Below are 144,179 nucleotides of genomic sequence, written 5' to 3'. Positions count from 1 at the left end.
AAAATCTAAAAAATTAAAATACCTAGTTTTAGCAAAAAACATTTTAAATATCCCAATAAACTTATTTTGGGGAGAGAGTCTGGAAAGATTTTTTTTTTGTTCACATAGAGGGTTACAAAGAGGTATCTGGCCTGGGTTGAATTCTACACTAGGTTGTTACTCAAGCATAATTACTACTCTTGGAGCTGCTTTACAAGGACTCGGGGCGTTCAGGTTTACTCCTGTACTCTTTATATCATGGGTTGTCAAATCATGCTTCCAATTTGCAGTACATCATTCACTGCAGGGTAACGATTTACATATGCAATTTCCAAACAAGAATGAAAGATTTACTTGCCCCATGATGGCTTCTTTTCAACTTTTAAAATAATTTATAAAAGCGCCAGCTGAGCATGAACTCACATGCCCAAATAGTCTATCAATACCTTCAGCCTTTTAATGTAAGCAGTAAAAGGAATACTGTCCTCTGAAGGCAGACAACACTGCTGACCCACGCGAGGCATTGATTTGTAGTTGTTTTTCCACTGGGGTGATGTATTTGCACTCAGCTACTCACGGTGTCTACTAGGTCCCCCTGGTGACCGACAGTACATGAAGGCAGTAGTAGGGTTGGAAGACACAGACCGGCAGCGGCACAGAGGGTGGAACGGGGAAATCATGAAAGATTAACACGCGAACAGTACACATGACATGACTGAGAATTACGTTTGCATTGCTGGGGTATTTGGGATCGGCACCAGACACTGTCCCGTTTCCTTTTAGAAACAAACACCCATCCGCCTCTTTCGGGCTTCTGAGTCCTACCTCCTATTTAAATCTCGAGTGTGATGGAAAGACCGAACCAAGGGGCTCAGCACTAGACACACGTCGCTTCTCGGGGATTTGGGGAAACACTGATGTGACAAATTGCCATAATTTTCTAAAATATGGTGGAATGACACACCACCTCTCCTACCACCGACCGAAGACACAGAGTCGTGAAAAACCGACCTGCGGGGCCCACAGGGGAGGGGGAGGAGAGCGCCAGACCAGGGAGCAGCCGGCGCACGTCCCGAGCCAAGGCTAAAGAGTCTCAACTATTAGGGGCGTAGGGTCGCACCCGGGTCACGTCTCGGGGCTCTCGGATGCTAGGGGAGCCAGGGCGAGCCCGGGCGAGGAGACCCGGGCCCCGGAGCCCGGCGACTAGGGCGCGAGAGGCGCCGGGGCAGCCGTTGGGGGGCGCGGGCAGCGCCGCCGTAGGGTCTGCGGCGCCGGGGCTGCCGGGGAGGGCGCGCCGCCAGGTGCCGGACGGCAGGGGGCAGCGGGTTTCGAGCGGGCGCCGACCCAGGGAGGGAAGAGGGAGGCGGGCGAGTCCCGCGCGGCGAGGGAGGGCGCCCGGCGGGCTCGCCGCCGGCCTACCTGGAGGTAATAGGGTTTCCTTAGCCAGGCCCCCGGACAGAGACTCCTCGCCATGGTAATCACACATCGCCCCGCCGCGCCGCAGTCAGAGGCGTACCCGAGCGCTGGCGACCCGGCTCCCCGCCTTCCCCCTCTTCCCCGCCCCCAGCCCGCCCGGGCCCGCCCACTCCTCCGCCCCCGCCGCGGCGTGCGCCGCGCTCCCCCCGGCCCCGCTGCGGTGACGGCGGCCGGCTGCCCGAGGCTCGGCCTCCTGCTCCGCTCGCCCGGCCGCCGCGGCAGTGAGAGCCGCTGCTGCCGACTCCGCCATAAAGGGGAGTCGCGCCTTGCCTCGGCCGACACAAATCCAACTGCGCCTCGCGCTTAAAGGGGAGGCGTGCGGAGGAGGCCGAGGGCGCGGTGGAAGGCCGGGTGTTGCACGCCCCACGCGGGGAGGGGCGGGTCGAGCAGGGTGTGTACCGCGCGGGCCGGAGCGCCGACTCTTCGGACCTCGCGGACCTGGCCGTCGGCTCCCGGCTCCCAGCGCTGCTTCCGCCGCGCCTCCCGCCAACCCCGCTACTCCTCCAGCTAGGACTGACGTTCCCTTTGGACTGTGCTCCTTCAGTCGGGACGTGTCTGGGCGGGCTGCATGGAAATTTAAGGGAAGCTTGGGGTTCCTTGCATGGTGACGGGCTCGTTCTCCCTCGCGCGCGGCGGGGGGTGCGGCCGGGGCAGGGGGCGTCTGCCGCAGCCCGAAAGACCTAGGGGCGCAGCTCCTGAGGACTGGGCTCTGCGCTTTGTGGCGGAGCGAACGCAGACAGGGCTCCTCTCCGCTGAACGGAGAGTGCCCCCCAAAGCCATTTCTTCTCTTAACGGCCTTAAACTTTTTTAAATGTACTTTTAAAAAAATTCAGACTTTAAGTTTGTATTGTTCTCAAACATCTTCAGTTTTCCTGGCCCCACCCAGGAACCCTGACTCAAAAGAAAAAAAGAAAAACAGTACTGAATTAAATGCAGTCCTGAAGATAGGAGACCTGGGACGTGGCATAGCTACTCAGTGAAGGCTACATAACGAAGGGTGTGGTGTCTTTCTTTTGACAGTGAAGTCCAAATAAGGGAAAAAAGAGCCACCCTAGTGGGAGAACAGCTGTTGATGAGAGAGACGCGAGAGATGCGTAATGAAGGAAGATGCGTTTTTGCTTCTTCTTACCCCACGTACTACCTTTTCACGTGATGCCAACACAGTTTGGGTAGCCAGTTAGAACTCATTCTGGCCTGTTGCTCTGAGCAGTGTTTTCTCAAGAAGCAAATCTTTACTCAGTCATTGTGGTTTTTACCTAAACCTCGTTCTGGTGCTTTGCATTTCTGGAGGAAAAAACAAAAAAAAAACCAAAAAACTTTGCTCCTGCCCCTCCCCCAACCCACATACAGACACAGATGTTTTAAACCAGGGTGTGTGGGATTGCTTGCAGATAAATCCATTTTTCATTGATTTTCAGTTTGGGTTAAGAGAACAGTAATCTCTTGAGTTAGCTAATGGATGCTACCTGTTTCATTCATTCATTCATTAATCCAATAAATACTAATTGAACACCGGGACATTGTTCTAGTTGGTTGGGTTATAAACCTGAACAAAACAGAAATCTCAACCCTTGTGAATATTACGTTTTCGGGGTGGGGTAACAGGCAATAAATAATAAATGTAGCAAATGAAATCAAATAGGGTAATAAAGCTGATATGGGATATAAAAAAAGAAAACGAATCAGTGGAGATGGGGGCACTACAGGTGGTGTAGGTTTGAAGAGAAAGATCAGGAGTTCAATTTGGACATGGGACATTTGAGATCTATTAGAAATCCAAGTGAAGATCTTGAGTAGGTAGTTGTATATTTGAGTCTGGTGTTAAAGATAGTGGCTCAAGCTAGAGATATTTGAGAAATACTAACATTTAGATGATATTTACAGCCATGAGACTGGACAAGATCACCAAAGGAGTGAATGTAAATAGGAGAGAACCAAGGATGAAGCTAGCAAAGGAGACTGAGAAGGAGCAGCCAGTGAAGGAGGAAAACCAAGAGAGAGGTGCCTGGAAGCCAGGTGAAGATAGTGTATCAAGGAGCAGTGAATGCTTATATGTGAGTAAGGACTGAGAACTAACCTTTGGATCTAGTACCATGGAGGCTATTGGTAACACTTCAGTGGAGCAATGGGAGAAAATTTGATCCATGTGGGTTTAAGAAAAAATGGGAGGAGGGAATTAGGATGTCTAATACACACAATTCTTTTGAGAAGTTCTTGACAAAGGGGAGCCCAAAAATGAGCAGTAACTGGTGGTGGAAGTGGAGTCCACAGCAGAGTGACAAATTGGGAAAAATACTTGTTTTTGATGAGAATGATCTGGAAAAGATCTGGAAGATGAAAAATTAATGTAGGATCAAAAAGAGAAAATTGCTGGAGCAGTGTCAGTGAGTGGGAAAGAGTTTGGAATCTAGCACACAAGCGAAAGGATCTGTAGACAGGAGCACAGGCTCTTCTATGGGAACAGGCAAGCAAGTGTGTAGGCAGGGTAGTGGGAGTCTGTGAAGTTCTCTTCTGATCATTTCAGTTTTCTCAGAGGCAAAGGAAGTAAGGTCATCAATAGAGAAGTGAAGAAGAGTAACTGAGCTTTGAGGAGAGAAAAGGTGTGAAGTAGTTATCTAGGAGAATGAGAAGATGAATGGACTAGGGAAAAATCATATGCTTACTGAGTGCCATAAGGACCCACTTGAGTTCATGGTCATGAATTTAACTGAGATTAAGTCAGTGTGGTGGTGCCTTTTTTTGTCCACTAATAATTGGCTACCAGGATGCAGGCTCAGAATAGGCTTAGAATTCTTTTTAATCAGGTTTCAGCAAGGAAGTTGAGAATATAACTAAGGGAGAGATTATGATTCTCCATGGAGTTTGGGATGAGGGAAGAATGAATATGGAGAGATTAAGGACAGAGAAAAAGTGGTAGGATCAATGAATTGCAAGTTTTTGAGGGACTGTAGGAGTCAGAGAATAAAAGGGAATTAGCTGGAAAGATAGATAGATAGATAATAAAGAGTCTGACTCCATTTTAAAAATATTCATTGACAGCTTTCAAGCTCCACCTCTTCTCTTTTCCCTGTGCCGCACACCCAGGAAAATTGATAAGATGACTCTTTTGGTGCTGGTGGAAAGTACAAACCATGCAAGACCTAGCCCACTCGAGGGAACCTTCACCCTGGTCCTACCCCTCTATCACCATAAAACCCTAAGACAGTCTCCTTTCTCTGCTCCCTTAGACCACATTTGTACCAGCTTACGAGCCTGCTCTGCTCTCCACAGAGAGCTGCTTTTTGTGAGTAATAAAAATTTTTTTAAGATTTTATTTTTAAGTAATCTCTATACCCAACATGGGGCTCAAACTCACAACCCTGAAACCAAGAGCTACACGCTCCACCGACTGACCCAGCCAGGTGCCCCATACAACTTTTCATACTCTCTTGGTACGTGTGTGGCATCATCAGTATCGACATCCAAACCAAATCTGAGGTAGAGGAGTCCATCCTACTTCTGCAGAGTGACCACAGCAATATGGCTATTAGAGTGGGATGCATGAAAACAAGATTATGGAGAAGTGATGCAGTCTAGAGTGGAATGCAACAATGGCAGTGAGTGCCTAAGGAGTGTGGAATACAGTGTCATTGGAAGAGACTCAAGGAGAGTATCATAAGGATTATCTAGTATATATTGAAAACAAGACTTAGAATTAGGAAAGGTGCTAGAGAGGATGCCAGTAGCCAAAAGATAAAGTCCTTGAAAAATAAGGCAGAGTGATATATGAGTGAGTAGGTGACTACCACAATGAGGAGGGTGACAACATCAGGGGACATGAGTTAAAAAACAAAGCAAAGCAAATACTGGGCAGGGGGAGAAATTAGAAAAGAGAGAACAGCCTGAAAGAAGCAATGAACAGCAAGGAGGATTCCTATCCCACCTCCAAGTCCAGTGGAATGTTTCCTTTCTCTAGCTTATTGTAAGAATATAGTATGTAATACATATAACATATAAAATATGTGTTAATCAACTATTTATGTTATCAGTAAGGCTTCCAGTCAGTAGTGGGCTTTTAAATTTTTGGAGAGTCAAAAGTTATGCACAGATTTTCGACTACATGGTGGTGGTGTTGGCACTCCTAGCCCCCATGTAATTCAAGGATCAACTGTATAGGAAAATCAAGATCAGTAATCTTTGAACTCTTTTGTTTATATAACCTCAAAAGAGCTTTGAAAAATACATCTATCCCCTTCTCATTTTTATATCAGTGTCCAAAATTTTTATCATAAAATAAAACAATTGTAAAGGAAGCAATTTCAATATTACATTGTAAATATTGGCATTTAAAAATAAGAGCCACACAAGTCTTAAGTATGTTCAGTGGGCTATAAATACCACAGCAGTTTGATACCATTTAAAGAGTAAATTAAAAAATTATTTCTTCAGCTATCCTAATTGAAACATTATTCCTTTTTCTTCTTCTTTAACTTTTATAATTCCATTTCCCTTATAGAATTTTGTCCTGTTATATATTTTTACAGATTCTAATTTATTTTTCAACCTGTCATACTTCCCTGCAATAAAAAAATAATTTGGCATGTTAATGCCGTTTACTTTCATTTTAAAAATTTGATTTTTGAATACATAATACTCTCATCTGTTTCAAAAAGAGAAACTAACTTAAAAGTGTAGATTGAGAAGTCTTTTTCCCACACTCATGCCTTTCTACCTTATCCCTACCCTACAAAGATAATCACTCATTAATTTTTAATGTATTCTTCCAGTGCCAGTGTTCCTTTATAAATAAAAACAAAATTGAATATGTATTTTGAGTTGAATATATATTTCATCCCCCCTTATCTTACATAAAAGATGAATTGCTTTATTACAGTTTTAAAAACTCGTAGAATGGCAGTGTACTGATTAGATTAATGAAAATGTACTAATTAGACCAATATCAAATCACACCCCTGATAAGAACTCTTCCTTTACCTTTTACCTTAAGTGTGGGATTGGGTCACCAATTCAACTCACATTCTTCAAGGACGTTTCAAAAACCTATGGTGCTTTTAGTTTTTTGGATTCAATACCAATAAGAGCCAAGGTTGCAAATGGCAGTCCTAGGCAGGCATGTTTTGTTTGGGTGGTTCAACATTTACAGATTGGGACATTTCACATAAAGATCCAGATTTCTGACTCTTGTGAAAATTGGATGATCAGCTAACTCACTGTTTCATTCACTCAACAACAATGAGTTGGCGTCTGAGTACAGCATCCTCCTCTTTTCTGGGCCTGTGCTCTACAGTTTGCCACAGTTACCCCCCTCACTCCCTAATGTTTCTGCCTCAGCCCCCAGCACTTATATCTCTTTCCAGGCTGCCTACAGGCATCTGAGTTAACCTCCTTGTGAGTGATTTGGGAAAGTAGACACAATCAGGAGTTTCTTTGAAGCTTCAAAATGGGAAGCAGGAAAGGGACTAGTGGAGAGAATAGAAGGGAGATTAGGCTCTGAACTAGTGATTCAATTAAAAAAGAACCCCTGGTTTATGTGAAATTCCCCAGAGAACAGAATAGACAAATTATTTACACTGTGTCCTGGGGTACAAATTCGGTCACCACCATCCACTAGAATGGTAAGGCAAGGTGGTGACTGAATTTGCACCCCAGGGAAAAATGAAGTGTGTTGTGACTTAGTCATGAGAACATAAGACTAAAATGAGAGACAGGGCATTAAAATAAAAAAAATTAATAGAAAGGAAGGAAAGAAGGAAACTAAAATGAGAGAGAAGGCACATATTTATCTTCTATGAAAAGGCAAATTGAATATTGATTTTTAAAAATACAATGAGTCTCTAATTGCTGATATCACCACCAAATATTATGAATCTATTGTGTCCAAAATATTTATAAAATGATGTTAGGAGTATAGAACACAAGAAATTTAAAAGGAAGTAGGGCAGGCATTTTGTGTCTGGTTTTTTAATATTTAATTTAATTTAAAGGAATGATTAGAATTTGACAGTAAATTCTAGTTCATTATTGTGTCCTTAATACCTAGCACAGCACCTGGCATATAGAAGATAATCCATAAACATTTGCTGAAAGGATGAATGAATAAATGAGGCTGCCAGGAGGACAAAAATGCAAAAACAGAATAGGTTTTAAAGATGTTTTAACTTAAAAGCAACATTCAAAATCTGAAACAGAATTATGAATGACAATCTATATTCCATTGTTCATTCTTATTGGTACATTCCCTGAAGAAATATTGTGGGTTTTTTGGAACAGTTCCTCAAGAAAATAAACAGCCTATAATAATTTGATGCTAAGATTTCATCTGACTTGAGGCATAACACTGTAATTCTGGAAATTGAAATTCCCCCAATGAAAACATGGCACTGAAAGACTTCTATTGAGAATTCACGATGACTATAGCAAGCATGTCAGAAATTATCATATAAAACTTGTCACATGCCTGTGATGATGGCATTTCTTAGAACACCTTTGGATTAATCATGAAAACAACTATTCTCTGAGCAGCTGCTGGAAGAAAAAAAAAACTTGTCACATGGAAGTTATTGAAGGGTTTACTTTGTTATGGTGGGTTGTGGTCTTCAGCAGGATATCAACTTGTCCTGAGACAGAATATTTTCAGCCTCTGGCAATAGTCTCAGGGTCTCCTATAGAATAACTGTCAATGTCATAACATTCAAATAGCATTCTACAATCTGGTTTCCCTATTTTGTGTATAAGGATATGCCATGCTCTCTACAGAAGGGGGAAATTGCATAGAGACTTCAGCAAGAGGTGACCTGGTAGCATACTCCCAGAGCCCTGCTTATTAGGGTGATTTGTAGTGTGGTCTTCCCTCTGAAGACCAACCCTAAATATTTCCCAGTTCTCTTGAGCACAGGAATAACCATCCAAATCTAGGGAACATCCAATTCTCTCAGATGACAGCAGAGATCTTAGGAGACCTAGATGTTTCCTCACTGATTGCCCCCAGTAAAATCCAGTCCGAACCAACCAATTCAGAAGATGTAATAAGGGTCCAGATTTCTTGTGGAGCATATTCCTTATCTCTTTCCAAGTTCTTTTTTTTTTTTCTCTCTCATTTTCTTCAGTGTTTATTGTTTTCCATGTAGTGATTAGGAGCTATCTGGAGACAGATTTTTGTTTGTCTGGTTCCGCCACTTTCTCGCTGTGTGACCTCCTTGGGCAAGTTACTTAAAATCTCCATGCCTTAATTTCATCTTTAGTAGTAGGTCAGTAAACCTGTGTGACAATTAAATTAAGCTGTATGTTATAAAGTTCTTAGCATAATACCTCACGCAGGGTAAGTACTACACACACATAGATGCCTAAAATGCCATGCTGGAAAACCATGGGCAATCACTTTTTTTTTAAGTGAAAAAAACAATAAAAGGAGTTTTTCACTTCAAAAGCATAATTGGGTAAATAGACAAATTTACAACCATTCCTGTGAAATTTGTTATTGAACAAATTCATGGAGCACCAACATCTTTAACCAACCTTCCCTAAAAGCTTTAGGTAAAAATCCATCTTTGAGTTTTAGGGGAATGAGCTTTTCCATACAAATTAATTTTCCTTTTTTTTAAGATTCATTTATTTTAGTGGGGGAGGAGCAGAAGGGGAGGGAGAGGGAGAGAGAGAATCTCAAACAGCCTCCCTGCTGAGCACAGAGCCTGAAATGGGGCTTGATACCACACCTTGAGATCATGACCTGAGCTGAAATCAAGAGTCACCCACTTAACTGACTGAGCCAATCAGGTACCCCCACAAATTAATTTTCTTAGTAAACAAAACTAGTCCCTTAGTACCAACTAGTACCAGTACCAACTCTTGTAAAAATTTTGACCATTGTTACATGAACAGAAATCTTTTTGAACTATGTCACCTATGTCCCTGTCTTATTAAACATAATAAACACAGTTTAACAATTTCTTGATGCTATAGGATCATACTATATAGAATCACATATCGGGCATCTTGGGAGTAGGCTGGGTGATAACAGAGAAGGGAAGCGAACCAGCCTTGAACATATCCACTGGGATAGGATTGGAACTTGGGATTACTGACATATTAATAGGTATTCAGAATATTTCAAGGTATCAGGCCATAGTTCATAAAGGCATTTGTCAGTGGGTGGCCCAAGGCAGCAGTCGAACACATAATCAAGTTGACACAAAATCAAATAGCGCAGGGGGAGATAGTTCTCTGGGATTCAGACCAGCAGACCGGAGGTGGTAACTGGAAGGTCTGTCCACAGATTGTCAGGTTCTATAACCACAACCTGTGTAAAGGGCAGGGCTCCAAACCTGGAGGTGATGGCTGTGCTGGGCAGACAACTGGAAGATAAATTGTGGAATAGAGACCAAGGGAAAGGTTTAATTGTAAGAGTAGGGACACATGAAGAGAGTTAAAGTCTAGGATATTATTAAGGTGAAACCAGTACAAGGATGACTTGATCCTAGGTCGTAGACTGTGGGACTGGAATCAGTTAAAAACCTTTCTCGGGTAAGGAGATGTTGGGTAATTTGCCCAAGCCCATGCTATGAAGCTGCACAGCCAGAACTGTACCACAGGATATCTGACTCCCTACATATTTCTGCTGCTTTGCTTGGTTCACTTTAAAATAAAACAAGGGGGGCGCCTGGGTGGCTCAGTCGTTAAGCATCTGCCTTCGGCTCAGGTCATGATCCCAGGGTCCTGGGATCGAGCCCCGCATCAGGCTCCCTGCTCAGCGGGAAGCCTGCTTCTCCCTCTCCCATTCCCCCTGCTTGTGTTCCCCCTCTCATTCTGTCTCTCTCTGTCAAATAAATAAATAAAATCTTAAATAAAATAAAATAAAATAAAGGTTATACTTTCTGGAAAATATAGAAATGACTGGCTTTGTTTTTCTGATTCCAAGAAAAATTCCAATGGTAAAATTCTAGAGTCACATAATTAATTTATAATTTTTGATGGGATAAGAGTGAGTTGCCACTTTATTTTTTTTAAAGATTTTATTTATATATTTATTTATTTGAGAGAGAGAGAGCACAAGAGCAGGGTGAGGGGTAGAGGGAGAAGCCGACTCCCCACTGAGCAGGGAGTCCCATGCAGGGCTTGATCCTGGGACTCTGGGATCATGACCTGAGCCGAAGGCAGACACCTAACAAACTGAGCCACCCAGGCACCCCTGCCCCTTTATTAATAAGAAAAATATATTGATGATATGGAATGGCTTGCTACATGTGTACCTTAAGAATTAATTCTTTTAATAAAATAAAAAAATAATTAATTCTTTTAAATTCCTACAACCTAAATTTAAACTTTTTTTAAAGATTTTATTGAAAGAGAGAGAGCACATGCACAAGTAGGAGGGAGGAGTAGAGGGAGAAGCAGACTCCCCACCAAGCAAGGAGCCCAAAGTGGGTCTTGATCCCAGGCCTCTGGGATCATGACCTGAACTGAAGGCAGTCACTTAAACTGAGCCACCCAGGTGCCCTAAAATTAAACTTTTCAAAAGAAGCCTGTATATCCTTATGAAAATAGCACAGTTCAATTAGATTTGAAATTAAACACTAGTTTCAAATTTGGTACCCTAAAAATACATTATTATAAGTGTTTATGAATGTGAAGATATTTACCCATTAAAAATATCTAAATTCATATATTCAAAATTTGGTAATAAGCTAAAAGCATTTAGTTCAAAGGAACAAAATTTTCTTGACGTGAAAAATAGAATATTATTAAGAATCAATGATCTCTCAGGGTTCTCATTTTAAATTCTTCTTAGATGATTATTATTTTATTGCCTGTATTACCAACAATAAATATCTTTCTTTTGAATCCAGATCTTTTTAACTTTATGTTCCCTATTACTGCCTTCCTGAGATTCAGATCTAAAGGAGGCTAGTAACCCTCCGCTCCAATCCTGCATTTCCTTTTTCCAAAAGGGTATTTCCTCTTGCTTGCTCCACCTAAAGCTCGAAAAATGTCAGTTCTGGAATTGTGAACAATGGTGGTGCTTTACAAAAACAGGTTAAAAAAAATCAAACAGGTAAGGGAACCTGGAGGTGGATATCTGCTAGGCAGTGGGCAAGCAGGCATAGAAAAACAGAAGTCGAGAAGTACACAGAAACCAAAGGACAGGAAAAATCAGTATCCAAGAATCAAAGACAGGTGGAATTCAGAGTGTGCCAGAAATCAGGCAAGGACACCAAATTGACCAGAAATCCTAAAAGAATGCTTTAAGAAACAGGAATGCCAAAAAGCCAGGTAGATAGGAACTCGGTGAGCAAAAGGGTGATCAGGAGATAAGAGCACAGCCTATGCAAGAGGTCTGGATAACAGAGCCAAGCACCTAGACAAAGAAGTCAATAAGGAAACCTTGATTCTCCAGCCAAACGGTATCCAGCTTGGTACTGTCAGGAGAAGTAGGGAAAAGGAAATCTAGTTGCTCAGGGAAGATGGAATGGGGCCAACCAGAGCAGGTCCTCCTTTTTTCCTTTTGTTAACACAAGATTTGACTGCATGACTAGATAGCTGGCTAATATTCTTCGCTTTCGGACACTTTTATCCAAATAAGAATTCACAGCACTCTGTTGCTCTCTTCCTAGGTGATGTGGCATTCTTAATTGGTTCTCACAGATGCTACACTGATTCAAGTCTTGGCAAGAGATTTACAGCATCTCAGGACAAGTTGAGAACTGAAAATAGATCCTGTCCATTGACTCAGCAGGATTGTAGAGCTTGCTTCTTAATAATCCTACACCAAGTTAGAACTCGTGTCTGAGACATCCTACTCTATCCCAGTGTTGGTCTGATTTTGTTCCAAAGGTAGTTTTCTTATTAAAACAGAAGCATTGACAGCTGGGACCATGTTATATTCTCCCTCTTTAGAGAATGCTAGCCAAGTTCTACAGATATGGAAGTCTGGTGACATTTCCCTCCTCTTTATAAAGTACAGGTCTTGCAGAACCCACTCCCTGTCAAGGCCAACTGGAGAAACAGAATCTTTTATCTTCATTGGCAGAAGGGTTTATCTATTTCATTCCCTTCTTTTAAGTTGGGGGACCAGTCCCCCTCATATGTGGTTTCTCTTCCCACAGTTTCAGTTACCATGGTCAACCACAGTCCAGAAGTAGATAATCCTTTTCTGATGTATTCTCAGAAAGTCAAAGTAGCCAAACACTACATCACAGCGCCTTTGTCATTCACCTCACTTCATCTCATCACATGGACATTTAATCATCTCACAACGTCCTAAGAAGGAGGGTGATATATAGTACAATAAGCTATTTTGAGAGAGAGACCACATCCATATAACTTTTATCACAGTATATTGTTACAATTGTTTTATTTTATTATTGTCATCATTAATATCTTACTGTGCCTAATTTATATATTAAACTTTATCATAGGTGGGTGTGTATAGGAAAAAAGATAGTATATATAGGGTTTGGTACTATCCCTGGTATCCACTGGGGGTCTTGGAACATATACCTTGCAGATAAGAGGTAGGGAAACTACTTTGATGGGTAAGTGACTTTCTGGACATGACTTACCTCATGGGGGTTGATAGCAGAAGTTGAGGGCATTTCCTCGGGAGATAAGATTTCTTTTACATGAGGTTCATGGAATGAGGACTGGTGGATCCAGTTTTTCCTTTCCCTCCTCATTGTCACTACAAGGTCTGACAGGCAACTCTGCACCACATCCAGTTTTGTTGAGGTCTCTGTGGTGAGTGATAGTTTTGTGGGTTTGGATCAGACTACCTGAGTTTGAATTCCAGCTCTATAATTTTCTAGCTGTATGTTTTTGGGTAAGTTACCTAATCTCTCTGGTCACTAGTTTTCTCATCCCTGAAAGATGAAAAATGATACTTAAGTCATAGGCTTCTTGTATGGATTAAACAAAATAACATATCTGAAAGTGTTTTGCATATTGGGAGTTTTCTGTGAACATCAACAAATCTGTTAAGGAAAAGCTTTGGTACCTGAAGGGGGTGGGGCATACACTGTTCTCTCTTGGCCATACATCACAAGACTATTTCCATGTGAGACTGTTCTGTCACAGTGCATAATTTGGTTAAAAGACAAAAAACAAAAAAATCTCCCCAAGGGCCTTTAAAAATAGATGGCTTGTCTCTTGGGCAAATGGAAATTTCCAGTATGCTGACCCCTAGAGAAAGTTTAGCTTAAATCCCCTGTAACTTTTTAACGGTAGCTTGGTAGGTAGCTCAGCATCACCATGCACTTAAAGATCCGTTTTCTACAGCCAAGGAAACAGGCTTAGAAAATTTAGATCATTTATCATAGCTCACGCAGTTAGTCATTTAAAACTGTTCAGTGGTTTAGTAGGTTGCACTTGCATACTGCTGTAGCCTCAGCTAACACCACTGTCCCACAAATGTTTGCATTTAGCCACATGGTTCTTCTTTCAGTTTCTCCATTGCACTGTGCTACCCTGCCCCATGGCTTTTGCACATTCTGTTCTCACTTCCCAAAATGCTTCTGCCTCTCCTTCTCCTCTTCCCAAACTCCTCGCTGTCCTGCAGATATCAATTCAAATAAGTCTTCCCTGACTCCCAAGATAAGTTCTGATCCCACATCACATGCTCCCAAAACCTGTTCATGACCTGTAATGACATTTGTGGGATTATATGATAAGTGCCTTTTTTCACTTCTAGATTATAAGGCTTATGACTTTTTTTCACTAACCAAAACACAATAGTTTGATCTAGACAATATTGACTTCATAGGGGTCTGTGACTCTCATGGTCACTCTAGAATTATGACAACAGGGTCTGATGTTAATGTTGAGAACACTGGCATTAATATGGTATAACCAGAAACCTTGTAGAAGACTTTGGAATCCTAGCTTGAATCATGAGAGTTTTAGCACATTACATGCTCCAAAGGGAAAGTGGATCCCTCACTACCCTTTACTCAACAAAAGAAGGGGGAGGAGCTTTGGAATCCTTTATAGAAATAAATACAATATAATAAAAATATACTAACATAAATGAGGAAAGGGGTCAAAGGGAAAGTTAAATGGTAGAAAAATATAATACCTAAGGTTTAAAATTAATGTAATGTAATGTGTAATATAGTACAATACATAATATCCAGGCACTAAAATTCATCCATGAACTTCTGTATAGGCACTGGGAAGCACACAAATTTGGCTTGGTGTTTCCTAGTGGCCAAGGGAAAACAAAGCTACCACAAGATTCGTAGTGTAAATAGTGTAAGATAAAAGAGGACCAGATGCTCAGGAAGAAGCACAGCTTTTTCTATATTGTTGTGATGTCTAGACAATGTTCTCAATAACAGTCCTACAGTATGTACAATGATGGAGGTAATGTGGTTGTTTGTTAAAACACCTCAGTGTATACTCAAGGCAAAATTATAAAATGTAGGTCAGAAAAGGGCCATGTCATGAGGGAGAGGGGTGTTCAGACAATGTGACCCAAGAAATCTCTCCAAGGATCTGTCTCCAAAATGACAAAATTTAGAATGTGTAGAGAAGGGGTTCATTCCCATTAGGCCATTCTTCCTGAACATTATTTTTAAAACTAAATTTTTGCTAATAATTCAACACCAGGTAATTCAAGGTTATATTTTCTGAGAAGACTCTCAAGTGTAGAAGTTCTGTAGAAGTTCTATGATGTAATTAAGCATAACCAACATAGAATTGATACCCTTTATGAAAGGAAAGCATCTAACCAGTATGCCAAAATAGAAGGCTACCAAACTTTTGCATAGAGGTAGACTAGAAAATGTAGGGCCAAGATTTTCCTCAGATTATATTTTTGGGTCCATTTCAATACACACACCTAATGGGCATACAACATTAATTCACATCAGAAAAAAATTTAAAAAGAGCTTTAATTACTAAAGTATAGACACTTGTGAAATATTCAAAAGACACAGAAAGCCTTCCTATCCTCATCCTCTCTATTCTCACTGCCCCTGGGTAACCATGGATGCTTTCTTGTCTCCTTTCAGAATTTTCCTATATATAATCTTAAGAAAATCCCTGGGGGGGGGGGGGGGGCATCTGGGTGGCTCAGGCTTTAAGCGTCTACCTTCGGCTTAGGTCATGATCCCAGGGTCCTGGGATTCGATCAAACCCCGAATCGGGCTCCCTGCTCAGCAGGAAGCCTGCTTCTCCCTCTCCTACTCCCCCTGCTTGTGTTCCCTCTCTTGCTATGTCTCTCTCTGTTAAATAAATAAATAAAATCTAAAAGAAAAGAAAAGAAAAGAAAAAAACAGAAAATCCCTGGGGCCTGCTAGAGGGGATCCTGATGCCCCTAACACTGTTATATGATGATTCTCCCATTCTCTCTCTCTCTCTCTTTTTTTTTCATGGAAAGCAGGTAAGATGAACAGGCTGTAACTGTTGTCTATTATTCTTAAGCAAGGTACACCAAGATCTGTGTGGTCTTTCCGAGAAGATAGGACTCATATTTGCAATAAAGGAAAATTTATGAAGCACCCATAAAAACCCTGATTTAAGCTTCTTAGAATTAAAAGCAATGCTTGTTTTTTATATTTCTACAAAAGACTGAGGAGAAACCTGTCAGTTCCTCAGGGTCTTAAGTAAGAGGCCACGACTGACCATCACTATGGGTTCATAACTTCTGCCCTGAGGAAATTAATAGAAGTCGTCAGAACATCTTCCTGTTTTGGAACATTTGCTTGCTTGGTTTGGCGGGGGTTTGGCAAAGGGAGAGGACATCGCTCTTGTTGTTGACCCTCATTGGCTAGTAAGCAAAACTCACTCTGGGGCCCAATCCCATTCAGATCAGTAAGTAAGCTTACCTTCAGGCAAATGGGTAAGGATAGCTGGTTGTTATCAGGGTATTGCTTGGTCAAATTACAAAATATCATACACGTGCACACACACAGACAGACATATACACACACTGCTCACCTGCAATAAAACAAAACAAAACCTCTTTTACAACTCTCTCTCAGTATCCTTTGATTTTTGTCTCACTGTGATTTTTATTAAAGATTTATTTATTTGAGAGAGAGAGAGAGCATGAGAGTAGGCGGAGTGGCAGACAGAGGGAGAAGCAGGCTCCCCGCTGAGCAAGGAGCCTGATGCAGGACCCTGGGATCAAGACCCAAGCCAAAGGCAGACGCTTAACTGACTGAGCCACCCAGATGCCCTCATTATGATTTAAAAAAAAATGAAAATAGGGTCCCAGTCCGAGAGACAAGAAATCCCAGATTTTGAAAGATTCTGTACAAGTGTATTTTTTAAATAGATGAGATTATATTTTATATACCGTAATTTGCTCTTTTTATTTAGCAGTATATCATCTATATGCTAAATTCACCTAAATTCATCCTATTCTTTATAATAATTTTATATATATACTATAAGGCCATAGTTATAAATGACCTTGTTATAAAATTGTTTTAAAATGCGCCATCATATGAATTTACCATTATGTACTGAAACGTTTTTTATTAAAAAAATTTTTAGGGGCGTCTGGGTGCCTCAGTCAGTTAAGGATCTGACTCTTGATTTTGGCTCAGGTCATGATCTCAGGGTCATGAGATTGAGCCCTCGTTGGGCTCCATGCTCAGTGCAGAGTCAGCTTGAGATTCTCTCTCTTCCTTTCCCTCTGCCCCTACCCCTGCACTCTCTCTCTCTCTCTCTCTCTCTCTCTCTCGCAAATAAATAAATAAATAAATATCTTTTAAAAATATATTTTACTTTGACTCCAATTTTCACTTGTTGAAATAACACTTTAATGAATATCCTTATGCATAGTTTCCTGGCATGCCATTTCCTGAAAATGAAATTGCTGATCAAAGGATACATGCATTTTAAATCGTGGTTGGTATTGGAAACTTTTCTCCACAAATGTAGTGTCAATTTATACTCTCACAATAGTATATTAAAATATCTGTTTGCTCAGATATTAAGGAACTATTGAAACTTTGTCAATGTGCTAGGCAAGTGAAGAAGTGTCCTCCTTTTGCTTTAATAATTATTTCCCTAATTAGAAGTAAGATTGTGCATCTTTTTATATGTTTTCTAATCATTTATATTTCTTCTTCCGTGAATTACTTCAAAGGTAGTGTTAATTCTTTAGTGAAACCGACCCCTTAGAAGGCTGCTCAAGGGCTAAAACTGGTTCATTAGGGTTCTCTTTGGTTAACAGGCTGTAGAAGGTATATTGTCTCAGGTAACGTAAATGAGGGGTGAGCAGTGTAGCCAAGTGGGCCTCAAGTGTGGCTGCAGCAGGGATTTGAACATCTTCAGAACCCTTCTTGCAGTCTTTGCTGTCCTCTGCCTATTGGCTTTCCTGAGGACGGTCCCATAAGTTCCAGGTGCTCCCAAGTTCCCATCTCCCATATTTGTCACACTCACTGGCCCAGCTGAGATCATGTGTCCATCCATCTCTGTGACCAACGAGATGTTAAAATGACTGCTAGCCCTCACTAGAACCACATGCTTTGTAAGAGAAGAAGAGGAGGAATTTCTAAAAAAGAAGTGGATATGGCAAAGACTAATTAGCTGTCTCTCAATATCCTTGTTCTCCTTTTATCTCTGACTTTTTTCTGGGCACATGGAACTCAGAATGAAGAGAGCATTTCTTAGTTCTCCCTGCCTGTGTGTGACTAAGTTCTAGCCAGTGGAATCGAAGCAGAAGAGTAATTGCAACTTCTAGGAAGAGTCCTCTATAAGAGGGGCATGCCCCTTTCTTCCTTCCTGCTACTTGGAATAGAAGTGTTTTGTTTGGACCCGGAATAGCCAGCGTCATGAAATGGAAGCTGTAGTGACAAATTAGAAGAAGGAATGTGGGTCCCTGATGATCATGGAGCCACACCAGTCCTGAACTGTCAAAATTTATGAAAAGAGAAAGCAAAACTCTAACTTGTTTTAGCTCCTAACATTTTGCATTTGTGGTCACTTCCAGCCAAAACTAATCCTAATGAAGAAGGCACTATTTTACCAGAAGAAGGGAAAGTTGCTGGGGAAAAATAAAACAAAATAAATGTCCACTGCAAAAATTTGGTTAATATTTTTTATTTTTTTAAACTATTTTTTAAAGATTTTATTTATTTGAGAGAGAGAGAATGAGAGACAGAGAGCACGAGAGGAAAGAGGGTCAGAGGGAGAAGCAGACCCCTTGCTGAGCAGAGAACCCGATGCGGGACTTGATACCGGGACTCCAGGATCATGACCTGAGCCAAAGGCAGTCATTCAACCAACTGAGCCACCCAGGCGCCTCAGGTTAATAATTTTTAAAAACCTCACATTAGCTATCCACAGGACTAACTTCCTCACTTCCTTCAAGTCCTTGCTAAGTTATCACTTTTACAATTTTTAAATACCTTTGTCAAGGTGTAATTGATATACAGTAAACTGCATATATTTGAAAGTACAATTTAGTAAGTTTTGATGTATATATACACCTGTGAAGCAACCACCATAGTCAAGATAGGGAATGTATTCATCACCTATACAAGTTTTCATGTATCCCTGTACCCCTCCCTAGATACTCCCTAACAAGGTAACCACTAATGTATTCTCTTGTCACCATAGATCATTTGGCATTGTCTAGAGTTTTAATAATACAGTACGTACTCATTATTTTATTTTATTTTGGCCTGAATTCTTTCACTTACCATAATTATTTTGAGATTCATTCACGCTGATGTGTGTACCAATAGTTCATTGTGTTCTATTCTGAGTAGTACACCGTTGTATGGTTATATCGCAATTTGTTTATCCACTCACCCATTAACAGACATTTGGGTTGCTTCCAATTTTAGACTATTACAAATAAATCTGCTATGAACACTCATGTACAAGTATTTGTATAAGCATATGTTGAACTTCCTTTTGAGTAAATACCTAAGAGTTTGGCTGGATCATGTAATAGTGTATATTTAACTTTTTAAAAGACTTCCAGGGAAAAAAAATAAATAAAAGACTTCCAGGGCGCCTGGGTGGCTCAGTCGGTTGAGCGACTCTGCCTTCGGTTCAGGTCATGATCCTGGAGTCCCGGGATCGAGTCCCGCATCGGGCTCCCTGCTCAGCGGGGAGTCTGCTTCTCCCTCTGCCCCTCCCCCCTCTCATGTGCTCATTCTCTCTGTCAAATAATAAATAAAATCTTTAAAAAAAATTTAAAAAAAATAAAAGACTTCCAAACTTATAATATTGCCTTATATTTCCATCGGCAGAGTATGAAGTTTCAGTTTCTCCACATCATTGCCCATACTTCCGATTGTCTATTTTTTATTATAGTGGCTGCATAGTGGTAGCTCATTGTGTTTTTAATTTGCATTTCCCTAATGACTAATAATACGGGTTATCTTTTCATGTGCTTATTTGCCATCCATATATCTTCTTTGGTGAAGGTATTCAAATCTTTTGCTCACTTTTTATTGGATTGTTTGTCTTCTTATCAAGTTTCTTCTAGTCAGTGACTTGCCTTTCCATTTCCTAAATAATATCTTTTGAAGAGCAAAAGTTTTTAATTTTGATAAAGTCCAACTTATCAATTTTCTTTTATGGATTGTGCTCTTGGTATTATATCTGAGAAATCTCTACCTAACCTAAAATCATAAACATTTTACACTGTTTTTTCAGAACTGTTATTTTTAAATTTTTTTTATTTTTTATTTTTTTCCACGATTTTATTTATTTATTTGTCAGAGAGAGACACAGCAAGAGAGGGAACACAAGCAGGAGGAGTGGGAGAGGGAGAAGCAGGCTCCCGCGGGGCAGGGAGCCCGATGCGGGGCTCGATCCCAGGACCCTGGGATCATGACCTGAGCCGAAGGCAGACGCTTAACGACTGAGCCACCCAGGCGCCCCAGAACTGTTATATTTTTAGATTTTTACATTTTGAGTTAATTTTTGCATATAGTATGAGGTATGGATTTAAGTTTATTGTTTTGTATCTGGATATACATTTGTTCCAACACTATTTGTTGAAAAGACTCTCCTTGGTTATTGAATTTGCTTTGTACATTTGTTGAAAATCAGTTGTCCATAATATGTGGGTCTTCTTTTCAAAGTCTCTATTGAATTGATCTATCTATCTTTACACCAATATCACACAGCCTTGAATAGTGTCAGTTTATAGTAAGTCTTGAAATCAGGTAGTGTTTACCCTCCAACTTTGTTCTTTTTTTCTTTTTTCAAAGTCATTTTGGCTATTAAAGTATGTTTGCATTTCCACATGAATTTTAGAGACAGCTTGTCAATTTCTATGAAAAAGCTGAGTGGGATTTTCATTGAAATTGCATTGAATCTAGAGAACAAAATGGGGAGAAGTGATATCTTAACAATATTTAGTCTTCTGACTTATGTACAAGATACAGCTCTCAATTTACTTAGTGTTTCTTTCATTTCTTTCAATAACATTTTATAGTTTTCAATGTACAGGTTTTTCACATCTTATGTCAGATTAAACCCAAAGTATTTCATATTTTTGATACTATTGCAAATGGCATTTTAAAATTTCAATTCCAATTGTTTGTTGGAAACATAGGAATACAATAGATTTTTGTAGGTTAATATTGTGTGCTGAGACCTTACTAAACTCATTTATTCTAGTAGATTTTTGGAGATTCTATCAGATTTTATACATAGGTAATTATTTCATCTGTGAATAAATGTAATTGTACCCTTTCTGATCTGGATGTGTTTTGTTTCTCTTCTTTGACCTATTGCTCTAGCTAGAACCTCTAGTACAATGTTGAATAGAAGTCATGAGAATGAAAATCATTGGCTTGTTTCTAATCTTAGGTGGAAAGCATTCTTCTTTCACCATTAAGTTTGATGTTAGCTATAGTTTTTTGTTTTGTTTTGTTTTGCTTTAAAGATTTATTTATTTATCTGAGAGAGAGAGAACGAGCAAGAGGGGCAGAGGGAGAGGGAGAGAGGACTCAAGCAGACTCTGCAGGGCTCGATCTCCTGACCCTGAGATCACGACCTGAACAAAAACTAAGAGCTGGACACTTAACTAACTGCACCAACCAGGTGCCTCTCTAGGTTTTTGATATATACCATTATCAAGTTGAGGAAGTTCCCTTCTAATCTTAGTTTGCTGAGAGTTTTTATTGGCAATGGGTGCTGGATTTTGTTCAGTGTTTTTCCTCCATATATTGAGGTGATCCTATAGCTTTTCTTTTTCCATTCATTAATTTGATAAATTACATTGATTGATTTTTCAAATGTTAAACCACCCTTGCATTCCTAGGATGAATCCAATTTGGCTATCATGTATTATCCTATTTATATATTGTTGGATTTGACTTGGTAAAAATATTTTTAGAATTTTTGCACTGTGTTGTTCACAAGGGACATTGGTCTAAAGTTTTCTTTTCTTGCTATGTCTTTGTCTAGTTTTGGTATCAGGATAATACAAGCCTTACAAAATGAGTTGGGGAAAACTCCCTACTTTTCAATTTTCTGAGAGAGTTTTTGCAGAATTGTATTATTACTTCCCTCCTTTCCTATATTAGTTATAATTTGCCAGTGAAGCAATCTGGGCCTGGAGTTTTCTTTGTAGGAAGGTTTTTAACAAATTTAATACTTTAAAATATAGGGCTATTCAGGTTACTTTTTTTTCTTGAGTAAATTTTAGTAGTCTGTGTCCTTCAAGGAATTTGTCCATTTCATCTAAGCTGTTGAATTTATAGGTACATTATTTATAATATTCCCTTATTACCTTCTTTTTTTTTTTTTTTAAGATTTTATTTATTTATTTGAGAGAGAGAGAATGAGAGACAGAGAGCATGAGAGGGAGGAGGGTCAGAGGGAGAAGCAGACTCCCTGCCGAGCAGGGAGCCCGATGCGGGACTCGATCCGGGGACTCCAGGATCATGACCTGAGCCGAAGGCAGTCGCTTAACCAACTGAGCCACCCAGGTGCCCCTTCCCTTATTACCTTCTTAATAGCTATAGAATCTTTAATGATGTCACTTGATATTGGTAATTTGATATTGGAAATTTGCATATTCTCTCTTTTTTCCCTTGACCAATCTGGCTAGAGATTATCAATGTTATTGATTGTCTTAAAGAATCAGCTTTTGGTTTCATTGATTTTTCTCTATTGTTTTCTATTTTATTTATTTCTATTTTATCTTCACTATTTCCTTTCTATTTATCCTGGGTTTAATTTGCTCTTCTTTTTCTAGTTTCTTAAGGTAATTTTTTTAAATTTCAAAAGCATTTTGTCTGCTTTTTTTGTTGTTGTTTCTGGCAGAAGAATAAATCTAGTTCCTGTCTTCAATGATGCCTGGAAACAGAAGTGAGATATAGTTAATAGTAATCAGCTCTTCATAAAACTTTTATTGATCACTGAACCCAAATCTTTCCTTCCATACTTTTTAGGCCTACAGATTCCAAATATCCCATTTCATACATTACCGCTGAATACTTCTGTAAATTGATTTTTTATTTGTTTTACATTTATTTCTTTGAACAAAATTAGAATACAATTAGTGGTTCTTCCTGAGTGAAAAGCCTATCCTTTTTATATTCTCTGGCCTTTCTTTGCATTTTGTGACCTCAAAGTTGAACACATTTCTGGATTTGAGGAAAATAACAGCATGGTTCGCAAACTAAGGGTGCTTTTTTTTTAAATTTCAAGGATCTAATGACACCCCAGGGTTATCCACATGTACTCAAGAGAAGGAGTTAGTGATGGCTTCCATAGATCAGGAAGATAATAAGTGTATATGGTATATAGGCTTCTGAATACCCCATTAGGTTTGAACTCAGCAATTTGGCACAATTCCCTGGAAACAGCCTTAAGATTCAGAGGAAATTAGTGGGATGGGTGGATCCTGCTACATCTGGAAGTCTTTCCAAAGTTGGAATCTGTGGTTTTAAAATATGTCCACAAATTCTTTGCTACCCTCCTCTACAAGAGTCTTCCCTTCCCTTAACTATGGCTAGACTTGGGGAATTGTGTCTAACAAACTGAACATGACATAATTGATGTGTTAATTCCAAGACTAGGCTATAAAAGACACTGCCACTGCAGCTTCTGTCTAGGTTACTCTCTCCTAGATTACTCATTCTGGAGGAAATCAGCTGCCATGTTGTGAGGAATGGTACACACAGTGAAGAACGGAGCCAACAGCCATGCGAGTGAGTCATCTTGGAAGCGGATCATGGGCATTGTTCGAGGCTTGAGATGACGGCAGCCTCAGATGACATATTGACGACAACATCGTAAAAGATCTTAACCAGATCCACCCTGCTAAGCTGTTCCTGGATCTGACCTTTGGGAACTGTGTGAGACAATAAATAACTGCTTTAACTGCTAATTTTGGGGTAATTTGTTATTATAAATAACAAATTATTGTTATCTGTGCAACAGATTTATGGGAAATAGGACTTTCTGGGACTTGAGGTAAATATTAGCAGGCTTCTAGAACTCAGAAGGTACCAGGTACATTTCTCTTTCTATCAGAACACTGATAGAAAAACAATGACAGATTCAGAGGGTCCAGGACAATGGGAGACAAATGTTTCAGTGATGCAGATTTCTGTGGTAAGTGGTCATAAAGAAGTGGAATTTTTTTTTTAAGATTTTATTTATTTGACAGAGACATAGCCAGAGAGGGAACACAAGCAGGGGGAGTGGGAGAGGGAGAAGCAGGCTCCCCGCAGAGCAGGGAGCCCAATGCGGGGCTCGATCGCAGGACCCTGAGGATCATGACCTGAGCTGAAGGCAGACGCTTAACGACTGAGCCACCCAGGCGCCCTGCACCAGAAAATTTTTATGGTGATAAAAGAACCACACAGGTTTTAGAAAGTTCAAGAGAGAAAAGGCAAAGATTCTAGAGTTCAGAAGTTAGAGGGCTATTTACTGAAGCAATGAAAGAGATTTCTTTACCTTTCCCCCTCTAATTTAACAGTAGCACATTTAGAAATAAAAAAAAAAAAATACAGGTAAGCAAAAATAAGAAAATAAAAATTACCATATAGAAATAATCACTGTTAGCATTTTTGGTATGTTACTCTGACAAATAAATAGATATAGACAAGTGGGCAGACAAAGTTGGTACTTCAGTTGCCATTTTGGCATTTTTTGAGCTTGGCTGCATCTTGATGGTATGGTATGTGATAAGATCAGTTGGACCCATAGTAGTCATATGTCCATTCCTGCACCTTTGCTCTAAAGCAGGCCCCCTGGTCAGATATTACGCTGTGTGGGATACATGCCTATGGAATCCAAGCATTTTATAAGCTCCTGGCTGAGGCTCTCTTAGGAAAGGCAAACTCATACTTGGAGTATGTATTATCCTTGTAAGAGTGAACCACTAGCTCTTTCAGGATAGGACAGTTCCAGGGCACCTGGGTGGCTCAATCGGTTAGACATCTACCTTCGGCTCAGGTCATGATCTCGGAGTCCTGGGATCGAGCCCCACATTGGGCTTCCTGCTCAGTGGAGAGTCTGCTTCTCCCTCTCCCTCTGCCCCTTCCTCCCCCTGGCTTGTGCTCTCTCTCAAAAAAAAAAAAAAAAAAAAAAGAACAGGACAGTTCTAATGTTCAGGATGATTTCCTTAAAAAAATAATGCTACAAACGGGCGCCTGGGTGGCTCAGATGGTTAAGCGTCTGCCTTCGGCTCAGGTCATGATCCCAGGGTCCTGGGATCGAGTCCCGCATCGGGCTCCCTGCTCCTTGGGAGCCTGCTTCTCCCTCTGCTTCTCTCTCTCTCTCTCTCTCTGTCTCTCATGAATAAATAAATAAAATCTTAAAAAAAAAATTCAATAAAAAAAAAATAATGCTACATTGTAGGCATAATATTGGTCTCTGTTGCTGACAAGTTAGATATTCAGAGACAGTGGTAACTAGATTGGCCTTGCTAAAAATATAAGTCCATGCTGTTGGACACATATGTAGCCTCCCTCTCTACCACATGGTCATTCCATTTATATGTCCATCATGTCAATTCTGAGATTGCTAATGATGAGGTCTGCTTAATATCAATTGGTTGAGCCATTTTGTCTACTTTGTTGTTTAGCATCTGGTGGATGCTTTCTGGTGGGTGTTAAGATGTAATACAACATCCTTTAGACTGTGTACCTACTCCCACATTTCTATACACATTCCTCTATGCAGACCTCTTTGTCTCTGGTCTTCCAGTCCTTTTCATTCCAGGCCTCCAACTAGATAGCCAAACCATTACCAATGACCCAGGAATTATTATGTATTCTTAAGTCAGGCCATTTTTCCTTCCACCAAAGCAGATGACCAGACACTCTGTTCCTAGTTTTGTCCTTTGGAAAGATGTTTCCTCTTCACTGTCTTCTAGGACCACCTCTGAATACAGCTATAACCCATTTTGAAATGGCTAATACATTTCAGTGTGTATGCACTTAATGAGTTGACCCATCTATAAGCCATCTTGGGCTTTTCTCTCCATTGTGATTGGTCATATGAGACCCTTTGCAAGGCCATAGTTCAAGCCATAGGAGGGGAGTTAGTGCAATCATGATAAGTGACATGAGGGTCTGACCTAGTCGTGCTTGAACTTGATCCTGGATATACTAGTTCCATCTTATGAAGAATTGATACTGGGCCCATCCACCTTTTTGATAGAACATAGTTTATAATGGGAAGTTCCAAGTGCACGGGTCATTTGATGCTCCATAGTCAAGCATTCTGCCTCTGCCAAAGTAACTCTGTAACTTGCCAAGAACTGTCTTTCAAAAGATATATAATTCTGTGCTGTAGACAGCATGAACTTTCTCCATAATTTCAGGCACCAGCCTTGTGATTCTCCCACTGGAGTTCTCCATAGGCCCCTTACTGCATTTTTTGCCGCCACTGACACCTCCATCACTGTAGGGTCTGTTGGATTGTATGACCCAGGAGGCAGTGCTCATTGTACCACATTTGAGATGGGTTAGAGTGCCCTTTCTTGCTCCAAGGCCCCCCAAAGCTGACAGCGTTCCATGTCACCCAGTATATGGGCAGGAGCAATATTCCTAAGTGTGGAACGTGTTGTTTCCAGAACTCAAGGAGACCCAGGGGCTCTTTGCTTCTTTCTTTATGGTAGGAGTGAAAGATGCTGCAATTTGTCTTTCACTTTGGAGAGGTTATTCTGGCAAACCTGAACCATTGGACTCCTAAAAACTACACTGAAGTAGATGGTCTCTGAATCTACATAGAGTTTAATCTCCCAACTCTGGGATACATTTGTCTTACCAAGGTCTCTAGCCACCTCTACCAGACTTCAGGACGCCCAATATGAAGTGAGTTGCTCATCTTAACTGGGAGTTATCTGCACCACCAAACCGTAAGTTTGGTAAGCCGAGCATTTTGTCATCAAGAGGAAGTGGTATATGTAAATCAGTTTTAAATAACTTCTTCTTCTTCTTCTTCTTCTTTTTTTTTTTTTTATATTTAAATAACTGAGATCCAGGTAAGTTGCACAAGCGGGTATCTCTCACTCCTCCCACACCTATATCCTTATGGAAAATTCTCTATTTCTCTAAGAAATTCAAGCCTGGATTACAAATGGCTTTCCACAATATGATGTTACCAGTCAAAATTGCTATAGTAGTCCAAATTAGGTGTGTCATGAAAAGACAGTGAGGAATGGAAATCCTCCCAGTAGGCATAACTTTGACCAGTACATCTAATGGTCAGTTTGCCAAGGAAGAGAGATGGACTGAAATGTAGATCCGTATACGTTCAAGGACAGTGGTTAAGGGTTTGGTCACATGTTCAGAAACTTGGAGGGAAGAACAGAACATCAGGGGATTGGTAGCTGGAGGTTTAGGGAAGATGTATGTGAATGAATATCTTGGAATGATATGCAAATATGAGAATATTTGTGTCCTTTGTGAATACCCATCAAAGATGATCTGAATAATTGGGTGGACAAGATTATTCATTTTGTGACTCTCAGATTCTTTCCCCAAACACTTCAGTACTTACACAGTAGACTCATAGAAAAATTAATGGTGTCAGGGATGGAGATTATTCATGGACTTAATATGAGGTTCTCTTCAACAAAGTTGATCTGGCTATTGCCATGCTGAAGGTCAATCTGACCTTGACCTTTCTTGAGCCCTCAATTCAGTACTACACTCAGCAAGAAGAGACTGTCACCTGGTGGCAGATTTGTTATATTGCCCTTGCCCGTTCTATTCCTATGACTAAGGAAGGAATTGGGTAATTTGTCCTTATTGGGATAGGATGTATTCTGGATAGTCTTTCTTGCCTACCATATATCTTCCAGAAATATACTTCACCCACCACTATGAGATACCATACAACATTGCTTCTGATCCAAGAACTTATTTTACAGTAAAAAAAAAAAGTAAGGCTGTGTTTATGGGGTTCACTGGTCCTAAATTCTAAGCAGAGTAGTGTCATTCAAGGTAATCTATTCCAATTTAATGGAGGGCCCACTCCTGGGAAATGGGATAGCAGGAATGAGGTGGAAAATCAGGACCTTGGCTTTTAACTGCAGCTCACAGTAGAAATCTCTCCTACAGGGCCAATATAAGGATGGAAAAGCCAGGAGACCCAACAAGACGGGATGTAGAAGGGTGATCTGGTTTCTTTTCACCAAGGCTTCAAGAGGCTCATGTTGAGAGTGTCACTGTAGGATTTAGGGTGGTTCTCAGCTGAGGAGCATGTAAGCCCATTTTTAAGCCTTGATAGGCTCGCGGGAAAGAATGATTCAACCCTGTGAAACCTAGATGCTCAGACAAATAGGACCTTAATTTTTCTGGAGGAATGGAGAAGATATATTCAGAGGAAAAAGGTTAAGGGGCAAGGGATTTAATGGTTATAGCATCTCTCTTCTCAACTGCCTCTCGCCATGCTCTCTTCTGGTACACTCCCACTCTCCGCCTCACCGTTAAATTGCCTGATAAAGAAGTAAGAACAAACCACAGAATAGGGAGGAAAGTAAGCCTCAATTATTACTGATATGATCATCTAATCTTTCCTGCCTTTGGTCTTCAGTACCATGAAAAAGCAAGTATTTTGGTGAATGATTTGGCTTTAGGACACAGGCTCAAACTGGGCGGGCTGGTGTCCTCCGCCGTAATCTGGAACAGGCCAGTCCTGACTCCTTCCTCAGCCATGCGGATTCTGGGAAGTTAGGCTGGCTGCCTCGAGAATTACACTGTGGATTAAAATCAGTCGGGGTAGAAAGAGCCTGAGGCAAACGAAAATCCATGACCCTCTGTGAAGCAATCATAGATAGACTCAGATTTTGCATAATTTCTTTACCCTGCTGTGTGATGAGCTGGCTAGATTCTTGCATTTTTTACTTGTTTAGCCACTTCTTATATCCCAGGATTGGGGCAGAAATAGGGACTTGAGAAGAGCCCTGGGATTTCTGTGAAAGGGAGGAGGTGCATATTGGCCTAGTTACTTCAAATCTCAGACATTCTGGAAGGATCCAGATGGGTACAAGGATATTAGCAAGCTTAGCTCAGTGACTCGTAGGTCCTGTGCCTGGAATAAAATTCTGCATAGGAAAGCTAGAGAGATGCTAGTTTGTCAAGGTGCCTGTTTATAGCACATACTTCCTTGCTCTCCCCAGGTGCCCATCATCCAGCAGATCTATCTATAGATCATAGGATTATCTCCACAGCTGAAATCCCTGAATGTTTTTCCTGAGTCTGGATTCACTGATGATGGCTACTTATTTTCTTTAATGTCAGTCCCTTGATCATTTTTATTATTTATTACAAAATTTTTGCCTGGGTTTCTCTTTGCTTCTTGGTTTTTACTTTATGAAATAGCTTTTCTCGACCACGTTTATTCTGATTAATTATCCATTGTTTTTCTGCCGTCACCCTTATTGCTTGGAGAAAAGAAGATTACTTCTTGAGAGGCACATTATGCCAAACACTTTTTTGTTGTTGCTGCCTTTTTAGAATTTTTTTTTTTTGGCTTTTATGAAAGAGAATTTTTAATGGATTGATTTCATCAGGCAGTTTTAATTCTGTTTACTATTTATAAGCATGGGAACTGATTAATATTCTGAGCTTTCCTTCTTCTATCTCCCTCCCTTTCTAAAAATCAGGCCAGGATAGTTTGCCAAGCAAAAAAAGAGAAGGCCTACTGCAAAAAAAATCACTACTGAGATTGAGCTGAAATATTCAGAGTGTTGAATAATTGCCATTGACACTGCAGACACCACTGCTTTTCTCGTGATTCTAAATCTTGGGATTGAAACATTAGGAGACTCATCTGTTGCCAGGAATTTTCGTCATTAGATTGTTCATAAGCCCAGAGAAGCCCATTTTTCTTTTTTGTGAGATATTAAGTAAAACTTTAGACACCCATAAAGTCATATCTTCTTTCTTCACTTTTTTCCCTACTGGATGAGTTAGAAAGAAAGGAGAATGAAAAGTATCTATCTGCCAGACATTATGCTCTGTTGCATATGAAGTCTCAAATAATCCTAACAATGACCCCAGGGTCCATATTTGACAAATGAAAAAAATTTAAGCTCAGAGTAATTAGGTAACTTAACCAAAATCACACAGCTGGAAAGTTGGCAGTTTGAGACGCAAACTCAGATCTGCTTAACTTTAAGGCCTGGGCTATTCTGCTAGACTTGTTGTTCAGAAAAAGACAAAGATCACTTATTAAACTGGGCAATGAGTCAGCAATAAATATTTATTCAGGTGCCCACAAATATTAGAGGCCAATGCAAAGCAAGAAATGATTAATTATAAACCCGGCCAATAGATGATAGGGTGATGTAGATTTCAGAGGTCAGCTTAGAAACTGGAAGGCTCTGAGAGTGTGGAGATGGGTTTGTAACAGGGTAGAGAGGGGTGTTATGGGCAGAGAATAAGGTCCTATCAAGATAAACCTGGAGGACATTATGCTAAGTGAAATAAGCCACACAGAGAAAGACAAATACTGTATGATCTCACTTATGTGTGGAATCTAAAAAAAGATTGAACTCGTAAAAGCTGAGTAGAATGGTGGTTACCAGGGTCTGATTGGGGTGGGAGATGGAGGAGGGTTGGGGAGGTGTTGGTCAAATAATACAAATTAGCAGTTATGTAGTATGAATAAGTCTAGAGATCTAATGTACAGCATGATGACTATACAGTTGACCCTTGAACAACACAAGGGTTGGGGGTACCAACTCCCATGCCGTCGAAAATCTGCATGTAACTTTTTTCTTTTTCTTTTTTTTTTTTAAAGATTTTATTTATTTAATTGACAGAGAGGGAGAGAGAGACGGCGAGAGAGGGAACACAAGCAGGGGGAGTGGGAGAGAGAAGCAGGCTTCCCGCCGAGCAGGGAGCCCGATGTGGGGCTCGATCCCAGGACCCCGAGATTATGACCTGAGCTGAAGGCAGTCGCTTAACTGACTGAGCCACCCAGGCTCCCCAATTTTTTATTTTTCATTTTTAAAAATTTTAATTGAAGAATAGTTGACATAAAATATTAGCTTCAGGTGTACAACACAATGATTCAACAATTATATACTCTAAGAAATGCTGACCATGGTAAGTGTATTACAATATTATTGACTATATCCCTTATCTTGTATTTTTCATCCCAGTGACTTATTTTATTTATAACTGGAAGTTTGTACCTCTTTATCCCCTTTACCTCTTCCCCCATCCCTCCACTCCCCTTCCCTGTGTATAATTTTTGACTCCCCCTTTACTAATAGCCTACTGTTGACCAGAAGCCTTACTGATAACATAAACAGTCAATTAACTCATATTTTGTATGTTATATGTATTATATACTTTATTCTTATAGTAAATTAAGCTAAAGAAAAGAAAATGTTACTAGGAAAATCATAAGGAAAAGAAAATACATTTACAGTCATACTGTGCTGTAAAATATCCTGTGTATAAGTGAACCCACACAGTTCAAACCCATGTTGTTTAAGGGTCAACTGTACTTAATACTGTACTGAACACTGAAAATAAGCTAAGAGTGTAGATTTCAGGTACACTCATTACATAGACAAAAATAGTAACTACGTGTGGAGATCACATGTTGACTACCCTTATTGTAGTAATCATTTCACTATGTATATCAAATCATCATGTTATATACCTTCCATACATAAGTTTTTATTAAAAATTTTAAAAATTGGGGCACCTGGGTGGCTCAGTCAGTTGAGCGTCCGACTCTTGGTTTCTGCTCAGGTCATGATTTCAGGGTTTTGGGACTGAGCCCCACTTCATACTCCACACTCAGCATGGAATCTGCTTGAGATTCTCTCCCTCTGCCCCTCCGCCCACTCGCACATGTGCATGCTCTCTCTAAAATAAATAAAATCTTAAAAAAATTTTTTTAATTATTTGCTTCAAAAATACTCAAAATTAACTATTAAAAGGAAAATATAAGTCATATTTAATAATTGTTATATTTAACAATTTTTTATATTTATTTATTTTATTCTTATGTTAATCCCCATACATTACATCATTAGTTTTAGATGAAGTGTTCCATGATTCATTGTTTGTGTATAACACCCAGTGCTCCATGCAGAATGTGCCCTCCTCAATACCCACCACCAGGCTAACCCATCCTCCCACCCCCCTCTCCTCTAGAACCCTGTTTGTTTTTCAGAGTCCATCGTCTCTCATGGTTCGTCTACCCCTCCGATTTCCCCCGTTTCATTCTTCCCCTCAGCTACCTTCTTCTTCTTCTTCTTCTTTTTTTTTTTCTTAACATATATTGCATTATTTGTTTCAGAGGTACAGATCTGAGATTCAACAGTCTTACACAATTCACAGCGCTTACCAGAGCACATACGCTCCCCAGTGTCTATCACCCAGTCACCCCATCCCTCCCACTCCACCCCCCACTCCAACAACACTCAGTTTGTTTCCTGCGATTAAGAATTCCTCATATCAGTGAGATCATATGATACATGTCTTTCTCTTTTTGACTTATTTCACTCAACATAATACCCTCCAGTTCCATCCACGTCATTGCAAATGGCAAGATCTCATTCCTTTTGATGGCTGCATAATATTCCATTGTATATATATACCACATCTTCTTTATCCATTCATCTGTCGATGGACATCTTGGCTCTTTCCACAGTTTGGCTATTGTGGACATTGTTGCTATAAACATCGGGGTGCACGTACCCCTTCGGATCCCTACTTTTGTATCTTTGGGGTAAATACCCAGTAGTGCAATTGCTGGATCATATGGTACCTCTATTTTCAACTTTTTGAGGAACCTCCATACAGTTTTCCAGAGTGGCTGCACCAGCTTGCATTCCCACCAACAGTGTAGGAGGGTTCCCCTTTCTCCGCATCCCCGCCAACATCTGTCGTTTCCTGACTTGTTCATTTTAGCCATTCTGACTGGTGTGAGGTGGTATCTCATTGAGGTTTTGATTTGGATTTCCCTGATGCTGAGCGATATTGAGCACTTTTTCATGTGTCTGTTGGCCATTTGGATGTCTTCTTTGGAAAAATGTTCATGTATTCTGCCCATTTCTTGATTGGATTCTTTGTTCTTTGGGTGTTGAGTTTGATGAGTTCTTTATAGATTTTGGATACTAGCCCTTTATCTGATATGTCATTTGCAAATATCTTCTCCCATTCTGTTGGTTGTCTTTTGGTTTTGTTGACTGTTTCCTTTGCTTTGCAAAAGCTTTTTATCTTGATGAAGTCCCAATAGTTCATTTTTGCCCTTGCTTCCCTTGCCTTTGGCGATGTTTCTAGGAAGAAGTTGCTTCGGCTGAGGTCAAAGAGGTTGCTGCCTGTGTTCTCCTCAAGGATTTTGATGGATTCCTGTCTCACATTGAGGTCTTTCAACCATTTGGAGTTTATTTTTGTGTGTGGTGTAAGGAAATGGTCCAGTTTCATTCTTCTGCATGTGGCTATCCAATTTTCCCAACACCATTTGTTGAAGAGACTGTCTTTGTTCCATTGGACATTCTTTCCTGCTTTGTCAAAGATGAGTTGACCATAGAGTTGAGGGTCCATTTCTGGGCTCTCTATTCTGTTCCATTGATCTATGTGTCTGTTTTTGTGCCAGTACCATGCTGTCTTGATGATGACAGCTTTGTAATAGAGCTGGAAGTCCACAATTGTGATGCCGCCGGCTTTGCTTTTCTTTTTCAACATTCCTCTGGCTATGTGGGGTCTTTTCTGGTTCCATACAAATTTTAGGATTATTTGTTCCATTTCTTTGAAAAAAGTGGATGGTATTTTGATGGGGATTGCATTGAATGTGTAGATTGCTCTAGGTAGCATTGACATCTTCACAATATTTGTTCTTCCAATCCATGAGCATAGAACGTTTTTCCATTTCTTTGTGTTTTCCTCAATTTCTTTCATGAGTATTTTATAGTTTTCTGAGTACAAATCCTTTGTCTCTTTGTTAGATTTATTCCTAGGTATCTTTTTTTTTTTTTAAAAGATTTTATTTATTTATTCATGAGAGACAGAGACAGAGAGAGAGAGGCAGAGGGAGAAGCAGGCTCCCAAGGAGCAGGAAGCCCGATGCGGGACTCGATCCCAGGACCCTGAGATCATGACCTGAGCCGAAGGCAGACGCTTAACCATCTGAGCCACCCAGGCGCCCTATTCCTAGGTATCTTATGGTTTTGGGTGCAATTGTAATATATTTAACAATTTTTAATGCAAAGAAAAGACTGCTGTTAATATAGCCACACTACTGGGCGCCTGGGTGGCTCAGTTGGTTAAGCGACTGCCTTCGGCTCAGGTCATGATCCTGGAGTCCCAGGATCGAGTCCCGCATCGGGCTCCCTGCTCGGCAGGGAGTCTGCTTCTCCCTCTGACCCTCCTCCCTCTCATGCTCTCTGTCTCTCATTATCTCTCTCAAATAAATAAATAAAATCTTTAAAATATATATATAGCCACACTACTATGAATACATCGAATTTGTGCTTCTCAGCAATTTGACAATCATTGGGTTCGTTTCTCTCTTTCTTCCTCCACCTTTTCATTCTCTTGTCTTTCTTAATCATATCTTGCCCTTAAATGATCACACTTTAGCACTGGACTTTTAAAATTAACCATTTTTGTCAAATAGAATTCTCCTGGTCCCGTGGTGTTAATTTTTAAAACTAAAAGGTAAAATTAAGTTGCCTTTCGTTTCTGAGGCTTTTAATTGAAACATTTTTTTTGTTGATGGACTTTTAGTGCAAGTGTTCAGAAACCAAGCTATCCTGAATTCCTCACACAGCCTTCCCCTGGTCCTCCCATCACTGCTGTTCTCTCCTTTCTCAACTGGAGGGCTGTTATGGGTAGGGCTGGCATGGCAGGGACAGAGCCCCAGGAGGAAGAGCAGGAGAGAGGGACGACAGCATTTCAGTCTGTTTGTATGTACCTCACAACTTGCTCTTGACCAGTCTACCTTACTAGTCTCAGGCTGCAGTTCCGCCCCCCAAGACAATATTTGATAACCAATTTTCTAAGTAGAGAGGAAAAAAAAATTTCGTTTCTTTTAACTTGGACACACATCTTCTACTTAAGAAAACAGACTGACATTTATACTGACTTGAAAATGCTATGGCATTTTTGGAAATTACTGGGCTCAAATAGCTTTCTGGAGCTCAGAAACCAAAGAACCTGCCAGATGACGTTTTTTACTCAAGAGAGAGAAGCAGTATAGCAGAGAAGGAAATTTGGATTCACAGCTGAACGTCTGGCTTAGATGGTAAGCCTCTCTGGCGGAGAATGTGCTTTCTTGCTTCTGTTTTTGGTGTAATGCCAAGGGAACTGTCAGACCACAAATAATCATTGTTAACTTGCAGTGGAAACTGGAGCCATTAAGAAAAATATTAAAAGCCTGTTCCAAGATCATAACATTTTAGAGGGTAAAGAAATAGGATACCTGGCTAACCTGTTTTACTAGACATGGATGGGAAATGTGCTGACTAACTGAATTTGAAGTAATAGATGACTTTCTCGTGATTTGTCATGGACTTAAAAAGACAATGTGCTTAGAGAAACTAATTTGCTGTAAGTTGGGTAATAGGGAAAACAAAGGCAGAAAGCCTGGGTTGATCAGATCCATGATGTGGCAAAATCATTTTGTTATCTGGCCAGGATTCCCGGCTTCTGATGTGTTTAAGCTCCAAGGAGTTGCCTAGGTTGCAGAAAACAACCCACACTTGTGCAGGATGCAAACTGAATTCCTTTGAACTTCACTGTAAAATGCTTTACTTCTCAAACTGTATTTTTGAAGATCTTGCTGAAAGATTGGCAAAAGCCGCAGATCCCAAAAGGGAATTTTCATCAGATTTTACAACTAAATATCCTGAGTAATAGATAAGGATGGGTGGAGGGACTTCCTCCAACAGTTGAGAACATTTTTCTTCTTTCATTTTTGTTTCCCAATTTAAATGTTTGAAATCCTATTCCAGTGCAGGCTAAGAGGCAAGAATTTGAGCTGGTAATTTGATTGGCTGGGTTCCAGCATGGACTTATGTTTGCCCCTCCAGGTTCACTCGTCACCTTTCACTCTGCACTAGCACCTGGAGGCTGACCTGAATCCACCACAGATTCTCCAAGCCCTCCGGCTTCTGGTTGGGGTTGGCCAATGGGGATCCTGGGCAAGTGGACTGATGAGAGGGAAGAAAGCGAGTCAGGGAGAATTTCTACTCCCCTAGCTTCTTCCCTGTGAATCCCTTGACCAAAGATCATAGGTCAAAGAGACCTTTTCTATAGGACTTTCTCCAGCTAGGTTCTGGTAACTTACCACATCTATTTGGGGCCTAGGGTTATCCTTTGTGATGCTTCTACACCCTGCCCACATCTTTGTAAGCAACCCTTTGTAAATCAGCTCACTTAGAAATGCTCCAAGTTAAGCATGCCACCTATTTCCTGCTAGTCATTCTGTAAATTTTATCTCAGTCTTCTAAGGACATTCTAAGATGCTATCGGATAAGAAGCCGGGGACTAACCAGGTGTTCCTTGGAGCCTAATACAATGTCCCAATCCTTTGCTAAACCCCATTTGCCAATGCCTATTGTGCAGTGCCCAATCCCTCAGCCTCTCCTACACCCCTGCCCCCCCAACCTGCCAATCCCCACATTATGCACCTCCTTCTATGGCTGTTGCCACCTCCAGGGTACAAAGCACAACCATCTTCTACTACCTGCTTCATAAGTCCACCACTTGGTCCTCTGCACTCGCTCTTACTTCCCCTTACTCGCTTCCCAAATTGCAATTAAAGTACTCTTTCTAAACTGTGAATCTTACCATGTAGGTGATGGTCATGTTGATGATGTTTAATAAATATATGTTAACAGAGGAAACCAATAATGTCCCCCTCAGGCTTAAAATCCCTCTGTGGCTTCCTTGTGCTTTTAGGCATAGAGTCTTACAAGTCGTACAAGGCTTAGAAGACCCTACAAGATCTGGCTCCTGCTGACCCCACCAGCTTCATCTCATGTAACTGCCCCTCTTACTCTCTGCTCCAGCCACGCTGGCTGCTTTTTGGTTCCCGGAATGAGCTGTGCTCTTCCTGGCCTCAAAGCCTTCCCACCTGCATTCCTGTGCTAGAAACTTTTCTTCTCTCCTCTTCACTTATCCTTCCAGTCCCAACCTGAATGTCACTTGCTCAAAGCAACTTCACCTGATTGCTCTCCCACCCCATAGACAGACCAAGTTGCCTTATTAATCTCCTTTGTAGCATGCAAACCAATTGAAGTTAATTATTTGTGTACGCAGTCACTTAATGTCTGGGTAATCTAACATATCTCGCTACCCTGCCTGCTACCAGCCTAGTCCCAGCCATCAGCATCTCTTGCCTCATTGGCAATAAACTCCTAACTGGTTTCCAGACTTCCCCTCTTGCCACCTCTCCATGTTCATTCTCCACAGGGCTGCCAGAATGATCTTTAAATGCATAAATGGGCCATGTCACTTCCACCACACTGAGAATAAAACCCTAGCTTTGCAGCCTGGCCTGCTGCCAACCTCCCTCTCCATCCCTCACTCTGTCTCTGTCTCACTCATTCTGCCTCCCTTCTCTTCCTCCAACTTCCCTCCACCCCTTGCCAGAATACCTAGCAGTTTCTCCTTCTTTCTCATTTCAAGCTTTCTTTCTGGAATATGTAATGTGATTGCATAGTTTATGATGAGTTCATGCACTACCATGTAGACAGCTGTTGTTTTTGTTTCCCCAGTTCCCTGTCTCGTATTCTTTTGATAACAGAACTCCCCTTCCTTAGCAAATTTGCTCCCACTCAAGTCCTAATACGGCCCCCGGCACCCCCCATACCCCCAGTAGGCCTGGGACCCAAGTCTGATCAGGCCGGTCTCCCATTTCCCAGTGCTTTATTATGTATGTTGTTAGAAACTCTCACCTGGAGAGAAATTAGACCAGATCTTAAATTAAACAATACACAAGTAGGAATTTCTTAAATGCATCATATCCATTTATTTATTCAATAGACATTTATTAAGCACTTTCTATGCTACCTACCTATTGTGCTAGAAACTGGGGAAATATATAGCAATGAACAAAGCAGACATATATCCCTGCCCTGGATAATTCTGTAACTCAGACAGTATCAATCACATGATTGCTAAAATTCTGAATGCTAAAAAGAGGCATGGAATATTTACTGGATCCAGCAAAGAATTTCATGATCAAATCAGATTTACCATAGATTTTGTGGATTCTAAGACTTATCTACTCTGTGAAGCATTAAAATGCAAGATATTAATAGAAAGAGACATTAAAATTCTATTCTTTCAAAGAACTGAATCACCGTGCCGGTTAGAGATAATATGTAATCAGTTTTGAATCTAAAATGACTCTGGAAAGTAGAGACGTGGCACAAGGTCACACTCACATTTCTCCACGGATTTTCAGAATATCAGCGCTATATTCAAAAGAAATGATTTTTAAAAAGAGATAAATCCTAGGCCTAGAAACTGAAAGTACAAGAATGTGAGTTTGGCATTGCAGAAAAAAAAATGCTTAAGCTATTCATTCCATCAGTTTATTTCAGTAAAACCTCTTAGCAATAATGAAAACATTATGCCTAACTGGAAGAAACTAGTCCCATAAAACCACATACTGTATGATTCCACTTATATGAAATGGCCAGTATAGGCAAAACCGTAGTGACTTAAAGTAGATTAGAGGCTAGGGGAGGGGAGATGGACAGAGATTGCCAATGGATATAGGGTTTCTTTTTGGGATATGAAAATGTTCTGGAATTAGATAGTAGCCATGGTTGTACAACCTTGTAAATATACCAAAAAGCCACTAAATTGTATATTTTTTGAGTGGTGAATTTTATGGTATGTGAATTATATCTTATTTCTTTTTAAAAAGATTGAATCATTTCTTGACTCTCCTGGCAGGATTTAAGAGCAGGGGTGGCTTCCATGCCCTCCTCTCTTCTCTGTGCTAGCTTCTCTCACCACATCCTTCAACAAACTAGAACCACACGAGTAACAGGTTCTGGATTCCCACACGGGTTCTGATGAGTGCATCAGACCTAGGGTTCTCAAAGCACTGATCTTCAAAAGCTAAAATTGAACAGGGCCCATCTTTTTCAATCACAGGAAAAAAGTTAATGGACATATTTTTGTCAATTTTAAATTTCTCCCATATTTATCTTAAATATTTGTTACCGCTTACACTTGTCTGTTAGTGCCTGCTAGTGTAATGCTCAGCACACCCACACAGAAATGAGTCTCATTGAAGCAGAGTACTAAAGGGGGCACAGGCCCACTTGGCAAACTCCAGTTTGAGGTTATAGACAGAGTTGCCTTCACACAAAATTATGAGGCAGGTGAAGTTTTTCTTGAGAGCCTTCCATTTTCTCTTTCTGCCTTTTTCTCTTGGAGGCTCAATGCTCTATCATACACCTTTCATCTCTCTAGGAATCTGAGATCCCTGTCAACTGGTGACTCTTCCTTGAAATTAGTTTATTACAACCCCAATTTAAAGCTTTAGTCCAGGGACGCCTGGGTGGCTCAGTCATTAAGTGTCTGCCTTTGGCTCAGGTCGTGATCCCAGGGTCCTGGGATCGAGTCCCGCATCGGGTTCCCGCCTCCGCGGGAAGCCTGCTTCTCCCTCTCCCACTCCCCCTGCTTGTGTTCCCTCTCTCACTGTCTCTCTCTGTCAAATAAATAAAATCTTTAAAAAGTAAATAAATAAAAATAAAGCTTTAGTCCATAGACACATTCACACAAGTATGCAAAGACACATGTATAAGGATGTTTATTGTATCATTTTAATAGTAGTTTCTAAGCAGAAATAACGTGGACAATTGCTAATGGAAGAAATATTGCACATCCATTAAAAGAAAAAAACTCCTTGTGGAGGATTTAAATTCCAGAGCAGATTTAGGGAGAGGCCCCCTCCTAAATTAAGGTGTTAACAGGTGTGGTTATGGGTGGAAATTGGGATTTGGGTAGTGATCGTGAGCTATGTGGAGGCTGATTTGGCCCCCTGAGTTTTTGCTCATGATCTCCGTTTGCCTGGATTACCCACCGCCTTTCCCCCACCCACCTATCTGACCTTTGGAAGGACTATGAACAACTTTTAACATAATGTTGCTCAAGTGTCATTTCCAATATACATCTCTTACCCACTCAGCTAAGCTCTTTGGTCTCTCTCATCTTTGAATGTCCATAATCATTTAGTAGACTTCCTGGCATATATCAGAGGTGCAATAGTATGTTTTAAACAAAATAATGAATGACTGAACCTACTTCTTCCAACGAAATTGATTATTCCACTCCCTATGAGCCCATAACACTGTGTTTATGTCTCTTTTATGGCATTATGGCTTTCTACCTTGTACTATAATTTATTGTGTGAATGTCTGCTTCCCCACTGGAATGAAAGCCTTTCGTGGGCAGGAACTACAGAACACCAAGCATAGTAGTGCTTCGTGTATAATAAGCCTTCAATTAATATTTAATGCATTGGGCAAATAAATTTCTGAGAAACAAAAGTAATTATTATAATCCAATTAATATGGAAAAAACAGATGTATGTATGCTAACATAGCTGCGGGAATATAAACAGGACTTTATTTCCACAGTACTGTCATCCTAGAGCAACCGGGATATTCTGAGGTTGAAGTGAGCTGATTTATGCAGATAGTGCTTAACAGCCAGAGAGGTTCAATCAGCTTGCTCGTTCTCTCTCTTTCCCTCAGGCCTCCCCTCCAGCTAATGATAATTTTGACTTTCACACTAAAGGAAAACTGATGCCTAGAAAAGTCAAAGGGTTATTTCAGTTCAAACAGCAAATCAACTGCAGAATCAAGAATAGATATGCCCTCTCAGCCACTCTGGCATGGATCTCTTGCACAAGCCCTGGCCTAGGGAATGTGGGCTCATTCCCACATTTAGGACACAGATGATACACACCAAGGGGAAAGCTGCTTGTCAAGTTCATTTCTCTCCCCACATTTGTAATGGGGAGAGATCTTATAACCTCCATACATACCTGTTTTATATCCCACATTCTCCTTAATGGCTTGTGAGCACGTCACAATCTCAGCCTTAGGTAGGGCACAATTATCTGTGTGTTGTGGGAGGAACTTCAAGGTATAAGCTATTTAGTATTCCAGGAGCAATTTGCAGGAACTCAGCTTAGTCACAAAGTCTGCTTAATGATGCTGAACATGAAAGTCTGGATTGTCTATTTCCAAGCTGTTATCCAGGCTGGCTAAATGATTCGTTTGACCTCTGGCCTGAACTCCAAGAGGAGCTGGAGTTGGGGGTCCATCCTCTACAGCTATAATCGTCTAGACCAGGATTTCCTCACCTCAGCACTCTCATTCTCAGCTCAGCACTTCACCTCAGTGCACAGATGCCCACAGCACCACCCGTCCCCCAACCAGTTGTGACAACCCACAACGTCTCCAGATATTGCCAATGTCCCCTGAAGAGCAAAATTGTCCCCATTTGAGAACCTCTGACATAGACCCTGAGCTACTTGTTCAATATCCTTCAGTCTGAGATAGATATTTGCAAACTCCTCTGACATCCATGTACCCCCAACTGAGTCATGTTTTCTTTTGTAGAGCCTTAACTTTGACTATTTCTTCCTTATTTGTCTGACAAGGGCTAGTCTCCTGGTTGCTTGAGCTCCTTGATTTCATTTCCCTTTGATCTTGAGATGACCTCACTGTTTTCATATTTCAGCCCAGGAATTTCTGGGTTAACGAAAATAATGCACACCCTGAAATTTGTAGCATTTATGCAATAAACTTTTATTACTATATATTCTACCTTGGTGGTGATATGCTAGGGTATGCTAGAGATTTTAAGGTTTATCAGTTAGAATTATGTTCAGTTGCTAGTGACAGTGGCTTGAACAAGATAGAAGTTTGTCCCACATAAAAGTCCACAGTGAGGCAGGCCAGATTTGTTCTACCAGGCCTGGCCTCTGTTCTAAGATCACTTCATGGTCCAAGATAGCTGCTCACCATCCAGCCAGGAGGAAGAAGGAAGGAATGGAGAAGAAAGCTAAATTAGGAAGGTTCCTGGAGACTGTTATATGGCACTTATTCGTACATATCATTTGTCTGAACGTAATTATCAGGCCACACCAATCTGTAAGGCAGGCTGAGGAAATGTGGTCTTTTTCTAAGTGACCATGTGACCCACTTAAAAACTGGAGGGTGGGACCAGTGTCCATCAACTTGTGAATGGACAAAGAAGACCGTATATATATATATGATAATTTTGATAATATATATTGAATATATATGTAATTCAGCCATATAAAAGAATGAAATCTTGCCATTTGCAATGATATGGATGGGGCTAGAGAGTATTATATTAAGTGAAATAAGTCAGTTAGAGGAAGACAAATACCATATGATTTCACTCATATGTGGAAGTTAAGAAACAAAACAAATGAGCAAAGGGAGAAAAAAAAAATGGAGAGAGAGAGGCAAACCAAGAAACAGGTTCTTTACCATAGAGAACAAACGGATGGTTACCACAGGGGTGGTGGGTGGGGGAATGGGTGAAATAGGTGATAGGGATTGAGGAGGGTACCTGTGATGAGCACTGGGTGTTGTATGGAAGTGTTGAATTGCCATGTTGTACACCTGAAACTAATATAACACTGTATGCTAACTTACTGGAATTTAAATAAAAACTTTTTAGGGGCGCCTGGGTGGCTCAGTTGGTTAAGCAACTGCCTTCGGCTCAGGTCATGATCCTGGAGTCCCGGGATCAAGTCCCGCATCGGGCTCCCTGCTCAGCGAGGAGCCTGCTTCTCCCTCTGACCCTCCCCCCTCTCATGCACTCTCTCTCATTCTCGCTCTCTCAAAATGGATAAATAAATCTTAAAAAAAAAAAACTTTTAAAAAAAACTGGGGGCCAGGGCGGCACCATGATTATTGGAGGACAACTGGAAGCCTCCGCTGCATGGAGGGTACAAGTACTCGTAAAACACGTACCTGCCCCTGGGATGCTTCAGTTGAGTAGCAGAATTGGTTGTATACACAACCACCTCTAGTTTAACTTGACTAAAATAACTTTACCTAAACGGAAAGGTGTGATTATAATACTGATACATTTATAAGGATTATAAACCAAATACTAACTAACCAAATGTGGATAAGGGCACATGTTTATATTTGTGCAGTTGTGATTTTATAATTCCTTAGATCACGAAATTTTATTCTACAACAAATTTAAGTTTAGTGTTTGGAAAAGTTTGCATCATAAGAAATGAATACAAGAGACCCAATCATCAGTATTTAAAATGTTGGAAATATTATAAATTTTGAGTCACTTTGTAGGTTCCATTTTTGTCATCTAGTTGTGGGTGTCAAATTAACTGCTGCTTTATTTTTAGCTATGTGATGTGTCACTCAGTACACATTCCCTGGCGGAGTGCATTGGCTGAAATATATAAAGGATCTGCAGCATCACATGATTGCCAAGTCTTCGTTAAAGATTATCTCGAACTGGTAATTTGTTTTTTGGTACAAATTGATATGTCATCTTCCAGTGCCAAAAGTCATGATGATCAAACAGAGTTGGAACTGAGGCAGCTCTTACTCTTTCCATTTCCACATTTTTATGGTGCTTTGCCCTAGAGAACTCTATTCCAGAACAGGGCTGTTCTGATGGCCTCCATGGAGTGTTGGCCCAATCTCAAGACCTTGCCACATATTATAGAGTCAACATGAGGGGGGAAAAGTTCAGTTCTGAGCTCTCTGAGTAAGAAGCAGGCAGCCCAAATACCGACCAACAGATTTGTTTGGACTCTCTTAAGGAAACTTACATGGAGCAGAGTCCAGAGAAAGTTGACCTCTTTTTGTTACTTTCTTCAAGGAAAAGCTTGGTGTCCTCCAATTCTGATCCCCATTCCTCTTAACACTCATTTCTGGAATGGTTTAGGTAAATATAAAATCTTAGAGGTAAAGAAGACAATGAGGTGATGGGGAGGCCTGATGCCTGGATCAGACAGAGGAGAGAGGCACTCCCGAGGAATGCAGCAATTGGTGATGGGATGGTTTTTTTAAAGGGGCCTAGAGAAGGAGAGACATCAAAGGGCAATTTCTCTTTACACGTGTAAGACAATGTCTCTAAGGTCACCAATACACACCTTAATAGCATCATCAGTAGGATCAGCTTTCAACAGAAAGAATGATGGACTCCTTCCATATTTTTACATGTATGTGTGTTATACACACACCAGTCCAGTTCTGTGAGGGAAAAATATGTGTAAAGTGCCTACCACTGTGCCTGGCACATGGTAGTAGGTGCTCATTAAGTGGGAGCCATTGTTTTTGCTATTATCCAAGGGAAGGGGCACCACAAAAACCTTCCTCCTGATCTGCAAATCTAACTCTGGGATCACCCATCAGATTAGAAAAATGCACTTGTTACCCAGGACCTAAGATAATCTCTCTCACCTTCTTGCAATACTTGTTGGCAGGTTCTTTTCACCAGTCATCTTCCTTCTCCCATCTCCCTCTCAAAAGCCTACAAGACAAATGCTAGCTTTTCACTATGCCTACACCTCATTGCATTCCCAGTAGACATCCACCTTCTCCCGTGGGTGCCCACAGCACTTTGTTTATACACATAACTTAGCTCTTACCATGTTGTAATTTATTTATGGGCCACCAGCTCCAATGACAGTGGACTTCTCCAGGGTAAAAATGATTTTTTCTTTATCTCTGCATTTTCAATTATTAAAACATTGTCTGACAGATAAAATGTACATCTATCCAATGGGGTATTATTCATAGATAAAGAGAAAGAAGCTACCAAGCCACAAAAAGACATAGAGGAATTTTAAATGCATATTGCTAAAGGAAACGAGCCAGTCTAAAATGGTTACCCATGGGGCACCTGGGTGGCTCATTCAGTTAAGCCACCGACTCTTGGTTTTGACTCAGGTCATGATCTCAGGGTCGTGAGATCCAGCCCTGCTCTGGGCTTCACCCTCAGTGGGGAGAGTCTGCTTGTCCTTCTCCCTCCCCCCACTGCTTATCTCCCACACTCTCTCTTTCTCTTAAACAAACAAACAAATAAATAAAATCTTAAAAAAAATTTTAAATAAAATGGTTACACATTGTAGAATTATAGGACATTCTGGAGAAAGCAGAACTATAGAGACAATACAAACAGTGGTTGTCGGGGCTTCAGGGTGCAGGGGTGGGGAAGTGAAACACAGGTGACATTCTGAAAGGTGAAAATCTTTTGTAGGATACTTAATTTTTTTCATTTTTTAAAAGATTATTTATTTATTTATTTGAGAGAGAAAGAGAGAGCATGAACAGGGAGAGGGGAAGGGGCAGAAGCAGAGGGAGAAGCAGACTCCCAGCTGGACAGGGAGACTGATGCGGGTCTCAATCCCAGAATCTGGCAATCACAACCTGAGCCGAAGGCAGACACTTAACCAATGGAGCCATCCAGGCGCCCCTGTAGGATACTTTAAGGGTAGATACGTGATATTATGCATTTATCAAATCCTGTAGAACTGTATGACACAAAGAGTGAAGCTTTATGTATGAAAATTGACATAAAATCACTTAGGAGGTCAGAGAACTCCAGAAAAAGAAGCAGACCATGACAAAGACTCTAATTGTATTAACAATGTTATGGAACAAATTTGCTGGAGGAAGTAGGGGGAAATGGTGCTGACCTTAAGTAAAATAGGAAATGAGTGGAATCTGTAAGACTGAAGGCAAAAGAAATTGCATTAAAAAACTCTGCTTTAGTTGATAAAGATGTTTTACTTGGGGGGATGGGGTAACAATTCTGATACCACTATACATGTATACTGGGACTAGACAATTGAGTAAAGGGGGTAAAGGGATGGCAGATAGTAGGAGTCAAGTATCTCATTTTTGGAGTGAGAATTTATAGACAAGCAGGAGGAGAAGGCTCTAGAATAATCTATGTGGTAATGGATTAGAGTTGGAGACATCAGTAGGAATTAGATGCATATGGTTTCATATAGAAATATTTATAGATATATGGTTGCTATTATCCAAGGGAAGGGGCACCACAAAACCCTTCCTCCTGATCTGCAAATCTAACTCTGGGGTCACCCATCAGATTAGAAAAATGCACTTGCTACCCAGGACCTAAGATAATCTCTCTCACTTTCTTGCAATACTTGTTGGCAGGTTCTTTTCACCAGTCATCTTCCTTCTCCCATCTCCCTCTCAAAGGCCTACAAGACAAATGCCAGCTTTTCACTATGCCTACACCCCATTGCATTCCCAGTAGACATCCACTTTCTCCCATGGGTGCCCACAGCACTTTGCTTATACACATAGATGCATATGGTTTAATATAGAAATATTTATAGATATATATATACACCGATTACTATACACATACATATTTCTTTGATCTGTTAACTGAGTGGTCCTAAAAGAAATGACACCCCTTTCACAAACACACCTAACACCCAGATCTTGGTTTCTAATATCATTCTCCAGTGAAAGGAACTAGGGCTCTTTGGAGAAATGACTGATTTGAGGACTGGGATGGGAAATAGATAAAGTGAGCCTGGAGCATGTTTTAGTGCCAGAAAGTAAGGATGTGATTTTAAAAAGTTGGCAAAGGAGCCAAATGAAAGAGTTTCCAGTGGCCAATGGTGGAACAATTTGGGCAAATAAATAAGTAGATAGATGAAAGTGATATTGGATAATAATCTAAAGTATAAAATAAATATTTATGAGTCAATACTGATATATATAAATGATTGGATAAAGTAATAAATGAAGGAGAAGAGACAAATTGTCCATGCTGAAGAATTTAAAGTAATTTACATAGACTCTCTGTCCTCAAGGAGAGGGAGCATACATCCCTACTCTGTAAATGAGGGCTGTACATAATGATTTCCCTTCAAAGATTATAGAAAGAGAGGAAAACAGAATAACCATACAGTAGAGAAACCTGACAAAAACTACATCAGCCAGGTGATCAATGTCAACACCAACAGTCATAAATCGTGATGATAGTATATGCCCTTGATATGATGTGATGAAAATAGCACTTTGCCTCTGTGATCTTCCTCCCCAAATCCCATAAACCCAATCTAATCACAAGAAAAACCTCAAATTCCAATTGAAGGACATTCTACAAAATACTTGACCAGTTCGTCCTCAAAATTGCCAACGGCATCAGAAGCAAGGGAAGTCTTAGAAATTGTCATAGTCAAAAGAGCCTAAGAGACCTGTGAACGAAATGTAATGTGGTATCCTCAATGAGATCCTAGTTTAGTAAAAGGACATTAGGTAAGAACTAAAGAATTCTAAATAAACTATGAACTTTAGTTAATAATACTGTATCAATGTTGGTTCATAGATTGCAACAAATGTACAATACACATATAATATGATAATAATAGGAGAAATTGGGTGTGGAGTATATGGCAATTCTATGGACTATGTTCTCATTTTTTCTGTAAATCTAAAGCTGTCCTAAAAAAATAAAGTCACACTTAACCAAAGATATGCAGTGGCAAATAAACATGGAAAGATGTTCTACATTTTATGTTATCAGTGACATGAAAATTAAAACAAAAATGAGATACGTATCTATTACAATGGCCAAAATTCTGAACACTGACAGCACCAAATTCTGGCAAGGATTGAAACAAAAGGAACTCTCATTCATTGCTAATGGGAATGCAAAATGGTACAGCCACTTTGGGAGACAGTTTGGCAGTTCTTACAAAACTAAATATACTTTTATATGATCCAACAATCATGGTTCTTAGTATTTACCCAAAGATGCTAGAAATGTATGTCCACAACAAAAATATGAATATGTATATTTATAGCAGTTTTATTCATAAGTACCCAAACACGGAAGCAATCAAGATGTCTGTCCTTCAGTAGGTGAATGGATAAATAAACAGTGGTACATTCAAACAACAGGATATTATTCAGCGCTAAAAAGAAACAAGCTGGGAGCCTGGGTGGCTCAGTTGGTTAAGCATCTGACTCTTGATTTTGGCTCAGGTCATGATCTCAGGGTCATGAGATTGAGCCCTGTGTCAGGCCCCACGCACAGTGGGGAGTCTGTTTGGAATTCTCTCTCTCCCTCTCCCTCTGCCCCTACCCTGCTTGCACTCGTGATCTCTCTCTAAAAAAAACAAAAACAACAAAACAAACCAAAAATACCCCCAACAATAACAACAACAAAAATGAGCTATGAAAAGACATGAAAAACCCTTAAATGCATATTCCAAGCAAAAGAAGACAATCTGAAAAGGCTACATACTCTGTGATTTCAACTATATGACATTCTGGAAAACATTTGTGCAAATGCACAGAATGTACAACATCAGGAGTGAATCATAATGTGAACTATGGGGGCGCCTGGGTTGGCTCAGTCGGTTAAGCGTCTGCCTTCAGCTCAGGTCATGATCCCAGTGTCCTGGGATCGAGCCCCATATCGGGCTCCCTGCTCAGCGGGAAGCCTGCTTCTCCCTCTCCTTCTATTGCTCCTCCTGCTTGTGCTCTCTCTCTCTCTGTCAAATAAATAAACAAAATCTTTAAAAAATGTGAACTATGGATTTTGGGTGATAATGGTGTGTCAATAGGTTCATCAGTTGTAACAAATGTTCTCTCTGGTAGGGAATGCTGATAGTGGGGGACTATGAACCTAAAACTTTTCTAAAAATCTTAAATACATACATACATAGTCTATTTTAAAATTTTTCCTGACATATAATTATTTATTATTAAAGGAACTTAAGCCCAGAGAAGTTAAATAGTTTTCCCAAGCTAGCAAAAATATAAATTACTGTATAACCTAAATATAAGGATAATCTTTATTGTGATTTAATTCATTTAGCAAACATTTATATTATGCTTATTATGTGATAGGCACTATTCTAATACTTTACAAATATTAGCTAAGTTAATACTCATAACAATGTCATGAATATGGTACTATTATTATTCCCATTTTACAGACAGGAAACTGAGACCTGGAAAGATTAAGGGTCACTTGCCTGCCCAGGCTCAAGTAGGTGGCAAAGCTGGTGTTTAAATTGCGACAGTCTAGCTCCATAAATTATGTTAACCACTATACTATGTGGCCTCTGTTATTCAAAGAAAACTTTTGAAAAGTAGTTTAAAATTAAAAGTCTCCCCTGTTGTTTTCAGGCATCAAAAGTTGTTGCGGAACAGTAAATTCAGACGTACAATACTATCACGACTGGCCACTAGGGGGCGTCAAAACTCTTACAAACCTGTCAAATGACAGTTTCTCATTTACATTGCTTTTTAACCTGTTTCTATTTGATAGCCCATAAATAAAAATTATACAAATAAATTTAGTACAGAGATGTTTAAGTGTCATAAAGCTTTTCACTTGCCTTTTTTATTATACCTATCCTAAAATTTCCCATACTGTACTTTTTAACTTCATTATACACTGTTTGATTTTCAGGTTGTTCATTTTTTTTTTGAAGATTTTATTTATTTAGTTGAGAGAGAGAGGGAGCGAGAAAGAGAGCACGAAAGGGGATAGGAGCAGAGCCCCAACATGGGGCTCAGATCATGACCTGAGCCGAAGACAGCCGCTTAACCGACTGAGCCACCCAGGTGCCCCTCAGTTTCTTTAATTTGCTTGTCTTGTGCCCACAACGAAAAGGCAAGCCCTTTGTCAGTAGGGAAGATGGCTTATATTGTACTTTTTAAAAATTGTATAGCACCTGGCACAGTTAGGTACTTTATAAACACCACTTGCTAATTGGTTTGAATGCATAAATACCTTATTTTACATAATAGATGTGTTCTTGAGGCTAGCATAAGCCACTTTAAAATTCAGTAGGGAAGCCAGATTTTAAGGCAATCCAATAGTGAATCCTTTTCAATTAAGTCAAGAAGCACTCCATAATTTAGTCTAGTATAAATCTCTATTTTCATATGTGGTTTGGCTTAAAGCAGGAAGCACCTGGGTATTGTTGGTTGAAAAAAAATCCATTTCTGTATCTTAGGCAAGGTTTTCAAAAGGTTTACTTATTTTTTTTTAAAGGTTTTATTTATTTATTTATTTGACAGAGAGAGAGAGAGAGATCACAAGTAGGCAGAGAGGCAGGCAGAGGGAGAGGGAGAAGCGGGCTCTCTGCTCAGCAGGGAGCCAGACATGGGGCTCGATCCCAGGACCCTGGGACCATGATCCTGGGATCACGACCTGAGTCAAAGGCAGACGCTTAACCGACTGAGCCACCCAGGCGCCCCAAAAGGTTCACTTATTTACTTATGTTCTGGCCTCTCTCCTTGCTGCCGTTGATGACAAAATTGGGGTACAAAAGAGGCTGGGTGGTCAGATGACCAAGATACTGCCTGAGGCGGCAAAGACCCGAGACCACGGTCCTGCCCTTCGTCTCTCATTAGCTGGGCAAACCACTTGAACTTTCTGGAGCTCTGTATCCTCATTCATAAAACATTAGAGTTAAATAAGATGCGCTCTCTCAAAGTGAGCATTGAGTTTCCCAGTCAAGGGGGCAGGTAGATAGTAGAAAAGCCTGCACAGACTCTCCCACCCGATTGTGACACAGCATCTGTATTCTTGACCTTTGTTAGATGCCATTGACATTGGAACAGTTTGCAATGATGTAGTCATTATCCACAAAGTGTTTAATATTTCTATGATCCACCCTGGTCATCCTAGACATTATGTCAAGATAAGTGCAGGTACCATCTTTATGTTTCCGTTTCAAAGAGCAAGGATGTTTGTTAGGGGACTAGTAGATGACCTGGCAGTTGCTGAACCTAACCTTTTACTTCTCTCTACAACTAACTTAGAGAAAACACTCAGATACTAATTTTTTCTGACAAATAACTAGAAACATTTAAAGAGTATAAGATTAATCAGATATTTCATTTTCCCACCAAGGGACGCTATGGTTCATTTAACTTTGAATCCGTCATAGGCAGAGAGGTTTGGGGGCCATTTGGGAGGGGTTTATGAGCTGTAAATTGAGTGCACTGAGAGCAATTAAGCACGTAAATTAGAGCAGAGTGTAAATTTAACAGCTGGTAAGTGTTGTCAGTTGCAAGCTTCGGACCACCTGCTTGGCAGAATCTGCGTACAAACTGAAGAAAATAGAATGAAGAGTGGAAAGTAGAATCTGGATTTGGTAATTTGGAGCATAAATTCAGATTACACATACAGCTGGGGTACTTTTAAGATTAATGCAGAAGTACAGCATCTCCTCTAGGGATGCTTGACTGGCCAAAGATTTGTTAGGCTGTTTAAAATGTGCTTCAATTACAATTAAATTACCCTTACAGTTAAAAGCTTGGGATTGTTTCAAGAGGATCTGACCTTGGAGAATGAATGTCTATTTATCTTAACATTTTTTGGTACTAAAAAGAATGGCTGTAACGAGGACCTACAAGCTTCTATTTACATACATGGTATTTATAAAATTTATTAAGAATGTTTTTCACCATGTTCCCAGGATCCCCTTAGGACTTGTCAAGGGGAAAGAAAGAGTTCCTGAGACATCGGTCTCCCAGTCTTCTATCGCTGACCAACTTCTCAGTGAAATATATGTTTTAATCCTCTGTAATAAAGTATTAATTACTGTCGAAGGAATAAGATCAGGGAACTTGGATTTTTTTTTTTTGAAGTTTTTATTTTATTTTAAGTAATCTCTACACCCAATGTGGGGCTTAAACTTACAACCCCAAGATCAAGAGTCACATGTTCTACTGACTGAGCCAGCCAGGAGCCCCATGGAATTATACTTATTACTCTTCTTTTTCACATCAAAATTTACTTATCCTAGATCTGCTGCTCTTTGAGTTTTTTTAAGGCAGAATTTTTGGTAATTTCTGATAAATCAGGTGACATAAATCACAAGGACCCTATTCTATTAATTGAAAAATGGAAAATTTTGAAAAGTTTGAAGATTTTTAAAGGACTGCTATAGATTTTTTGGTTCCTTTCTTGTCTTAGAATAGATGAGATCCTGAAACACATGCTCAGTCCTTCATGCACTCATAAGCTTATTCAACAAATATTTATCGAGTGCTCACTATGTGTCAGGCACAGTGTCAGAAGTTAACAATACAAGGATGACCAAGACTGTTCCTGACCCTCAAAAAGTTTCCATGGCCAAGCAGGTGAGACAGAAGCAGAAATAACCCCAACAAAACAATAGCCTCAATACTTTGAGCACTTACTCAACGTCAAGCACTTTACTGGATGATTTATATATGATGTGTCATTTAATCCTACCACCAACCCTAAGAGGTCGGTGTACATCTCCCCATTGGCAGATGAAGACACCAAGGCTTAGAGAGTTAGCTTGCCGGTCTCTCACTCATTGGTCTATTTAATTCCTCTGCCTGAAATTTTCTACCCGCCTTCATCTAATTCCTGTTTGTCCTTCAAAAAGCCTTCCTTGACCTAGAGAAGGGTCAGCGCCTTGCCTAGTGCTCCCCGGGCATATCTCTAGCAGTACACTTGTCTTTCTAAATTCTAATTCATTGTTTGAATCCTCAACTAGATTATGTTAGGATTGAATTTCTTTCAGGGTGCTCACAGCTTTGTCATCTTTGTACTCCTGGAACAGGGCTCAATGCCTTGTTTGTAATGTATACTCAATAAAAGCTATTTGATTGAATGAAACATGACAGAGTCAGAAGTTGACCCTATGTCTGCCTAGCTCCAAAACCCTGGCCCTTTTCACTCTAATTTGCTTCCCAGTCTCATGAGATAAGTGTAATTATAGGTATGTATGCAAAATATGGGAGCACAAAGGTGAGAAAGCCATGGGGAGGGGGGTTCACAGAGAGGTGATATTTGGGCTGGGTTTTGAAGAATGTGTTGTAATCTGTCAAGTTGAGAAAGCATCAAAGGTATCCCAGCTGGAGAAACAGGTTCACACAATGGCAGGAGAGAGCAAGGTGTGTTGAATGCAGAGTGAGGATCCTGTACTGATAAAGCATGAGGCTGAAGGGAGGTGAATGATCGTGCCTGGAATGGGAAAGCAGGGGGCGCGCTGGAAGGGGAAGGACTCAGTACGCCATTCTAAGTAAGGAATGTGGCCACTGATGGGTTTTCAAGAGAAGGTCCCACTTGATGGAGAGGAGAAGGACTCAGAATTCTTAGGTTCAAGACCTAATTTTGTCACTTACTATTGATCTTAGGGACTCCCATGTCCTCAATTTCCTAACTGAAAATTATAACCACGTCAGAGTTGTTATGAGACTCAAATAAGATATGTAACTGCAAGTGCTTAATAAACTGTAAAGATAACCACTATAAATGTTAGTTTTTATTATTAACAGCATATATATTAGTTTGTTATGGCTGCCATAACAAATACCACAGGCTTAGTGGCTTAAACAACAGAAGTTTACTTTCTCACAGTTCCAGAGGCTGGAAGTCCCACGTCAAGGTGCTAGCAGAAGTGATTTCATTCTGGGGCCTTTCTCCTCGGCTTATAGATGGCTGTCCTCTCTCCTAATGACTTCATTTTACTTAAATTACCTCTTTAAAAGTTTCTTACTGGGGCTTAGGATTTCCTTTTTTTTTTTTTTTTTAAGATTTTATTTATTTCCTTGACAGAGAGAGAGAGAGCACAAGCAGGGGGAACGGCAGGCAGAGGGAGAAGCAGACTCCCCCCTGAGCAACGAGCCTGATCCCAGGACCCTGGGTTCAGTGACCTGAGCCAAAGGCAGATGCTTCACTGACTGAGCCACCCAGGTGTCTCTGGGGCTTAGGATTTCAACATAGGATTTTTGCAGGTGACACAATTCAGCCCATAATGGCATATAAGAAAAACAAAATGTTAAGCACCCTACAAATGTCTACTCAGGTAATGCCTAATGAAAGACCTAAGTCATTTTCTGACTGTACCTTTCAAACAGAAAATGGAGTCATGGACCCATTCCCACATCTTCTTCCTTATGAAATGGATCCCCTGGTCAGAGGCTATGTTGAGTGGGATTTCATGTCTGTGGATCAGGCTTCCTATCAGCCTCCAGAAAATGGTGCTGGTTGTGGCTCTGTGAGCATGAAAGGCAAACCCATACTTGGAATAAACATGTTGAGGATGTGAGGATGAACCAAGCCTCCTCCAGGATAGAAAAGACACTTAAGCTGGTCTCTCTGAAGAACAGTTCCATATGTGGACCCCAATGTTGGTCTATGTTGCTGACATTCAGAGGCAGCAATAGCTGGGCTGGCCCTAGCAAGTGGAAATCCATGCTTTGGGGCCAATACGTAGCTTCCATCTCTGCCACGATAGCCAGTCTGTTCACACTCCCATCATGCCTCTTCTAGGACTGACAATGGCAATGGCTGGCTAACATCAAGGAGCTGAGAAATTTTGGTTACTCTGCTCAGCACTTCTGTTGGATGCTTCCAGCAGGCATTAACAGATGATACAAAAATCCTCACACTTAGTGCCTACCTTCTATGACCATTCACATGCCTCTGTTGCTTGCCTCCAATCTTCCAGTCCTTTTCTTTCTATATTCCTGACCAGAGGGTCAGGCCATGGGCCACAGCCAGGGGTCCACGTATATTCTTACCTTGGATCATTTCTCCTTCCACACCATCCCATGAGGGTGGAGTGAATTACCTGATTGGTAAGTTTTGAAGAAGACAAGCATGCTCCTTCCTTGATTCTCTTTGAAATCTACCCTCGTGCAGAGAACATACATTCTGGGCTGTTCCTCTATGCTGTGAATTTTATAGGGATAGGTCTAAGGTCACCCAGTACTGCCTGTGAGTGGGTAGGGCCAGTCTGTCCAGTTTTGTTGCTAAACCACGTACTCCAGACTGGCCTTTATCAGAAATTAAGGTGATATTTTGATCTCCAACTGCCCAATTCTTGCATCTTTCTCTTACTTAGCCCCAAGCTCTAGAAACGTTACTGATTATGCAACTGAAACCCCAACAGAAAGTATCAAAGCTGGGGCTTTGGCAAGCAAGTGGGTAGTGCCTCCCTAATCTAAAGTCTGTCCAGAGAGACAGGCACTTCCCTGGGCCTAGGGAATTACAGGGATATTTTAAGGTCACAGTGGAGACAGGGGCTGAAGAAGCTCCAAGAGCACTATCCCTTGACAGAGATATGAGTGATAGTGGGGTATGGGTGAGATGGATACAAGTGCTTTCTGGGCATCTCATCTCCTCAGACCCCTGCAGGCCTCCTTTCTAGGAGGCTGAAGTGATAAGAGCCGAGGCTAGTCTCCTGCAGCAACCCAGATTCTTTGATCCCATAGTTTCTTTGGATCATATTATGGAGAGAACTTTGCAAGGATCAGAGTGAAATACTTTTTCTAATTCTCATTGAAAGACCAAGTATTTTTCTTTATATGCATTTTTGTTGATTGTTACAGAAAGATTCTTTCTATATATTCAATTCTATACAAATATTAATTGCCTACTGCATCTGAGGTGTATACTAGGCAAGAGAGAGAGAGGGAGGGAGAGAGGGTGAGAGAGAGAGAGAGAGAGAGAAATAAGCAGTTAAGCTTCTCACATTTCTTACAAATATTTTTTTAGTGACTACATGCTGGTATGGAATAACTTTTTTCTTTTCAAAGCAATGTCAAAATACCTTTGATCAAGGTAGCGAATTTTTGGGAAAGAAGAAGTTCACATGTAAGTGTGGGAATCAGAGCACTTGATCTCACCTCAAAATGTAAGCAACTTGTGTTTTCGTTCTAAGTAAAAGAAACAGAATGTGTTTGATGTTTGCTCTCTTAGTTTTCCCAGCTCAACAGTCTCCCCACATCTGGCATTTTGGTGGCCACACCTGGGGTATCGTAAAACTGAAAACAGATGTCTGGGCTCCTAGAAAGCAGAAGTAAGTGTCAGATCCAATCAGAGAAGCAATGGGAACATCATGGGGGAAGCCTGTGTTTAACCACAAGGTGCCAGATCTGATCAAGGGATGCGCCGACTACGAGAAGCCACAAATGAGTAGGTGGGAAAGGAGGACAGGCAGAGGAGAAAAGAGATGGAGATAAGAGATAGGAAAGCAGATACAGATCAATCCAGTGTACTTTGGCTGGTTGGGGTGTGGCCACTCTTGTTCCTCTCACCTCCCTGCACCACCCAACGTTTGACGCCCAGAGCATGCATGCTTTCGTAGGAGGCTAGATACCATGGCAGTTAAAAGCCCGAGCTTTGGAGTCAGGAAATCTGGTGTCAAAGGCTCAGGCCCGTTATTTACCACCATGTAGCCATTAATTAACTTAAGAATAACAGCTCTGACTTTTAGTTTCTTTATCTGTAAAATGGAGCCAATAAGGGATTCTTCTCATAGAAAGGTGTGGTGATGATTATAGAAGATAATATATTACAGAGTTCTCAGCACAATGACAGGCACAGAGTGAGTCCCAAAGAAGTTAGCTAGTATTGATAACCTGGATCATAGTGCTCTCACTGAGCTCCGGAAAGACCCATATGTGTGTGGAAGTGTCTTTGTTTACTTCTCACCTTCACCAAAGCCATCCTATTTTCATTTATTTTATATATTTGTCTTCTGTAAATATTTGACTCGAGTGAAGTTATGCTTTTAAAAACCCCTTTAAAATCATGATCTAGGGGCTTCTGGGTGGCTCAGCCAGAAGAGCATGTGACTCTTGGGGTGTCTGGGTGGCTCAGTCGGTTAAGCGTCTGCCTTCGGCTCACGTCATGATCCCGGGGTCCTGGGATCGAGTCCTGCATCGGGCCCCCTGCTTGGCGGAAGGCCTGCTTCTCCCTCTCCCCCTGCCCCTCTCCCTGCTCGTGTTCTCTCTCTGTGTCAAATAAATAAATTAAATCTTAAAAAAATAATAACAGCTAAATGCCTCATTATTTTAAAAGGTTAGGTTGGTGCATCTTTTCATGCACTGAGTATTCTTAATGTAGAAGAAGATCACAGTTAGGCTCTCTGATTGTTCTATACTTGAACAATGCCGTGAAACTTGGTCTGGGATAGTGTTTCTCCTACCTCCACCTCCCTTAACCAAAAGGTAGTGTACCAACCATCTGCACAGGGATAAAATTTACACTTGCATCATGCAGTTCTTTTTGAAGTATGTTGTTTTGATAGTGGTGCTTGTGACACACCAAGGCAACAAAAGTGAACTTTATAACCTTAAAAGGGCAGGCATCTAGAAAAATAATAAATTCATTAGATTTATTTGATAAGATGAAAACAAGTGTTTTTTTTTTTTAACAGAAATATGTTTTTGATGATATAGAGAGGAGTTTGGAAGTCTTAGTCTAGAAACTAAGTAAATAAAATCTTTACTTATATTTGGTCAGAGAATAGTATATATTGATAACCAAACACCACACCCACTATAAATACAATGTTCTGGGAATTAAATCTTCAAAGCACTCAGAGCTCTTAAATTCTAAAATCTTCATTTGAAAGCCTCTTACTTGAACCCAAACCAAGTGCTCTCATTGCCTCTTTTCTAAATGTTCAGAAAAAACATCACCAGTTCAGACTTTGCATAACATGATTCAGTGCTTATTTTTAAAACTGGATTTTTAAAATTGTATAGTATAAATAACAATAAGGAGTGAACCATTTTTTATGGGCAACCTATAGTTTTATAGTTCTTAATCTAAACTTAAAATTTTATATTTCTTCCTTATGGCAAAAACCACAAGCCACCATATGCGCAGACTACACAGTGAGTTAGGTTGGTTCTCCCAGAGACTTTGAGGTGTATTACAAGAGTCCCAGACATTATCATCTTCCTCCTGAGTTAGTTTGAAATGGTGATATTTTTTTTGGTATATTTTGTCCGCAGTATTGGTGGTAGATATAATATAGATCAACTCTACTTCTGTATTTATTTATTTATTTATTTATTTATTTATTTATTTATTTATTTATTTCTTACTAGACCTCAACCACAGTCTTCTTTTCCCCCTTCCACCTCTTTGCCTGTAGGATATACTGTATGTAGTCATGCACTTTGCAATAATATAGTAGAAATCTACAAATCCATTTTGTACTTTTTATACTGTTGGATACTTTTACTAGAGTATTAAATATGTTTAGTCTTATGAGAAAATTTTTAAAAATCTTCAAAGCACTGAAATATAATGCTAGTGAAATTAAATTGAATGCAATGTCACTATTTAAAATTTTTGAATTACTAGAAAACCATAAGAGACTTTTAATGATAGAGAACAAACTGAAGAGTGATGGAGGGAGGTGGGTGGGGAGTGGGCTAAATGGGTGATGTGTATTAAGGAGGGCCCTTGTTATGATGAGCGCTGGGTGTTACATGTAAGTGATGAATCACTAAATTCTACTCCTGAAGCCAGTATTACACTATATGTTAACTAACTAGAATTTAAATAAAAATTTGAAAATAAAATTTTTAAAGTAGGCTCCATGCCCAGTGTGGAGCCCAGTTTGGGGCTTGAACTCACGACCCTGAGATTAAGACCTGAGCTGAAATCAAGAGTAGGACACTTAATCGACTGAGCCACCCAGGCACCCCAAAATTTTTGAATTACTACGTGAGTCTCAGAGCTATATATGAAACTTCATAATCATTACATAGTAGGTTAAAAAGGGAAGAGTCTGTTAACAGGCATTTCTTATTAATAGTGGAGTTTATTGTATTCAATAGCATCTCGGGACCCATCACCCAGGCTTAAACAACTTTTCTTCAAAACACGTTTCCTTCATTAATTCTACATTCAGTAAATATTTTGAATTCTTATTATTGTAATAGTTATAAAATAACTTAAAAGTGTTCTGTGCTCTAGCTACATGAATCCTGATGAAAGTATTTTTCTGATTAAATAGCATTATAAATAATTTACTTGATAGATGGAACTAGAGTGTATTATGCTAGGCAAAATGTGTCAGTCAGAGAAAGACAAATACCATATGATTTCACTCATATGTGAAATTTAAGAAACAAACAGATGAACATAGAGGAAGAGAAGGAAAAATGAAATAAGATCAAAGCAGAGAGGGAGACAAACCTTAAGAGACTCTTAACTATAGGGAACAAATTGAGGGTTGCTGGAGGGGAAGTGGGTGGGGGGATGGGGTAACTGGGTGATGGGCATTAAGGAGGGCACCTGATGTAATGAGCCCTGGGTGCTACATGTAACTGATAAACCACTAAATTCTACCCCTGTAACTAGTAATACACTGTATGTTAACTAACTTGAATTTAAATAAAATCTAAATAAATAAATAAATAACTCGAATGTTTCTATTAGGCAGTTTGTGTAGATGACCTTTACTTACTAAGGCCATTAAATTAGCTGTGGATAAAAAGCTATTTAAAATTTATCATTGAGCATCTGCAATTCTAATTTACAAACTACCTTTTTATTCATTTATTCTGGAGAGGGTTGGGGGCTGATGAGCTATTCCTTAGACCTCTCCTGGTTTGATGCATGCCCCCGATGAACCTGATACGTGCCCCAGTGCACCATAACCATGCTCCTTGCAGCATCCAACTGCTCACCCCCTCCCTTGTTCCCTCAGTCAACCACAGCCCTCTTGGGAGTAAAAACCTTTTGTGCAGGGCAATCTGTTCCCACTCAGATTCATGCTTAGATATCTAAGTAATCGTGGCATAGATTTTTACCAAACTTTTCTTTAAACTGAATCTGGAAGAGCTGAGAAAAAGGACTCAGTAATTCACTCTTCTAGCTTTTTTTAGGTCAAGACAGTATAAAGGAGAGATGAAAACATCCAGTTAAATTCTGAGAGCCCGCCGATTAAAACATCATCGGCTCAAAGTCACTCAAAGTTGGAAGAAAAGGCTAAAACTCAGGAAGTTTTCTGCCCTCAGAGGCATTGCTTATCCAAAGATGTATCTAAAATCATTTAGAAATAGAGTATTTCTCAATCAGGGTTGGCTTCATGGGCATGCAACCTGTGCAGTCACTTAGGGCTCATGCTCAGAAGTGCCCCCCACTTGGTTTAATGCTCTGCTGTCTCCATCTGGAAGTGTTTAATTATTTTATCTTTGAACTTATGTTTTGTAAGTGAAGCCTGGTGGGACAATGTGGCATAGGAAGAGATAAGAGTGTCCTCCATTCTTTGCTGTTGATTTTGCATATTATTTTCTAGATTTGCCCCATGAACACGAATTCCGGTGGAGATCCACATGGCCTGGGAATTCAGCGAGATGCAAAGCAGGCACAAGGTAAGCGTGTTCCATCCAAAACTAAGTGGGGCCCTGAGAGGCCTTTTTTTTTTTTTTTTCAACTCAAACCAGAACTTGCTCTGAATCAGAAAGCAAGCAGTGGCATCCTAAGAAATACAAATGACTCCGAAATCTCCTCATACCCTTCCTTACTCGTGTTACTTCCCTGTATTAGCCCACCACTTATGCTGAGAATGATGACAAGAAAGAAAGAGAAAGAGAGCAACCTATGGTTCTTTTCCTTCCAGTTCTTCCTCACTCATTAGTAAGCTGAAGACAGTGCTGGTATAATATATGCATAGCAAGAAGTGAAATAAAAACAATTGAGTTTGTTTTGTGCAGTGTTTCCATTGTTCTGGTAAGAACGAAATACATGCACGTGTATGAACTACGATATATGAAATGTGTAATTTTGGTAATTCTGCATGAGTTAAATGCTCTTATATTTACATTTAAAACTGGAATCACGGGCGCCTGGGTGGCTCAGTCAGTTAAGTGTCTGCCTTCGGCTCGGGTCATGATCCCAGAGTCCTGGGATCGAGCCCCGCGTCGGGCTCCCTGCTCAGCGGGGAGTCTGCCTCTCCCTCTCCCTCTGCCCCTCCAACCCGCCTCGTGCTCTCTCTCGCTCACTCTCTCTCAAATAAATAAATGAAATCTTAAAAAAACAAAAAAACTGGTATCGCATAATACGAAAATGAACATTAAAATTCCTGCTAATAATTATAAATTTTAAAAATTTAGAACATTAAATATCAAATAACATCATTGCAAGTCCAGAAAGAGACTTCAGAAGAAAGGAAAAAACTTTATATTTTAGTACTTTTTAAAAACAGCTTTATTAAGGTATAGTTCACGTTTCATATAATTTACCCGTTAGAAGTGTATAACTCATTGTTTTTTGGCGTATTCTCAGGTAAGTACAACCATCACCACGGTCCGTTTTAGGACATTTTCATCTCTTCAAAAAGAAAACCCACCCCGTTTCCCCTGCAAATCCCTCTCCCTCATTCAGCCCTAGGCAATCACTAATCTATTTTCCATCTCTATAGATTTCCCTGTTCTGGATACCTGATTTGAATGGAATCATATAATATATGGCCTTTTTGTGACTGACTTCTTCTTTTACTTAGCATATTGCTTTCAGGGTTCATTCACATTGTGGCATGTATCAGTACCTCATTCCTATTTGTGGCCAAATAATAAACCATGCATGAATATACTGCTTTTGTCTATCCATCTGTCAGTTGATGGACATTTGTGTTGTTTCCACATATTATGTTTCCTTAATATGGCTCTTACCAATAATACTGCCATAAACATAACATTTTAGTACTTTTTATGGTACTCTTCTCCTGCTTTTTGAGCAAGGGGACATGGTATTTTCACTTTTTCCCCACTGGGCTCTGCAGATTATGTAGCCAACCCTGGTTTAAATTAACTTAATTCAAGAATACTCGCTCGAGGGCGCCTGGGTGGCTCAGTCGGTTAAGCGACTGCCTTCGGCTCAGGTCATGATCCCGGAGTCCCTGGATTGAGTCCGGCATCAGGCTCCCTGCTCGGCGGGGGGTCTGCTTCTCCCTCTGACCCTCCCCCCTCTCATGCTCTCTCTATCTCATTCTCTCTCTCAAATAAATAAATAAAATCTTAAAAAAAAAAAAAGAATACTCGCTCGATTTTACCCTGCCCAGGGTATTAAAGTTGACAGTGCCTGCCCTTAGGTGGTCTGCAGTGTGGTAAGCAAGTATAAATCAAGTACATGTCATGCTTAGATCATTAGCTTCAAAGGGATTATAACATTTAGAAAGTTCTTAGCACTAAAGCACTTTAATACATAGAGTACAGTCAGACCGGGACAGAGAGTTCTCCGTGGAAGACCGTGGCTCCAACTTCTGGAATCAACATTGGTCAATTTCATGAAACTATTGTCTCCCGAGGGCTGATAAGCAGAGTGGCTTTTCCCTAAAATAAGCAGGAAAAGACAGACATGTTGATTATTACCAGGGAAATCCAGCTTCTGATGCTGCCAAGTGCATCTGTCCGTAGAAGACAGGGAAGAAAGGATTTAATCTTTGGTAAAAGCCATTATAGTGACTTTATTCAATTGTGTCTTTCTGTTGCAACTAATGTTTGCCATTAAAATAAATCACAGTTGACTTGTAAATAGTCCAAATGAAAAGAAGACTAAGACATCAGTCTGAATCAAAAAGTACCTCTATGACTTAGGAGTGGGGATAAGCCTGAAGATGCCTTCAAACTTTAGAAATGAGTAGAGTGGGTGGGAACTAAGAAAGGATGATCTCCAGGACACCCTTGAATAAGATTCCCAGGTTACCGGCAGTTATAGAAATAGGGAAGGAAAAAAAAACTTATAAGAAAGAAACATATAACAAACAATCCACGTTGGGTTTTTCTGCTTTTCTAAGGGTATATCTAGACTAACTAATGAAAAAGCATTTCCTTGAAAAGGCAAAAAATAAATTCTGTTTAAAAAAAAGAGGGAAACAAATGCTGTTCTTCTAATTGCTAATTCATCACCTTATTTATATTGTAAGCCTCCTCTATAATAAGACATAGAAGGAAAAGACATAGTCCTTTCTTTTCAAGAAGCCCAGACTAACAGGAAGAAACAAATAAATCAGTATCTAAAGAAATCACAGTGTGAGCAAGTGAAACATGGAAATAGGAATAAAGTGAAGCACCGAAGGAGCTTTCCATGTTGTCACTAATGGGATGAATATCTAGAACATCTGAATTGGTCTTAGAAGGATGAGGAGGAGCTCACCATGTGAACAAGGAAATGTCCATTTTCACAATGGCAACACATTAACAAAAAGTTCAAGTCTCCCAGGCCCTTGCTCCCAAGTCACAAACTTTCCTTTGCTTGCCTGTATTTCTAAATTTATATTCTCCTATTCCCAGCACAAACTCCTTGTTCCAGTTAGACAAACATCAATTAGTGGGGCACTGCCTGGTTGCCATCTGTCACCCTCACATTTTTATCTCATTGGATGTAGAATCTCCCCACCCTGCACCACCCCCATACACTAGTTTCACTTTCTTCCAACTCTCTTCCTGTGCAGATTTAGAGGCTCTTCCTCCTCATGTAATTTTGTTCTTATTTCTATTACAGCATTTATTTTGTATTGCATTTGTTTATTTACTTTTTTCTTCACTTAACTATGAGGGTAGGATTCATAAAGGCTTTTTGTTTTTTCTATCTCCAGCTGATAGCCCAGGGCCTGGCACAGAATAAGCACTAAGTTAGTGTTTTATTAGAAGAAGGAAGAAGAAGGAGGGACAGGGATTTGTGTTTGCTACTGATCATATTCTGTATTTTCATATCTCTGTATCTGGTGCTAATCCTGAAGTTCTACTTCAGACCTCCTCGATTAACATCTGTTTGCATTTTAAGCAATTGGTTTTGTACTCTGTGTTTGTTGTAACACTCTCTGTCTCTACCTCCAAATATGCTAGTTAACTATAATAAAGTGTTATTCTTCCAGTCCTAATTAATAAATATATTTGGCTGATTATCAATGCAGCATATTCAGTTGTATTTGTGTGTGTGTTAGTGACCAGAAACTCAGGGCATGATGAAAGCCCTGCTCCTTTAAAAAAACCAAAACCAGGGCGCCTGGGTGGCTCAGTTGGTTAAGCGACTGCCTTCGGCTCAGGTCATGATCCTGGAGTGCCGGGATCGAGTCCCGCATCGGGCTCCCTGCTCGGCAGGGAGTCTGCTTCTCCCTCTGACCCTCCTCCCTCTCATGCTCTCTGTCTCTCATTCTTTCTCTCTCAAATAAATAAATAAAATCTTTAAAAAAATAAAAATAAAAAAACCAAAACCAAAAACACACCCATGTCATCATATCCCTCTTTCATAATCTTTGTGAATATTTGATGTTTCACATGAGACTGTAGCTTTCATGCCAAGTGAAATAGTCATTTTGATTTATTTGGATGCTCTTCTCATAAAAAGCTCTAGAAAAATGTTAATGAAACAACCAACTTTACTTTTCTTTTAATTTCATTTAATTTTATTATGTTATGTTAGTCACCATACAGTACATCATTGGTTTTTGATGTAGTGTTCCATGATTTATTGTTTTCGTATAACACCTAGTGCTCCATGAAGTATGTGCCCTCCTTAATACCCATCACTGGACTAACCCATCCCCCCACCTCCCCACCCCTCTAAAACCCTCAGTTTGTTTCTCAGAGTCCATAGTCTCTCATGGTTCATCTCCCCTTCCAATTTCCCCCCCTTCATTTTTCCGTTCCTTCTCCTAATGTCCTCCATGCTATTCCTTATGTTCCACAAATAAGTGAAACCATATGATAATTGACTTTCTCTGCTTGACTTATTTCACTTAGCATAATCTCCTCCAGTCCCATCCATGTTGATGTAAAAGTTGGGTATTCATCCTTTCTGATGGCTGAGTAATAGTCCATTGTATATATGGACCACATCTTCTTTATCCATTCATCTGTTGAAGAGCATCTCGGCTCTTTCCACAGTTGGGCTATTGCGGGCATTGCTGCTATGAACATTGGGGTGCATATGGCCCTTCTTTTCACTACATCTGTGTCTTTGGGGTAAATACCCAGTAGTGCAATTGCTGGGTCATAGGATAGCTCTAGGTATCTAGATAGGTAGCTCTATTTTTAATTTTTTGAGGAAACTACACACTGTTTTCCAAAGTGGCTGTACCAGCTTGTATTCCCACCAACAGTGTAAGAGGGTTCACCTTTCTCCACAACCTCTCCAACATTTATTTTTTCTTGCCTTGTCAATTTTTGCCATTCTAACTGGTATAAGGTAGTATCTCAATGTGGTTTTGATTTGAATTTCCCTGACGGCTAATGATGATGAACATTTTTTCATGTGTCTGTTAGCCATTTGTATGTCTTCTTTTGAGAAGTGTCTGTTCATGTCCTCTGCCCATTTTTTGACTTGATTATTTTTTTGGGGGGGTGTTGAGTTTGAGAAGTTCTTTATAGATCTTGGATATCAGCCCTTCATCTGTAGTGTCATTTGCAAATATCTTCTCCCATTCTGTGGGTTGCCTCTTTGTTTTGTTGACTGTTTCCTTTGCTTTGCAGAAGCTTTTTATCTTGATGAAGTCCCAAAAGTTCATTTTTGCTTTTGTTTCACTTGCCTTTAGAGATGTATCTTGAAAGAAATTGCTGAACCACCAACTTTACTTATTCTGGATCATTTGAGACTCAGTTTCTCTTGATGATATTTAAAAACTATATTATGAGTTTTTGTTCATTTCAACAGGCTTTTTAAAGTATAATTCTCTATTTTATAAATTATTTTTTATTATTTTAAGGTGGATGCTTCTTAATGACCTAGAAAGAGATACCCTAAAAGCCTATTAACATGAAAATGTAAATTTTAATATTTCAGGACTGTCTCTTGCAGATAACAAACCCCATCAATGTTTTCACTCAGTTCAACAGGTATTTTGTGAAAGCAGAAGAGTAAGTCAGAGCTTGGCTCAAGCCTGATTATCACGAACTGAAATCTTTATTATCGTCTATGCTCCTAGTACCATAGTAACAGGACAACCTAGTACCTAGTTCCAGCAACAGGACAATGCAAAATTGAGTAATACATACACCCTACCTCCCAGGATGTCAGAGATTAGTGAAGGAAGTAAGCAAAATATACAACTAATGACAGTATAAGTCAGACTGTGTGATTTTCCCCCCTTTTTTATTTTTATTTATTTATTTTAAAGATTTTATTTATTTATTTATTTGAGAGAGAGAGAGAGGAACAGCATGAGAGAGGATAGGGTCAGAGGGAGAAGCAGGCTCCCCGCCGAGCCGGGAGCCCGATGTGGGACTCGATCCCAGGACTCTGGGATCATGACCTGAGCCGAAGGCAGTCGCTTAACCAACTGAGCCACCCAGGCGCCCTTTTCCCCCTTTTTTAAAGCCCCAATTGTGATTATAAGCCAATGCTGACTTAATGCAACAGTTGAGTCAGGAGTAGCTTCACAAAACTAGTGACATTAGCTCTAGGACATTTGCTTAAAGAATGAATAAGATAGGGAAAGATGAAAGGAAGGGCAAGGGCTTTCAGGCAGATTGGTAAGTAAAAAGACAGCTTATTCATCAGATGTGCCTGAAATGGAAGGTGGAAGTAGGACAGGAAATGGTAGAAGTATAGCAAAGATGGGAACACAGAGAGAGTGTGGACTTTCAGTGGAAGAAAGGAAGGATCTAAGTGATAAGGGATAGACAATAAGTAATAGCTGAAGGCATAGAAGTGGATGATCTAGTTTAGGAAGAATAGACTGGAGAATAAAAAGGAAGAGGACTGAGGAAGTGGTGTCATGGTTACTAGATAAGGGCTCAGCCGACAAAGAAGAATCAGCAAACATGCAGGTGAAAAATCCCTGAGAAGAGTATTGAGGTTTACAGATTCTTATTATTTTATTTTACTTCTTTTTTCATTAAAAAAATCAGTGGACTTTATTTTTTTAGAGCAGTTTTATGTTTACAAAAGACTGAGTAGAAAGTACAGAGAATTTCCATATACTCCTTTCCCCCACCCCTTAGATTCCCCTATTATTAGCATCTTGCATTGGTGTGATACATTTGTTAAAATTGATGAACCAACATTGATACATTATTATTTACTAAAGTCCACAGTTTCCATTAGGGTTCTCTCTTTTTTAAAAAAATTTTTTTATTATTACGTTATGTTAATCACCATGCATTACATCATTATTTTTTGATGTAGTGTTCCATGATTCATTGTTTGTGTATAACACCCAGTGCTCCATGCAGAACATGCCCTCTTTAATGCCCATCACCAGGCTAACCCATCCCCCCACTCCGCTCCCCTCTAGAACCCTCAGTTTGTTCTCAGAGTCCATAGTGTCTCATGGTTCATCTCCCCCTCCGATTTCCACCCCCTTCATTCTTCCCCTCCTGCTATCTTCTTCTTCTTTTTTTTTTTTAACATATAATGTATTATTTGTTTCAGAGGTACAGGTCTGTGATTCAACAGTCTTACACAATTCACAGCGCTCACCATAGCACATACCCTCCCCAATGTCTATCACCCAGCTACCCCATCTCTCCCACCCCCACCACTAAAGCAATCCTCAGTTTGTTTCCTGAGATTAAGAATTCCTCATATCAGTGAGGTCATATGATACATGTCTTTCTCTGACTGACTTATTTCGCTCAGCATAATACCCTACGTGCACCCCAATGTTTATAGCAGCAATGTCCACAATAGCCAAACTGTGGAAAGAGCCAGGATGTCCATCGACAGATGAATGGATAGGGTTCACTCTTTATGTTGTACAACTCTATGGGTTTTTTTATCGTACTTCTTGATGTTTTTCTTCACTTTAAAGATACAACCCGACAATGAGTTTATTCATCTCTTATTCTTCTTTATGGTGATATTTTATAATTAGTCTTATGTAAACATTTTTTTGAAATTTTCTTCAGAATGGGAATTACACATATATAAAATTCTGTCATCATATAGCTATTCTTCGTTATCTCCACAATAGGATTAGAAAAGAAAATATTCACAAATCTATCTAACCACACTTCTAGCATTTCCTACTTCCAGTTTAAATGAACCAGGAATGTCATATTTATTTTTTTCTTTTAAAAGAAGTATTTTATATGGGACTATGAATACCAAAATGTTAATGGTGTTTACGTCTATGTGGATAATGAACAATTTTTATTTTATTTTATGCTTTGTACTTTTCTGTATTTTTCCAGAAATAACATGAACACTTTGTAATTGGAAAAAAAATATGTTAGAGACAACTATTGGCTGGTACAAAAACTTTTTTGTGTGTGTGAAGATACAGGAGAAAAATCAAACGTTATATTACAATGGAAATATGTTATATGTTAACAACAGAACCCTTTTACAGAAGTCCTTAGAAATAAAAGGCCAAAAGACCTTTTTAATAAAAGGCTTAATTTAAGGCCAAAGCTAGCATCATGTCATGACTTAAAAGCACTTTACTTCCAACTATACAAAATCTATTAACTTAAACAGTGAGACTATTATCCGTAAGAGTACTAAATATTCTGGATGGATAGAAGCTTCTAACTGTAAACTGATGGACTTTTGTGGTCTAAAAGCTGTTGAGGGTTTCTACCCTTAAGAAATCATTTCTCGTGTTACAGCAATTAAGAATGTGAAAATTTATAGAACAGATTGTGTTACACTTTCTTTATTTGCATGGCTTGTGGAAAGTGCATTAATACTGTGAGAATCCTTATTCCATTCACAACCCTGAATATATACTTATGGTATTTATACATCCAGAGTTTAATTGGTCACTCTTGCCACCATCTGCACATGGAGAATTTTCACCCTAAGAGCTACTGGGTCCAATGTATTGTTTTGACATTAGACACTACAGTTGATTCAAACAGAAGTAAATACCACAATAACTGGTGCTCTAAAACAAAATTCAGCCCAGTAATTTTCACGTTATTGTGAAATCTAATATACTCATCAACCACACTGATTTCACTACATCAAAGTGAAAGCTTGAGAAAGTAAGAATGAGATCTAGGTAGAAATTATCATCATTCACTTACCTCAATATTCTCAATAAAATCAACTGAGACTACTGACTTCAATTTTAAAAACTTAAGCCTACCTAGACTTCCCCAAATTTATCAACTGTGACTGTTGACTGATATCCATGGCCTCCCTTCTCATTTATATTCTACTGTTTCTTTTAAATCATAGCATAGTATAGCCTATTTAAAATTTTTTCAAGGACTGAAGATTCAAAAACAAAACTGAACAATTTAAAACCAGAACTTCTTGTGATTATAGAGAACCTAAAAAATATGAGCATGTAATGTGGGAAATCTTTATAGTTTATAATGTTTTAGAAATTTTAATAGCAGCCAAGGCAAAATAGGTACCAAACAATGAAATTGTGGCTACAAAAGATTGTTTGAAAACTCATTTTAGAAAGTTTGATAAACTGCTCCTCAGTAATCGTAACACTTCCAACCAGCTTTAAAAAAGAGTAAGGGGAAAGCACATGGATTATTGAAGAGAAACATTTTTTAGACATAATTGACATTATCTATTTATAAGATTTATATATTTCTAAATTTCATAATTCAAGTTTTAAAAAGATTTTATTATTTAGGTGTAGTTCAGATACAATTTTATATTAGCTTCAGGTGCGCAACATAGTGATCCAACAATTCTATACATTATGCAATGCTTACCATGATAAATGTAGTTACCACCTGTAACTATACAACATTACAATATTATTCACTATATTCCTTATGCTGCACTTTTCGTCTCTGTGACTTATTTATATTACAATTGGATGTTTGTATCTCTTAATCCCTTTCACCTATCTTACCCATCTCCCTTGATACCTCCCCTCTGGCAACCACCAGTTTGTTCTCTGTATTTATGAGTTTCTGTTTTTGCTTGTTTTGTTTGTTCTAGATTCCACATAAAAGTGAAATCATATGGTATTTGCCTTTCTGCATCTGACTTATTTCACTTGGCATAATACCCTCTAAGACCACCCATGTTGTCAAAAATGGCACGATCTCATTCTTTATTATGGCTGAGTAATATTTCAGTGTACACATACATGTGCATATGTGTTTATACCACATCTTCTTTACCTATTCATCTGTCAATAAACACTTAGGTTGCTTCCATATCTTGACTACTGTAAATATTGTAGATAATGCTGCAGTAAACATAAATCTTTTTGAAGTAGTGTTTTCATTTTCTTTGGGTAAATATCCAGTAAAGGAATTACTAGATCATATTGTATATCTATTTTTAAATTTTGCAGAAACTCCATACTGTTTTCCACAGAAGCTGCACCAATTTACATTCCTACCAACAATGCATGAGGGTTCTCTTTTTCCACAGCCTTGTCAGCACTTGTTATTTCTTGTTACTAGCCATTCCGACTGCTGTGAGGTGTTATCTTGTGGTTTTGATTTGCATTTCCCTGATGATTAGCAATGTTGAGCATCTTTTCATGTATCTGTTGGTCATCTGTATGTCTTCCTTGGAAACATGTCTATTCAGGTCCTCTGTCCGTTTTTAATCAGATTATTTGGGTTTTCTTGGTGTCTAGTTGCATAAGTTCTTTATATTTTGCAAATATTAACCCCTTATCAGATATACCATTTGTAATTATCTTCTCCCATTCAGTTGGTTGTGGATGGCTACTTTGCTATGCAAAAACTTCTTCTTTAGGTGTAGCCCCAATAGTTTATTTTTGCTTTTGTTTCCCTTATCTGGGGAGACATATCTATAAATATAAAGACCAATGTCCAGGAGATTACCGCCTATTTTCTTTTAGGAGTTTTATAGTTTCAGGTTTCACATTTAGGTCTTTAATCCATTTTGAGTTTATTTTTGTGTATGGTGTAAGAAAGTGGTCCAGTTTCATTGCTTTGAATATAGCTGCCCGGTTTTTGTAACACTATTTACTGAAGAAACTGTCTTTTATGCATTGTATGTTTTTGCCTCCTTTGTCATAGATTAATTGACCATATATGCATGGGTTTATTTCTGGGATCTCTATCCTGTTCTGTTTATCTATGTGTCTCTTTTTGTGCTGGGACCATACTGTTTTGATTATTATAGCTTTATAGTATATCTTGAAATCTGGGATTGTGATACCTCTAGTTTTGTTCTTCTTTCTCAAGATTGCTTTGGCTATTCAAGGTCTTTCATGGTTCCATACAATAATTTTACCGTTATTTGTTCTAGTTCGGTGAAAAGTGTTTTTGGTATTTTGATAGGGATTGCATTGAATTTGTACATTGCTTTGGGTAGTATGGCCATTTTAACAATATTAATTCTTCCAATCCACAAGCATGGTATATCTTTCCATTTGTTTGTGTTATCTTCAATTTCTTTCATCAGTGTTTTATAGTTTTCAGAGTATAGGGTCTTTCACCTCTTTGGTTAAGCTTATTCCTAGATATTTTATTCCTTTTGGTGCAAGAGTAAATGAGATTATTTTCTTAATTTCTCTTTCTGCTACTTCATTATTGGTGTATAGAAAGGGAACTGATTTCTACATATTAATTTTCTATCCTGTAACTTTATTGAATTCTGGGTATGTATTTTTGCAAATATTTTCTCCCAATCCTTGGCTTTCTTTTCATTATCTAAATGGTGTTGTTCACAAAGCAAAAATATTTTTCATAAAGTTTAACTTATCAGTGTTTTTAATTCATGAAACATGGTTTTAGTGTTGAATCTAAAAATGAATTGTCAAACCCAGGTCACATAGATTTCCTCCTATCGGGGCACCTGGGCAGCTCAGTCATTTAAGCGGCTGCCTTCAGCTCAGGTCATGATTTCAGGGTCCTGGGATTGAGCCCCGCATTGGGCTCCCTGCTCAGTGGTGAGTTTGCTTCTCCCTCTCCCTCTGTGATCTCTCTCACTCTCACTCTCTCTCAAATAAATAAATAACAATCTTTTTTAAAAAAAAGATTTCCTCCTATGTTATCTTTTCTAGAAGTTTTATAATTTTGCATTTTACAATATCTGTTTATACTCAACAGTATTTGTCAAACAAATTAGTGAAGGCTAATGGTAGTAGAAATGGAAGAGATGAATTTGGCTGGGAAGAAAATTACTGGCTCTGTAGATTTTGTAGGCATCTGCAAAAGCACTTAAAGAACTAATTGCTAGTTAAGACATAGTTAAGATGGCCAGTTAATCAGAAGGGCAGGATTCAATGTAGACCAAGGGCAAATAAGTCAGAAGTGAAACACAAAGATCTGGTTCACTGGTCAGAAGAGGCAGTCCAGTACCCTGGAGAGCTCCCCAAGGAGCCCAGGTTTTGACAGCCTTGGAGCTTTCAAATGCCTCTGGTAGCATCTAAATTTTCTCGTGGGTCACATGACCAAATATCTATATTGCTGCACTGTATGAGTTTTAAATAACATTTTAATTATTAGGAGAGCAGGAAAATTAGGAAATAGGGACAAGCACAAAGAAGAAAAAATCTTACCACTGAGAGATAACCATAAACTCTACATTTACTATTATTATTGTAAAGATTTTGTTTTTAAGTAATCTCTACACTCAATATGGGGCTCAAACTCACATCCCTAAGATCAAGAGCCACATACTCCCCCGACTAAGCCAGCCAGGTACTCCAACTCTACATTTATTATAAACTGATGACAACGGTGAAACAAAATCCACAAACACTATTTGTTCATTCTTGTCTTCCTATCAGCAATCCTGCAGATACTCCAGTTTATTATTATTTTTTAATTTTATTTATTTATTTATTTGACAGGGAGAGACAGTGAGAGAAGGAACACAAGCAGGGGGAGTGGGAGAGGGAGAAGCAGGCATCCGGAAGAGCAGGGAGCCCGATGTGGGGCTCGATCCCAGGACCCTGGGATCATGACCTGAGCCAAAGGCAGACGCTTAACAACTGAGCCACCCAGGCGCCCCAGATACTCCAGTTTAATATGCAAATTTTATGAAATTAAGTTTGATTACCTAAGATTTTATTCTGCTTCAATTATAATTACTAATTGTGCCAACCTCTTATTCCTGGCATAGGAGAGTCAGGGAAGAATATTAATGAAGCAGATTGGATTGGAGTACTAAGGGTTGATTAAGTGTGCAGTTTTCCATCTAATACCAGCCCACTCCTTTCTTGGGCTCCAGCTGTCCACTGGACATACTCATTTTAATATTCCATGGGCAACTTAAATTCAACTTCTTCAGAACTTATTTCATTAGTTTTTCCTTTAAATTGTTCCACATATTTTATTATTTGTCTTGGTTAATTTAAACATCAACCACCTTATGTTAAAATGAAGTAGGGAAGAAAGGAGAGAGGGAAGAAGAAACAAAGAAACAGTCATAAACTCTCATTTCACTCAAGCCACAAACCTCAAAGATTATTCTTAAATCAATTCACTCTTTCACATATCTCTTCCAATGACTGCTAAGTTTTGTTGTTATGTCCTTCTGTCTTGGGAGTGCCTTCTTTTTCTATCTCCAAGCATTCACCCATTACTCAACTGGACAGCTGCAGTGGCTTCTTTATTTGCAATACTTTCCATCTTGAATCCAATTTCCACACCACACTAGAGAGATATTTCTGAAGGATGGATTTATCTTAAACCCTCTGATGGTTTTTCTGTTTCTATATAGGATAGTGGTTAAATAGTGGTTACAAAGTCAAACAAAACTGGATTTAAATCTGCACTTACTGTGTGTGACTTTGGATAATTTGTTTATCTTCTCTGTTTCTCTGTTGCTCTATCTGTAAAGTAGGAATTAATATTTTTTTCTTAGGGTAGTTGGGAAAATTTATATTTCATTTAGAAATATCATTTGTAAAGTACTTTTCATACATCTTGGCAAAGGGTAAACATTCAATAAATGTTATTATTATTAACATTATTATTACTACTATTATAATGGAAACACAAACTTCATTGCATATTAGTAGCCTTAAAGTATTTTAGCAGCCCAGAATAGCAACTGTTTTGGGGGGGAAACACCTTCTCTTCCACTCCAATTATGTGCTTCTTGTGGTGGCAGCTGATAGAAAACTCCACTTCTTTGGCTGCAGGGATGGGCACTGATCCAATTTTTGCTGAACATAATAGCTCATCTTCTTGTCTGTAACATCTGGTCCAGTTTGGGCATGTAACCCAAGCCTAGTCCATTGGAATACTTCCCTGGGACTTCCTTTCCTTTCCTTTCCTTCCCTTCCCTTCCATTTTCTTTCTTTCTTTCTTTCTTTCTTTTCCTTCCTTCCTTCCTTCCTTCCTTCCTTCCTTCCTTCCTTCCTTCCTTCCTTCCTTCCTTCCTAGAACTCTAAAGGTGGGGAATAAGGATGGGGAAAAGAGATGGAGAAAATTCCCTTCCCTTAAGTGGTTACTATAGGAATATGTAGCCTTGCTGAATGCCCTGTTTCCTACTAATAAGAGAAGGCCATCTGTAGAAGAAGAAAATGAAAACACTATTCCAAGAGGAGCAGAAACAGGAGAGGAAGAGAGGGAGAGAGAGAAGGGGGGAAAGGGAGAGACTGAAAGAGATTGAGATGGAAGATCCTGATATCTTTCTAGTTTCTGTTTCCAGACAAAACCAAGGCAAGTTCGCAGATGTCACCCTTGCAATCAAAAAAGTCTTGACCAATATACCACTTGTCATATGGGGGTCTCTCACAATAAGATCCATCCATCTTTCTATCCTTATTTATATGCTTCATGCTAGGTTCCGCTAAATTTGTTCTCATTCCTAGAATATATCACACCTCACATTTTTATAGATTTGTATCTTAATTACTTATTAATATCACTATCTCTAGACCCTAAACCTTCCAGCCTACTTTGTGGATATGTATTATTGCCTTTTGTATCCTGTCCTGAACGGTATACAGAATAGGTCTCCACATATAGAAGAACATATTTAACATTGTTAAATAAATACCCACTTTAAAATTTATTTATTGTAAGGATTACTCTGTGGTCCAGATGTTTCCAGGAACAGGGAAATAAAGAATGCTCTCCAGCCCTCAAAGAGCTTGAAGTTGAATCAGGGGAATCAAACATGTAATAATTGCTGTAAGAGGGGAAAAAAAAAAAAGCACTTTTACACATACCATTTCATTTATTCTGTGTGATAAAGATTTAATGTTGATATTCTTAGCCTCACCATTGAGCCCACAAAAAAAGTCAGACTGTGAGAGTTTAGTGATTGCTTAAGATCACTTTATTAAGTGACAAAGGTTGGCTAGCAACTGAGGTCTTCAGTCCTTTGGGATTTCTACTTCTGTTTCTCTGCCTCTCACTTCATGCTGTCTTACCTTGTCCACATCTTTTTTTTTTTTTAAGATTTTATTTATTTATTTGGCAGAGAGAGAGAAACTGAGAGCAGGAACACAAGCAGGGAGAGTGGGAGAGGGAGAAGCAGACTCCCCGCTGAGCAGGGAGCCCGACGTGGGGCTTGATCCCTGGGATCATGACCTGAGCCGAAGGCAGACGCTTAACAACTGAGCCACCCAGGCGCCCCTTGTCCACATCTTTGAATGTTCAGTGGGCAAAATAGCAGTGTGAAGATAGACAAGATAGTTTATCTTTCTTACTATTGTGTATAATTCTTGCTCTCTCTCTCTCTCCTCCCTCCCCCCAAATTTTGATGATTTAATCTTCCAAAGCTTGTGTTATAAGCGGGTATGTGGAAACGGGAATTAAAACCTAGCTCTTATGACTCTTGAGTGATTTATTTTGACTGCACACACGCTTTTCAATCACTCACCTTACATTTCTGGCTGCCAAGACAGCACAAATATCACTTGATGGCAGCACATGCAAATTCTTTTGGGGTTGGGTAGAGTGAAGATGATTTGACAAGATGGAGGAAGGTGCCTGTACTATAGGATCCCCCCTCTGGGGAAGCTGCGGAAAATGCACTTTAAAAAAAAAAAAAAAAGATTTGTATCTTTTTATTTGAGAGAGAGAGAGAGAGTGGTGGGAGTAGGGGCAGAGCATGGATCTCACGACCCTGAGATTATGACCTGAGTCGAGAACAAGAGTTGGATGCTTAACCCACTGAGGCACCCAGGTTCCCCAACTCTTTTTATTTTTTTAAAGATTTTATTTATTTATTTGAGAGACAGAGAGAAAGAGAGAGAACAAGTGGGGAGGAGCAGAGGGAGAGAGAGAGAAGCAGACTCCCTGTTGAGCTGGAAATGCCACATAGGGCTTGATCCCAGGACCTGGAGATCATGACCTGAGCCCAAAGCAGAAGCTTAACTGACAGAGCCACCCAGATGCCTCTAATGATTTTCTTAATAACATTTTATTTTCTCTAGCTTACTTTATTATAACAATACAGTATATACTACACATAACATGGTTATCGGTAAGGGTTCCAGTTAATAGGAAGCTGTTAGTAGTTAAACGTTTTGGTATACGTGCTGCCAAAGCTAGCACAGTAGTCAAGTTTTTTGGGAGTAAATGTTATACAATGGATTTTCGACTGTGTGGGGTGGGGGTGGGGCCGGTGTCCCTAACCCATGTTTTGTTTAAGGGTCAACTGTATTTACTTTTTACAACAAATAACTGGTTTTTAAAAGTGGTGTTCTTGTTATATATAGATGTTTAAGCTTTGGATAAAAAGAAAAGGGATTTTCCTATCAAAATACCATCAGCTTTTTTCAAAGAAATGGAACAAATAATCCTAAAATTTGTATGGAACCAGAAGAGACTCTGAATAGCCAGAGGAATGTTAGAAAAGCAAAGCTGGTGGCATCACAATTCCGGACTTCCAGCTCTATTACAAAGCTGTCATCATCAAGACAGTATGGTACTGGCATAAAAACAGACACATTGATCAGTGGAACAGAACAGAGAACCCAGAAATTAACCCTCAACTCTATGGTCAACTAATCTTTGACAAAGCAGGAAAGAATGTCCAATGGAAAAAAGTCTCTTCAACAAATGGTGTTGGGAAAATTGGACAGCCACATGCAGAAGAGTGAAACTGGACCATTTCCTTACACCACACACAAAAATAGACTCAAAATGGATGAAAGACCTCAATGTGAGACAGGAATCCATCAAAATCCTTGAGGAGAACACAGGCAGCAACCTCTTCGACCTCAGCCGCAGCAACTTCTTCCTAGACACATCGCCAAAGGCAAGGGAAGCAAGGGCAAAAATGAACTATTGGACTTCATCAAGATAAAAAGCTTTTGCACAACAAAGGAAACAGTCGACAAAACCAAAAGACAACCGACAGAATGGGAGAAGATATTTGCAAATGACATATCAGATAAAGGGCTAGTATCCAAAATCTATAACGAACCTATCAAACTCAACACCCAAAGAACAAATAATCCAATCAAGAAATGGGCAGAAGACATGAACAGACATTTCTGCAAAGAAGACATCTAAATGGCCAACAGACACATGAACAAGTGTTCCACATCCCTCGGCATCAGGGAAATCCAAATCAAAACCTCAATGAGGTACCACCTCACACCAGTCAGAATGGCTAAAATGAACAAGTCAGGAAATGACAGATGTTGGCAAGGATGCGGAGAAAGGGGAACCCTCCTACACTGTTGGTGGGAATGCAAGCTGGTGCAGCCACTCTGGGAAACAGTATGGAGGTTCCTCAAAAAGTTGAAAATAGAGCTACCCTATGACCCAGCAATTGCACTACTGGGTATTTACCCCAAAGATACAAATGTAGTGATCCAAAGGGGTACATGCATCCCGATGTATAGCAGCAATGTCCACAATAGCCAAACTATGGAAAGAGCCAAGATGTTCATCAACAGATGAATGGATAAAGAAGATGTGGTACATACGCACGCACACACACACACACTCACACTGGAATATTAAGCAGCCATCAAAAACCTGAAATCTTGACATTTGCAATGACGTGGATGGAACTAGAGGGTATTATGCTAAGTGAAGTGAGTCAATCAGAGAAAGACAAGTATCATATGATCTCACTGATATGAGGAATTTGAGAAACAAGACAGAGGATCATAGGGGAAGGGAGGAAAAATGAAACAAGATAAAACCAGAGAGGGAGACAAACCGTAAGAGACTCTTAATCTCAGGAAACAAACTGAGGGATGCTGGAGTGGTGGGGGGTGGGAGGGATGGGGAGGCTGGGTGATGGACACTGGGGAGGGTATGTGCTATGGTGTGCACTGTGAATTGTGTAAGACTGATGAATCACAGACCTGTACCTCTGAAACAAATAATACATTACATGTTAAAAAAGAAGAAGAAGAAGATAGTAGGAAGGGAAAAATGAAGGGGGGGAATCAGAAGGGGAGACGAACCATGAGAGACTATGAACTCTGAGAAACAAACTGAGGGTTTTAGAGGAGAGGGGAGTGGGGGGATGGGTTAGCCTGGTGATGGGTATTAAGGAGGGCACGTATTGCATGGAGCACTATACGCAAACAATGAATCATGGAACACCACATCAAAAACCAATGATGTACTGTATGGTGACTAACATAACATAATAAAATAAAATTTAAAAAAAAAGAAAAAAGAAAAGGGATTTTAACAAATCCTTTTGATTTGATTATTATGGAACCATTAATTTTTCTTTTGCTGTTTCAGTTCTACTTCCCTTTCTAGACTTATGAAAGCAGACTACGAGGACACACTCTCTGACTTGTCTGATGATTTGCATTTCTACCTCTGCACAATGAACAATGTTGAAGGTCTTCTAGCCCTTTCCTATGAGAGAGTAATAGCTAATAATTGGGAGCTTTTAGGTTTATAAATAAAGTATTTTATAACATTCCCTGTGACTTTTCAATGTTAAATATTGAGAATTATGTAATGTTTTGAATATTCTGCTCAAATTTTCATATTTTTTATTTTGGGTTCTGATTGTGGTAGAGAGTTTAATGTTATTACTGAGTTCTGTTCCATATTAACATATCTAGGTTGTATCAGTCCGAATAAGTGATACATAAAAAAATATGCTGGATGGCAGACAATTCCAAATTGCAGTGGCTTAATACAACAAAATTTTATTTCCTCCTATTGAGTATGCATATGCAAAAAGATGAATATAGACCCATACCTCATAGTGTACACAAAAATTAACTCAAATGAATCATAAACTATGTAAGAGCTAACTTATAAAACTTCTAGAAAAGACATAATAGAAAATGTTTATGATCTTGGGTCAGGTGAAGAGTTCTAAGATATAACATCTAAAGCATATGGCTTTTAAAAAACGATAAATTGGATTTAATCAAAATTTTAAAAAAATTTTTTTGAGCTTCAAAAGATACCACCATTAAGAAAATGAAAAGACAAATCGTAGAGTGGGAGCAAATATTTGCAAATCATGTATCTGGTAAAGGACTTGTACCCAGGATATGTAAAGACCTTACAACTTGATAATAAGAAGACAAACAGTCCAGTTAAAAAATGGGTAAAAGATTTGAATGTATGCTTTACCAAAGATATAAGAATGGCTAGCTAATCAGTACATGAAAAGATGCTCAACATCGTTAGCCATTAGGGAAATAAAAATTTCACAAACAAAAATTTCATTTTTCACAATGAAAAACCACTTCACTCCCACTGGAGACAATTGTTCTTTGATTTTTTGTATAGATAGAAACATAACCAAAAAACAAGATGACATTCATTCAGCATTTAGGGAGTAAAGAAGGGAGGGAGAGAGAGAAACAGAGAGACAGAGAGAAGGGGGACTCTGAGTTCTGTTAGTAAACGATGACAGAGTCTGTAAGAAATCTCCTCAGAGGTAGGATAAATCATACATTTGACTGGGGAATGGTTTTCCTAGGTTGAAGATAGTATAGTTAGGTCATGGCAAAAAGTTAAATAACTTAACCTTCAATTTCTTTTTATTTTTTTTAAAGATTTTATTTATTTATTTGACAGAGACAGAGATAGCGAGAGCAGGAACACAAGCAGCGGGAGGGGGAGAGGGAGAAGCAGGCCTCCCCCCAAGGAGGGAGCCCGATGTGGGACTCCATCCCAGGACCCTGGGATCATGACCTGAGCCGAAGGCAGACGCTTAACGACTGAGCCACTCAGGCGCCCTTAACCTTCAATTTAAATAAGACAGACTATATCAAGTATTGATGAGGATGTGGAGAAGTTGAAATCCTCATGCATTGCTTACATGTTATCTTAAAAAGTTAAACATAAATGTATCATACAACACAGCAATTCCACTCCTAGGAGTCTATCCAAGAAAAATAAAAACAAGTATCTACACAAAGACTTGTACACAAATTTTCACAGCAGCATTACTCAGCCAAAAATTGGAAATAATTCAAATGTGCATCAACTGGTGAGAGGATAAAGCAAAATATAGTACATTCATACAATGGAACACTATTCAGCAATACAAAGGAAAGAACTACAGACATGTGGTACAACATGGATGGGCCTCTAAAACGTTGTGATGAGTGAAACAAGCCAGATCAAAAGACTATATATTATAGGAGTCCATTTATATAAAATGACTAGAAAAGACAAATCTACAGAGACAGATAACATTGCCTGGGGTTGGGAATGGGAACAGTGATTGATTACAAATGGGCAAAATGAATATTTTTGGGGTGGTAGAAATGTTTTAAAATTAGATTGTGATGGTTGCACAACTCTAGTTTCGGCTTATTGTAGTCATTTAGGGACCCGAAGTGATAGATGTTCTATTTTAACACATGATTCCATCATCACCACAACAGGGGGGAAGGGAATGTGCCTCTGCCTCTTAAAGCTTGTCCTGGGAAATGATACACATCACTCTCCTCCCATTTTATTGGTAAAAGTAAGATACATGGCCATGCCTAACTTCAAGGAAGCAAGAAGTGCAATTTTACTGTGTCTGGAAGAGAGGAGAACCAGAACAATCCTAACAACTATGATATAAATAAATAACAACAGTAAATTTGACATTTATTTCTTTTTAAAGTCCTAATCCAAGATTTCTGGGGAAGATGGCAGAAGAGGATCCTAGGCTCACCTCGTCCCACAGATACACCTAGATAATACCCACATCTACATAAAGTCCTACTCTATTGCATGTTGCTTAGTTAACTGAAATTTCTAAGCCCCCAGTTATGGGTGTTCTTTATATTTTACTGTGACTCCGTCAGTGCCTATGATACCCTGAGCACCTGGTTTCCTTAAATTAAATTGATGCACTTTTGCATCTGTGTGTTTAAAAAGAAAAACGACAAGCTTTTTTTTTAATAGGCATCCTTGCTTCTGTAATGTATAGGGATTAGAATACTTTCATGTGGCTAAAGAGGACAAAAGTTAGACCAGTAAATGGGAATCATAAGAAGGCAGATTGTACATTTATAGATGGAAGAATTTTCTAATTACTAGCATTTATGAAATTGAAATGACTGTCTCTGAGTTTTGAACTACTGAAGATGTTGAAGTTGTGGCTTGATCACCCCTTGAGAGAAACACTGAGAACTTAAACCAAATGTTCTCCAGAACTTATGTTCTATGATTAGGCTTTGCTGCACAGCAAATATAACTGTTTGTGTAATATCTTTATCCATTTTTGGACCGTATCTACTTTTTTTAAGTCAAAAGTCAATCAAAAGTATTAAGGGCATGGAAGAGGAATTTATGAGAAACTACTTTATAATAGAATTCAGAGAAAGTGGAACTTGCAAGGTAGCAGATAGAGAACATAGTAAGACAGAATTAAATTCGATTAGAATTATTAGGAGAAGCAAAGGAGTGGAAGAGTATGACTAAATTATTTAAAATATTGAAAGGTGTGGATAGAATGAATATTTATTGGCCAAATTCTGAGATTATGGGCTGGGGAATCCCTTTTGAAATATGAACAAAGTGAGTTTAGGCCCAAGACGTACTTTTTCAGAGAGAAAAAAACATGTATTAATTTATCCTTGTATTAATTATCTCTGTTATGTAATGAGACAAAACCATAAAATAATTTAAAAAATATTTTGACAAAGTTATAAACAAAGGTACCCCAGGTGGCTATAAGAGGAGTTGGGTTGTATCTAAGCATGAGTCAGAGACAAGCATGCACTTCCAGTTTGTCACTTGGACTTCCGGTCTGCAGCAGTATATTGGCAGGCTAAGGGTCTGCCCTAATATGAAAAAAGTTCTGTATTCCTAAAATAAATCACCTTGCACGGGGTTATTCTCAGATTTCACTACAATTAGGAATGACTGCAAAGCGGATACACAGAAAAACCTTTCACTGTCAAGGAATAAAATGTCCGAAAATCTTCTATGCAAGGAGCTCCTGATAAGGAATTTGGGACTGGATAATAATCGCAGAGCAAAATTTAATTCTGACATCCAGGGTCTCCTCGCTGAAGGAAATTCGAACAGCAGGCCTCAAGGTGAAGGTAGAAGAAACGTGCTTTATCTAAGGTAATGAAAGTCAATCAGCAAGACAAGATGTAGAGAGCACTGCCGCATTTTTCCGGAAAAAAAAAAAAAAAGCATAGCGCAGACTGGACACGACGCCGTCCTTTATAAGAGAAACAGCACTAACACCTCCGTCGGCCAGGAGAGCAGCGATCACTATTGTGTTAGCGCCGGCGGCGGAAGGACTTGGCCCCACCGCTACGTTAAAGAGTCCTTCTTTGTTCAGCTTCGGCCAGAGACGCAGAGCGCGGTGTTCTTCCGCGCTCGCTGCACAGTCCCCGCCCCCTCGCAGCTCTGGAGAGCTGCCATTCGGCACCGGAGTCGCTCCGCGCTCCCAGAATGCACCGGCAGTCCGCGGGAAACCAAAATGGCGAAGGGCTGTAGCGAAGTGGGCTGTGTTTGAGGCCGGTGTAAGAAGGCTCACTCTACTCTCAACCCTCATCCCCAGGACCTCGGTTTGTGCGTGTGCGTGTTCGGGGTGCCCGGTGGGGCGGGTGCCCAGTAGTGCTTGGACTCGCAGAGGAAGCGCCCAAGGGGACGTGATTGGTTGTTTTTTCCTGTATGAAGCGGTTGGCACCACTGAAGTGACCGAATGAGGTGAGAGACCTTGGCCTGGGAACCAGGCTCTTCCGGAGGAGGTGGGGGCGGGGGGAGAAGGAAGAATGGAAGCAAGTATAAAAGGGAAAGATGGAGGATCGAAGTGGGGGTGGGATCTCCAGTGTGTGTATGTGGGTCCCTTGCATGTATGTATATGTTGAAAAGAATGGATAGAATGGAGTAGTCATTTAGGTTTTGGAGAAAATAGGGAGCGAGCAAGGCATTGGGGAAGTCGGTTGGAGGACCAAGATGAAACGTTGAGACGGGGAAGCTGTGTTTGGAGGGGCAGGAAGGAACCTGGGGGCGGGAGACGGTTGGAGGGGCAGGATGAACCTGGTGATGAGGGGGTGGGGAACCGAGGGGAGGAGCCGTTAGGAAATGCGGACTGAGGGAGACGTGGGGAGCTGAGTGAAGGGGCTGCCTGGGACCTTAGGGGGCGCAAAGGGAAGTAGCAGCTTGGAACCAGAGGGTGGTGGAATTGTATGGAATTGGAGTAAGGGGCTAGAGTAGAAGGGCAGGATGGAGTACGTGGAAAAGGGAAACACTAAGTGGAGCCTGGAAGCAAACCCTGAAAGCTTTAAAGGGGAGAAGGGAGGGAAAGTGAGATGGCAGAGAGACACCTTATATTTGGAGCGCACAATGAAATCTAACTCATCCCTCCTCGGATGTAGATATGTATTATTCATTTTTACAACTGAGGTAATTACGGTTCAAGGGATTTTAACTGATTTGCCAAGATTTCTTAACATATTTTGGTAGTGCCAGAACTCTTAACTCTGAGTGTGTGTTTTACAATCTGGTGTCTTTGGTTGCTAGAATTTTTCTTTGGAAGCAACTAGAGGGAACAGATGGATTTATCGGGGTGATTTGACGAACAGAGAGGGTTCGTGAACAATGGAAAAAGGGATATGGAATGTTATTCTATTCTTTAAAACATTTAACTTTGTTAATGTTAATTAACATTAATTATTTATTAATGTTAATTAATGTTAAATGTTAAAAGTTAGAACCGTTTACAAATAAAAATATGCAGACCTAGGCAGGCCTGTGTATAACGTCAGAAAGCACCATGTGAGGTCAGTACAGAACTAGAAATATGTAAATAGTGCCCGATTTAATTTGACTCCAGATGCTCAGGTAGTAGTAACTTTCTCCTTCAACATCGATTCCATGTGACTCTTCTGTATACGTTGCCTGCACGCTGGCTTCAATTTCCATGTTTTCATTTTTTCTTGAGAATTCCTTTTTTGTTTTGTTTTGGGCAGTAGATTGCAAAGACTGAATCTGAAAGTATTTTATGAGGGTAAAGTAAAATGTACTTATATTCTTAAGTGACTTTTCAAAGGTTTAAAAATGCTTTACATGGAGCCATTTTGACTAACAGCGTTAGGTGTCCAGTAGTTTTGGCAAGGAAAGATTTTAAATTTCTTTAACATAGAGCATTCCATTCTTGATATTTAGAATGTTATTCACACTCCAACCATTTGCAGTGATAGCTTGAGAGGGAATACAAGGTGAAATTCTATTTTTGTTTTTTTAGGTTCCTAAATATAAAAATATATTCGAATTCACATTTTGTTTGCTCACCTTCAGTTTTTTTTTAAGTGCTAAAAATATTCTAAAATATTTGAATTAAGAGTGCACCTGTTTCCTGATGCTGCATATTCGTGTTAATGGCATTAACGGAAATCTATACCTAATCAGGATGAAATGCACACACAATTTTAGAACTAGAAGTATAGAAATCATCTGGTTAAACTTTTTTTCTAGATGAAACAAAATATATTTAATGATCTTTTTAATTATGCTGGTTGCCTCAAAGCTCAGTTTGGAAAGGGATTTTATTCTGTGTATTTTGCTATGGGTCATAAATTCTTTGATGTCATTGATTTATAAATATACCTTTCATTAGATCCTTGACTGAAAGGGTAATTTGCTTTATTCTTATTTCAGCATAATCTTTATATCTGACTTTAGGAAACTGGTGATAGAGTAATAATCTATTTTAACAGATAGGGAAATTTGCCCCTGAGGAGTTGTCATGGCCAACATCTGTAGCTGGGTGGTTCGGAAAGTAAAATTTAACTGCTGTTTTAGTTAGTCTGAACTTCCATGAATGATATTCTTTGGTTGATATTTTTATGCTTTGTTTTCCTTGTTTTTCAGGATTTGTTTATTGCAGTAAAATGCAGTATAACAATCCTAAATTAGAATGTAGAAGTTTCTCTGTGGGTATTTTTTATGTATTGGTGTAGTGCTATTCAGTAGAACTTTCTGCACGGATGGCAGTGATCTGTATCTGCTCTATCCAATATGGTAGCCAAAGCCGCATGTGGATGCTGAACACTACACATGTAGCTGGTGTGACTGAGAACTGGATTTATAATTTAATTCAACTCATTGAAACTAAGTTTTAATTGGCCATATGTAGCTAGTGGCTGCTGTATTAGACAGCATAGTATTAGGGGTTATTGCATCCATTTATTAGGAATTGTCACATCTAATAACCATGGAAACCACGGGAACCCAAGGGTAAGGAAATATCTTGGAACTAAGGATTGAAATTCTCTTTGTACATTTTTAAGATGAAGTATTCTTCATTTTTGCCTCATACCTAGTCTTCTGTTATATCTCTGCAAAAGAATGAAGAAGGTAGCAACTTCTCTGATCTTTTATTATTTTTTTAAGATTTTATTTATTTGCGCTCAAGCATGAGGGGATGAGATGGGAGTGGGGGGAGATGCGACAAAGGGAGAGGGAGAAGCAGACTCCCCACTGAGTGCGGAACCCAACTCAGGGCTCCCTACCAGGACCCTGATCATGACCTGAGCCAAGTCAGAGGCTTAATCCAAAGACTGAGCCACCCAGGTGCCCCTTCTCTGATCTTTTAATATATGATTCTGTTTCCTTTGTCAAACAACAACAAAAATGGATGTTAAGAAAGTAGATTACTTTGTTATTTTTTAAAAAATTACTTGTTTTTTTAATACATCAGTTAAAAAACCTTTTTGTTAAGGAAAATTTAGAAATATATACAAAGTGAACAGAATAGTATAATAAACTTTTTTGTATCTATGCTTGTTTCATCTGTATCTCTATGCATTCTCCACTCCTCTCCATTGTTTTTATTATTTTAAAAAGCTTTTTAGGTAAAATTTACATATATTAACTGTATACTTTTATAATATACTTTATTGAGGTAATGCATATGTCATTTATATGTATGTAACTCACGTTTGTACCCTTTTAAGGTACAATTTACTGATTTTTTTAGTATATTCACAGAGTTGTGCAACCATCACCGTTATCCAATTTCAGAACATTTTCATCAGCCCAAAATGAAAATCTGTAACCATTAGCAGTCACTTTCCATTATTCCCTCCCACTACCCCTGGCAACCACTAACCAATCTTCTGTGTTTATATTTTGCCTATCCTGGACATTTCACTTAAATGGAACCATATAATATGTGGCCTTTTGTGTCTTTTTTCGCTTAGCATAATGTTTTCAGGTACATCCATGTTATAGCATGTATCATTCCCTTTTTTTGGCCAAAATATGTTTCATTATATGGATATATATTTCATTTTGTTAATCCATTCATCAGTTGATGGGCATTTGGTTGTTTCCACTTTCTGCTGTTAATAGTTTTTTATTTGCAGTGAATGTTCATTTACAGGATTTGTGTGGACGTGTGGTTCATTTCTCTTGGATACATATCCAGGAGTGGAATTGCGGGGTCAGATGACACCTCTGTATTTAACATTTCGAGAAACTGCCAAACTGTTTTCCAAAGAGCCTGCACCTTTTTACAGTCTCATCAGCAATTATGAGGGTTCAGTTTCTCTACATCCTTACCAATATTTGTCTTTTTGGTTATAAGCATCCTAGTGGGTATGCAGTGGTATCTCATTCTGGTTTTGATTTGCATTATCCTGATGACTAATGATGTTGAGCATCTTTTCCATGTAGTTATTGGCCTTCTGTATACCTTCTTTGGAGAACTGTCTATTCAGGTCCTTTGCCCATTTAAAAAATTGGATTATTTATGTTTTCACTGTTGAGTTGTAAGCATTGTTTATGTGGTTTGGATATAAGTCCCTTATCAGGTGTGTGGTTTGCAATTATTTTCTCTTGTTCGTGGGGTTGTTCCTTCACTTGATGATGTCCTGTGATGCACAAAAGTCTTTAATTTTGATGAAGTCTAATTTATCCTTTTTCTTGTTTTGCCTATGCTTTTTTTTTTTTTTTAAGATTTATTTATTTGACAGAGCACAAGCAGGGGGAGCACCAGGCAGAGGGAGAGGGAGAGGCAGGGAGCCAGATGCAGATGCGGGGCTTGTGCTTTTGATGTCATATCTAAGAAAATGTTGCCTAACACAGGGTGACACAGATTTACTCCTGTTTTTTTCCTAAGAATTATATAATGTCAGCTCTTACATTTAGTTTGTGGCCCATTTTGAGTTAATTTTTGTATGTGGTGTGAGGTAGGTATCCAGTTTCATTTATTTTAGGTGTGAATACCAATTTCCCTGAACCATTTGTTAAAAAGACTCTTCTTTCCCATTGAATTGTTTTGACAGTCTTTTCAAAGATCAGTTGAACATAAATGAAAGGATTTGTTTCCAGATTCTCAATTTTATTCCATATATGTGTCCTTATGCCTGCATAATAATGTCTCGATTACTGTTACTTCGTATTAACTTTTGAAATGGGGAAGTATGAGTCCTTTGGTTTTCTTTTTCAGTGTTATTTGGGTATTCTGGGTTTCTTTTACTTCTATATGAATTTTAGGAGTAGTCTGTCAATTTTTGCAAGGAGTAGTCAATTTTTGCAAGCGCAGCTGGGATTTTGATAGGTATTGTAATGAATCTGTAGATCGATTTGGGAAAAATTGCCGTCTTAAAAATGTTAACATCCAGAAACATGGGATATCTTTTTTCCAATTATGTAGGTTTTATTTAATTGCTTTCTCTTTGTTATGTAGTTTTCATTGTACAAGCCTTACATTTTTTTGTTGTTGTTAAATTTATTCCTAAGTATTTTGTTCTTTTTTGGTGCTATTGCAGATGAAATTTTTTCCTTAATTTCATTTTCAGATTATTCATTGGTAGCATATAGAAATGCATTTGGGGGCACCTGGGTGGCTCAGATGGTTAAGCGTCTGTCTTCAGCTTGGGTCATGATCTCAGGGTCCTGGGATCGAGTCCCGCATCGGGCTCCCTGCTCCTTGGGAGCCTGCTTCTCCCTCTGCCTCCCTCTCTCTCTCTCTGTCTCTCATGAATAAATAAATAAAATCTTTAAAAAAAAATGCATTTGATTGTTGTATATTAATCTTGTATTCTGTAACTTTGCTAATCCGGTTTATTCTAGTAGGGTTTGTGTGTGGATTCTGAATAATTTTTTTGGTTTTGTATCATAGTTTCCTCACAGTGTCAATTTTGTGTCATCTCGAGTATTGGTGACAGTATTTCTTAAGCTAATCTGTATGAGAATTAAAGTAATTATATAAAAATTGGTGCTGGGCTCTATTGCAGATTTATCGTTAACTATAGCAGGTCTACTCTTGATTCTCACTTTGGGAAACCAGCTGAACATGTCTCATTTACTATGTACCCCACCTTCTCTCACAACCATTTGGTTTCTGTATGGATAAAAGATGTCTCAGTATTTTCTTTCATATTTCCTCCCCATTGGCTGTGAACACCAATTCTCTATGTTTTGATGCTGGTGCTCTTAGTGTATTCATATGCATTGGCACTGAGGAGCACTTTGCTCATGCTGCCTGGCTAGTTGGTGATTATATCACCAGTTATAACACAGATCTACATTTCAGAGTTAAAATGTGAAAATTGTCCTTTAGTTAATGACTTCTCTAGGCAGTAGGACCAACCAATTGGAGCTGTTTAGGCAAAGGAGTAATTGAAACAGGTTTTCCATACTGCAAATTGAGAGTGCATTAATTAAAGGATGGGTTGGTAGCAGGAAGATCAATTAGGGAAGTATATGTTGGTAGTGCAGGCAAGAGCTGAGCTGATAATGACCTGAAATAAGGCAGTGGTTGTAGGAGATTTTTGAGAGGTAATCTTTAAGGAATAATTAGGACTTGGTGAATATTTGGGGCATCAGGGAAGAGGGAAGAATCAAATAATACTTTTAGATTAAGAACTCATGAGACAGTAATGGCATTAACTTAGGAGTGGCATTAACTGGAGAAAGGGGAGGAATTTGAAGAAAATGTCAGTTTTGTTAAGTTAAAGGTTCTGGGAGAATCCAGGTTGAGATAGCTAGTGGGAAATTGGCAGTTAGGGTCTGAAGCTTGTGAGACAGGATGGGGCTGGAGATATAGAAATTGATAATAAGTAAAAATTAAGTGAGGCAGGGCACCTGGGTGGTTCATTTGGTTGAGCATCTGCCTTAGGTCCAGGTCATGATCTCAGGGTCCTCGGGTTGAGTCCCCAGTTGGTGCCCTGCTCAGCAGGGAGTCTGCTTCCCCCTCTCCCCTGCTCATGCTCTATCTCACTCTCATGCTCTCTCTCTCAAAATAAATAAAATCTTTTTGAAAAAATTAAGTGAAGCATTAGGAGAATATGACTATTTAAGACAAGCAGAACATGTAGGACAAAAGAAGGGAACCCTAGACCACTCCCAACATTAAACGGTTGGCAGGGCAGGAAAAATCAGTACAGAAACCTCAGGAAGGTGGGAGAAGCGTCGCTTACTATAGGTGATAGGTATCTCAGGAACCAAAGAAAGTGAATTTCAAGAAAAAGGTCATGACCATCAGTTATTACACAAAGATGGAGTATGGTGAGAACTGAAATTAGAGCATTGTCTGGTATTTGGTCATTTGGAGGTCTTTGATGGAATTGTTAAAAGTAATCAGGACAGTCAATTTGTAATGGATTAAGTGGAATGTACTTTTTAAAGTTTATTGGTGAAATAATGAGAAAAATGTAGAAATAATTTGTAAGGACTGTTTTTGTTTTTAATTTGATTTTGGTTATGGCAGATTTGCATCAAGCAAAGTTAAGATTTAAAATAAAAAATTATAGGAGCGCCTGGGTGGCTCAGTCGTTAAGCGTCTGCCTTCGGCTCAGGTCATGATCCCAGGGTCCTGGGATCGAGCCCCACATCAGGCTCCCTGCTCAGCGGGGAGCCTGCTTCTCCCTCTCCCACTCCCCCTGCTTGTGTTCCCTCTCTTGCGCTGTGTCTCTCTCTGTCAAAATAAATAAATAAAATCTTTAAAAAAATAAAATAATAAAATAAATAAAATAAAAAATTATATGCAAACAATGAATCAGGGAACACTACATCAAAAACTAATGATGTAATGTATGGTGATTAACATAACATAATAAAAAAAATTAAAAAATAAAATAAAGGAAAGGAGGTAATTGATAATGTGAGATTACTCTCTAATACTGGAGAGAAGAAGAGGCATGTCTTCTTTACAGAAGTGAATTAGGTGAGCGCTGTGAATTGTGTAAGACTGATGAATCACAGACCTGTACCTCTGAAACAAATAATACATTGTATGTTAAAAAAAAAAAAAAGAAGAAGATAGTAGGAAGGGAAAAATGAAGGGGGGGAAATCGGAGGGGGAGACGAACCATGAGAGACTATGGACTCTGAGAAACAAACTGAGGGTTCTAGAGCGGAGGGGGGTGGGGGGATGGGTTAGCCTGGTGATGGGTATTAAAGAGGGCACATACTGAATGGGGCACTGGGTGTTATACGCAAACAATGAATCATGGAACACTACATCAAAAACTAACGATGTAATGTATGGTGACTAACCTAACATAATAAAATAATAAAAAATAAAATGGTAAAAAAAAAAGAAGTGAATTAGGTACATGCTTTTGTGAATAGGTTTAGGGGAAGGATGAGTGGAGAGAAAGTTGAGGAATTTCATGTTTGTAGCTTCTGTTTTCTCTGAAATAAAACCCTGCCTTTTGAGTGAAGAAGTTGAATGACCCAACAGACCTTCCACCAAGTTCCTGTTTCTGAAGGTTTCTACATAACAAAAATGATTTTATTTTAAAAGAAAAGAACTTTTTGTTGTGCATTAATAACTTTGTGCATGTATGTCTCGGTGTGGCACCTTAGCTTTTTGAAAAATATGTTAAGTGTCGACTTGATTTTAAGTTCCCAGAGGCCAGGAGACCAGATCTTTTTTTTTTTTTTTTAAAGATTTTATTTATTTATTTGAGAGAGAGAATGAGAGAGAGAGAGAGCATGAGAGGGGGAGGGGCAGAGGGAGAAGCAGACTCCCCGCTGAGCAGAGAGCCCGATGCGGGACTCGATCCCGGGACTCCAGGATCATGACCCGAGCCGAAGGCAGTCGCTTAACCGACTGAGCCACCCAGGCGCCCAACATTAGTTTAATCTTTTATGAGTGCTTGAACCCCTCTGTTGACTATCTGAGGACTTTTTGATAGCAATTCGCAAATTCTCCATTAGGTAGACAGCACTTTATGCACCTCTGGTTAAGATCAGAGCATTTACCTACTGGAAAACAATCAACAAAACTAAAGGGCAACCTTCAGAATGGGACAAGGTATTTGCAAATGATATACCTAATGAAGGGTTAGTATCCAAAATCTATAAAGAACTTATCGAACTCAATACCTAAAAAAAAATCCAGTTAAATGAGAAGACATGAATAGACATTTTTCCAAAGAAGGAATACAGATGGCTAACAGATACATGAAAAGATGCTCAACATCATTCGTCATCCGGGAAATTCAAATCAAAACTACAATAAAACACCACCTCACAACCTGTCAGATGGCTAAAATTAATAGTCCAGGAAACAACAGATGTTGGCAAGGATGCAGAGAAAGGAGAACCCTCTTACACTGCTAGTGGGAATGCAAACTGGTGCAGCCACTCTGGAAAACAGTATGGAGGTTCTTCAGAAAGCTAAAAATAGAACTACCTGGGGGCACCTGGGTGGCTCAGTCATTAGGCATCTGCCTTCGGCTCAGGTCATGATCCCGGGGTCCTGGGATCGAACCCCACATCTGGCTCTCTACTCAGCAGGAAGCCTGCTTCTTCCTCTCCCACTCCCCCTACTTGTGTTCCCTCTCTCGCTATCTCTCTCTCTGTCAAATAAATAAATAAAATCTTTAAAATAAAAATAGAGCTACTTTAAGATCCAGCAATTACACTACTAGGTATTACCCAAAGGATACAAAACCACTGATTCGAAGGGACACATGCACTCTGATGTTTATAGCAGCATCAACAATAGCCAAATTATGGAAAGAGCCCAAATGTCCATCATCTGATGAATGGATACACAATGGGATATTACTCAGCCATGAGAAAGAATGAAATCTTGCCATTTGCAACGATGTGAATGGAGGTAGAGGGTATTATGCTTAGCAAAATAAGTCCGTGAAAGACAAATACCACATGATTTCACTCAAATGAGGAATCTAGGAAACAAAACAGATGAACATAGAAAAAAAAGTGAGAGATGCAAACCATAAAACAGACTCTTAGCTATAGAGAACAAACTGAGGGGCAGGAGGGGCAGGGTTGGGGGGTACTTGCTGTGATGAGCACTGGGTGTTATATGTAAGTGATGAATCACTAAATTCTAGAAACTAATATACTATTATGTTAACTAACTAAAATTTAAATAAAAACTTGAGACAGAACAAAAATAAAGCACTTACCTATTCCTGAAAATAGATTTATACTAAATTTCAAAACATTCTCATAATATAGTTTTGGGTCCTAACAGCATTATCTCTTAAGCATAAGTTAACATCAACAAATATCTATTGGTTGACCCTCTTGAAGAAAATATGCTATGGAGAATTCATTTTCTTATTTGTTCAACAAATATTATTGAGGACTTCCTATGTGGGACATTGTCTTAGGTGCTGGAAATACATTGTTGAACAACATAGCCATTTATACTGCCTTTGTGGAGTATGCAGTATTTTGAAGGAGTCACACTCCCACACACAAAACAAACACACAGCATCATCAGTTTATTGTTTTTCCTAAAACTGTTTAACCTGACTTTAATCATGAGGAAACAATAAGACAAATCCAGAATGTATAGCATGTTATCATTCAGCTTAGAAGTGAGAAGATAGTTGGCTTCAAAAAATATCCTGTTAAAATGAAACAAGGATACAGTTGAGATTAAAGGAAAGGGAAGCGACATGACAGGATACAATGTGTGAATTTTGACTGGATCCTAGATTTTGAAAAAACTTTATAAAGAACATTTTTGTGTCAAATGGGGAATTTGGACTGTACATTAGGCAGTAATATTAATGTTAAATCTGCTGGGTATAATAGTCTTGTGGCTATATGGGACAAAGTTCATCTGTCAGTTCAGAGCTTTGAAAAAATAGAGACAGATGTCCTTGAGTTTTTGTGTCAAAATCAGTGGCAGCCAGCTATTCCTATCCTGGGAAACGTAACGAAGTTGAATCATCTCTAGAAATGCCTTTCATTACTGGTAGACTTAAATTAGGCCAGTAAAAGCCTTGTGGCTAAATATTACTATGGATGAGAGGCTTGATAATGGCAACGAATCTCATTTCACCACATGTTAAAGTCTGACAATATTTCTGGCCTTACACTATTTTTTATGACCAGTTCATAATTGGGATCCCAAATGACAAATACCGAGAATAACTTTGTCTAAAAGACAATGTGGCTTGCTGGAATTTACCATATATTAAGAGTCAAGAGTTTGGGGATGTAATCAAGCATTACTTGACATTTTTAGAACTTCAAGAGAGTGATTTTATTTCTGAGTTGAATATTTCTTATTGGTTAAAGGGAATAATATTCTCCCCTATCTTCTGACATTGTAATTAGGAGAAAATGAGATGTGGTTGCTCTTGAGAAAGTTAAAACACTATGTAGTAAGGTGATCTTATTTTCAAGCCCCTTTAATCTGTCTGCTCTGCTACCCAAGATCCAGTTCATACTTTTAGGAATTGGAACTTAAACTCTGGGGCAGAGTTAGTGGCTTGAAGTAAGGATACCTCAATTTTATTATTTCTTCCTCCCTGGTCTTAGGACCAAATTCTGCAGCATTATAATGAAAATTCTGAACTTTCCATTCAGTTCATTTTCTCCTGAATTGATAGTGTAGTTTCATATATGTATTGTAATCAAACTTACCAGTTGTAGACATGAATATTTGCAGTTATCTATGGTTTTTAGGTATATTATTGGCATTGTTGGTTTTGGTGTTTTAAATCTGTAGTTACCTGCTATCCATCACATATACAAGTTAACTAGTCATCTCACAACTAATATATCATCAAGAATCTGCAAACTAATATTATTAGCTAGTATTAAATTCTCATTGTGGAGACACTGTGTTTTCCATCTGCACAAATAGTTTATTTTTTTATTTTTATTTTTTTAAGATTTTATTTATTTGACAGAGAGAGAGACAGCGAGAGCAGGAACACAAGCAGGGGGAGTGGGAGAGGGAGAAGCAGGCTTCCCGCTGAGCAGGGAGCCCGATGTGGGACTCGATCCCAGGACCCTGGGATCATGACCTGAGCCGAAGGCAGACGCTTAATGACTGAGCCACCCAGGCGCCCACACAAATAGTTTAGATGACTGTGGATATTGTGTTGAATATACTTAACCAGTTATCTTTTTAATCCAATACATTCTTGAAATCCAATGCTGTCTCTAAATGGTATTTCTTTGCCATTCTGAAAATATTTGATACGTTATATCTAACAGTGTCATTTATAATTTTTTAAAAGTTAAAATATTTTCTGGGGCCCCTGCGTGGCCCAGTTGGTTAAGCATATGACTTTGGCTCAGGTTATGACCAGGGTCCTGGGATGGAGACCCACGGTGGGTTCCCTGCTCAGCGGGGAGTCTGTTTCTCTCTCTCCCTCTGCCCCTTCCCCTTGCTCATGCTCTCTTGATCTCTCAAATAAACAAATAAAATCTTTTTTAAAAGTTATAATCTTTTTTTATAGTTCATAAAAATTTTTGTGATCACAAAAATACTGTATGCTTGTTGCAAAAGCCTAAATATACAGAAATGTTCTATAAAACAAATTTTATCATAAATTTTAAGCTATTTAGATATATTTTCTATAATTTCATGAAGAGAGCTAAAGCCACACTCTCTGAAAGTGTAAACATCTTTGTCATTGCCTGACCTGTTAGGTGGCTAAATTATTTTTAATTCTAGAGGTTTCAGGCTGAACTTGAGGTCCAGGTGGAGACTCTCCTAGTTTGCTGCTGCTTTTAGTTTCAATCTTCAAGTGAGATGAAATTAAGTACAATTTTAGAAGACTTTTTGGCTTTTTATTTCTATATTTAAACACATGAACAAATTTGGAGCTGTGTGGAGTAGAATATATGTATTCATAGGATTCATAGTATAATGTGTGCATTCACATTCTTGATGTGATGGAGGACTTATTTACTAATGTGTATATTGTTAAGTATAGGCTTTCACTGATTTATTCAAGAGACAATTACTAAGTACCTCTTTGTGGCAGACACTAAGAAAAGTTTTTCTTTCAGTTGTAATTTGAAATGCAAATCCCATTTGTGTACATGGAGTCATTTAGGTAATACATTTCTAAAATATTGTTTGATTCAGCTTTTAATATACATGTTACGCAGAAGATTCAGACTTAATCATTAGTGTATGCAGGTAAGAGAGTAGGTTTCTTAGATTATGAATGTTTATGGTTAGGTTATTTTTCTTTTAGTTTCAACAATTTCTTCATTCTTGTAGCAACAGCTTATATTAATGTTCAGATATTTCCCACCCCAAAACCCCCTTTGACTTCTTTAAGAAGCTTAAGTTTTAGAAAAGTAAGCTAAACTCAACCTGTTAGTCTTTGCTTCTAAACCCTGCGTGGTCTGACGTTTGAACTCTGGTTGTAGGTGACCTTGGAATTGTTAACTTCAGTAAACAGTTTATATTACTCATTTTACTTAACCTGTTAGGTAAATACTCCTACCTCCTTTTTCTTTGTTGTCGTTCCTTGTTTTTTTTTTATGATACTCTTTCTCTGGGTTATCTTTTTTATTTCTGTGGTGACTTCTTCCCTCAGAGGATTTTTTTTGCCTGTCATTCCATTAAGAGTTTTCCAAAGATTCTCTGATTTGTCTTTCATGAACCATTAACTGTCTTTGGCAGAATGGAGATAGTGTACTGACATAGGGTTGCCAGCTTTTATTTTGGAAAGTAAGAATTTTTTTTTTTAAGATTTTATTTATTTATTTGACAGAGAGAGAGAGAGCACAAGCAGAGGGAGCGGCATGCAGAGGGAGAGGGAGAAGCAGGCTTTCCAAAGAGCAGGGAGCCTGATGTGGGGCTCGATTCCAGCACCCTGGGATCATGACCTGAGCCGAAGGCAGACGCTTAACCGACTGAGCCACCCAGACACCCAGTAAGAATGTTTTTAAAAACTGCCACTTACTACCTTCATTTCACTAAAGAAAAGGTATTAAGAGTGTACAAAGGGTGTGCTCTCAAAGTATGGAATAGCTTAAGTTGTTTAATTTTAACTCAATATATTGTCCTTGTTTTTCTTACTTTACTGTAGATTGGCACGGGTCTGTGGACTTGATCACTTGAGAACCACTGCCTTAAAACTGTAGTTACTTGAGCTGATTCAGGGGGAGGGAGTGGGGAGTTCTTGTGGTCTAATGTTAGGGAAAAACTATAAAGTTTGTCTTAACATACCAAAGCTTCCAAGGTAGTTCTGTGAAAAAGCCCCCTAGTTTACTTGGTATTAGAGCACCATTTCACTTAGTAAATAGTTAATTTTTTTTTTAATTAAAATAGTGCTTTCTAAGAGTGTGAAACATCAAGTTCTAGTTATAAAATTCTAAAAAGATGTGGGTTTTTTAAATATGTTCCCTCTACTTTTCTTAGAGGCAACTGCTTTTTAACTCTTAGCTGTTTCTTTATATTTCTGAGTAAACATTGCGTTGTTTCATCAATTTTGGACTCTTTTTCAATAATGTTAGATGAGGAATTTCTCTGATACCTTCTTCTCTTTTAATATGCTTATATAAAAAATTTCCTTGGTATAATTATATAAACATTGATATATTGAGAGAATATTGATATGGCAAAGTAATGGGTGAGGGTTAAATGAGTTATTACATGCAGAATTCTTAGAACAGTGCTAAACATTTGTTAGCTGTTTTAGCTATTATTTCTGGGATTACATTTCTTTCTTACACAACCGGATTTAAAATTTGCCTCATTAAAAAAATAGAACGTGCTTAGTTTTCTTTGAACATTGAAATCTTCACACATCTTTCCACTGTTCTGTAAAATGTCTTGCAGTGTACTTTTCCACACTGTCCATCTGTCCTATAATTTATCAGTTACATTTATTTTTCTTAGAGATACTCTCCTGGAGCTCTTCTGGAGTTCTTCTCTAATCTGGACTTGCTCTCTACACTTAACTGCACAGATTTAGTCTTGGGGCTCGACTTCATAGTCACCCTGGGAGTTCCTTTGTATCTCCCCTGTTGATTCCTTTGCATCTCATGTCTGCCTTTTTTTTTTTTTTTTTAAGATTTTATATATTTATTAGAGGGAGAGCACAGAGGGGGAAGCAGACTCCCCACTGAGCAGAGACTTGGGGCTTGATCCCAGCACCCCAAGATCATGACGAAGGCGGATGCTTAACCAATTGAGTCACCCAGGTGCCCCTCATGTCTGCCTTTTTGGTTTACTGCCTCTCTTTGGTATCTTCTGTTAGGTCCAAAGAGAGTGTGTTTGGGTGATAAATCTTCGTAGACTTGCGGTAACACAAGTTTATACATTATGGTATGTTTACCACAAGTGTAGCTACCATCTGTCCTGATATATTGCAATTACAATGTCATTGACTGTAGTCCTTATCCTGTGCCTTTTATTCCCATGACTTATTTATTCCTTAACTGGAAGCCTGTATCTCCCACTTCCCTTTACCCATTTTGCCCAACCCCACCGTTCCCCTCTGGCAATTGTCAGTTTTTTCTCTGTATTAATAGGTCTGATTCCGTTTTTTTTTCTTTTGTGGGGGTAAGAGAAGGGGGGGGAGGGAGAAGGAGAGGGAGAGTATGTCCAGCAGACTCTGTGCTGAGCACGGAGCCAGATGTGGGGCTCGATCTCAGGATCCTGAGATCATGAACTGAGCCAAAACCAAGAGTCGGACACTTAACCAACTGAGCCACCCAGGCACCCCGGGAAAGAGAGAATCTCCACTGTATGTGGAGCTGGAGGCAGGACTCAGTCTCACACCCCTGATATCATGACCTGAGCCAAAATCAGGAGTTGGAGGCTTAACCAACTGAGTCCCCCCAGATGCCCAGGTCTGATTCTTCTTCCCTCCCTCCTTTTCCTTTTCCCTTTCCATTTCCCTTTTCCTTTTCCTTTCCTTTCATTCCCATGTATGAGTGAAATCATACGGTCTTTTTTTGTCTGACTTATTTCACTTAGCAAAATACCCTGGGGGTCCATCCATGTTGTCTCAGATGGCACAATCTCAACCTTTTTATGGCTGTGTAATATTCCATTGTGTATATATACACCACATTTTTATTGATTCATTTATTGATGGACATGGGTTGCTTCCATATCTTGCTATTATAAATAATGCTGCAGTAAACATAGGGACACATATATCTTTGAATTAGTATTTTTGCTTTCTTTGAGTAAATAGTAGTGGAATTACTGGATCATATGGTATTTCTATTTTTAATTTTTTGAGGAACATCCATACTGTTTCCACAGTGGCTGTACCAGTTTATGTTCCTACCACCAGCGCACAAGGGCTTCTTTTCTCCACATCCTCCCCAACACTTGTTATTTCTTGTTTTTTTTTTTTTTTTTATTTTAGCCATTTTAACAGGTGTTAAGGTTATCTCTCACTGTGGTTTTGTTTTGCATTTCCCTGATTAGGGATGTTGAGCATCTTTTAAAAATACATGTTTTAAATCTTTGTTACCCCCCCACCCTTTTTTTGGGTGCAGATTATTTGTGGAAGAAACCAGGTCATTTGACATAGAAATTTCCCAGCTTGGATTTTGCCAGTTGCATCCCCATTGTGCAGTTGAACATCATTTCTCTGCATTTTCTATAAATTGGTGGCTAGATGTAGAAGCTTATTATTCCAGATTGCTTGCTTTTTTTTTTTTTTTTTTTGGCATGACTGCTTCATAGTTGTGTGTTCTCCCACCAAGAGGCATACAGTGGTTTCTCTTGTGCTTTTAGAAGCCACTGGTACTCAATACCTAGATCCATTTATTCATTAGGTGTTGAAAAATGATTTTTTAAAATTTATTCATTTCTTTTTCATGTATTGGCTTGAATGTATTTATAAAGAAAACTTACCCCATTTTCAGTAGGCACTTCAGCTATTCTCCTCTCTGTGCTTTGTGTTTGTTTCCTTTGATTCAGTTCTTTGAATGAATTAACTTTCCATCTCCTGATAGGATATACAGATGGCACAGATAGAAGATGTGACTAGGGATCCAACTGTCCTTTTATACAGACTTCCATATTACTCTATTCTTCGAGCTCACCTGACGTCTCTCTTTTGAGTTTGGTGCCGCCAATTCTTCAGTCTTTTGGGGTTCTGTGGGACAAATGGGTTGCTTCTCATCATTTTTTTCTGCTGGGTGCTTAAGTTTAATCTTCTTCCCCATTTTACCAGTGTTTATTATTCTTTCAGCTGCTTTCCATTTTCATATATTGTGGTTTGGAGTTTCATGTATACTCTAGTATGATTGAAGATGGTTTTTCTTTTTGTTTTAGCATGAGAAGGAGCAGAGAATCTTCACTTTGCTCTTTTATTTTTTTAAAGATTTTATTTATTTATTTGAGAGAGAGAATGAGAGACAGAGAGCATGAGAGGGAGGAAGGTCAGAGGGAGAAGCAGACTCCCCGCCGAGCAGGGAGCCCGATGCGGGACTCGATCCCGGGACTCCAGGATCATGACCTGAGCCGAAGGCAGTCGCCCAACTAACTGAGCCACCCAGGCGCCCTGCTCTTTTATTATAGTAAAGTTCTCATCCCATTTCTTTTCTCATTTCTGTCCAGGGCTCCAAATACCATCACTATTTTCCTGACTTCAAGTCTTTACTTCCAAACCTGATTTTCTTCCTGAGCTGTGCATCTTTTTATCCAACTACTTCCTAGATTTCCTGATAAGTGTTCCCCAGATACTTGCAGTTTTATCAGTCTTTTCAGCGGACCAATTTTTAGTGCCATTGGTTTTCTCTGTTGTATGCTTTTCTTTCATTGATTTGTTTTTTTTTTTTTAATTTTTCTTTTACTTCTCTCCTCCCCTCCCAACATGAGATGGATACTCAATTTATTAACTTTTGTCTTCTCTCCCCCCGCCCCCCAGGATCTGTACTCCACGTTTTACATCCAACTGATGAAATAAAAATGACATCTATGATTTTTCTTATTTCAATCCCTGATGTGACCCTGTATTCACTACAGTGCCTTTTTTTGTTCCTTTTTAAAATTGAGCTATAATTGACACGTAACATTATTTAGTTTCAGGTATACAGTGTAATGATTCGATATTTGTATAAATTGCAAAATAATCACCACTGAGTTTAGTTAACATCTGTCACCATACGTAGTTATAAATCTTTTTCCCTTGCGATAAGAACTTTCAAGATGTACTCTTAGCAACTTTCAAATGTGCAAAACAGTATGACTAACTGTAGTCACTATGGTGTACATTACATCCCTGTGACTTATTTATTTTATAAGTTTGTATTTTTCCTTTCATCCATTTAACCCATTCCTGTTCCTCACCTTTGGCAACCACCCATCGTTTTTCTCCATCTACGAGCTTTGGTTTTTTTGTTGTTGTAGTTTTATTAGATTCCACATATAAGTGAGATTGTACAGTATTTGTCTTTTTCTATCTGACTTATTTCACCTAGCAGAATGCCCTCAGAGTCCATCCATGTTGTCACAGATGGCAAGATTGCATTCTTTTTTATGGCTAAATAATATTCCATTGTGTGTGTGTATGTATAGACACACACACTAAATTGTCTTTATTTATCCATTGATGGACACCTAGGTTGTTTCCATATCTTGGTTGTTGTAAATAATGCTGCAGTGAACATGGGGATGTATATATCTCTAGTTAGTGTTTTTGTTTTCTTTGGATAAATACTCAGAAGTGGAATTGCTGGATTGTATGGTAGTTCTTTTTTTTTTTTTTTTTAAGAGACTATTTATTTGACAGTGAAAGAGCACAAGCAGGGGGAGTGGCAGCAGGAGAGGAAGAAGCAGGCTCCCCGCTGAGCAAGGGACCCGATGTGGGGCTCGATCCCAGAACCCTGGGATCATGACCTGAGCTAAAGGCAGACACTTAACCGACTGAGCCACCCAGGCAGGCGCCCCTGTATGGTAGTTCTGTTTTTAATTTTTTGAGGAACCTCCATACTGTTTTCCATAGTGGCTGCACCAATTTAAATTCCCAGCAACAGTACACAAAAGTTCCCTTTTCTTCATATCTTGCCAATGCTTGTTATTTCTTGTGTTTTTGATAATAGCCATTTTGACAGGTGTAAGGTGGTATTTCATGGTGGTTTTGATTTGCATTTCTGTGATTATTAGTGATGTTGAGCATCTTTTTATGTACCTTTTGGCCATCTGTATATCTTTGGAGAAATGTCAGTTCAGATGCTCTCCTCATTTCTTAATCAGATTTTTGTTGTTGTGTTATTGAGTTGTATGAATTTTTTAATATTTTTAAAAAAGATTTTATTTATTTGAGAGAGAGCAGAGCAAGAGAAAGAGGTTGAGCAGGGGAGAGGGGCAGAGGGACAGGGAGAAGCAGGCTCCCTGCTGAGCAGAGAGCCCAATGCAGGGCTCGATCCCAGGATCCTGGAATCGTGACCTGAGCCAAAGGCAGACACTTAACCTACTGAGCCATCCAGGCACCCCCATATTTTGGTTATTAACCCCTTATCAAACACATGATTTGAAAATATTTTCTTCCATTCAGTAGGTCGCCTTTTCATTTTGTTGATGGTTTCCTTTGCTGGGCAGAAGCTTAGTTTTGATATAGTTCCACTTGTTTATTTTTGCTTTTGTTGCCTTTGCTTTTGGTGTCAAATCCAAAAAAAATCATCACTAAGACTGGTATCAAGGAGCTTACTGCCTGTGGTTTCTTCTAGAAGTTTTATGGTTTCAGGTGTTATGTTCGTATCTTTAATTCATTTTTAAGTTAATTTTTGTGAATGGTATAAAATAGTGGTCCAAATCCATTCTTTTTCATGTGGTTGTCCAGTTTTTCCCAATACCGTTTTTTGAAGAGACCGTCTTTCCCTCATGATATATTCTTAGTTCCTTTGTCTTAAAGTAGTTGACAAAAATATGTGTGGATTTATTTCTGAGCTCTGTTCTGTTCCGTTGACGTATGTGTCTCTTTTTATGCCAGTACCATCTTGTTTTGATTACTATAGTTTTGTAATACAGTTTGAAATCAAGAAGTGCAGTGTCTCTAACTTTGTTCTTCTTGTTCTCAAGATTGCTTTGGCTATTCTGGCTTTTTGTGGTTCCAAACAAGTTTTAGGATTGTTCTCTTTTTTTAAAGATTTTATTTATTTATTTGACAGAGACACAACGAGAGAGGGAACCCAAGTGGGGGGACGGGAGAGGGAGAAGCAGGCTTCCCACAGAGCAGGGAGCCCGATGCAGGGCTCGATTCCAGGACCCTGGGATCATGACCTAAGCCGAAGGCATACGCTTAACGACTGAGCCCCCCAGGTGCCCCTAGGATTGTTCTTTTTCTTTGAAGAATGCCATTAGAATTTTGATAGGGGTTGTATTTGAATGTGTATGTAGATTGCTTTGGGTAGTATGGACATTTTAGCAGTATTCTTCCGGTCCATGGGTATGAACTATCTTTATTTATTTGTGTCTTCTTCATTTGCCTTCATTGAGTGTTACAGTCTTAGTGTACAGATACTTCATCTCTTTGGTTCGATTTATTCCTAGGAATTTTTTTTTTTTTTTTTTTGGTGCTATTGTAAATGGAATTGTTAGTTTTTCTTTCTGATAGTTTATTATTAGTGTATAGAAATACAACAGATTTTCATATATTAACTTTGTATCCTGCACCTTTACTGAATTCATTTATTAGTCCTAACAGTTTTTTGGTGGAGTCCTAGGGATTTTCTATGTCTAATATCATGTCATCTGCAAATAGTGACAGGTTTACTTCTTCCTTTCTAATTTGGATTCCATTTCTTTCTTTGGGCTAATTGCTGCAGCTATTGCTTCCAATACTGTGTTGAAGAAGATAGGTGAAAGAGGGCATCCTTGTCTTTTTTCTGATCTTAGAGGAAAAGTTTTCAGCTTTTCACTGCTGAGTATTACGTTAACTGTGGGTTTGTCATAAATGGTCTTTATTATGTTGAGGTGTGTTCCCTCTATACTCACTTTGTGAGAGTTTTATTACAAATGAATGTTGACTTTTGTCAAATGCTTTTTCAGCATCTGTTGTGATCATATGATTTTTGTTCTCTTTGTTAATGCGGTGTATCACATTGACTTTTGTGGATGTTGAAGCATCTTGTATCTGTGAAATAAATCCCACATAATCATGGTGTATGATTCTTTTAAAGTATTATCGAATTCAGTTTACTAATATTTTGTTGAGGATTTTTGCATCAGTGTTCATCAAGAATATTACCCTGTAATTTTCTTTTATTGTAGCATCCTTGTCTGGTTTTAGTATCAGGGTAATACTGACCTCGTAAATGAATTTGGAAGTGTTCTCATTTTTCTGTTTTTTGGAAGAGTTTGAGAAGATTCTTCTTTGAATGTTTAGTAGGATTCACCAATGAAGATGTCTAGTTTTGGACTTTTGTTTTTTGGGAGTTTTTTGATTACTGATTTAATCTCCTTCCTGGTAATTGGTATGTTTAGATTTTCTGTTTTTTCATGATTCAGTTTTGGTAGGTTGTATGTTTCTAGGACTTTATTTCTTTTAGGTTGTCCAGTTTATTGGTTTATAATTGTTTATAGTAATCCTTTGTATTTCTATGGTATCAGTTTTAATGTCTCCTTTTTCATTTCTGATTTTATTTTATTTTATTTTATTTTTTTATTGACCTATAGTTGACACACAATATTACATTAGTTTTGGGTATACAGCAGCGATTCCACAACTTCATACATTATGCTTTGCTCACCACAAGTGTAGCTGTTGCTGTACACTGCTATTACAATATCATTGACTGTATTCCCTGTTCTGTACCTTTTATCTCTGTGATTTATTCAGTTCTTAATAAATACCTCTACTGAAGTATTAGATTTTTCATCATTGATGCTGAGTGTCAAATGGGATAAATAGGAATATCATCAAACTTCTTAGGGAAAATATTTTCAACATCAAATTCTGTGTCCAAGAAACAGTCCATTGTGAGTTTAGGATTGAGATACATAAAGGCTCAGAAAATTTACCTGTAGAGGTTCCTGGGTGACACAGTTGGTTAAGTGTCCGACTGTTGGTGTCAACAGGTCATGAGCTCAGGGTTGTGGGATTGAGCCCTGTATCAGGCTACACACTCAGTGTGGAGTCTGCTTAAGACTGTCTCGCCCTTTCTTTCTGCACCCTCCCCCCCCGCGCTTGCTGTCATATGCTCGCTCTCTCTAAAATTAAATAAATCTTTTAAAAATGTACGTGTATACATCCTTTAATTGCAAGCCCTTGCTATAGCAAAAGAATATGCAATCAAGAAAATAGAGTGATAAGAGAAGCTTTGAAGATGATAAGGCCTAGAGAGTAATTAGTGCAGAGTGGTGCAGGAACGTGGAGAGCTCTAGAAATAAGAGCTACCTGTAGAGGAAAGAAAGGTTTGAAATTATTCTTGACAATTTAAAGATTTTATTTATTTGTTTGAGAGGGGGAGAGACAGAGAGAGACAGCTTGAGCAGAGAGAGGGGCAGAGGGAGAAGGAGAAGCAGACTCCCTGCTGAGCAGGGAGCCTGACGCGGGCCTTGATCCTAGGACCCTGAGATCAAGACCCGTGCTGAAGGCAGATGCTTAACTGACTGAGCCACCCAGGCGCCCGTATTCTTGACAGTTTGAAACAGAGGAAATAAAGGAACACATTAATGAGCAATTGCAGGAAAAATAAAACGTTTAATAAAAAAGATTATTTAATGAGAGTGTGCCATTTAGCTTTGCAGTGATTAATATTTACAGTTTTTTTTAAAGGTTTTATTTATTTATTTGACACAGAGAGACACAGCTAGAGAGGGAACACAAGCAGGGGGAGTGGGATAGGGAGAAGCAGGCTCCCCGTGGAGCAGGGAGCCCGATGTGGGGCTCAATCCCAGGACCCTAGGATCATGACCTGAGCTGAAGGCAGATGCCTAATGACTGAGCCACCCAGGCACCCCATATTTACAGTGTTAATTAGTTAAAGCACAGTATTGATTTAATGAAATTAGTTCAATAAGATTGTAGAGGTTGGGAATTGTTAGTTATGATTTTTTATAAGTCAGATGTGAATTAGATCAATTAAAAAGAGAAATGTGCACATTATTTAGAACTATGGAGGTACCTCCCAGAATAAATAGCTGAAAGAGTTAAGATTAGCACCAGCCTCTGGAGAGCAGGATTGGGATGTGGGAAGGGATGGGTGGGCAACTATTGCATTTTAAACCTTTCTATCTACTTGAATTTTTAAAAGTATGCATTGTTATGTTTTTATAATTTCTAAAACTAAGGATTAGAGTAGAGCCGGTCATTAAGCTGCCTGCTTTATGATCTCTGTTCTTTCGGTCTGACCCTGGTCCCCTTTGATGTTTTACTTTCAAGGAAACCTCAACCAGGAAGAATTCAACCAGCGCCAAGCTTCGTTTTACTTATACCTTCTGCAAGAGATAAAAGAGGAGTCTTTCCTCATAGCTTTAATGTGGGCCCAAGCTTCAGTAGATTGCCTTCTGCTTGTACCTGGGCCCTACTTTGGCCCTGAATGGCCTCATGAATTTAACTATATCGTTGTGAAAGATTCTGGCAAAAGTGGCACTGTTGTTAGGTTACATTATGTCGTTCACATGTGATTCACCCACATATGTACTACAAACTTTTCCCAGAGAAGGGAAGAAATTGTGGGAAAGAGCCTGGGATAAATGGCAGCTTTTGCTTTTCAAGAGATGAGATTGGTCGGGACATGAGGCAGATAAAAGATTAAGATAGCAGCAGAATTGATATTTTCTTCTCTTTCACAGCAGTGCCTGTCATTTCCTGCGGTTGCATACTCATATGATTTTTTGGACTGGGGTGAGTCAGTAAGAGGAGTGCTCCAGTGGGGGGTGGCAGTGCAAAGTGAGACTAGGTTTTCCTTCCTTTACTACCAAGTGGAACTTCATGGGTTGAAAGAGTAGTGGCAGGGGTACTTAGAGACATGGTTGTGGTGGATCAGTTGTGGCTGATTGGGTTGTCAGAGAAGAGGAGGGAAACTCAGCAGCAGAGCGATGAAAGTTCCTTCTGGGAAGATGAGTCCTATGTTGGGGTAGTGGCATTTGACTCTTTAGAGATTGCCTTTAATTAAATTACCAGGTGTTACTGGTAATTTACTGATTATTTATTGTGTTCCTAATACATTCTGGGCACTAGGCTAGGTTCTGGGGAAGGAGTAGTAAACAAAGTGGGACAATCATTTTCCCCCTTAGAATACAAACTGTTTAGGGAGTGGGGCGTAGATGAAGATAAGTAAGTAGGCAAATAGAATAGAGTGTTAAAAGTATATTGATGGGAGAACTAGTGCATACAAGAGCGCATCTAACCTGAATTTAGTGGGTGGGGTTGAATCAGGAAAGGAGCCTTAAGAAGGAAGGTCTAGCTGATTCTTTCCTATCAAAATCTTGGGCTCTGAAGATAGGGACCTTGACTCTCTTATTCACCAGGCCTAGAACAGATATTCATTAAATATTAATTGAAGGAAAAATAATTAAACTAAAAGTGAATTTTTTCATATTTCTTCTGCCATTTATTGAGAAATTAAACTATATCAAGTCCTCAACCCATGTTTTTTACTATTGGCCTCATAGTAGTCCTTAGAGATAGTTTTCTTGTTAGCTGGGGGAATAAATTGGAGAAAAAAATGACCACACTATTTGAATTATGCATCTAATTCCCAAGTTCCTGAATTAGGGTCTTATTTATTGTGGGAGTAGTAAACCAAGTAGTAAACCAAGAAAGAAGTAGCTTGAACTCCTGGTTTTCCATTTGGTTTCAAGGGAGGAGACTTTTTCCAGGCACTCTCTCTTAAGATGGTTATCAGTAGCCATGAAGAAAAAAATGCTTCTCTAAGTAGTAGTATTATAGATAGAAATATTATTTTTAGATAGAAGTATTCTTTATGTGTGTGTTGTCAAATAGTAAAAGCAGATAGCAAATAGTGATCATGCTTGTGACCATTATGGAAATATGACTTGATTCCTGCTATTTTGTTAATCTGTATTGTGTGGTATGAGGAGCTGATGTAATTGAGTTAGATCTTAGTAACAGAAAAAAGTATACTACATCATCACAGGTCTCTGGTCAGGACATGTCCAGTTTCCCCAATTCTCAGTCAGATCTCTATTCTCACTTACCAATTGTCTTAACATACCCACTTGAAAATACTTAATATATGTCCTTGTAAAATATGTGGTATTATATATGTATGTTTTCAGTTTGCATAAATGATAATTGTGCTATAAATTTCGTTCTGCTTTCAACAACATATTTGCAGGATTTTAAATGTTGTATGTATGCTCTGCTTCTAAGATCATAACAAGCATCTTTCTTTTTTTTTTTAAATTCAATTAGCCAACATATAGTACATCATTAGTTTCAGATGTAGAGTTCAATAATTCATCAGTTGTCATAACAATATTCTATATTTTCTAGTTATGTTTCAAGTTTTACATTTATTTTAATGTCTTTAATCCATCTATAATTCATCTTTTTGTGTATTGTGAATTAGGAGGACAGCTTCTCCATTTAAGTGAATCATTTTCCCCAATACTATTTACTAAATAATATGTCCTTTCTGTACTGATTTGTGGTGTTACTTTTGTCATACATCCACTTCCCTTAAATGAAACTATTTTGGAGATACCTATTCTGTTGTAATAATCTTATTGTCTGTTCTTTACCTGTATGGAATAGTTTTTCTCTGGAATGTGTCACAGTATTTGGTAGGGTGAGTCTTCCCCTCTTTCTTTGTTCTTCTTTTAGAAGTTGACTTAACTATTCTATGGATTTTTAGTTTAGTTTAGTAGGGTTTTTTGTTTCTTTGTTTTTGTTTTTTGTTTTACAAATTTTATAAAATGTTTGACCTAAAAAAATCCTGCTTCAATTAATTGGAACTGCACTGAATTTATACACTAAAGATTATCTGCCAAATAGAGTGAAATTGAACTTTAACTCCGTTTGGGAGAAGCAACAATATTACAGACACTCTTAACATCATGTAAAATGAAAAGTTGTGGACTAGAGATTGAATGGGCGTTAGGAAGAACATGAATACCTTACATAACCCAACAACAGAGGTTGGGAGTACACAGCTTAAGAAAGGGGCATGCAAACCAACTCCTTTATTTGTTTTGGTTTTCTGTTTAAATTTTCTCTGGTCTTCCTTCTTAAATAGGCAAGGCAGCCTGGATGCAAGATGAGACATACAGCTTTGTAATTACTGACCAGAGTCAACTGAACACCCACAAGTACTGATCCCCCTATCAAAAAGTCTTTGTCATGGCACTTTTATAGTGTATGAGCTGGGAAAAGTATTTCCAACATGTATAACAAAGTGTTATTTATTCACAATACATAAAGTGCTCTTAAGTCATTATGAAAAAGATGAACATTTTAGTTTAAAAAAAAGGCAGAGAATATCTGCTGTTTCCAGAAGACGTACAAATTAACAAACCTATGGAAAAAATCCTTTTCTAATAATAATAGAACTGTAGATAGAAATATTTTGTGTGTGTGTGTGTGTGTGTGTATGTATGTGTTGTCTGCCAAGTAGCAGAAGGATAAATACTGTTGGTGAAGGAATGGGCCTTCAAGTGCTGTTCTGGTAGTGTCAGTGAGACTACTTTTTTTGAGATTCATTTGACATTGTCAGTTAAAATACATACATAATGTAGGTTGGGGAATGGGGTGTTTAAATGAAATAGTATTGGTCATGAGATGATACTTGAAACTGAATGGTGAATACCTGATGGTTTGTTATACTTGTTTAGTCTGCTTTTCCATGTTTGTAATTTTCCACAGCAAAAAGGAAAAATGTGTATATTCTTTGTTGTAGTAATTATTCTCTGAATTTTTCTCGTGTAGTAGCAGGAATACTTAAAAAAATAAAAGAAAGGATGAGCTTTATATTGCTTGTAATAGTAAAACAGTGGAAACATACTAAATGTTCCTCAGTTGGGTAGTAGTTGGAAAGTAGCTTAGCATTTGAAGAAAAGATGATCTTACATACTTTTGTTTTATACTTATATAGATGGATATTACATTGTCCAAGATAAATTATTGTGTGAGGAAAATTATAGAAGAGTATATGTAATTTCCACTCTTTAAAACATTTATATGAATTATGTCTGTGTATGTGGTATATACATAAGAAAAGTCAGGAGATTAACCGTTCTTTTGTGGGAGAAAGCATGGGGAATTTTCACTTTTCACTCTTTCTGTATTATTTATTTTACTATCTTATGGTTACCTTTAATCAGAAGGGAAATAATAAATTCTAAAATTAGAAAAACTAATTTGGCTTCTAATAAAGGTCACATTCTAGAGAGGAGGGAAGTAATCAGTGACAATAATGGGAGAAATTACCTTGGGGGGGATAAATGTACAGAGTTGATCTTGGTTATGTTTGAGTTATGCTATCATTGGTCATTTGCTTTACTTTCTTGCTTTATTTTTTGTAAAGTTTCTTTGGGCAGAAAATTTTAAATGAGTAAGACTGTTTATAAATACCTGTTTATTAATGCAGTTTTATATATGATTTATGTTCATGTTCATGTGAATAAAAGATTGGTGTGTATTTGTTGTAGTATGTGAATTAGATTCTTTTGTTTACTCAGAACAAAACAGATTATTTGTGCATGCAGTCATTTTTAGAAATAATTAAACTCTTAAATATAGATTTTTCTTGAATTGAGCTTGAACTTTATAAATTCCATATGACCTTTCTGCCTTTTATGTATCATGCCCTAGGCAGAGTATTGAGGAATACAACTGTGAAGAGTAAGACAGTCACATTCCCTGTTTTTGGTGGAGTGTTTGGGTGAGGGAGTGGTGATGTGTGTTGCAGTGGGCTGAAAAATGGGGAAGACTATAGTAGAGAGAGAGTTAAGAGTGTATAAATTTCCTCCAAAGGTTTGGCTGTGAATGGGAGGAAAGAAATAGGAGGAGTGGTGGAAGGGAGCAGGGAGCACAAGGGATCAAGGAAATTTTAGTTTTCTTTTTCCTCAAAGATCCTTACAACATTTTAAGAGAGTAAGATGGGAGACCATCGTGAAAAATAATTTGTTGAAGCAATAGCACAGCATACAAAACCAATCTGGGAATGGTTGCAGTTTTGATTTTTGTACATTTACCAGTCTAGAATTGGAAGATTCTAGGTCGCAGTAGCCACCTTGGCATTCTATTGAAGTCATCTTTCACCTATAATTAATTATGTTGTTCAGGCTTTGGTTAGTTTCTTTAAGGAAAGCAAAATCCCTCAAGTGACCCCTGGATTTATAGTTTTCCAGAAAGTGCTTGCTGATAGAATCATTTTAATATTGTGAATGAAAACATTAAATTGTTTTTGTGTCTGGAGAAAGAAGGTTCTCAGCCTAGCCTTGAGCACTCCTGTTGGTAGAATTAATGGTAGATTCATCCTCCATTTTACTTCTCTCTGGCACTCGTCTTGTCAGACTTTTAACCCCTTATCATACTAAATGCCTTTTCCTCACAGCTGTCTATAGCAGACACATTCCCTTTATTTAGATATATGGGAACATATATTCCTTTATTTGGAGCATGGTTCTCACAGTGTGATCCATGGATCCTGGTAGGAGTCTGAAAGGTCAAAATTATTTTCATAATACTTAGATGTTATTTGCCTTTCTTATTGTGTCTATCTGTACAGATGGCATGAAAACAATGGTCAAACTGCTGTGCGCCTTAGCATGAAACAAGGCAGTATTCTTCATTGTTGAGCACACACAGTAAAAAAACAAAAACCAAAAAACCCCCCTAGAACCCACCAAAATGCACGCATACACAGAAAACCCTATTTCATTTAAGAACATTCCTGATGTGAAACTTTTTTCAGTAAAAGTTGTTTTTACTAAACTTTAACTTTGAGTTTATATATTTTTTAAAAATTTTATTTATTTATTTGAGAGAGGGAGCACGAGCAGGGGGAGGGGCAGAGGGAGAAGCAGCCTCCCTCCTGAGCAGGGAGCCTGACGCAGGGCTCCATCCCAGCACCCCAAAGTCATGACCTGAGCTGAAGGCAGATGCTTGACTGAGCCACCCAGGCGCCCCTGAGTTTTAGATTTTTAATGTCATGTGTGATGAAATAGGAAGTATAGATAGGATATTTATGTCATTATTTGAGTTGTCAGCTGAAGTAGCAGCTTTTTCATGGAATACCATTTTTACTTGAAACAGTGACTAACATGGGTATTTGGCAGATATTTCCTTGAAGTGACATACTTCACTTACATTTACTTTCTTATTTACCATTTTTGGTTTTCTTTGTTTGTTCCTATGGGTTGATATAACTATCTGGTGTCATTTCTTTACTTTAATACAATTTTTTTTTCCCCACTACTGCCTTTGTGCTGTTATTGCCAAATATGTTATAGGCCTTATAATTCAATTATACACATATTGTTCCATATACTTGAGTTAGAAGAAATATGCATTTATACTGTTATAAAAGACATTCACAATATTACTTAATTACCTTTACAAGTGCTCTTTGGTTTTTTTTGGTGTGTTGATTTGTGTTTCTACTTTGGTTTACTGGCTTTCAACCTTATTAAGAACTTCCTTTAGTATTTCTTGTAAGGTGGCTCTGCTAGCAACAATTCTCTCAGTTTTGTTTACCCTAGATTATCTTTATTTTGCTTTCATTTTTGAAAGGCAATTTTGTTGGGTATAAGATTCTAGGTTGACAGTTTTTTCTTTCAGCACTTTGAATATAGGATCTCGCTGCCTTTTGGCCTTCATTGTTTCTGATGAGAAATTATTTTTACTGGAGTTTCCTTGTATGTGATGAGTTCTTTTTCTTTCTCTCTCAGCATTTTTACTGTGGTAAATCTGGGTATAGGTCACTTTGCCATTTGTCCTACTTGGAGTTTGTTCAGCTTCTTGGATGTGTAGATTAATGGTTTGCAGCAAATTTGGGATGATATCAATCATTATTCCTTTGGATATCTTTGTAGTATGTCTTTCATTACTGGAGGGTAGGTAGGTAGGGGGGTGGGTTAAATCGATGATAGGGCACTTGTGAAGTGGGTGTTGTACATAAGTGATGAATCACTAAATTCTGCATGTGAAACTAATATTACACTGTATATTAACTAACTAGAATTTATTTTATTTTATTTTTTAACTAACTGGAATTTAAATAAAAACTTGAAGAAAAAAAATGTAGTGTATCTTTCAAACTGAAACTCTGCTACCCCTTAAACACTAACTCTGCATGCAGACCTCCTCCTGGCCCTAGGCAACCACCATTCTGCTCTCTGTCTCTCTGAATTTGATACTCTAGTTACATTATATAAGTGGAATTATATAATATTTATTCTTTTTTGTCTGACTCCTTTTGCTTAGCGTAATGTCTTCAAGGTTCATTCATGTTGAAGCTCATGACAGAATTTCCTAGGATTTGTGTATTCTTAGGTATTGAAATTAGCTAGTCCCAATTCCTAGGTATTGAAACTTTTTTCTTCCCCACTTGTTTTATTTTTATTTAACTTTTATACTATCTACTTTTGAATTATTCTCTGTCTCATTTTATACATTGTGGTATGTTTAATTAGTAAAGCATCTAAGTTAAGAAAATGAAACTAAACAGTGCTTTGTTACCTTTGAGGAAAAGTGGATAGTAGTTATGCTGTGGTTATGCTATGCTGTTTATGGAATTACTAATATACAAATTATAATGTAATTTTGGAATACATAATTTTGGGGTCTTTTGCTTAAAAAATGTAAATGATGTTATACCTCTCATTTGAGTATGATTTTGTGAAATTGGTGGTTCTTAATTTTTTTAAACTAGTCTATATTTGAGGGACTTGGGACACATTCTCATCAATAAACAAGACTTAATTCAGTAGTGGTTCCCTGTAAGGAGGTCATGACTACTCTTCCAATGAGTTGAATATACCCAACTACCCCAAAGTCATCGGTTAGTGTGTTTTCACTACATGTGGCATAATCATTTTTATTCCTTTTCATGTGCTTATGAAATTGTGCCATGTAACTTCTTTTAGTTTATCTAAATCCAGTCATGAGATTTAAGGCATCCTTTGCTCATGACCCACTTCCACTTAGAGCTGTTATTTTGATAATAGCTGCCCTGAATATGTGTGATCTTAGAGTGATTGTTGAATCCTTGTCTCAGTAAGGGTAGGCACTGAGTGAATTTTGAGAACACCTGTCATTTTCTTTTAAAGTTATTTATTCCTAGAGAGTATTTGTGATTTGAGGTACCTATTATATTTTCCCCCAATTTAAGGTTTTTAATAAATCAGAATTTTTGATTAATACGTAAAACATATCACTGGTATATAAATAAGCTCTATAAGTAAGTTAATCTTGTATATGGTCTTTTATTTCCTAAACAGAGACTCTACAGGGGCAGGTAATTCACTGGTCCACAAGCGGTCTCCTTTACGTCGAAACCAAAAGACCCCAACATCCTTGACCAAGCTGTCTTTACAGGATGGACATAAAGTCAAAAAGCCAGCATGTAAATTTGAAGAGGGTCAGGATGTCCTAGCTAGATGGTCAGATGGCTTGTTTTATCTTGGAACTATCAAAAAGGCAGGTTACCTTTATATATCTTTTGCTGTTTTTTGCAGTAAACTTTTAATAATTTTGAATTTAAATTTAACTTCATGTTTTTGACTTACAAAGAAATCACCATAAATATTCCTCTGTATTTCAGATAAACATATTGAAACAGAGCTGCTTCATCATATTTGAAGACAGTTCTAAATCCTGGGTTCTCTGGAAGGACATTCAAACAGGCAGGTGCTACTATTTCTCTTGAACATGATTTACATTAAAATTTGATTTTCTTTAGCCTGTCACTTTCTAGTGTTTTTTGTTGAGTACAGTATATTAAGGTAACTCAGAATCACTTTTGAGGAAATGTACTCTTCATAGTCCTCAAGGAGTTATAATCTATGTCATAGACCCTGAAAGAACAGGAATTATTCTTGTTAGAGTAGAGATAGACTAAAGAACAGATGCATCAGTGATGCACATCTATGAACTATTGTTAGGGCCCATCTGATAATAACTTTGAAGAAAAATTTTTAGCCACTAATATGGGTAACACTTTGGGCTTCAACTTAACTGTTACCTGCTTATATTTAGTAAACGTAATGTAGAGAGCTAGTATTTATTGAGAACATACTATTTGCCAGATGACTTGGGGGAAATTAGGACATATTAAACAGGTTTAGAGTACTAGAAGTATTCATTAATAAGAATGATTTGAAATGGCCATTTGATTAGGGGTTTTAATGTTTAGATGGGAAAATGAGGCTATATTTGTATGCCAGTAAAAGTGAATACAGGTATTGTTATAGGTATGTTTTTTGTAATGCTTTCGATTTTATTATTGTAATAATCTATATAATTGCTGTATGCCCTTTGAATCTGCTAAATAAAGGTGTTGTTCTAGGTATTTCTCTCATGAAAAGTGATTTATAAATTACGAGTATTAAAAATCTGAGTATTTTAGCTGCACACCGAAGCCCTGCCTTTTTTTTTTTTATTGAGTTAATAGGCCTGCACTAAGACCTGTGTTTCATATCTCCTAGAAAGGAGATGTAAATTTTCTTTCCCTAAAGGGTGGATACCTTTCTAAAGTATTTAGTGATTGGGTTTTTAATTTGAATCCCAAGTGGAACTCTATGGTAGGTGACTACTGTGTGTTCTATTTCTTGATTTCACTTTTAATTTTTTTAAAGAATAAGAAAGTTTTGTAAAAGAATTAAATGTTCTAATTACCATGTGCATAGTTGATTACTCAGGGCTTAGCTCTTACTCTAGTAAAATGTCTTTCAAGAGAAACTTCTTATAGTTCTTGGGATTGATCAGTTTGAAGTTCTGAAATTATGTTTTGAATCTGAAATTGAGGAGTCAGTGAGAAAAGGGATAGGAGAAGGATAGGAGATCTCCAACAGTAGTTATATTGAGCACATTTTGTTACCCCGCATACAGAATTATCTTTTCTTTTTTACTTTATAAACATGGGTCTTTGTGGTAGGACTGAAACATGTTATACTGCTTCTGTTCCCCTATTAGTTATGAGTCCCTTTCAACTTTTCAGGGTTCTTGCAGGTTAAATACAGATTTATGTGTCTGTCTCCCCCCCGCCCCCAATCCATTCCTTCCTTCCTTGCAGACAGGAAGAAGAAAGCCAGTCATACATATAGAAAGTTGTGAAGGTGAAGGGTACTGTCCAACATGTGTTCCACCCAGTATTATCAGTTTAGTGGTCTGTGATTGCTTTTGCTCACTGGCTTTTTTAATTATCCTTAGAATTGAAAAGAAAAAAGAATTGCTCTGGGCTATTTAACTCTTTTTTAAAAAAGATTTATTTGAGACAGTAGGAGAGAGAGAGAGTGTGTGCACACACATGGGGGGAAGGGGGAGAGGGAGAGAGAAACTCAAGCAGACTCTGCACTGAGTGCAGAGCCCAATGCAGAGCTTGATCCCATGATCCTGAGATCATGACATGAGCTGAAACCAAGAGTCCTATGCCTAACTGACTGCACCACCCAGGCACCCCTATTTAACTCTTTATAGCACCCAGAAAATAGCGCACATGTAATTGGAGTTGCTGTAGAATGAGGAAGTGAAACTGAATACTGCATTATGGCAGATTCAGTGTGGAGAGTAGCTTTAGTAATTTTCTTCCTATAAGAAACCTAATAATATATATATATCATAATAACTTAATAAATTGGACTAATTTCACCCGTTTAATAAGATTTATTTTTTTAAGATTTTATTTATTTGTCAGAGAGAGAGCACAAAGCAGGGGGAGCGGCAGGCAGAGGGAGAAGCAGGCTTCCCACTGAGCAGGGAGCCCGATGTGGGGCTCGATCCCAGGACCCTGGGATCATGACCTGAACCGAAGGCAGATGCGTAATGACTGAGCAACCCAGGTGCCCCTATTTATTTATTTTTTAAAGATTTTATTTATTAATTTGACAGAGAGAGCACAAGCAGGGGGAGCAGGAGAGGGAGAAGCAGAGGGAGAAGCAGGCTCCCCGCTGAGAAGGGAGCCTGCCTGCTGGGGGGCTCAATCCCAGGATCCTGGGATCATGACCTGAGCCTAAGGCAGACGCTTAATGACTGAGCCACCCAGGCATCCTAATAAGATTATTTTAAAAGTTTATGTAAATAAACTTATGTAGAGAGAGTCATATTAGTAGTCAAAGAAATGTGTATTATAAAAGGGGAGATAGGTTAAAACAAATATATTTAGAAGGATTTTAAATTTTAACACCTAATATGGTTTCTGTGAAAATAGTTTTTATTTTAGATATTACTTTAATAGTTGCATTAATGTTTTATATTCTTTAATCGATACTGCATACTCAGTTCTAGCAATTTATTCAAAAGAAATAATTCAAAAGTGAAAATGTTAGGTGGAAAATATTTACTGTAGTTTTATTTTAACAACAACAAAAAATTTGATATATATAAGATAAAACCCGGGGCCATCAGTCCTTTTTTAGGGAATTGCTGATTTGGACTGAGAGGTGTCAGGCTCGATCCGGTTGCTCTCCTGACTGGAGCCGTAAACTCAGAAGCTATGCAGGCCATTTCCTTCCAAGTGTACAAGGAAGTAAACAAAGCCTGGGAGAGGTAGGGAGAGCGGACAAGAGACCAAAATAAACAAGGAAAAATGCAAAAAATGAACAAACAAAAAATTTGGTAACTTACATATCTAAGAGTAGAGGTGTAATAAAGTAAATTTGGTTATTTCTACTGGATAGAATATTATGCAGCTATTAGAAATTATAATTTTGAAAATAGTGTAAACAGTACTTTTGATAGAAAAAATATTACAAAATATAGATGAAAGAAAAGATCTTAGAGTGGAGAGAATATGGACTCTGGCATATCTGAATTCGAATCCTACCTTGATACTTTCTGAGGGTCCTTGGGTTAGTTACTTTATCTTTCTGAACCTCAGTTCCTCTCTATAATAACAAGATACTTACGTAATAAGTTGTAGAATTAAACAAAACAATATATGTCAAGAACCTAACAGTACTTGGCTGATAGCACAGAATAGTACCTTTTTATTATTGTTGGCATATGAATATACCATGTAGTTTAACTGTGAAATTGAGGAGAAGAGACTATTGGGAATAATGATGTTAGAGTGTTAAAATCATATTCTTAATTTTAGGGAATAAAATTGTTTTTAGAGCAAAAATGCCTAAAGAAGAAATAATTTACCTATTAAGGTAAAAAATATAATTAATAACTGTGGAACACCTTAACATTTGTTGCACTGAGATTTTGTTAGGAGACTTCATTGGACAGCATATTTCCAGATTTCTGAAGCTGGAGATTAAATAATTGGGGTTCAGCTTCTTTCATAAGTCAGTACATAAAAAGAAATGTAGAAAGAAAGAAGTCATCGACATACCTTCTTTGCCCTTTTTCTTTAGTCTTATGATGGTAGAGAGTATAGGGTGGGTGGATACATGTATATAGGTAGATGTGTGTTCTGGAGAGTAGTTCAAGTGTTCACAAAACATTGCATTTCCTTACCCTCCAGGGGAGTAGGAATGTTAGATGGGAGGGACACAGGGTGCATAGAGATAGCATTTTGTGGGTAGTACTTTGTCTTGAGAAGAAATCATTGTAATTTAGTGAATAAACATTGCCAGTATGGGCTACCCACAGAGTCAAAAAAGTAGTTTTGGTATATGAAATACTTCTTTATTATGACTATCTTTTAATGTATATTTTAAACATTTTAGGAGCCACTGGAAGTGGGGAAATGGTCTGTACAATATGTCAAGAAGAGTATTCAGAAGCTCCCAATGAAATGGTTATATGTGATAAGTGTGGCCAAGGTAAACATTGATTTCTTTTAATCTTGTCAAAAAGTTTTATTACATACTTAATGCTCCTGTTGAAGATTAATGATTAAAAATACTTTACATTGGTAACTTGAAGCTGTTATCATAAATTTATTCATCAATTGTAAATACATTAATGTAGGAGAAGAGTACTAAAATGCCTTCTTGAAATTGTGTTGCAGTATTTATTAATAAAATAGAATTTGCTTTATGCTTTTTTTGATATTAAGGATATCATCAGTTGTGTCACACACCTCATATTGATTCCAGTGTGATTGATTCAGATGAAAAATGGCTCTGTCGACAGTGTGTTTTTGCAACAACAACAAAGGTATCTTTTAAGTGTTTTGGGCTAAAGCCCTAAATGGAATTTGTAAGGCACTCTCAACGTAATGATTGTATACGTTGAAAGTTTATGTGACTGAAATGAACAATCAGTGCTGGGTAGAAAGAGGTGAGGCTTATTGTTTGACTAATGATGCTTAAAGTGACTTGGAGCTATCCTTGCACTTATTTTCTGATAGTGAGTGGTCTTGGAATTGGGGCAATAATTTGAAAAACAACAAAATAAAGATTATTGTTAGTCAAACAGTTTGTGATATGGTAAGAAATTTAGAGTGGAGATTTCTTCAGAAGTTTCAGAAGCATTTTTATGTTAAAGAATTGTATTTAAAATTTTATCCTTCATTTGTTTAAATAACTTTTTCCCTCTAATATAGAGGGGTGGTGCGCTTAAGAAAGGACCAAATGCCAAAGCATTGCAAGTCATGAAGCAGACATTACCCTATAGTGTGGCAGACCTTGAATGGGATGCAGGTCATAAAACCAATGTCCAGCAGTGTTACTGCTATTGTGGAGGCCCTGGAGAGTAAGTAGTTATTTCATGCCCTTTACATGATTTTTGTTTATATTATCTTATTTTGTTACTGATTGTGGTGTGGGATTGATAGTGAATTGTAAATGCATGAAAGTGTCAATAAAGAAAATTAGGGCAGAAAATTTAGAGGTCGTAGTTATATTCATCTGTATCATTAGATGTTAGCTAAATAAGTGAATCTGAGTTCTAACCAAGAATGCTTAGAAATTTACCTTTAACTTCTGATCACTGGTCTTAGTTTTCTTTTTGGAACTAAACAGATACATTTTATCTCTCTTAGAAGGTAACTCTAAAATATTTCAATCCAGCGATCATATTTCTTGTTTCCGTGACTCACACCAATAGTGTAGTGTTTTTTTCCAGGTTAAAATCTCCATTATCATCAAACATTCTTTGTGACATGACTTCTAACCTCTGTCTTTGTTGCGCTCTAGGTTTTGAAAGTTACTCTTGAAATACGGTGTTATGATTAGAAAATTAGAAAATTCCAGGAGTAGTCTCCCAGAATATAATTGGGCTATTAGAGTTCATAACATTATGCTTCTGTTGTTGCAAAGAAAGATTCTATTTATTACTTCTCTTGGGTTGTCCTCTTAAATTTTTTTTTGCTCATTTTGGGTTTGTGGTCAACTAATACCTCTAATTCTTTTTTTTTTTTTTTGGTATAAGCTCATATTAAGCCAAGTTGTAAATCATGTATTTTGTAGTACATTTAAAAAAATGCTAGTGAATCGTATTTCACTCTTTAAATTGTAATTATTGTTTTCTTGTGTCCTTCTTCCTCTCAGACTCAGTGTTTCTCTTAAGACAAGGGTGCTGTTTATTTTCTTAAAGACTTTATTTATTTAAAGAGAGAGAAAGAGCACATGAGTTGGGGGTGGGGCAAAGGGAGAGGGATAAGCAGACTTCCTGCCGAGTGGGGAGCCAGACTCGGGGCTCAGTCCGAGGACCCCAAGATCATGACCTGAGCCAAAGGCAGACGCTTAACCGACTGAGCCATCCAGGCACCCCAACAAGGGTACTGTTTAGAATGCTGGGTTAGTCATTGTCATTAAATGTCATTAAATGACAGTCATTGTCATTAACATATTATCTGTTCAAATGCATATACAGAAAATGTCTGTAAGTTTACCATGACTGGGACATAAGTTGTTCAGTGATGCAACATTAATATATAGATGAATGAATTTTTAGTTCTTCGTTCTCCCTAAACTCTAATTCTTAATGGAATTTTTTATTTGTGATTTAACATTTTTGTAACAATTCTTAGTTTTTGTCACCTGCAGATTTAAGAAACATTTGTCTAGTTTCTTTTTCACTTATAAAAGAGATACGTGAATAAGCATAGAGAATGATCTTTTCCTTTACTCATTTATACTTAGCATTTGGTTTAAAGTATTACTCAAAATCCATTTTATGAAGTGGATCATTCATTGTTCTTTAAGTACCATGACCATGTGAACTGTGTTTGATATTGTTAGCCACTCTAACTTTAGCAGAGGACCTAGCTAAGTACCTGGAACATAATTGGTATTTATTAGTCTTTTGATGAATGAATAACCTTACTTAATATTGGTCTTCTTGCCTTTGCCTATATATGGCTTACAGTTAATGGGGGACTTAACTTTTTGAGCAAAATAATTATTGGAAGAAAAGGCATTATTTGGGTGGCAAATAAGGATATCAGTATATCAGAACCATGTACCAGCCGAAAAGAGAGGATATCCTTAGGTAGAGATTTAGTTTTAGCTTCTTCAGCTATTGGAAAAAGAACAAAACCTGTCACAAAGCCTTTATATCTGGTAGAGTCTTTGATTAGATTTATAATTATGTTCACCAAATTTATATATGAAGTTGCTATTCTACATTCCTTTCCATTATAATGGAAAAGAATAATGGAAACAGTGTGAAGATACAAAGCTGCTTATGACTATTGGGTATATTGGGCGAACAGCTGTACACATCAGTAACCTCTGAAACTAATCTCCCTTAGGGGGTGTAGAGAGTTGATGTGAAAAAAAATCCTGGGTTGGTTCTTTGACAGAGATTCTTTACTGGTCTAGGAACCAGGCTTCATAAGTTCTTGTGAAAAAGAAAGGAGGGATGAAATCCTCAGTAACCTTTTCGGGAAAGAAAAAATTTTATGTTAAATATAGCAGAAATGTCATAATGTAATCATAACTATTTTGTATAATGCCACTTGGTTTTGTTTTGCTTTGTTTTTAAAACTTTACCTCAAAAGGTAGTCATTTTAATCTTAACTTTTTTTCTTATAGCTGGTATTTAAAGATGCTACAATGCTGCAAATGTAAGCAGTGGTTTCATGAGGCTTGTGTGCAATGCCTTCAAAAGCCAATGCTGTTTGGAGACAGGTGAGAAGGACACTTGAACTTTACCAATTGATATATATATATATATTTAGCTTTTATATTCTAGCTATGTTTGCAGTTTCAGATTTCTAAATGTAATTACAACAATGATTTGTGAAGGAGTCATTTAAGAGGGAAAATATTGAATGATAGACTTAAATTATTCATAATTTTAAAATACACATAATTTTTGTGCTTTTAGATGTTATTCCAGAACAGTTTTAAGTATTTAATCAGTGATTATATTTGCTCCTATTGCCCCACAGTGCTCTAAACTATTCCCATTGTTACCTTCCTTTTAAAAACCTCAAAGGGATCCTGTGACAGAAAATTGGCAAAGGCCACAGAATCTTGATAGAAAATTTACACCTTCACTGATCTAAAGAATTTACAAAAGCAGACCTAATGTGCTTTCTGGATTAGGAGAATGTGGAATAGCAGAGAGCTCTAGGAAGGAAAATGAAAGAGCACTGAACTTGGCATAAAAAACCTGGGTTTAAATGTTGGCTTATGCTGCTTACTGTCTTTCAGAACTTACGAAGATCAGTTTATCTCCTTTTATTTTACCAGATTGTTCAGAGCATTGAGTAGAACATTGTATGTGGGGGCTGCCATCACAGTTCATGGTACACACAAGCCATTAGTAAAATATACCTGTGTATGAATCTCTGTGTGAACTCTGAATGTCTAATGGGTAAAAAAAAAAAAAATTGCCCTTGCAATTTTGTTGTTACTAGAAAACTTTAAATCACAGTGTCATAGTTCAAATTATATTTTGCTTTGTGTGTCACTCATCTATTGTAGGATATGTACTTGCTGAATATTGGCTTTAGTTGTTGAATAATTTATGTATACCTTTGATTACTCAATATGAAACTTTTCTTTTTTTCTTAGGTTTTATACATTTATTTGCTCTGTCTGCAGTTCTGGACCAGAATACCTCAAACGTCTACCATTACAGTGGTAAGTATGGACATTTCTGTTAAGAAGCAATAAAGGGCCATATTCTTAAACCTACAGGATGAAATGTTCTGTTTATTATTAACTTGGTTTAAGTAAAAATTTTACCTCGCTTTATTTCTTTTATAGATCCGTAAACCTGATATCATTTCACTAAAGATTATCTAGTTTTATTGTTGAAATAATAAGGCCATTTGTTGTCTGATGCATAAAACGTAGCTTTACATTTCTTTTGGATTTTCAAAATTCTTATTCATGTTTTTAACTCTTTTGGGCCTTCAGAATAGCAGACAGCAGAAGAGAGAGGTCTTATACCAAATATGCTGGCTTCTGTTTAGTGTAATTCTTGGGTATGGGAAGTGTGATGAATTTTGGGAGATTTCTGATAAAATGCTTATACAAGTACTTAGAAATTTTTATTAAATGTTTATTAAATGTTTTATTAAATGTATTTTAGGAAAAGATAAGATTTAACTCATGAATCAGATAAAGTGTTAAAATATGATCTGTTCTATGGCTTATATGTAAGTGAAATGCAAAATTTTTTATTCTAAGTTATTTTTTCTTAGAGTTACTTCCTCTTTGAATGTATTTTAAGAAATTACTCAAATACCTTTTAGTTTATATTTACTACTCAGTATAAGCAAATATTTAATGTTTTCCAATTATTTTCATATGTAATGATTTATTATATTGTGAATATGACTTATGCTGTTTACCCTCTGCTCACCTAAATACTTCACTTTGGGTTTTTTAATTGCTGTTTTTATTTTTTTTAATGTGATTTCTTAACAATAACCAAAAACATTGCTTTTGTATATTGTGATTATTTTTGGATTCCAGGGTAGATATAGCACACCTATGCCTTTACAACCTAAGTGTTATTCACAAGAAGAAATACTTTGATTCTGAACTTGAGCTTATGACATACATTAATGAAAACTGGGATAGATTGCATCCTGGAGAGGTAAGTGGTCTTAGAGCTAACTTCATTAGCTACTTGATGTCTTTTTTGTTTTATTTTGTTTTTGTTAAAAGCAACTAAGATACATGTATACGTTACACACCTAAAGCAGAATTTTATTTTTAGTTCAGGGAGAAGTAACTTTGATGATAGCAGGGCCAGCCCTCTCATCCTCCTGGTTATTGCCTGTTAACTCAGGGAAAAATGCAGAAGGAGGAAGTAAATAAATTACTTGATTCTTCAATTTTCTGAAGTGAGAATCATTATAGTTAAAGATAGAAGGGAGGGAGAAATCCTTATTATTGCATATCTTACTTATGGTTCCTCCTCCTGTTTTTCTAAGTTTCTATAAATTTAGGAGATATAACCAACCCTCTTCCTTTCTCTCTTGTTGGTACTCCCATATATATATATATATATATACACACACACACACACACACAACATATATATATATATATACAACATATATATATAATCTTTGACTTCCAGGAATGGGAGGACCCAGTAATAGTGTTAGAATAATGAGTTAGGGAGTAAAGCTATTCTAGTTGGAGATTATCCCCCTCATTCTGACATCTCATTTTGCTTTTCATTTGCAAAGTCTAACCAATCATGCTGGTTTACAGTCTTTTAAAAAAAAGCAATATAAAAGTTGATGTATGTTCATTGAAGAAGATTTTGAAACAATAGACAAGCACAAAGAAGAAAGTAACTAAAATAACTTTAATAGTTAACTTGTTTTTAGCACTTACTTTGAATTATTAAAATATAGATATTAACTACTCTTAGCTTAATGTTTTGTTTTTGTTTTTGTTTTTTCCTTTTGAGAGTGTGGGGGTGCTGGGGAGGGGCAGAGGGAGAGAGAGAGAGAATCTTAAGCAGGCTCCATGCCCAGAGTGGAGCCCGACGCTGGGGCTCTGTCTCATGAACCTGAGATCATAACCTGAGCCAAAATTAAGAGTCAGGTGCTTAACTGACTGAGCCACCCAGGCACCCATAACTACTATTAGCTTAAATAAAAATTTTGTTTTATATTATGTGGAATTAGATGTGTGAATTTTAGTCACACATTACTTTTTGAAGAGGTAAAAGTTGTGTAAAGTGAAGTTTAGGAAGAATTTCTGCTTTTGTAGCTTTTAGACATGGGGTAATTTATAAAAGATTCATGTCAAATAGGATATCAGGGTTTTTTTGGGTTGTTTTGGGGGTTTTTATGGGGCATCAGGGAGAACATAATGCACATTTAAAAGCTAGTTTGTGGTAGCAGCTGCGTATAAAACAAACACTTGCAGGATACTGAGATTTTTTAAAATCAAAGATATTATTAAAATCAATTGAGCTGAGATGTTTTGAGTGTTAGAAGTTGGAACACAACACTCTTCTGTTACATGCTTTTTCTGGATGAAATTTGAGAGAAAACGAGTATCTTACAAAGTTGATAAATTTTAATAAACTGATTAGTAATAAAAGAAAAAAGTAAGTGTAAGGCACTAGTGGCTATAGTGTTCATTATAGTCATCTTAATATTTAATACTTTAATATATTCTTTTAAAGTGCTTTCTTTCTAGCCATGGTTCCTTCAGCACTTCATATGCAGATACATCTCTATTCTTAGTACATTTTATGTTTCACATGATTAAATTCTGTAGTAGTTACTTCATGTAGACAGTGGGCACACATATAAAAACTCAAGTTACTTTATTTCAAATGCTATCTTTTATTAAAATGAAAAATGATACTTAGGTTTTATTCAAGAGGCTGAAATAGAAAAAATCACAATTAGACTATTAGTCTAGACAAGTAGTCTATTTCTAAGAAATGAATTCAGTTTATGAATCTTATGTATCTTGGTTCTAGCTGTACTTCTGATACATATCAATAAATTTATTAGTAGATACATGTTTTCCTTTTCTGTAGCTTATGCGATAATGTCTTAGAAATAAGATGTTATACATTCAATTCAATTTCTTATTCTTTGCCAATATGGAAATTTTTTTTTAATTTAAAAATTAAGAAGAACATTATACTCTAATACAACTTTACAATGGAAAAGTTTTACTTTTCTGAGGAGTGTTTCCATTTTTTGGAGCCGTCAAATTTATTATCAGAACAAGTGACTTTCTAATCATTTCTCATTGCTTTTTCTCTGCATTAAAAAAAAAGAAAATATTCAGACTTAGTCATTCCATCCTCAAATGTTTACAGATGGAAGTTCAGCTTTTAACTCTATATTAATCTTCTATATCTTTATACTGTCATAATTGGTTTTTGAGAATGAGATTTTAATAATAAAGAGACTATAAAATTTATGCCATCTTTAACATTTATTTGTAACATTTATATGTAACTAATTTTTACTTAATTTACTTTTAAATGTTTGTGATAATAAAAACAAAGATAATACAAATAATGGATTATTCCAGATTATTAAAATAGTATATCTTTGGTTAACTAAAATTGAATTGCAAATTGAGTTTTGTCACTAATCCAAATTTAGGTTTATAAAATGTCCTTTTTGTTTATAAATACTTTCGTGTTAAAAATCTTCTTATAAATAGCCTTAATTACTTTTAAAATGTGGGAAATACTGTATGTTAAGTGTATTGTTGGTTATTGAATACTTAAGAGTCATTTAGAACATTGGTTCTTACTACATATATACTGTTGATTATATGACATAGGCACTTGCTGTAGAAGTTTCTCCTCAAAAATGAAACAAAACAAAAATAGTTGTGATTTAACTCTCTCTTAAATGTGGAGTTTCTTTCCTCCGTGTGGGTAAAGAAAAAAAACCTTGTGGTGACTTGAGAAGTTGATTGAGAGTTTTATGGCTTTTTTTTCAGGAATATATATGGACACACTAGTCATAGTCATAGGGAGGCACTTATATTTATTTTCTGAGCTGAATTAGGACTTAATTTTATATATGATAACACTGGCCAAAATTTAATGGTATTTCTGTGTTATTTTGGAAGCCCCATAAATACTTATTTCAATTTCTAGTTATTTGGAGCAATCTTAATTGAATCAGTGGTATCCATTTAGTGTTTTGTGCTTTTTTTTTTGATATAAAAGAAATGATATGACTATTTTTATAACAAAAAGACGTTTTAAAAGTATTAAACTTCTTTTGGAGAGTATATCCTTTCATACTGAAAGGCATATTTAATATTTATGTATCATATTTTTTTCTTAGTTGGTTATTTCAGGATTGTGAACAGAAGCTGAAACTTTTAGAACATATTGGAACATAATGATAGTTCTGTATCCTGTTTTCTTATGTGATTTTTGTTTTCTTTTACATCCTTGAGACTTCTTGCCTTATATAGACTGAATGTAGCTATTTGAGAAACTATTGTAATTTTTTTTAAGATAGTAAAAATATGTAATGCAACATTTGAGGTCCAAGTAAAGGTTTATTTAGAATGAGGAATTAACCGTTGCACCAGATTGCTTTTGAGAGTTAAAAGAGATATTCATACTTCGGTATCTACTTATCATTTGTCCTTAATTCCCAAAGTGATCTGAAATCCTAGTTCTATAAGAGCAACCTACTTTTCTGTTAATGGTGTTCTTAAATTTTAACCTCCAAAGATTCATAGCAGGATAGTGTATTGAGTGCTACCTTTTGAAGGATGTAGGGAGAAAAGCATAAACTTAAATGAAATACTGTGGCAGATAATGATGTTTTAGCTAGAGAAGAAAATGCATAATAGAGGTAGTGTAATATTTTTAAATGAGAATTATAAGAAAATGATTAACAACAATAGTTGAGGCTTTGAGTGTTTCCTATTAACATACAGTGTATAGGTTGGCAAACAAATTACTTAACCTGTTTTGCATACTTAAGCCTAGGTGGCATGGAATTCAATGTTGGTAATTCAAAGGTGTATTTTATTGAAGGGAAGAGTTATAACTATACCTAATAGCATTTATGTCTATACAGAAATTTACAACCCTGAAAGTAAAAGCATAATGTGAGATTAGATATCTGTGGTGGGAGGAACAAAAATGGATATTATGTTAGCGATATTATAAATATAACCTCATGGTCAGATGGCAGACTTAGAATATGATGCTCTTTTAGTACAGATTATTTGATTCAAACTATAATATCTGTACGTAGAGTCTTCAAAATATAGAAAGGGATCCCTTGGCCCCCATAATGCAAGTTGAAATATATAGTTCTATGCAAAATAGTTTTGGAGTGCTGAAGGAACTTATAGATGAAATTTCTGAGAAACTGTAGAGAGCAAGTACCACAAAAAGAAGAGAGTTCATTGTGCTTTTCAAAAAAGTAAAAGAGGAATAGATTTGAGAAATTAGTTTTGTTGTTGATTATTAGCAAATTGTAGAGCACATTTTTCAGATATGTGGTTTGTGAAGATTTAAAAAGCAATAAGGAAAAACACTTTTATTAGAATAAATCATTTTAAATACCCTAGTTTCTTTTTTTGTTATGGTTAGCCACACTGGTATGTCAAATGCTAAGGGCATAGTATAGACATAGTGTAACTGAATTTCATATTAGATACTGAAATTTGAACTGGTTAAAATTAAAAGTAAAAAATGGATATGTAACCAGTTGAATAATAGAAACAAAAGCATTCAGTGGCTTGGAAATACTCTTGAGGGAGATTCTAATGGAGAGCCACAGGTTCTGTCTTTGTGTCTACTCCTAATTCAAGAAGGATGACAGAATCAAGAGAAAAGAGTATCTCAAACACTGACCTGAAAACAAAGCAAATTAACAACAGTTATAAAGTTCTGCTTTTAGGCTTAAATACACATTCAACCAGTTCAGAAGAAGCAGTGCCTGATAGCGAATACTTGGTTTGATCAGTTTATCTGATAAGATTTTAGGGTATGGTTGGGGAGGTGGGGGGAAGAGGAAGAGATGGAATTAGTCAGCCAAAGCTTAATATGAAATAATTATGTAATGTGGTTGCTAAAAGCTTTCAACCTAATCTTGAACTTAGACATAATCTTACACTTAGACATGATAGCTGCTATCAAATATTTGAAGAACTGTCTTGTAAAAGAGGACTAGAAGAGTTCCAGGAAGGAAGGTTTTGTCAACCTATGAAATGGGCTCCCTCAGTGGGTGCCTCATCAGCTTTCATCTTTGCTAATATTTAAACCAAGGTTGAATGCCTATCAGTACTATAAAAGTATTGATGGAACCTTGAATTACATGGACATCTGAAGTGTCTTTCAAGCTTTAAGGTCTGATTCTGTTATTTCTTTAATAGAAATTCTCTATCATTGAAAACTGTAGAAATTACAGTGGTATGGTATAGAGACATGAGCACCAGACTGTCCCATTTCATTTCTTACTTTTTTTTTTTAAGATTATTTATTTATTTATTTGAAAGAGAGAGAATGAGAGAGAGAGAGCACATGAGAGGGGGGAGGGTCAGAGGGAGAAGCAGACTCCCCGCCGAGCAGGGAACCCGATGCGGGACTCGATCCCGGGACTCCAGGACCATGACCTGAGCTGAAGGCAGTCGCCCAACCAACTGAGCCACCCAGGCGCCCCTCTTTTCTTACTTTCTAAAAGCACCCAGTGCATTAGCAAGTATGGGCTCTTAGTGAATGTTGAATGAATGGACCTATTGTCATTTGGGTTCAGAATCCTAGCTCTCTCACTAAACAGCCATTGAATTTGAGCATTTCATTTAATCTTTATATCTGTTAACTAATTTGTAAAATAAAGAGAGTTGGAGTAGATTACTCTGTCTCTTCTACCTCCAACATTCTATTTCACAGATTTGTTTACTCTTTTTACTTGAAGCAGTTCTGAGGTTTGGAAGTTTAAATTGGTAAAGAACATACTGGTGGTGCTCTTGAAAGTCAACTATGATATTCTGGATTTTTGTTTTTTTTGAGTTATTGTGAATTTAACTGAGAATGGTCCTTTTATAAAAATTTAGAATTTTTTGCTATTGGGCCCCAGTCTTTAAACACTTAGAAGAAGAGGCAGAAATGACTCTTAAGGAAGCCCTTTTAAAACAAAATAATATTTTCTAGAATTGAATTTAAAATCTAGATTTTAAAAGGATTTGTTATGATAAAAAATTAATGAGACATTTTGAGTTTTAGGGCTGGCTAACATCTATAACTTTTATGAAAATCAACCCCCCCCAGTTCACAGAATTTTTTGAAGTTATAGAGGTTTTTGGTTTCTGCTAATATTTAGAAGTATTGGGAGATAAAATTTTATGTTTCTCATTACTTTTTATACTCTTCCCTAATAATGTCTGTTAGAACCAATATATGGTTGCTATTAAAGTCATTCTAATATATTATTTCCTCAGATTATAGAATTAAATTTAATAACTAATAAGATCCCATTCTTATAATGTTTTACAGTTTACAGTTCTTTCAGACATATCCTCTGATTCACTTAATTACTGGTAAAGTAATTAGAGGAGGATTTTTACTCCCCTTTTTATAGATAAGAAAACAAGCCTTAAGAGGTTAAATGGCCTTAGATCATGCAGCTAGTCAGTGAGGACCTGAAATTAGAACTTAGATCTTCTGACTACCAGTCAGTATACTTTTACTTCTGCATCACATTGCCTCTCTCTAGCACCTGTATATTATTAATTGATGAAATTACAGTGCGTTAAATTGTTTCTTGATACTTCACAGCTGGCAGACACACCAAAATCTGAAAGATATGAGCATGTTCTGGAGGCATTAAATGATTACAAGACCATGTAAGTTGATTTATTTTATGTATCCCTATGAGGGAGACATTTAGTAAGTATAAGGAATAATGGCATTGTTTAAGGATTGTGGGATTGGTATTCAGAACTAGTACAAACCATTTTAAGCTTTTTAATGTCCTATTCTTTTTCAGTCAGAGTAAAGTAGTGGTTCTCAAGGGTTGGAGAAGGAAAGAGCAATCCTCTGGGAATGGTGGATGGGAGGCAGGCATACCAATATCTCGGGAATTGGCCTGTTCAGTTGAAAAACGTTCAGTAATGACTTGTTTTTATAATACAGTCTCCTGAAAATAAAATAAAATCTTAGGTGGTGGGAAAATGCAAACTATAGTGGAAAATACTGTAGCGAATGTTGGTTTTAAAATGATCATGAGATCTTCTATGATTTTAAGATTAGTTATTGTCAACAGTTACAGAAAAGTAGTATTAGTACTAAGTTTTTGATAATTGATTATTGTTTGATATAGTCTTGTATAGGGCTTTCCTTTTAAAAAAAACCAGCATATCTACATTTTAAAAAAATATTTAAAAATTGCAATAGAAATGTTTTAAGGGTATATGCTGGTTCTAACCAACCATTAAGCTATTTTATAAGATTTTTCTTTTTTTGAACTGTACAGCATTCCCTCCTTAAAAATATTATAATTACTAGTGGCTAACTAGATCTTTTGGCCAGTTCAAAAAGCCATAAAGTGCCTGAGCAGTTACTGTGCTGGTAAAAATACTTTATGGGACATGAATTCTGTAATCCAATTTAGGGTACCAGAAATACATCTATTCCTATTATGATAGAAATGGGAGCTCCCCTTTCTCAAACCTGCATAACAGTGGAAGAATATTCCAAGCATTTGGTAGTGTGTTCTTAAGGTTAGGCAGGGTCTAGTAGCACTAAGGTAGGTAGGGTGTTTTGGAGTAAGGAGCCTGAGGACTTAGGGAAACAGTTATGGAACACATTTTTCAGAGACCTAAACCCACACTGAAATAACTTTTCTCTGCTCCACGTTATTTTCAGTTCTAGATCTGACACACTAGACACTGCTTTTATTTTTTGGACCTCTCATAGTGGGTCCTCTTTTCCACTGCTAACACCTGTTACTTTCCGACCAGGGTTTCTCCCCTCACAGAACCACTCTGAAATGGAATTTTTCTTTACCTAAACATTTTTTGAGATCTTTTAAACAGATGACACTGAAATATGGAAAAACACATTTTAGGACTAAAAAGACACCGCTCTTTACTCTTCTTCCTTTAAAAAGTTAGAAGTGGACATGTGCTTGTCTCCCTTCTGATCCTATCCCTCCCTCCTTACTCCCCCATTATATCCTACTGTGGATTAGCTCTGGAGCAGAAAAGAATCAAGGAAAGCAAAGGGAAAGAGTGAGTTTTGTAGTTTTGGGTGGACTTTCATGTATAAAGGCTTTATATCTGAAAGTTATGAGTTAGGGTCTGCCATGTATATGTGTTCAGTTTTTAAATTTTTAGTTAATTTTTTTAAAAATTTAGGTTTATGTCTGGGAAAGAAATAAAGAAGAAGAAGCATTTGTTTGGGTTGCGAATTCGTGTTCCTCCTGTGCCACCAAATGTGGCTTTCAAAGCAGAGAAAGAACCTGAAGGAACATCCCATGAATTTAAAATTAAAGGCAGAAAGGCATCCAAACCTATATCTGATTCAAGGTAAAAGTTGATCTGTGGCTTAGTTTTTCTCTTTAGCTTATTTGTAACTAAAAATGTGTTACTTAGTTTCATTAGTATATTTGAAAGTACAAGTGGTAGTTACCTTGATTTGTTTTCCTGTTTATAATTTGTCGCTTAGACAAGGTACAAAGAGTTAATTTAAATTAGATGTTTACTTATTTATTTTAGATCTTAGGCTTTCTAGGAATAAGTCCTATTGATTTTGTTAGCAGACAGTTTAAGTACTGGCCTGTTCATTTGTTTGTTCATTTCTCATTCACTCATCCATCCATTTATTCATTCCATTTATCAAGCACCTTACTATCTAAGTGCTGGGGATATAATAACAAGACAGACTTTCTTTCTGCCCTGGTGGGGTTAAGAGTATAGTGGGGAAGAAATGTGATAAAATAATTACAGGTCATGCTAGTGCCATCTAGGACATAGCAAATGGATATAGATTGTTCTGGGATGGATAGAGGTGAAATAGTCTGTTAAGAAGGAGGCTCAAGGAAGGCCTATTTAAGATGATACTTAAGCTGAAACTCAAAGAATGAGACTAACCAAAAAATGCAGAACAAAGGGAATAATATTGCATGTGGTGGAAATAACAAGTATGAAGGCTTGAGGCATGTTCTAGGAACTCACAGACTAGTAAGGAGTGAGTGAGGGCTAGAGAGTAGCATCAGGTGTTGAAAAGTTTGGGTGGGGCTTGATCATGTAGAATTGTGTAGGTCTCCTAAGGAGTTCGGGTGGTTTTTAATGATGGGGAGCTGTTTAAAGATGTAAGCAGACTGAATTATCCTTTAAAAAAAGATACATCTTTGTATGCTGTTTGGAAAATGGATAGGTATAGAGGTAAGAATAGAAGCAAGAGAAAGGAAGACTCCTGCAGTTGTCTAGGTGAGAGATTGCCTGGGTAGGTGGTATCATTCAAATGGAGAGAAAATAGGTTCGAAATCTCTGTTGGATACAGAATTTATTGGCTTTGCTAATGAATTTATGAAAAAAAGGGAGGAATGAAGAAGTTATATAATGCTATATAATGCTCAGATTTCTGGCTTGAGCAACTGGTGGGTGGTGATGTCTGTTATCAAGACCTGCAAGAGCAGATTTGGCAAGGTGAGTGAAGCATTATTCTGTCTCATACTAACTGAATTTGAGATTTTTACAAGGGCTATCTAAGTGATGATGATGGACAGCTGGGTCTGTAAGTCAGGAGCTCAGGAGAGATCAGGACGCATGAAACAAATTTGGAAGCTGATTTATAAGGCCATGAAAATGAATGAAATTACCTAGGAAGCAAGAGCTGGGGTGAGGGGGGAGTACTGTGGCCCAGATAATGCCCTGTTATCATTTGGAGATTTGGAAGAAGTGAAATAAATGAAGGAGGCTAAAAAGAATGATCAGTGAGACAGGAGGAAACCAGGAAAGTTTGGTGTGTTGAAAACCAAGAGAAGGGGAGTGTTTCAAGAAAGATGAGCATATTAAACAGTATTGAATGCTGCTGAGAGGTGGATTTAGAATGAGAGAAAAATGTTTATTGCAGATAACATGCTGTTATTAGTGACCTTAACAAAAACAGTTTTTTGTTTGTTTTTTTGAAAAGGTTAGGATAGAAATCAGTTTGGAGTGGGTTAAAGTATGATTAAATCCAGCACTGCTCTCAATTAACATGTCAAAACTGGGCTTTTTCTACAAATAAGGGACATAGGCAGATTCAAAATAATGATGATAATAAAGGAAAAGAGGAAAATAGGAAATAATCTTTAAGAATTCTGAATGAGAAGAGAGAAAGTGGAAAGGGAGGGCATGTGTCACCAACACTCCAAAGTAGTTTTATTGTGAAGAGAGGTAGACAAATGGAAGCTGAAGAGGGGAAGTGCTCAAGTGATGGATTTTTAAAAGATGGAAAATTAATTGGAACCTGTTTTTATGTGCTAGTAGGAATGATCCAGTGGAGAAGAGATTGGTATAGGAAAGAGGGAAGGTAATTGAAGATACTGTAAAGTCCTTGAGAAACTAAAAGGGAAGGAATTTAGAATGTGGGAATGGCTTTTGATAGGACTTACACTCTTTTGTTGAGGTGAAAATGGGTACAGATGCTAATTCTATTATAGATTTGGCATTTGGAAGATGACTGAAGTTACTGCTTGGTAGCTTCTATTTTCTCAATGAAATACTGAGGTATTAAGATGGCTGAGAGGGTTGTGCAGAGAGGGAAATTTAAGGAGCAAATAAAAGGTATGAGATAGTCATCTTGGAGAGTAAAAAAGGTAATTACACAGTGTTTCATATCCATTTGAGTTTGTAATAAAGTAGATACTGCTTTCAAGTCTTTTTTTTCCCCTAAAGGAAAGCATACTTATTCTTAGCACTTTCAGATTTTGTCATTAATCCTTTGCTATCAATTGCCCATGTTCTGAATTAGAAAAAAGGTTTACACAAATTTTCTCATTCCTATCATGATATTAATAAGACACTCCATCTGTGTTAGCTCTCAGGTTTTCATTCGATGCCACCAGGAAATGGTTCAGCTTTCTTTAAAGGCATTCTCTGTTCCTTCTGGGTCTTATGTATGAATTGGTCCTTTTAATCTGAGAGTACTTTCTTTAGTCCAGGAGTCCTCTATAAATGTTGATTATCTTTCAAAAATCTATACCCCATCTACCTTATCCTTGAGACTTTTGATCATAGTTCTACTTAAGCTTTGTTCCTCTAGTTCCCTTTCTCCTTCCTTGTACTTTCCCAGCTTTAGTTTGGTGTCTGGAGTAGTTGTCTTCTAATTTTTTCCATTCACCTCTTTCTAGCTTATTATATAGTAGTATTCCTCCTTTTCCATGTTTTTTAACTAAATTTTCCTCGGTAACTTTCTTATAGCACTGAACCCTTTTTATTAGCCTGCTTGTATACACCTTTGTCAACTTCTGACTATACTGTGAACCCCTTAGCACAAGGGAAGATCTTTGTATTCCTATTATCTGATATCTCTTTTCTGTGGTAGATAATGTTTGTTGAATAAATGAAGTTGATGTTCTATATGTTGATATTTGCCCTTCTATTAATTAGAGATGTCTTTGTTGCTTCTTTTCCCCCTTCCTATTGCTTGACATTTGCTTTTATATCTCAAAAACAGTTTTCTAGATCTTTCTCATTGTGCCTTTTGAATGACTCCCTGCCCGATATGAAGAATTCCTTACTCTACACTCTTCCATCCTGGGCTTCATTCTCTTTCTGATAAACATCATTCAAGGATACATATATATATATATATCCATATATATACATATATATATATCCATTTCTAAAGGCAACTTGTGTTTATAACTAAAATATTTTAATATAGATACTTCCTGGCTCCATGTGGGTAATTATTAAATTCATAATCACTTTTAGTATAAATTCTTGAAATATCTCCCAAGTACCCACATAGTAACAACCTAAACTACACAATTGAACTTCTGGGAGTTTTGAAATCTTCCATCCAGTGTAGTAGTCTGTTTTTGTTTTTGCTTTTTAACTTTTAGGTGCTATATATTTTTCAGAATTGTAGTAAAGAGAACACTTTTTTTTTCTTAAAACTTTGTATACGTAAATATTTCTGAAGTCAAGAAATGTATGTTTAAATTGGAATGTATTATCTATGCACTTGACTAAACTTGTAGATTCAACTTATATTTAATTTTTTTGTTTTTATATTACCATTAATATAAAAATAAGTATAACCTAATTATTACGTAAGTAGAGTGTGTGTTATCCATTGTCTTTTTATTTTCTTTATGCAGAAATTAAATACATAATGGTTTTATGTTTCAGGGAAGTAAGCAATGGCATAGAAAAAAAAGGAAAGAAAAAATCCGTAGGTCGTCCACCTGGCCCATATACAAGAAAAATGATTCAGAAAACTGCTGAGCCACCTTTGGTAAGAGGATGTGTTGGTATATGTTCTCAGGGAGGAAGGATGCTTGAAATTAACTGAGAAATGAATATCTTTTTCATTTACTTTAGAACCATGCTTTAAATGTTATTTTTTATTTTCCAGGATAAGGAATCAATTTCAGAGAATCCTACCTTGGATTTACCTTGTTCTATAGGGTAAATAGAAAGTTATTTTTTCCTATCCTAGGAATTTTCTTTTGGGGGGAAATGAGTATTTCTATTGTTATGTAATATAGTCGTTATACCATTTAAATTTTTTTGTCTCAGGAGAACTGAGGGAACTGCACATTCATCTAATACCTCAGATGTGGATTTCACGGGTGCTTCCAGTGCAAAAGAAACTACCTCGTCTAGCATTTCCAGGCATTATGGGTAGATATTTTATATTCTTATTCCTTACTAATTTTCTTCTAGATAATTTTTCTTTGTAAAGTAATATTAAATAAATTTTTAGCAATCAAAAGTTATATAAGTATGCCTTTCATTGTTTGAGAAGCAATCTATATGTAGATTCCTTAGGTTGTTAATATTCATCAGGAAATTTTGCTGTGTGCACAGAAAAGAGGTATACTGGTGTTTATAGGCTGTGTTCTTTTCCTCGAGACCTTTCTATGCTTTTATAGTATTTAGGTATGCCTTGCTTTAGAAAGACTTTTTCTTTTTTTATTATCTGAATCAGACATACAAATCCTTTTGTTACTAAAAGAATCTTAAACTCAGGATTTCTATCAGTAGCAGACTTCTCTAATATTTTAGTTTACCTGACTTTTCAGAAGGATACCTTTCCTAAAGCATGATATATCAGGTATGAAAAGGTAGTTTACTTGGGGTCAGAACTGTGAGTTGCAAGTTTTATACTTCCCTTAGTTTAATTTTTGTTCACAATTCAGAAACTGCTCATGTAAATCATACAAAATTCAGAGTATTAAAAAGCTTAAAATATAACTCATTTTTTAATGAATTGTGAAAAATAATGTGAACTGTTTTTGGCCTCTTACCCAAGCATTTTGCTAATCTTCCTACATACATTGTCTTATTTAATTCTTAAAACAATCTTTTGAGTTGTAGGTCCTGTTATTCCCATTTTAAAGATAAAAAAACTGAAACTTGAGAGGATTTTAAGAAACAAGCCCAGACTAGCATGTTTATTAACAAGCATAACAGAGCTGGGATGTTGAATTGAGCAGTGTGATTGTAAAGTCTTTGAATTTAGCTGTTATGCTATATTCTCCGCTTGTTATAAGATTAGAAAATCATTGAATTCCTGAACTAAAAAGGACCTCAGAGATGATCTGGTTCAACCCCTTCACTTAATCTCTTCACAGAAGGGAATACAGAGGATATGAGATTTGAATTTGGCCAATATCACAGAGCTAGATTCGGGGTACCCTGATTTCTAGTTTATGCTTATTCCAGTTCAGTACATTACTTCACTAGGGCTAGAACTGGTAATAAGAGAACATTTATTCTAGTTCTACCATCTATTTAATTTAAGCACATGGAACAATGTTGTGTATAGAGTAGGTGCTTATTAAGTATTTACTGCATTGAATGAGTGAATGAACTGTCTTCTTTTTAATGATAAGACTGTTGACGATATCTGACTAATGAATAGGGCCTCTTCTTGGTAAGAATTTGTCTCATTGGCCTCGTAATTAAAAACTTCCTCTGATTCTTTTAAGCTTAATAGTACATTGTTAAGGAAGAAAAGCTCTTCAAAGGTCAGCCCCAAGAAGGTGATGGAATCTAACGAAGGCGAGTGATAATCCATTTATAAAAATAGCATGTATTGTTTTGGTTTGGCTGATTTTTATGTCAGCAAGGGTATATACTTACAGTAGAGTGATAGAAAAAAATCTGAGAACATATTGTTTGGGCAAAGGATGCTTTATAAACTCAGTAGACAATTATGGTCTTTCTTGTTCCATAGATTATCTGACTCCAGAAAAAGAACTCGTACAGGAAGATCTTGGCCTGCTGCAATACCACATTTACGGAGGAGAAGGGGTCGTCTTCCAAGAAGAGCACTCCAGACTCAGAACTCAGAAATTGTAAAAGATGATGAAGGCAAAGAAGATTACCAATTTGATGAACTCAACACAGAGATTTTGAATAACTTAGCAGATCAGGAGTTGCAACTCAATCATCTAAAGAACTCCATTACCAGTTATTTTGGTGCTGCAGGTAGAATAGCATGTGGTGAAAAATACCGAGTATTGGCTCGTCGGGTGACACTTGATGGAAAGGTGCAGTATCTTGTGGAATGGGAAGGAGCAACTGCATCCTGACTGTAGGACTGAACATTATGTTCACTGCACTCTCATTTTCTGTAGGTACAGTTCAAAGCCCTAAAGGATAAAGGAGTCTGGCTTTTACTATCTTTCTTAAAAAAAAAAAAAAAAAAAGTCAAAAAAATTCACAAAAGGAGATAATAACTAGCCTTAACATGTACCTGTCAATGTTATGGATATTGTCATAAAAAGATATCTTTTAAAAATCAGAACAGAGACTTAATTTTTTAAATCTTAAGATTTGTAGAATGTTTCTAGGATAGGATATTAAAAATGATTCAAATCCATGCATGGTGTTAGATAATTTTTCTAATTATTCCATTGAGTCAGTTTTTGTGATTAGTGGTTATCAGATCAAACAGATCATGTAGATAGATAGCACAAGTATTTGGAGAAACGTTGTCTGTTTTGTTACCAAAATGTTGGAAAAAATTTATTTCAATACCTTTCAGATTTCATAAAGTGCAGTGTATATAATGCCTACTAAAAGACTGTAAAATATTGAAATTTTCTTTCAAGCAAATGTAAAAAATATATTGAGCCTGTAAATTGCTCTGTGACTAGACTTCATTGTCGTCTTAATATATTCTTTGCATGTGCATATATATACACAGGTGTGTATATATATGTGTGTGATTATGTGACCTATGCAATACAAATTATGGGAATGGGCAGCTTTGGAGTATATATCCCATAATTCTTTTTTCAGGAATAGTTGCAGTATTTACACAGCAGCATTTCTTCTCAGGCTTTTATTGGGTGCTGTTGCTTGCTATGTATGAAGAGAAATGTGTCAAACAAATTTAAAGTTTAGTGTGTTCTGAAGAAGGGTGTGAACAACAGTGTTCATGGGCTTTTAGAATGCTTTTCACTTTCAGTCCTTGTAACTCAGCTGTTCAGTACCTAAAACCAATTCAAATAATATGAACATTATCTCCTACTAGAAGTAACGTTTTCAAGTTTTCATGGCACATGATGATTGTAAATGTCTCTCAGTTTTAACAGTAAGTCTATAGGAGTCCCGTGAAGATTCCTGAAATGTCTGTAGTAACTGTTAGTCATGTTGAATAAGTGTAGTATGAACAAAGTATTTTATTGCACAGGGTTAACAAACAGTATGTTGCCTGACAAGGCTACTGCTGTTTTATTACAACATTACCTCTTGTTTTTATAAAATGTACCAAGATTTAAATTGATAACTTTATTTTACATGTAAAAAAACAGTTTCTTTTATCACCAGTGTTAGTTGTCTTCTGTTTCTTTTTGTTTTGTTTTGTTTGTTTGTTTTCTTTTTTAGCCAAAGAGTAAACAGAAGAATATTCTTATTTTGGTGGCTGTTCATTTTACTCTTAAAAGTGATTGGTGGATTTTGCCTAAAAATTGGGGAATTTGCCGCCAAAATGAAAAATATGTAAAGTGTAGTGGTTACAGAGCGGTAAGAATGTGGGTTAGTACTTATTTATTCCATTGATTGATTATTTGACTGTTTATAAAGAAAGTTGCTTTATTTCTTTAAACATCTTCAAAAGATGACCTTTTCTTGTCACATTATAGCCAAAAGAAGCAGAGAACTTCGTTGTCCTGCATTTGGTTCCTGGTTGGCCAGGTATAAATGAGCTTTACAAAAGTGCAAATTAAAAACTGTCACTTCTGTTTACCTCCACCAAAACTTGATTTTCCCCTAGCTATTAATTTAAAGTTGCCTTTCCTGCAGCTGCAATATTTTGAATAACACACAGAGTTTGTGTTGATTTTGAATGTTTGTTTATATCTAGGGGTAATGGAAAATGTAAATCCCGTGTAACCTTATTCACTCCACCTGTATCATATTATTTCATTTTTCCCAAAGTCCTTTAATTCTAACTGAACACCAGCAGTATTTTAGTAACTCTTTCTTTAGTATACCTGGAAGATGATTTATTAAGCTGAACTGTCTTTAGACGTAATTATTGTGAATGTCTGTTTTATTTTATCATGGTGGTTCCACATGGCTCTGATGTTCAGTTTGTATTTTTGGAATTGCTTTACTTAGAATTAAAACAGACCAACATTAAATGTGTGTATTTTTTAAAGAGCTAATGAGTTTTGCTTCTGTATTTGCTTGAAAATACACACTGATGCAGTGGATGACTGCTTTTATTTAGTCAGGGAGCTAAGGATTTTCCAATTCCATTGTAAATATGTTCACTTGAATTAATCTTTATGAAACTTGGCTTTTATTTTCCGCTTGTCCCTCAAATAATATTAATAATTATTGCATGTTCATCTAAAATGATCCTTTAAAAAAAAAACTGCTTAATCAGCTCGTACACTTCCTGCTTGAAAGACAGTATATCTCCCTCTATCTACCTTGTCCCCAAAATTCAAAAAAAATTCAGACTTTTCAACTGTTTTTTTCTTTTTGCTTATGTAGAAGGTGTCAGATTCACATCAAAGGATTTTGGTTTTCTTTCCTTAAAAGCTTTGCTCCTAGACTGTAGAAGGAAAAGATGTAAAAATAGTATGCCTTACTCGTTTTAATTACATTTTTATTCAAAACAATACGTTTTTATAAATATCCTGATGATGATTAAGTATGGATTCTTATATGATCTAACTAGATCAGAATATGAGCTATCAGTTATTCTATAAATTCTAATGTACGAGTAATGAAGTCAGATCTTGCTAGTCATCTTTTGTTACTAAATGTTTAACAAGTGAATGTTTACTAATGTGTGAGTTGAGGATTCCTCTCCCCTTATATTTTGCAAGTTATGTCCAGCTGTACATGTTTGGTTTCTGTTGTGTATATATTCAGAAGATTTCTGTTAATGAGCCTTGGGGGTAGAACTAATTCTTCTAAACTACTTGGTTGAGTTTCTACCAGGTACTATTAAGTTTTGGTTGGAGCATGATCTGACTTGCATAGTTACAGCAGACTGTTGTATATGTAGTTCTAGAGTTGTTTGAATGAGGATGTGATGGCACAGGAAGATGTCCCTGCAACTTTGGGAAATAGTAAAAAAAAAAAAAAAATGCCCTGTTTAATGTGGGGAAGTTTTCCTCTTTAAATTATATTTGAGTACTTCTACAAATACCCACTCCCAAAAGTCTCCTTTGGTTTCTTCTGTGGCAGTCGATCAGTCATCTTCTTTCCTCAGGAAAATAAAAACTTGGCAGTTAAATGTAAAGTGAGAATTTTATCTGCATGGATTCTTTTCTAATTAGTAGCAGTTAAGAAACCAGATGTCACACTGATAAAAATTTAGAGATGAGAGAAGCTATGAAAGCAAACTGATTGGCTCTCTGAATATCAGCAAATAGAATGGGATTAAGTACAATATTTGTAATTTTTAAGTTATATCAGGATGTCTTGGAGCAATAGCTAGATCAAAATATTATACTGTCTTTATGTTTAAAATTAGAATAAGACTGCAAATAAACTAGCTCACTCTATTTTTCTCCCCTTCCCTTCTTACCCAGCAAAATCCCTCTTTGCTTCCTCCCCTTGCATTTTCTCTTTCTTAGAGATGATGAGTATTGAAACTGTATGCTTAGTAATAGTAACTCCTCACTTTTGCAACATCTTCAAGGAATGTGATATCTCGTTCAAGAAAATTCCACTGGATTTAAGCAAACAAACAAATGAACAAAACTTCCATAGATGATAAAATGTACTTATTGGATAAAACAAAACAAAAATATATCTTGTTCAAAATCATTAGTCTAATTTTTGTTCCTTGTATTTACCAAAAAGTATTCAGTCTTTTCTCTCTTTTTCTTTCATGCTTTCACAGTAAGGGTGATACAGTCTCAAAACAGGCACAGATTGGTTCATGGGGGCCAGAAGGCAGAAAAAGTCTTAGATAATGGTTTGTGGCCCTCCAGAGCTCAACTCTATCCAACAAAAATCTTATTCCTTAGTATTTAATTACTTTCATTGAGTTTTCTTGAATATCACAGGAGTAGCACTGACACTGAGTTCATGGAACAAAAAATATGCAAGATTGGTGCTACAAAACTATGGTAGATAATGGTTTTAAAATTTGGAGGGCTCTGTTCAATCTTAAAGTCATAGTGTGAGAGATAGTCTGCACATGCCTATGAGCTTCTGCTGTCTCCCTTGTGGATGTTTATGTTTGATCCTTAGTGCTTTTGTGTGTGGCCTAGGCTTGGGAATTAAATAAAAGTAGCTTACATTTGTTATTGAGTTCTACCAAGTTTATTCAACCCATCATTAATTATGTCAAGTGCTGAAAAAAAATGTTGGTATTATCTGAGTATCTAGCAGCTAGTTGAAAGGTTTATTTTATTTTATTTTTAAGATTATTTATTTACTTGAGAGAAAGAGTGAGAGAGAGCGAGTGGGCACAAGGGGTTGGGGAGAGGGGCAGAGGGAGAGGGAGAAGCAGATTCCTTGCTGAGCAGGGAGCCCGACGTGGGGTTCAATCCCACGACCCTGGGAACATGTCCTGAGCCGAAGGCAGACGCTTAACTAACTGACCCACCCAGGTTCCCCTGAAAGTTTTTTTTTAAGTAACTTTTTCATATCAAGCAGAAGTTAAAAGTAAGCTTACCAAAAACAGTTCTTTTAAAAAATCAAGTTTTTCAAATGTTTGGAAGTCTTAATTACATTACTATTATAGTGTTTCTATAAATTAATAATTGGCATATGTAATTTTAGATACATAACAATTTATATAAGTAAATAAATTACATTAAATTAAATACTCAAAATGAGGTTGTAAATTTAAGTTAAATGTTAATAGCATCTAGTATAAATAATATATGCTTAGTGAAGGATTATGATTAGTATTGTTTTGGCCGTTAATTGACCCCTTACATATTTTATCTTTAGTACTATTAGTGGAATGTAAGGGAATTTTACCTATACAGAATTTGAGACAAAAACAAGATTTTCTGGGGCACCCAGGTGGCTCAGTCGGTTAAGCATCTGAGTCAATTTCAGCTCATTTGGGATCTCAGGGTTGTGACATCAAGCTTGAGATCGAGCCGTGTCAGGCTCTGCACTGAGCGTGGAGTCTGCTTGAGATTCTTTCTCCCTCTGCGGCCCCCCATCTGTGCTCACTTGCTCACTCTCAAATAAATTAGAATCTTAAAAACAAACAAATGAGAATTTGGGTCCCCTTTGCAAAATATATAAAGCTTGCTTAGATATCTGTGAAGTTAAACTTTTCCTTGAGGATGAAGCATATTGGAGAGGGTTTTGGAAAAGAAAGCCTATTAGCTCATCTAAGATTTGTAGAGGCACAGTTTGGTTCCTGTATTCTTTTATTACCAAATCTCTTCCAGAATCCAAGAGCGGATCTGTAACAGGTCTGTTTTTTACTTTGTATTATAATTTTGCATAACCTGGTATTTTAGACTTTTTATGTTATTTTTTACTTTTTATGTTATTTTTATCTTTGGATGTAAAGTTTCCAGTGAAGAATTTTGTCATCAGAAACTCGTTCTTAATACCTCTTAATAAACTATAATTTGTTCTTTAAGCAACTTTTTTTCTTTTAAGATATTTATTTATTTGACAGAGAGAGAGAGTGAGAGCACAAGCAGGGGGAGAGGCAGGGAGAGACTGCTGGATCCCAGGACCCTGGGATCATGACCTGAGCCAAAGGCAGATGCTTTAATGACTGAGCCACCCAGGCGCCTCCTTTAAGCAACTTTTAAGCCATTAAATGAGACCAGAAGTATTTAAAATGCCACTTTATTAGAAGATTTTTCTAGAATGTATTAAGTACTTCATGTTTTTAAAACACTATCTTTAGCATGTTAACCTTCTCCTAATTACTGAGAGATTGTGAACATTTATTTTATGTTGCTGTAATATGGTGGTACTCTCAGGGGTCTAGATGTGGGTAGGGGCATCAGTCATTACTCTTTTTTTTTTTTTTTTTAAGATTTTATTTATTTATTTGACAGAGAGAGAGACAGCTAGAGAGGGAACACAAGCAGGGGGAGTGGGAGAGGAAGAAGCAGGCTCCCCGCAGAGCAGGGAGCCCGATGCGGGACTCAATCCCAGGACCCTGGAATCATGACCTGAGCGGAAGGCAGATGCTTAATGACTGAGCCACCCAGGCGCCCCAGATCAGTCATTACTCTTAATGACTTAGGCTAGGTGGTGCTTTTATATTATTCTTGTCTGCTTTACTATATCTTCTGTGGCAGTGCCTATGTTAATAAACCACATTTATTTACAGTGCATTGAGTGGCTTTCTCCCTTTCCTTTCTCCCACCTAGCTTCTAAACATTAATTTGCTGTAGAATGGAAAAAAATTAAGCAAGGTTTTCTGGGACAAAGAGATAACCACATAAATAAAATTTTAAACTTCATTTTACCCAACTTCTGATTTTTTTGTTTTAGATTCTTGAGTGGGTTTTCAAGAGTGATTTCCTTTGAAAAAGTAGCTGGCTTTTTAAATATTCATTACTTAAAATAATC

At 37.8% G+C, this 144,179-nt stretch overlaps 2 protein-coding genes and 1 non-coding gene across 7 annotated transcripts in view; 2 read left to right on the top strand and 1 right to left on the bottom strand.

Annotated features, from left to right (window-relative positions):
- DIPK1A (divergent protein kinase domain 1A) overlaps positions 1–1,526 on the bottom strand; it is a 124,745-nt gene extending 123,219 nt beyond the window's left edge. Inside the window, exons 1-2 of one of the 2 annotated variants that reach the window (XM_035018022.1) lie at positions 1,399–1,464; positions 426–574 (exon numbers count right to left, since the gene is read on the bottom strand). In XM_035018022.1, coding sequence (XP_034873913.1) covers positions 426–503 — 78 coding nt within the window. In that variant the 5' untranslated portion in view covers positions 504–574; positions 1,399–1,464. Of the gene's footprint in view, positions 1–425; positions 575–1,398 lie in introns of both variants that reach the window. The other variant, XM_035018023.1, reaches the window with a different exon arrangement.
- A 6,386-nt stretch (positions 1,527–7,912) lies between these two features.
- On the top strand, positions 7,913–7,978 carry LOC118020467. Its single transcript, XR_004681902.1, has one exon. It is a non-coding gene; the product is annotated as a small nucleolar RNA SNORD58 (small nucleolar RNA).
- A 74,326-nt stretch (positions 7,979–82,304) lies between these two features.
- MTF2 (metal response element binding transcription factor 2) lies at positions 82,305–138,946 on the top strand. 4 transcript variants are annotated; one of them, XR_004681582.1, is made up of 16 exons: positions 82,305–82,567; positions 113,436–113,634; positions 113,759–113,840; positions 117,831–117,926; positions 118,163–118,263; positions 118,652–118,800; positions 121,086–121,181; positions 122,073–122,141; positions 122,982–123,105; positions 129,760–129,827; positions 131,340–131,510; positions 135,327–135,432; positions 135,553–135,605; positions 135,717–135,821; positions 137,132–137,204; positions 137,380–137,641. XR_004681582.1 is itself a non-coding variant. In XM_035018019.1 (15 exons), exons 1-15 carry the CDS (start codon positions 82,563–82,565, stop codon positions 137,735–137,737), a joined length of 1,782 nt encoding a protein of 593 aa, XP_034873910.1. In that variant the 5' UTR covers positions 82,306–82,562; the 3' UTR covers positions 137,738–138,946. The 4 variants fall into 4 exon arrangements, 3 of the variants coding, with proteins under 3 accessions (XP_034873910.1, XP_034873911.1, XP_034873912.1); XM_035018019.1 differs by lacking the exon at positions 137,132–137,204 and having other exon boundaries at positions 82,306–82,567; positions 137,380–138,946; XM_035018021.1 differs by lacking the exons at positions 82,305–82,567; positions 137,132–137,204 and having other exon boundaries at positions 113,440–113,452; positions 113,533–113,634; positions 137,380–137,737.
- The last annotated feature ends 5,233 nt before the right edge of the window (positions 138,947–144,179 follow it).

This window comes from Mirounga leonina, unplaced genomic scaffold (genome assembly GCF_011800145.1).
Source record: "Mirounga leonina isolate KUSES-001 unplaced genomic scaffold, KU_Mleo_1.0 Mir_173, whole genome shotgun sequence".
Lineage (NCBI taxonomy): Eukaryota > Metazoa > Chordata > Mammalia > Carnivora > Phocidae > Mirounga > Mirounga leonina.
The sequence above is the reverse complement of the archived record's forward strand: the minus strand, read 5'-3'. Positions and strand labels throughout refer to the sequence as shown.

Bases quoted from the DNA above. Each gene is read 5' to 3' on its own strand.
- MTF2 (XM_035018019.1), top strand. The intron at 118,801-121,085 runs GTAAGTAGTTAT...TTTTTCTTATAG, and splicing joins TATTGTGGAGGCCCTGGAGA to CTGGTATTTAAAGATGCTAC. The intron at 123,106-129,759 runs GTAAGTGGTCTT...GATACTTCACAG, and splicing joins ATAGATTGCATCCTGGAGAG to CTGGCAGACACACCAAAATC.